This window comes from Saccopteryx leptura, chromosome 6 (assembly GCF_036850995.1).
Source record: "Saccopteryx leptura isolate mSacLep1 chromosome 6, mSacLep1_pri_phased_curated, whole genome shotgun sequence".
In the NCBI taxonomy this organism is placed as follows: Eukaryota; Metazoa; Chordata; class Mammalia; order Chiroptera; family Emballonuridae; genus Saccopteryx; species Saccopteryx leptura.
The window spans coordinates 128,662,355-128,776,048 of NC_089508.1; the positions used below are offsets into that span (position 1 = coordinate 128,662,355).

Sequence of the window (113,694 nt, forward strand, 5' to 3'; positions counted from 1 at the left end):
AAACCTGGAGGAGGGGTAACATAAAAATAGAGAGGCAGAGCAGGACTGTCAGCCTGTATGGAACAGCAAGAGCTGCTAGGCTGACAGGCAGGAATACAGACCCAATGGTTTTATTTTGCTTGTGTGTAATTTAGCATTTTCTGCTTCATTTCAATGGGGAGTGGCTGATTCAACTTTTCTGAATGTTGTGTATACAGAGCCCTTCTCCCATCACTTCCTGTCAGAACCAGGCTTGGGATGAATAATTTAATCTTGGGCTGGAGCACCGAGAAGCCAGGAAATAGTTCCCTCTTCCATGGGTCACTTCTTTTCCTTTCCAGGATACTAAGACTGGAAAACAGCTCTTATCACATAATATCCCCTGTCGCCCCTATGCCCCAGCTTATCGGTCCAGAACAGAGCCCCCAAACCAAGCTAGGTGAATTGGGGTTTCTCCAAGTTCAGGGAGCTATGTGGTCAATCCCCTTCAGTGGCCACAAGGGTTCCCTGTTGTCACCTAGTAGTTAATTACATCTTCCCATCTCATGAGCAAAAGATGCTGAACTTAGCCAAGTGTGTCCACCATCTATTGTTCCAAAGTAAAACCACTTCTGGGATGATGCCCTGTTTGCATCATCCCAGAAGACAAATTTTATAGAGCTCAATAAGGGAAAAGAACATAATTTGTTTACAAAATTCCTGGGAGAACCTCTCTCTCTCTGCCCAGGAATTATGCGTACATGCTGATTCACGCCCTGCCCAGTGACTCTTACTTGGGAAAGTTAAGAAAGTCACAATTGGTTGCTACCAGCTGCCAGCATTTCTGCCGCTCCCTGAGAAGGATCATGGGAAATGGTGGAACTCTTTCTCCTCCGAAGCAGTCATTGTCTTGTACCCACAGACCTTCGCTATGGGTTGGGGTGCACCTTTCCCATTCTCCTATAAAGTCCAAGTGTTTTAAAATAAAAGACAAGCCCCAGATCTCATGGTTTGGTGTGACAATTTTATATTTTTAAATATTGTCAATTGTTTCAATTGCCTATTTTGGGGTAAGATATCACCTTAAAGCTTAGTGACTAAAAAATAACAAAGATTTAATATTTCTAATGCTTCTGTAGTTTAGTGGAACTCTGCTAGGCAGTTAATGTGCCACATAGTTTCAGCTGGGGTCATTCATTTGTCTGCATCCAGGTGGGACTTCGATGGGGACTGGAACACTCACGATGGCTTTACTCACATGTCTGGTGCCTCTGCTGGGCTGATTGAAATGGCTGTGTATTCTCCCTGTGGTCTCTTGGTTCTTTCTCTCTCTCATTCTCTTTTTCTTTTTAAGATTTTATTTATTTATTTATTTATTTATTTATTTATTTATTTTGCACTTTTCCGAAGCTGGAAACGGGGAGAGACAGTCAGACAGACTCCCGCATGCGCCCGACCGGGATCCACCAGGCACGCCCACCAGGGGGCGACGCTCTGCCCACCAGGGAGCAATGCTCTGCCCCTCCGGGGCATTGTTCTGTTGCGACCAGAGCCACTCCAGCGCATGGGGCAGAGGCCAAGGAGCCATCCCCAGTGCCCAGGCCATCTTTGCTCCAATGGAGCCTCGCTGCGGGAGGGGAAGAAAGAGACAGAGAGGAAGGAGAGGGGAAGGGGTGGAGAAGCAGATGGGCGCTTCTCCTGTGTGCCCTGGCCGGGAATCGAACCCGGGACTTCTGCACGCCAGGCCGATGCTCTACCACTGAGCCAACCAGCCAGGGCCTAAGATTTTATTTATTGATTTTAGAGAGAGGAGAGAGAAAAAGGGAGGGAAGTGGAAAGCATCAACTCGTACGTGCCTTGACCAAGCAGGCCTGGGGTCCTGAACCAGTGACCTCAGCATTCCAAGTTGGTGTCCCATCTACTGTGCCACCACAGGCCAGGCCCATATTTGTTTGTTTGTTTCTTTCTTTCTTTCTTTTTTGGAGGAGAGAAACACACAGGAAGGGAGAGAGATGAGAAGCATCAACTCATAGTTGCTTCTCATATGTGCCTTGACAGGAGCCTCCAGGCGAGTCAGTGACCCTTTGCTCAAGCAAGCAATCTTGTCGATGATCCCATGCTCAAGCCAGTGAACCCTGTGATCAAGCTGGATGAGCCCATGCTCAAGCTGGTGACCTCCAGTGTAGGTAGAGCGCAGAGCATTTACCTAGCGGCTGTGGCTGACACAATGCTGTAAGAATACTCCAGCTCCCGGAACCCTCCTGGGCACACCCAGGAGGAAACTCGCCCACTGCGCAGAAATGACTCAGCGCCAGCCGGGCAGTCTTCTGACCTTTTTTGGCCATTTGCCCTACCATAACATCCTATTGGCTGAACCCATCTATATAAGCTTGCTTCCTTCCTGAATAAAGCGGATCTGTGTCACTGAACCTGGTCTCCGGAGTCGGGTCTTTGCGTCTCCGTCGTCCTCACCCCCGGCGGGACTTGTCCACATTCTGGCGCCTCGAACAGGGACCTAACTGGCATCCAAGGGACGGGTGAGTGACCCTCTGCAATGGGAAACCTTCTCCCCCACTCTCAAGCCCTGCAGGCTTGAGCCCTGCATGCCCTATTGCAGAGTAGGTGATTTGAAGTTTGTGAAAAGGATCCTGTACTTACTGAGATATTCTCTCTGGTCTCAATCCCTGGATTGAGGACACGCCCCTCTGGGACCCAGATAGTTGGGCCTGAGTTCTCCAACGCATTCGTTCCGCCAAGGTGCATGGGGGGGCAAACCTTCCCTCTCGGCCTCCTGCCTTATTGGCAATACACGCCTGCTTGACTGGTGCTCCTGCTGGGGACCCTCTGCCAGTCCCTAAGGTCCTACAGGCTACTCCTCTTTCAGAGGAGCCTCTACCTTCATATTTGCCTTCCCCTGTAGAGGAAGAAAAGGATTGGGCCACCGAGTATGATGGACTTGCAGCCAAGCGTGCAGAAACGAAACTAGATACATTAGAAACCGTGCCATCAGCTCCGCCACCCGAAGAAGCAGAAGTCGCTACTTCCGCATTCCCTGCCGGGGCTCAATGCCCCACCTCAGCCTCTCAGATGCCATTTTCTACCCCAGCCTTAACTCCAACACTTGTTTCTGCTGCAGACCCATGGGCCAGCCTATATGCCCCCATGTGTCAGCAAAGAGATATTTCTCATGAAGCATTAGGACTAGAGCCCCCTTACCTTTTTCTGGTCAACGTTAACCCTACCGCTGCACGACTGCAACATGGCCCCCTTAACATTTTCTCAGATAGTGCTTATGCAGTATAAACGGTTAAAGGCCTTGCCCATTCCACCTTCCGGCCCAAGCAGACATTACTAGATAGGGCTCTCAGCCAGCTTGAAGAACTGTTAGAGGAGTGTCAACACCCTTGGTATATTCAGCATCTTCGCTCCCATTCTGGCTTGCCTGGCCCCCTAGCGGCAGGCAATACACAAGGTGATCGTCTAGTTTTAACAGTCTCCCCTATTGAGCAAGCCAGACAACTTCATGCCCGGTTTCATATGTCTGCCCATTCTCTCAAATCTCTCTTTCCCCGTCTCACTCACGCAACCTGCAAACATCTTGTTCGCATATGTAAACAGCGTGGGCCCTTACTACCCTTAGGCCCCCTACAACCACAGGGTGTCAACCTTCAAGGCTTATAGCCTAATGCTGTGTGGCAAATAGACGTCACTCATGTCCCCCAATTTGGCAAACTCCGCTAGGTACACGTAGCAGTAGACACCGTTCTGGAGCCATCTCGGCCACGGCCCTAGCAGGAGAAAAAACTACACATGCAATTTGTGTCCTTCGACAGGCCATGCTTTGCCTTGGTGTACCTTGGGAAATTAAAACTGACAATGGGCCCTGTTATACCAGCAGCCAATTTAAAGCCTTTTGTTCCCAATGGCAAATCACACACCGCCTTGGCACTTCTTATAATCCCCAAGGACAAGCCGTTGTAGAATGATGACACAGAAGCATAAGCTTCAAATTAAAAAAGAAAGGGGGGATATGCCCCAGGCCTGACCTGGAGAACTGCTCCTCAGTGCTGTATTCACTCTCAATTATTTAACTTTTGATTCTGAAGGAGTAACTCCCGCTTATAAACATTGGGGAGGCCTTCATAGCCAACTGACTCTATTGCCATTAGTATGCTGGAAGGACCCAGCCACAGCTCAGTGGCAGGAACTGCACCCCCTTCTAACGCAAGGAAGAGGTTATGCTTGTGTTTTTCCAGAAAATAGCCCACATCCAATTTGGATCCCAGGAAGGAACGTACGGCCATGCCCGGTGTCCCAAGATGATCCCACCAACGACACCTCCAACACCTGCGAACCCTCCAGTTCAGGAGATGGCCAGCCTCAGCCTTGATGAACAGCCGCCTGGAGGAGGTCCTCAGTGCTCCAGGAGGAGACCTCGTAACCAACGTGCTCATAACATAACCTGGGGAGGTATGAAGGCGCTAGCAGAACAGGCTCAAAGATTAGCCCCTGACGGACCCCCAGGTCCAGGCACTCTCTTCACGTGTGCCATTATCACAGCAAACTCCCAGGCGTGAGGAGATCCTTGCATCTAGGTGGCTGTTCCCCACCCTGGCATAATTATGCCTGTTGAAGTTAATAGCCCACAGTTTCCAGCAGTATATTCCAGTAACTGCTCCCTTAGTCTCCCTTGTGACAATAGTGGCCGGGAATCCCAACAGTGGAACGGCACTATATGGGGTAACCTCAGTGACCCAGTGCTACTTAAGTTTACTCTGAATAATAACACTGTCCCCTGGGAGGGGTGGGTTCTCCTTCGAAATCATACTACGGGGGACTTTGCTGAAAATGCTACCAACCAAGGCTCAGTACTTGGCCTATAAGCCCTCCTCCCCCTAGCTACCAATAGCTAGGCCCGCCCCGCTAACCTTGCCTTCCCAGGGCCACCTCTTTGCCCGTTCCTGTATGACGAACATCTAAGAACACTCCCGAGAGAAGGAATTCCCTGGAGAGACTGCCGCATTGCCTCTGGCCCAGATGCACAGACCATCAACCTTGGAGTTTGGCATTGGAAGCTGAGAGATGGAATGCAACCATATGCAGTACACAGCCCGGGGCAGGCCATTTGTTTCATTTTTGGACACTGGGACTTTTGTGGGAAGGGGGCGTGCATGGACCTATGTCCGTTTTCTTACAATCAAAATGGAACTGTGTTTAACAGCACCTGGAAGGTCTCTGTAACACAATGGGAGGGAAATGACATCCTGACCCCTAGGAGGAATCCCCTGTTTAAGACCCCTGTTCTATTTCCTAACTAGTCAAACATTACAGAAGCTTGCCTCATTGTTTAATCCAGCTAATCTATTAGCATATAGTATAATAGGTTTTATAGTTGTTTTAGTTCTACTAGGGTTCCGTTGCATAATGCGTAGCATTCAGAAGCTACAACAGCAACAAGCAGTCATCAAGCAAGTTCAATTGGCCTTAATTAAAAAAGAAGGGGGAAATGTAGGTAGAGCACAGAGTATTTACCTAGCGACTGTGGCTGATGCAATGCTGTGAGAATACTCCAGCTCCCAGAACCCTCCTGGGCACACCCAGGAAGGTAGTTCGCCTGCTGTACGGAAATGACTCAATGCCAGTCAGGCAGCCCTCTGACCTTTCTTGGCCATTTGCCCTACCATAACATCCTATTGGCTGAACCCATCTATATAAGCTTGCTTATTTCCTGAATAAAGAGGATCTGCGTCACTGAACCTGGTCTCCATCGTCCTCACCCCCGGCGGGACTTGTCCACACTCCAGGTTTCAAACCTGGGACCTCAGCTTCCCAGATTGGCACTGTAACCTCTGGGCCACCACCAGTCAGGCTTGCTGAAATCCTTTTTTTGTTTTTTTTTTATAGAGACAGAGAGTCAGAGAGAGGGATAGATAGGGACAGACGGGATCAGAGAGAGATGAGAAGCATCAATCATCAGTTTTTCGTTACAACACCTTAGTTGTTCATTGATTGCTTTCTCATATGTGCCTTGACCGTGGGGCTACAGCAGACTGAGTGGAGTGACCCCTTGCTCAAGCCAGAGACCTTGGGTCCAAGCTGGTGAGCTTTGCTCAAACCAGATGAGCCCGTGCTCAAGCTGGCGACCTTGGGGTCTCGAACCTGGGTCCTCTGCATCCCAGTTCGATGCTCTATCCACTGTGCCACCGCCTGGTCAGGCTGAAATCCTTTTTAATACCCTAGTAGGCTCACCAGCTTTGACTTTAAACTAAGACACCATTGCAGGCTTTTAATCAGGCCTAACTTGATTACACTAGTACTTTGGAAAGCTCACATAGGATGCTCAGAGGCCTCTGTTTTAGTCATCAACTGCTGCATTACAAATTATCCAAAATTTAGTTGTATAAAAAGTAATTGATTATGCTCACAGATTCAGTGGGTCAAGAAGTTAGAGAAGGCCTGACCAGGCGGTGGAGCAGTAGATAGAGCATCGAACTGGGATCTGGAAGGATCCAGGTTTGAGACCCCTAGGTCGCCAGCTTGAGCGCGGGCTCATCTGGTTTGAGGAAAAAGCTCACCGGCTTGGACCCAAGGTCGCTGGCTCCAGCAAGGGGTTACTCGGTCTGCTGAAGGCCCACAGTCAAGGCACATATGAGAAAGCAATCAATGAACAACTAAGAAGTCGCAACGCGCAACGAGAAACTAATGATTGGTGCTTCTCATCTCTCTCCGTTCCTGTCTGTCTCTGTCTATCTCTGCCTCTGTAAAAAAAAAAAAAAAAAAAAAAAAAAGAAGAAGTTAGGGAAGGCACAACGAGGATTGCTCCTCTCTTCACAGTGTCCAAAGTTTCAGCCAGAAGAGGCAAAGGCTAAGGATTGGAATGATCTGAACATTTGTTCACTTGTACGTCTGTTGGTTCTAGCTGGCTGTCAGCTGAAAGCTTTGGCTCTCCACATGGGCCTCTCTCCCTGTGGCCTCTCTGCTTGGATTAGTTTGGGCTTCCTCACAGCAAGGTGGCTGGATTCCAGGGTAGCATCCAATGACAGAGAGAGAGCCAGGCATGACCCAAATTGTGTTTTATGACCTAACCCTGGGTGTCACACAGCATCGCTTCTGCCATATTCTATTTATGAAGGAAGCCACTAAGCCCTGCCCGGGTTCAAAGGGAAAGGAAATAGACTCCATTTCTTCTTTTTTTATTTTATTTTATTTATTTATTTATTTATTTTTCTTTTTCTGAAGTTGGAAACGGGGAGGCAGTCAGACAGACTACCGCATGCGCCTGACCAGGATCCACCTGGCATGCCCACCAGGGGGCAATGCTCTGCCCATCTTTGGGCGTCGCTCTGCCGCAATCAGAGCCATTCTAGCACCTGAGGCAGAGGCCACAGAGCCATCCTCAGCGCCTGGGCCAACTTTGCTCCAATGGAGTCTTGACTGCGGGAGGGGAAAAGAGACAGAGAGGAAGGAGAGGGAGAGGGGTGGAGAAGCAGATGGGCGTTTCTCCTATGTGCCCTGGCTGGGAATCGAACCTGGAACTTCTGCACGCCAGGCGGACGCTCTACCACTGAACCAACCGGCCAGGGCCATTTCTTCTTTTTTTTAAATTAATTCCCTTGTCTCTTTTTTTTCCAAAAGAGAGGAGGGGAGATAGTGAGATAGAGCTTGCATCCTGACCAGGAATCACTCAGCAACCCTATCTGGGGCTAACACTCGGACCAATCGACCTATCCTCAGCGCCTGGGGCCATCACTCAACCATTTGAGCCACTGGCTGCAGGAGGGGGAGAAGGAGAGAAGGGAGAGAGAAGCAGGTGGTTGCTTCCCCTGTGTGCCCTGACTGATAATCAAACCAGGGACATCCATACACCAGGTTGATGGTCTATCCACTGGCCAGTAAGCTCCATTTCTTGATGGGGAACGGCAAGGTTTTGAGAGGGTGTATGGGACTAGACATATTGCTGTGGCCATGTTTAAAGACTGATCTACGGCCTCAGAGAGGGGCATGAGTTCAGTGAACTATCATTATTCTTCACAGTGCACCCAGACTCTGAGTGCTTCCCCACTCTGACCTCATGCCCCCCACTATCCCCTGACTCATCCAATCAGGCCTCACCAGCCTCCTTGCTTTTCCCCAAATATGAGGAACAAGGTTCTGTCTCAGGGTTGTTGTATTTGCTGCTCCTGCTGCCTTCTGATAGGCCCTGGCTCTCTCCCTCATATCCTTTAGGCTCTGCCCAAATGTCATCTTCTCCAAGAGGCCTCCCTGAACACCCTTCAGTTCCCCTCCTTCAATCCATGTCACCTTCTCTGGCTTTCTTCTTCATGGTAATTATTGTCACTTGGCAAAACTATATATTTTTATTGTTTATTACCTGTCTCCTTCCATCAGGATGAAGGCTCTATGAGGACAAGGAATTTTTGTAATTTTCCATTGATTTGAAAGAAAAAGAGAGAGGAAGGGAGAGAGAGAGAGAGAGAGAGGGAGAGGAGTATCAGCTCATTGTTCCACTTAGTTGTGCATGCATTGGTTGCTTCTCATATGTGCCCTGACCGAGGATCGAACCCACGACCTTGGTGCTCCAGGACAATGCTCTAACTACTGGACCACTCATCCAAGGCCACAAGGACTTTGTTTTGTTCCCAGCTGCCTCTATACCATGCAGAACAGTGCTGGGTACTGATTAGGTTCATAGTAATTCGTGAGTGAATGAATGGCGGACTTCTTTAGGTGTGAAAAGTCAGCTACCCATCCTCAGAACATAGGCTATAAGAGTGGTTCTCAAGGGATCTTTGGACGTCTATAAGACCCTTTCTTGGTGAAGATGTGCCCTCAAGGTAAAAAATATTTTTATAGCAGTACTAAAACATTATTTGCCATTTTCATTCTTATTCTGTCATGGACATACAGTGGAATTTTCTAAAGGCTGCATGACATGATATTGTCACAGATTAAATGCAGAAGCAGCCTTGCCTGTGGTGGGCATTGACCTGGAATGCTGAGGTCGCCAGTTCGAAAACATGGGCTTGTCCCGTTAAGGCACATACCACAAGCAAACAATGAACATCTAAAGTGAAGCAACTATGAGTTGATATTTCTCACTCCCTTTCTCCTCTCGGTAGAATCAATAGGTAAGAATCTTTAAAATAAATAAATAAACAGACAAATAAATAAATAAATATAGAAGCAGATGTGGGACTCCATCTGTCATCTATCAAGCCAGACATTAAAAAGATCCTCACCTGACCAGGCAGTGGCGCAATGGTTAGAGCATCAGACTGGGACACAGAGGACCTGGGTTTGAAACCCCGAAGTGGCCGGCTTGAGCTCATCTGGTTTGAGCACAGCTCATTAGCTTGAACTCAAGGTCGCTGTCTTTTTTTTTTTTTTTTTTTGTGGGCCATCATTTTTAATCCTAGCTTGCACCCAGCGGGTAAGTAAAAACACACACTGGGCTCCAAAACCCACTCACATTCAGTGCTCACAAAGCTACTGACTTATCCGAGTTTCCTAGAGTCAAAGGTTCCTCGCTCACCAGACTTATTCACCTCTGTTCCCCATCTCCTTCCTTCTCCCTGCACAAACTCTGCACAAACTGACTTCTTACTCAACACTCTGCCATCTTGGCTGCTTCTCCTGGCCTCCTCCACGTGGCCTTTCTCTGCTCTCTACTCTCTCTTCATTCTGTTCTAATGTTAATCTCAGGAACCAAGACAAGGTCACTGTTTTAAGCAAGGGGTTACTTGGTCTGCTGTAGTCCCCCGGTCAAGGCACATATGAGAAAGCAATCAAAGAACAACTAAGGAGCCACAACAAAGAATTGACGCTTCTCATCTCTCTCCCTTCCTGTCTGTCCTTATCTGTCCTTCTCTCTGCCTCTGTCACAAAGAAAAAAAAGATCCTCAAAATTTTAAAGCAATGTCATACTTCTCATGCCTCTACTTTTTGTGTTTGCTTTAGAAAATACAATTATTTAAAATAAAAATGTTTTTATGTTAACATAATGAGTTTATTATTACTTAAATTAATCAATAGATAAATATTTTTAGATTTTTATGTTTTAATTTTATAATAGGGTAAATATTGATAAATAGCTCATGTTCAAAAAATTAAATGGGGCCCTGGCTGGTTGTTCAGTGGATAGAGCGTCATCCAGGCATGCAGACATCCCAGGTTCGATCACCAGTCAGAGCACACGAGAAGCAACTATCTGCTTCTCAATCCCCTTTCACTCCCCCTTCTCTCCCTCTTCCACTGTTGTAGCCAGTAGCTTGATTGGTTTGCGTGTCAACCCTGGACACTGAGGATAGCTCAGTTGATCTGAGCATCAGCCCAAGACGAGGGTTGCTGGATGGGTCTCGGTTGGGGCATATGCAGGAGCTATATCTCTATCTATCCTCCTTTTACTTAAAAAAAAAAAAAATTAGCCTGACCAGGTGGTGGCAAAGAGCATCGGTCTGGGATGCTGAGGACTCAGGTTCAAAACCTGAGGTCGCTGGCTTGAGCACGGGCTCATCTGGCTTGAGGGCAGAGTCACCAGCTTGTGTGTGGGGTCATGGACATGACACCATAGTTGCTGCTGGAGCCCAGAGGTAGCTGGCTTGAAGCCCAAGGTTGCTGGCTTGAGCTAGGGATCACTGGCTCAGCTGGAGCCCCCAGTCAAGGCACATATAAGGGTACAATCAATGAACAACTAAGGTGCCACAACTATAAGTTGATGCTTCTCATCTCTTTCCCTTCTGTCTGTCTGCCCCTCTCACAAAAAATAAAGAATAAAAAAAATTAGATGGGATTACTGATAACTTTTAAGAATGTAAAGTGGGCCCTGGCCAGTGGTGTAATGGATAGAGCATCAGCCCTCTAGCCCTGAGCTCGCCAGTTCAAGCCCTTGTCAGGGCATATATGAGAAGAAATCAATGGCACAACTAAGTGGAACAACAAATTGATGCTTCTCCCTTCTCCTTTGTCTCAAAAAACAAACAAATAAACAAACAAAAAACACAATAGCTTGAATGAACTATGGATAGAGGTATAAGTATTTTTCTTTTCTTTTTTTTATTAAGTGAGAGGCGGGGAGGCAGAGATATACTGCCACACCCGGACTGGGATCCACTTGGCAAGCCCTTACCTTGTGATACTCTGCCCTACTGGGCCGCAGCTCCATTGCTTGGCAACCGAGCTACTCTAGTGCCTGAGGCCAAGGCCAAGGAGCCATCCTCAGCACCCGGGGCCAATTTTGCTCCAACCATTTGAGCCATGGCTGTGGGAGGGGAAGAGAGAGAAAGAGAAAAAGATGGGGGAAGGATGAGAAGCAGATGATTGCTTCTCCTCTGTGCCCTGACCGACAATCAGACCCAAGACTTCCACACACCGGGCCAACACTCTACTGCTGAACAGATTGGCCAGGGCCTATTTTTGCTTTTCTTTTGGGAAATATTTGAAGGATGAATAGAAGAAAGAAGGGGAAGTTAAAGTACAGTTGGAGGATCAAAATCCCAGAGGAGATTAGAAGGGGTGGGAATCAGAGCACAGTTGAGGGAATGGCTTTTACCTGGGAGGGGGTGAGCAAGCATATATTTAGTGCATGTGGACTGCCATAAAAAAATAGCACCAAAAAAAAAAAAATAGCACCAAGGTCCTGGCCAGTTAGCTCAGTCAGTTAAGAGAGTCATTTGGAAACAACAAGGTTAAGGGTTCATTCCCTGTCAGGGCACACAAGAGAAGCAACCAATGAATGCATGAGTGGAATAACAAATGAATGCTTCCCTTCCTCCTTCCCCTTTCCTCCTCTCTTCCTTCCTCTCTTCCTTCCTCTCTGTCTCTAAAAAAAAAAAAATTTAAGCCCTGGCTGGATAGTTGGTTGGAGCATCATCCCAGAGCATAGAGCGCAGAGGATGCTGGTTTGATTTCCTGGTCAGGGCACATATAGGAGCAGCTCAGTGTTCCTGTCTCTTTCTCCCTACCTCTATCAAACAAAAACAAAACAAGAAGAAAACTTTGCTGACTGACTGATTTATAAACAACCAAAGTATGTTTCTCACAGTTCTGAGATCAGTATACCAACCTGGTGGGGTGAGGGCCTTCTTCCAAGTGGCAGATGGCTTATATCCTCACATGGTGGAACGGCCTAGGGAGCTTTGTGGAGTCTCTTTCATAAGTACTCCAATCCCATCATAAGGGCTCAGCCTTGTGACCTAGTTACTTCCCAAAAGGCCCCATATCCTAATACTGTCACATTAGGAGTTAGGATTGAAATATTGATTTGGTGGGGAGGAGGGGGGACCAAACAGTCAGCCTGTCACAACATCTCTTCCTCCAAGATAGCTAAGGAGGAGGAAAGGTTGTAAGGACCTGTCAGTATTTCCCACTGAGGGGTTGAAGTTACCTGCCAAAAATTAATGGAGTGGGGCCCTGGCCGATTGGCTCAGTGGTAGAGCGTCGGCCTGCCGTGCAGGAGTCCCAGGTTTGATTCCCGGCCAGGGCACACAGGAGAAGCACCCATCTGCTTCTCCACCCCTCCCCCTCTCCTTCCTCTCTCTCTCTTCCCCTCCCGCAGCCAAGGCTCCGTTGGAGCAAGGTTGGCCTGGGCGCTGAGGATGGCTCTGTGGCCTCTGCCTCAGGTGCTAGAATGGCTCTGGTTGCAACAGAGCGACGCCCCAGATGGGCAGAGCATCGCCCCCTGGTGGGCATGCCAGGTGGATCCCGGTCGGGCGCATGCGGGAGTCTGTCTGACTGCCTCCCCGTTTCCAACTTCAGAAAAATACCCAAAAAAAAAAAAAAAAATTTAATGGAGTGGGCAATTCTGGAGAGGAATTATCTCTAACAGGCTTTGGCAATTTACACATTCAAGGACATCAGGTAACAGGAGTTTATTGAAGAGATACCCAGGGAAGAAAGTCACACATTATTAACCATCCATTTATCAAAAATACTTATTTAGTCTTTGTTACATGACAGGTATTGTTGTATGTGTGAGGGATATAGAGGTGAACAACATAAGAACCCTGGGTGGAGCTCCTGTTCTAGGGAAGTAAACATAACCTAGTGGATGTGCTTATCACCCTCTCCATGGCACTGAGTAGCTGGAGAAGGAAGCTCCCTGCTACCTCTGCAGCTGACACACAGAGTGAAGTCCATGACCCCAGGATGTGCTCAGGGGCTGACAGGCCACTCTCCAGTGGGTTTGTGCTCACTGTGTGGCAGACACTGCTGGTACCCTCCCCATATCAATTCTACCTCTCTTTCTCACTGATTTTATTCGCAGACACAATGTGCCCAATTAAAGGGTTAAAAATGTGCGTGACCAGTGGTTGTGCAGTGGGTAGAGCATCTACCTGGAACACTAAAAGACCCAGGTTCGACCCAAGGACACTGAATTGAGCTCAAACTCATCAGCTTGAGTGTGGGATCATCAAGTTTGAGTGCTGGGTCGCTGTCTTGAGCGTGGGATGTTCAACATGATCCCATGGCCGCTGGCTTGAGCCCAAGATTCCTGGCTTGAGCAAGGAGTCACTGGCTCAGCTGGAGCCCCCCTGCCCCCATCAAGGCACATATGAGAAGCAAACAGTGAATGACTAAAGTGCTACATCTCTCTCCCTGTCTCTGTCTCTCTTTTGCAAAAAAAAAAAAAGAAAAAAAAATCAAATTAAATTTGTATATTAAGGAATACAGGGGTGGGCAAAAATAGGTTTGCAGTTGTGAGTACATGAAGCAGTCATTCTTATACTCTTTTTTATTAATTATTGTATTATTTTTCATACAAACAACTGTAAACCTACTTTTGCCCACTCAATATACTTTTTAAAAATGTTTATTTTATTGACTTTAGAGAGAGTAAGGGAAAGAGCAGGAAAGAGACAGGAACATCTGTTCCTGTATGTGCCCAGACCAGGGATCAAACCGGCAACCTTTCACTTTAGGACAATGCTCACCCAACTGAGCTGTCCAGCCAGGACTACTTTTTATTTTATTTTATTTGTTTTTTTCAGGGCTACTTTTAAAAAACATAATGTTACTGCACACTTAATAGGCTACAGGATAATATAAACATAATTTTATATGATCGGGAACCCCCAAAATTCATATGACTCACTTCATTGTTATTTTGCTTTATTGTGGTGGTCTGGAAATGAATCTGCAATATCTCTGAGCCATTCTTGTAATCACTTTGCAGTGGTTATAATCAAATCTAAGCTTTTAGACTTGAGAGAGTATAATACTGAAGGACGTGTACTTAAATTATGCTAACTTTGTTGGAATTGGATAAATTCTATATAAACCAAGCATGAACTTGATATATACTTGAATATACAGAGTTTTAAGTAGTAACTTCTCAAAGCTATTAGTACTCTTGTCAATCAGGCTTACAGGACCCACTCCTGACCCAAAAAGAAGACCGTTTCCATTGTTATTTCTAATCCTAAAACTGGTTATTTCATTCCAGATGTGAGTTCAAATAACTTAATCTGAATAATTTTTCATTTCTTTTTTTAAAAAAGATTTTACTTATTGATTTTACAGATAGAAGGGGTGCAGGGAACGAGCAGTAGGTGCTTCACTCTAGCTGTTCATTGGTTGCTTATCATATGTGCCTTGACGGGATAAGCCCGGGGTTTTGAACCTGCGACCTCACTATTCCAGGTCGGTGCTCTATCCACTGTGCTACCACAGGCTAGGCTAATTTCTTTTTTTTAATTAAAATAATTATTATTATAATTTTTTTGGTATTTTTGCATAGTGAGAAGTGGGATGGGGGATGTGAGGGGTGGTAGAGAGACAGACTCCCGCATGCGCCCGACGGGGATCCACCTGGCAATCCCACCAGGGGGCGATGCTCTGCCCATCTGGGGCGTTGCTCTGCTGTAATTGGAGCCATTCTAGCACCTGAGGCAGAGGCCATGGAGCCATTCTCAGCACCGGGGCCAACTTTTCTCCAATGGAGCCTTGGCTGAGGGAGGGGAAGAGAGATATAGAAAGGAGAGGGGAAAGAGTGGAGAAGCAGATGGGTACGTCTCCTGTGTGCCCTGGCCAGGAATCAAACCTGGGACACCCACACAACAGGCTGACACTCTACCAGTGAGCCAACCAGCCAGGGCCCCAAATGGCCTATGGGAGACACACTGCTGGTGGAAGAGAAGCAGTGAAGGATGGTGGTTGATTAAGGTTTCACATACAGGCAAGAAGTTAAAAGTCAGGAATTGTCCTAGTTCCCTAGACTCGAGTGGCCCCAGGAATCCTCATTTAAAAAAAAGTTAATGGCCCTGGCTGGGTAGCTTATCCCCATTGGGGATTGGTTAGAACAGGGGTAGTCAACCTTTTTATACCTACCGCCCACTTTTGTATCTCTGTTAGTAGTAAAATTTTCTAACCGCCCACTGGTTCCACAGTAATGGTGATTTATATAGTAGGGAAGTAACTTTACTTCATAAAACTTATAAAGCAGAGTTATAGCAAGTTAAAGCATATAATAATAATTACTTACCAAGTACTTTATGTCGGATTTTCGCTGTTTGGCAGAATAAATCTTTATAAAACAACTTACTATAGTTAAATCTATGTTTTTATTTATATTTTGGTTGCTCCGCTACTGTCCACCATGAAAGCTGGAACGCCCACTAGTGGGCAGTAGGGACCAGGTTGACTACCACTGGGTTAGAATATCATTTCCATATGCCAAGGTTGCGGGCACATAAAAGAATCAACTAAAGCCCTGGCCGGTTGGCTCAGTGGTAGAGCGTCGGCCTGGAGTGAAGGAGTCCTGGGTTCGATTCCTGGCCAAGGCACACAGGAAAAGCGCCCATCTGCTTCTCCACCCCTCCCCCTCTCCTTCCTCTCTGTCTCTTATCTTCCCCTCCCGCAGCCAAGGCTCCACTGGAGCAAAGTTTGCCCGGGTGCTGAGGATAGCTCTGTGGCCTCTGCCTCAGGCGCTAGAATGGCTCTGATTGCGGCAGAGCGATGTCCCCAGATGGGCAGAGCATCGCCCCCTGGTGGGCATACCGGGTGGATCCCGGTCGGGCGCATGCGGGAGTCTGACTGCCTCCTCGTTTCCAGTTTCGGAAAAATACAAAAAAAAAAAAAAAAAAAAAAAAAAAAAGAATCAACTAAAGAACACATAAATAAGTGGAGCAACAAATCAATGTTTCTCTCTCTCTCCCTTTCTTTCTTACTCTCAAATTAATAAATAAAAAATTTTAAAAAGCTAACAGTACTTTACTGAGTTATAATTTACTTACATACAATAAAATAAATAGATCTTAAGTTTTCAGTTTGATAACTTTGGACAATTTAAATACTTTGTTGCTACTACCCAAAACAAGACCTAGAATATTTCCATTACCCCAGAAATTTTTTCTGTCTCTTTCCAGTCAATCTATGCATTCCCCCAATCAACAACCACTCTTTCTTTCTTTCTTTCTTTCTTTCTTTCTTTCTTTCTTTCTTTCTTTCTTTCTTTCTTTCTTTCTTTTTTTTTTTTTACAGAGACAGAGAGAGAGTCAGAGAGAGGGATAGATAGGGACTGACAGACAGGAACAGAGAGAGATGAGAAGCATCAATCATCAGTTTTTCGTTGTGGCATTTCAGTTGTTCATTGATTGCTTTCTCATATGTTTCTTGACTGTGGGGCTACAGCAGACCGAGTAACCCCTTGCTCAAGCCAGCGACGTTGGGCTTAAGCTGGTAAGCTTTGCTTAAACCAGATGAGCCTGCGCTCAAGCTGGCAACCTCGGGGTGGGTCTCGAACCTGGGTCCTCCGCATCCCAGTCCGACGCTCTATCCACTGCGCCACCGCCTGGTCAGGCTATTTCAATTTTTATCATATTAATTTTCCTGCTTTTGAGTTCGTATAAGTGGAATAATCTAGTTTGTATTTCTTAGTCTAGCTTATTCTGCTCAACATGATGTATTTTAGATTGACCCATGTTCTTATATGTATCAGTTACATATTTTTATTTTTTAGATTTTACTTATTGATTTTTAGAGAGAAGAGAGAAAGAGAAAAAAGAGGGAGTGAGGAAGAACAGAAAACATCAACTCATAGTAGTTGCTTCTTTTTTTTTTTTTTTTTTCAGGAACAGAGAGAGAATCAGAGAGATAGACAGGAATGGAGAAAGATGAGAAACATCAATCATCAGTTTTTTGTTGCTGTTGCGACACCTTAGTTCAGGGGTCCCCAAACTACAGCCCTTGGGCTGCATGCGGTCCCCTGAGGCCATTTATCCGGCCCCCACCGCACTTCTGGAAGGGGCACCTCTTTCATTGGTGGTCAGTGAGAGGAGCACAGGAGTACTGTATGTGGTGGCGTCGCATAGCGCAGCGTCGTTCATGTGGGACGCACACGTCACGGCTCTGGAAGCGCGTGGTATCACTTGTTAGGGCTAGCAGAGACAATTATGGAACCAGACATTGACCATCTCAGCCAAAAGCAGGCCCATAGTTCCCATTGAAATACTGGTCAGTTTGTTGATTTATATTTACTTGTTCTTTATTTTAAATATTGTATTTGTTCCCATTTTGTTTTTTTACTTTAAAATAAAATATGTGCAGTGTGCATAGGGATTTGCTCATAGTTTTTGTTTTGTTTTTTCTTTTTTTTTCTGAAGCTGGAAACAGGGAGAGACAGTCAGACAGACTCCCGCATGCGCCCGACCGGGATCCACACGGCACGCCCACCATGGGGCGACGCTCTGCCCACCAGGGGGCGATGCTCTGCCCATCCTGGGCGTCGCCATGTTGCGACCAGAGCCACTCTAGCGCCTGAGGCAGTGGCCACAGAGCCATCCCCAGCGCCCGGGCCATCTTTGCTCCAATGGAGCCTTGGCTGCGGGAGGGGAAGAGAGAGACAGAGAGGAAAGCACGGCGGAAGGGTGGAGAAGTAAATGGGCGCTTCTCCTGTGTGCCCTGGCTGGGAATCGAACCTGGGTCCTCCGCACGCTAGGCCGACGCTCTACCGCTGAGCCAACCGGCCAGAGTGCTCATAGTTTTTTTTATAGTTCGGCCCTCCAAAGGTCTGAGGGACAGTGAACTGGCCCCCTGTGTTTGGGGACTCCTGCCTTAGTTGTTCATTGATTGCTTTCTCATATGTGCCTTGACCATGGGCCTTCAGCAGACTGAGTAATTCCTTGCTCAAGCCAGTGACCTTGGGTCCAAGGGTCCAAGCTGGTGGAGCTTTTTTTTTTTTTATTTTGCTTAAGCCAGATGAGCCTGCGCTCAAGCTGGCGACCTCGGGGTCTCGAACCTGGGTCCTCCACATCCCAGTCCGACGCTCTATTCACTGCGCCACCGCCTGGTCATGCAGTAGTTGCTCCTTGTATGTGCCTTGACTGAGCAAACGCAGGGTTTTGAACTGGTGATCTTGGCATTCCAAGTTGACACTTTATCCATTGCTCCACCACAAGTTAGGACACATTCATTTTTGTTTTTGAATCATATTACATTGTATGAATATACGATAGTTTGTTTATTCCTTTTCTTGGTGATGGCTTTTTCCAGTTTTTAACTACTATGAATAAAGCTGCAATGAATTTTCAGATGTTTTGTGAGCATATGTTTTTATTTCTTTTGAGGTATATACCTGGAAGTAGAATTGCTAGGTCAAATGTTAACTCTGTTTTAGCTTTTTGAGGAATTGTCAGACTGTTTTCCAAAGTGGCTGCACCACTTTACATTCCTATTAGTGGGGTATGAGGGTTCCAATTTTTCCACATCCCTGTCAATACTTATGATCTGTCTTTTTGACTATTGCTACTCTAGTGGATGTGAAGTGGTTCTCGTGGTTTTTTTTTTTTAATTTATTTTTATTTTTATTTATTCATTTTAGAGAGGAGAGGGAGAGACAGAGAGGAGAGACAGAGAGAGAGAAGGGGGGAGGAGCTGGAAGCATCAACTCCCACATGTGCCTTGACCAGGCAAGCCCAGGGTTTTCGACCTCAGCATTTCCAGGTTGATGCTTTATCCACTGCGCCACCACAGGTCAGGCCTCGTTGTGGTTTTGATTTGCATTTGTCTGATGAGTAATGATATTGAGCATGTTTTCATGTGCTCACCAGCCATCTGTATATCTGCTTTGGAAAAATTCTTATTCGGATCCTCTGCCCATTTTTTAAAAGTGAATTATTTGTGTTATTATTATTCTGTTGTAAGAATTCTTCATATAGTCTAGATGCTAATCTCTGATCAGATATATGATTTGCAAATATCTTCTCCCATTCTGTAAGCTGCCTTGGGGAAATGCCTTCCTGGTTGGATAGAGTAGACAAGCAAAGAGAATGGATGGTGGGGAGGAGGTGTGCAGGGGAGAGGCACTGCATGCAGAGGTGGGGAGTGAACTCTCTGAGCTTCAGCGTTGCCCACCTGGGTATTGAGTGGACAGGATGCGATGCTTTGACATTGCCATGGCTCTTCAGGCAAGAATGTGTATCACTATATACTCAGCACTTTGCACCATGTATACATACTAAGTGTCAGGGATTTGGCATCTCACAAGACCTGGAGCACAGAGTGGGGTGGGGTGGAGGTAGCAGGAGGCTTTTGTTAAGAAAGGAGTCTCTACATTGCAGATTTTCACAGGACTAACAAGTTAACTGGAGGCAGCATGAAGTTACTTGAGTTCAGATCTTGGTTGTAGTAGATACTACGATACAGTATCCTTCCCATGCCCTCTTATCCATTCCCAATGGCTTCTTACTGTAAGCCCCTGGGATTTTTCTGCTTGAGGGCTTTCTCTGCTCAGGAGGCACACAGAGAAGTCCAGAAGTGCCAGTATTAGCCCTCAACCTTTAGTTTCCTCATTCCTTTGGTGGGACTACTGTGTTGTATTCTGCACTGTACCCCAGAGTTCTCTGGTAAGTTCAATCCCCCATCTCCCACAGTGGTAGCCTCTCATTGTTGCCCCTTGAATTGGTTTCCTCTTATTTATTTTTTTATCAAGTGAGAGACAAGGAGGCAGAGAGGCAGACTCCCACATATGTCCTGACTGGGATCTACCCAGCAACCCCCATCTGGGGCTGATGCTCTGCCCATCTGGGGCGGCTGCTTCATTGCTTAGCAACCAAGCCATCCCAGTACCTGAGGTGAGGCCTTGGAGCCATCCTCAGCTCCCGGGGCTAACTTGTTCATTCAAGCCATGGCCGCAGGAGGGGAAGAGAGAGAGAGAGAGAGAGAGAGCGAGAAGTGGGAGGTGGGGTGGAGAAGCAGATGGTCACTTCTCCTGTGTGCCCTGACCAGGAATCAAACCCAAGACTTCCACACGCCAGGTCCTCTTTTTTTTTTTTTTGTTTCAACATCCTCCACTCCTCTACTAGAGCTTCTTGTGATCCTCTCTCAAATAAACCATTTGTACTCACATCCATGACATTCACATTTGAGAAAAAGAAGTGTTATTGAATAATTTGGCTCAGGCTCTTTCACCCCCACCCTCCACCATGAGAAAAACATGTTCCTAGAGCCTGGCACATGATATGAACAAGTCCCCAGGCACTGTCCCATAGGTTATGCATGTCTACATTTGTTCATTTATTTCATCCTTACAGGAACTCTAAGACACAGGTCCAGGTCCTAGTATCATTATTTTACATTTGTGGAAAACTAACGTTCAGTAAGGATGAGTACCATACACAACTGGGAAGGGGTAGACAGTGTGCCATCTAGGTCCAGATTTATTTGTTTATTTATTTATTAGCAAGAGAGAGGGGCAGGGGCAGACAGGGACAGACAGGAAGGGAGAGAGATGAGAAGCATTAACCCTATTTGCAGCACTGTTTGCCTTCTCATCTGTGCTTTGACCGTGGGGCTCCAGCTGAGCCAATGACCCTTTGCCCAAGCCAGTGACCTTGGGCTTCAAGCCAGCAACCTTTGGGCTCAAACCAATAACTATGGGGTCATGTCTATGATGCCATGCTCAATTTAGCAGAGGTACAGATTCTTTTTTTTTTAGATTTTATTTGTTCATTTTTAGAGAGTGAGGATAAAGGAGAGAGAGAGAAAGAAGGGAGGGGAGCAGGAAGAATCAATTCCCATATGTGCCTTGACCAAGTAAGCCCAGGGTTTTGAACTGGCAACCTTGGCATTACAGGTTGATGCTTTGTCCACTGTGCCACTACAGGTTAGGCAGGTCTAGATTCTTTTTTTTTTTTTTTTTCAGGGACAGAGAGTCAGAGAGAGATAGATAGAGACAGACAGACAGGAATGGAGAGAGATGAGAAGCTTCAATCATCAGTTTTTCATTGCGACACCTTAGTTGTTCATTGATTGCTTTCTCATATGTGCCTTGACCGGGGGCCTTCAGCAGACCGAGTAACTCCTTGCTGGAGCCAGCAACCTTGGGCCCAAGCTGGTGAGCTTTTTGCTCAAGCCAGATGAGCCTGTGCTCAAGCTGGTGACCTCGGGGTCTTGAACCTGGGTTCTTCCGCATCCCAGTCCGACGCTCTATTCACTGAGCCCCCGCCTGGTCAGGCTTTTTTTTTTTTTTTTTTTGTGACAGAGACAGAGAGAGTCAGACAGCGACAGATAGGAACAGACAGACAGGAAGGAAGACAGATGAGAAGCATCAATTCTTTGTTGCGGCACCTTAGTTGTTCATTGCTTTTTCATATGTGCCTTGACCGGGGGCTACAGCAGACTGAGTGACCCCTTGCTCAAGCCAGCAACCTTGGGCTCAAGTTGGTGAGCCTTGCTCAAACCAGATGAGCCCGTGCTCAAGCTGGCGACCTCAGGGTCTTGAACCTGGGTCCTCTGCATCCCAGTCTGACGCTCTATCCACTGCGCCACCGCCTGGTCAGGCAGGCAGGTCCAGATTCTTTTTTTTTTTAAAGTATAGTCATATATATATATATATTTAGATTTTATTTATTCATTTTTCAGAGAGAGAAAGGAGAGAGAGGGAGAAAGAGAAGGTAGGAGGACCAGGAAGCATCAGCTCCCATACAGATTCTTTTTTTTTATTTTTTATTCATTTTAGAAAGGAGAGAGAGAGAGGAGAGAGAGAAGGGGGGGGGGAGCAGGAAGCATCAACTCCCATATGTGCCTTGACCAGGCAAGCCCAGGATTTCAAACCAGGACCTCAGTGTTTCCAGGTTGACGCTTTATCCACTGCGCCACCACAGGTCAGGCCATGGTCCAGATTTTTAATCACTGCACTATGCTGCTTCTCATAGAGAAGGTGATCAGCAAATGCTTGTTGAATAAAAGTTTGTTAAATAATTGTCACTACTGAAGCATTGTTTCCTTCCATTTACACTGGGACACAAGTGGATTTCCACATTTGGACCTGGGCACTTTTCCAGTCACTCTTGTAAGCCAAATAGGAGGCCCTTTGATTTTCCTGATTGGGGAACAGTCATCTGCGATCATTAGATAGGAAACACAAACATTTCCTGTAAGACTTTCCTGAACCTCAAGCTATCTCTTGTAAATTCTTTGTGGATCCCAGATGTGTCTACCCCCTGCCCCCATGCATTAACCATAATACATGCTTTGATGAATGACATGTGAGCCTATGTGACATTTTACCATAGTTGAGAAGGCTTCAGTATGGACCTCAGACTCCTCTCCTGAAGGCTCATGTGAATTTTTCTTTCTTGAGACCCACTTGGGCTCCCAACATCTCTCCTGTAAGAGCCATGCTTGATAACCTCCTCAGGTTCCCAGTCACCGTGTCACTGGGTCCTCCCCACAGCTCTGTAATCAGGCTGAAGTTTGCATTATAGCAGGGATAGAGAGCAGTGACCATGCAGGAGAACTAGGGGCAGGATCCACAGCACCATCCTGTTGTCCTGCCCTTAGCCCATGACTCTCCTCCCATGATTGGCCTGGTGGTTAGATTATGCTTTCTGCTTAAATTCCACAGCTCCTGGGGCTTCCTCTCTTCTCTTCTTTCTCCCTCACTAGTTCTAGTCTGCCTTTTTTCCACTCCTGCCCCCTTTATATCCCAGCTGTGGGAGTGAGGCCCCAGTCACAGCAGATTGGAGCCAGACAATGGGCCCTTATTCTGGGCAAAGAACTCCTGCAGTGTCTCCCACCCACTGAGGCCCCGCGATGTGGGCAGAGGACACTGTAGAGGGCACGAGCTATTGGCTGGCAGGACAGAGGGCAGCACTGGCTGAAAAGAGCCCTCAGGAGGTTTGCACTGTAAACACCACTCACAATAAAATCCTATCTTTCATTCCCAGCCCCATCTCTCCAGTGAGTATCTCTCCACCGTCATTCATTCTGGGCTTTTAAACATTCACCTTGGTCTGTATTCTTTCTAGGTGTTCATCTTTGCCTATCACAGTCTCATTTCTTTTTTTCTGTATCTTTTCTAAGCCTCTTTCGTTTTACTCCTTTGTGTAGCTTGCCTGCCTCTATTTCTTTTCTTTTCTTTTCTTTTCTTTTCTTTCTTTCTTTTTTTTTTTTTTACAGAGACAGAGAGAGAGAGTGGGATAGATAGGGACAGACAGACAGGAATGGAAAGAGATGAGAAGCATCAATCATCAGTTTTTTGTTGCGGCATCTTAGTTGTTCATTGATTGCTTTCTCATATGTGCCTTGACCGTGGGCCTTCAGCAGACTGAGTGACCCCTTGCTCAAGCCAGCGACCAAGCTGGTGCACTTTGCTCAAACCAGACGAGCCCGCACTCCAGCTGGTGACCTCAGGGTCTCGAACTTGGGTCCTCTGCATCCCAGTCCGACACTATCCACTGCACCACCACCTGGTCAGGCTCTTTTCTTTTTTCTTAAGAGAGAGAGAGGTGCGGGGACAGACGGACAGGAAGGGAGAGAGATGAGAAGCATCAACTCATAGTTGCGGCACCTTAGTTGTTCATTGATTGCTTTCTCATATGTGCCTTGATGGGGGGGGGGAGCTCCAGCTGAGGCAATGACACCTTTGGCCTCAAGCCAGCAACCATGGGGTCATGTCTATGATCCCACATTCAAGCTTGCAACCCTATGCTCAAGTTGGCGAGCCTACATGCAAAGTGGCAACCTTGAGGTTTCGAGGTTGATGCTCTATCCACTGCGCCACCGTCTGGTCAGGCAAGACCCCCCCCCCCATTTCTTATCTCTTATCTCATCATGTTCTTTTTCACCTTTCTCTTTCCATGTCTTTTTTTCTCTCCACATTTTGACTTCTCCATGTTTCTATGCCTCTGTCTCCCCATATTTGTGTGCCTCTATATTTAGGGCTCTCCTCTCTTGCCTTTCTTTGTCTATCCTTCCATGTGTGTCTCTGTCTCTATCTCAGCGGTTCTCAACCTGTGGGTCGCGACCCCAGCGGGGTCGCCTAAAGCCATTGGAAATACATAATGTATATCAGGTATTTACATTCCGAATCATAACTGTAGCAAAATTACAGTTATGAAGTAGCCACCAAAATTATTTTTTGGTTTGGGGTCACCGCAACATGAGGAAATGTATTGCGGGGTCACGGCATTAGAAAGGTTGAGAACCACTGCTCTATCTCCTCTCTGTTCTTCCATCCTCCAACCCCTTGACTTCATTGGGCCTGTGGACGTGAAGGACCTTCATCAGCCACCATGCTTTCCTGCTCACAAAACTCTCACTCCTTTCTGGTACATCCAGAGGGCGCTGGGACTGCCATGGGAGGTTATCTCCCCCCCCCCCACCCCACCCCAGTGCAGATTTGAAAGCTGAAGCTCTGGCTGTTGGTAGTAGGCCTCCCACCCCTGTGACTCTTCCTCCAAGTCTTCGCCCTGCTCTTCCTCCTGCGGTCCTGCCGGCTGCCCGATTGGGCCGGAGACAGGACTTAGGACCTCGGAGAGCTCCTGCAAGGTGCGGGGGCGGACTGGCCTTCTTTCTCGCGATAACCGCTTTAGAGAGGCCGCAGGAGTCTCGCGAGAGCGGGTGCCGGCAGGGGCGGCGCGGGCGCGCGCGGAGTTGGCCACCGGCCTGCGCGTTCTCGGCTTCCAGCTCCGGAGCCGGTCGTGGCCGGCAGGGCTTCGCATCGCCAGGTGCAGCGCAGCGCAGGGCAGCGCCGTGGCCTTTTGGCAGCCGAACGACAGCAGTGGGTGAGTCTGGGCCCGAATGCTCGGAGAAGGGCTTTGCAGGGGAGCTGAGCGCAGGGGCGAGATGGGATCACCCCCTCTGCAGCTCTGTACCCCCCCACCCCGCTTCACCTTTAGATGAGGGAGGGCAGGCCGAGATGCTGGAGAGGTGGAGAGTCGAGGTCACCTTCCCTGTCCGGAGCGGGGGTGAGAGTGCCACGGGTGTCCCCCGGCTCTCCAACTTCCACCAACCTCATCCCCATCCCCATCCCCCTCCGAGGGGACCCGAGCCTCGGGTGACGTCAGACATCTGGATTCTGGAGCCTGGGTCTTGGGCCCGCTATTCCTCCCTAATTCCCCCAACCTGGCGTTCCCTGGATCCCGGCCTCCCCTTCCTGGGGCTGATGCACGCAATCGGGGCTATACAGAGGCGACTGGAGGAGGGTTAACTGTGGCCTCCCTTGGGTCCTTTCTGACAATGGGAGTCTGCAGGTGGACCCAAGTTGTTATAGCACCACCACCCCGCACACCTTCCGCCTCTCGGTGGCGACCGGCCTTTGCAGGGCTGGTCTGAACAGCCTCAGGATTTGGGGCATGGGTGCACTGGCTTGAGCCTGGGGTCCTGCAGGACTGGGGTGGTGTGTTGGGTGTGCCGGATGTAGCTCGATCCACCGCTGGCAAGAGAGGGTCAGAGGATGAGGGTGAAGTGTTTGGGAGCCCGCCCCTGCCCCTGCCTCCGGGAGCTCCTGGTCTGTGGGTTGGGGAAACCAAGGAGAGAATAGAAATTCATCTCAGGCTGTTTCAACCCGTGGCGCCCAGCTCTGGGATGGGGAGTTTAAGGAGGTCCAGGCAGACTTTCCCGGGGACATGAGGAGCACAGGGAGAAGTGGGGGGGGGGAGCGGGAAACCAGTGAATAAGGGAGACTTCCTGGAGGAGGTGGAATTTGGATGGGAGGAGAGGCAAGAGAAGGCCTTCTTGGAGAATGGTACGTATGGGCAAAGGCATAGAGGTGGGACTTAAACACAGCTGTTGGGCCCAGCCATGTGAGTCAGGGCGTTGGGAGAGTCTGAAGAATTTTTGCAGCTGGTTTTGCCTCCAAGGGATAGGGCTCAGAAAGAGGGAGGTGGTTCTTGTAGGGGTATTACTGATGGACATGATTTTGTTTGGGGCTCACAAGTCTTGCTAGTTGAGATTTGATCTGAGTTTGGTGAGCCTGAAGGACAAGTCCCCAGAGCTGCCAGAGGACTGTCTCTGGGGAAATGGGCCACAGAAACAGGGTGTTCCTAGGTCCACAAACCCTTGAGTCCTCTCCCTGGCTGGCTGGCCACCTCTGAACAAGTTCATTCCTCTCTCTGGGCAGCTCTTTGCCAGCACCTTTTTCTCGGGTTGAAGTAAAAGGATTAAGTACTGACCTCTCTTGAGGAAGCTGCTTGCTCTATTTTAGAGCCTCCCTGCCTGTTCTTTTCCCGTTTCCTTTTCTCCTCACTCTCTCTACCTCCTTCTCCCTTCCCCACCCCACCCCAAAGAAGTTCCTCTAGACCAGGGGTCCCCAAACTTTTTTCACAGGGGGCCAGTTCACTGTCCCTCAGACCGTTGGAGGGCCAGACTATTAAAAAAACTATGAACAAATCCCTATGCACACTGCACATATCTTATTTTAAAGTAAAAAAACAAAACGGGAACAAATACAATATTTAAAATAAAGAACAAGTAAATTTAAATCAACAAACTGACCAGTATTTCAATGGGAACTATGCTCCTCTCACCACCAATGAAAGAGGTGCCCCTTCCGGAAGTGCGGCGGGGGCCGGATAAATGGCCTCAGGGGGCCGCATGTGGCCCGCGGGCCGTAGTTTGGGGACCCCTGCTCTAGACCTTGCACTTCATTCCTGACTGATAGACAACCTGGACTCTCTGAAGGTTTCCTGGAGATGTGGGCAGCAGGGTTGGCAGAAGTAGTGGGCTTAGCCCCATTGGGGACGGGCATCTGTTACTCCTCTTTCACCCTTTCGGAGGGTATCCAAGTCTTGAGCAAGAACATAGATTGACAGTGCTCTGTGTCCTATCCTGTGTCGGGTCCCTCCTGGAAGCCCCATCCATGAGAGACTGAGGGAGAGGTTTGATGAGAATGAGTGACTGGTTGGTGCCCAATCTCTGGTTAAGCAGTGGGATGTATAGCAGGAATGTCTGGAGAGGTTTCGCAGGAGGGGTGGGCTGTGAGAAGATAGTAGAACTTAGAGGAGCTGACAGGGCTCTGGTTTAGTGGCACTGGAAGCAGAGGAGGGTAGCTTGACATGATCTCATGCGTGAAGCTGGTTGTGTGGGAAGCAGATCAGCCCGTAGTAGAGAAGCAAAGGGTAGTGAGGCTGGCAGTTTGTAGCTAATTGACCCAAAGCCTTGAATGCCAGGCACAGAATCAGTAGGGGCTACTGAATAGTCATCATAGGATAGTGATAGTAATCCCAGGAGAGTGCTGGTTTCTGAGCGTGATCACAGTTCTGGGACTTTGCGGTGGGGGGTGGGCGAAGGGGACCAGAGGTAGAACAAGAAGGAGGAACTTCCATCTTAGATAGGCTCTGGGCACCCTGGAAGAAGATGACCATTTCTGTGCCAAGGATGAGGGGTTCGTGCTAGGGAAGAGGGGGGGGTGGGTGAGATCTGGAGCTAGCCCCCAGGTCTCTGGCCTAATCTTAGACCAAGTTTGAGTCCCTTTTCTCTGCCATTGCCATGGGCTGCACTCTCTGTCCTCCCAGCTGAACAGTAAGAAATGGAATAAATTATAATTTGGGTTTTTAACAAACAAAATTCAGGTAGTATTTGCTATCTTATTGATAGATGCTTCTTCCTTAGGTCTACATCTTTGGGGGGATATGTAGCACACCCAAACTCCCACCACCAACATTTTGAAAAGGCTCTCAATGAAGGAGCAGATTGCTACTTTTCCCACTTTGCAGTCAAGAAATTTGGTTTGCAGAGGCCACTCATTTCCTTCTTTCTCTTTCTTTCACACACACATGCAGGCACCCACGTGCAAATGGGCACTAGCTTTGAATAAGGGGCAGAGGAGCATGGAACCTTCCACTCTTGTGACCCTAGCCTGCTGCAGTCCTCCCAAGCCTAAATTTTCTTGGGACTGTTACATACAAATGAAGCAGCCTTACCCTGAGCTCTGGCTCCTCCCACTCTGAGTCATCCATCCTTTGCTACAGTGACTTTTCTGTACCCATGGGCACACCTTTGGAAGATGGTTTGGGACCAGGGCCAGGGGTCAGGCTGAATTAGAACCACACCCTTTGAGGCTCCTATAGTCCATTTTTTTTCTCCTTTATTATTAATTTTAGTGGGGTGACATTGATTAATTAGGGTACATAGATTCAGAGAAAATATCTCCAGGTTATTTTGACATTTGATTATGTTGTATACCCATCAATCAAAGTCAAATTGTCCTCTGTCACCTATTTGGTTTTCTTTGTGCCCCTTCCTATAGTCCATTTTTTACCCACGCTCTCCCCACCTTTCATCCTTGTTTCCTTGGAGGACTTCGGTGCTGGACAACAGTCTCCCACTTCACATGCCCATGGCTCCTGAGAGGGGATGCTGCCTTCAGCCACCCTTTCTACCAGGCACTCCTGAGTCTGGTTGTCATTAGTAGGTAGCTACCTCTGACATCTTAAACTCCCACATGCTCTGACCACAGTCCAACTTTTACTTTACTTTGGGACCCTATAGAGAGACCTCTTGTTCTCTGACACCTTCATTTTCTCTGTGCCATGAGCATCACATTTTCTGTGTCTTTTCTGGACCCAGTGGTCCAGGATTTTAACCATTCTCTGGCCCTCAGACCTCACTCAGTTACCCTGCTGCATTGCCTGTGTGTGTCCCAATGTAGCAGCCGAAGTCCCAGTTTTGGATTCTATGCCCAGAATATAGAAAGCTCCTGGGCATCATCACATACCAGGGAAGTCTGGTGCTGCTTCCATGCAGGGTCTCCAGCCTGAGCTGTCCCTCCATCACTTTTTAGAAATTCTTCCCTTCTTCCCAAGAGCTCTTCATTCCATGTCATGGGAGGAGTATTCCAAACAGAACTACTCTCCCAAAATCCTTCACTCATAGAAAGGGTGATTAGGGGTTTGTGGGAGAAATGGAACCATACCCATGTTTTCCCACGTCTTGAGTCCCAATAGAGCAAGGGTCGGGAACCTATGGCTCGCGAGCCAGATGTGGCTCTTTTTTTAAAAAAAAAAGATTTTATTTATTCATTTTAGAGAAGGGGGGAGAAAGAGAGAGAGAGAGAGAGAAGGGGCAGAGAAGGGGGGAGGAGCAGGAAGCATCAACTCCCATATGTGCCTTGACTGGGCAAGCCCAGGGTTTCGAACCTGCGACCTCAGCATTCCAGGTCAACGCTTTATCCACTGTGCCACCACAGGTCAGGCAGATGATGTGGCTCTTTTGATGGCTGCATCTGGCTCGCAGACAAATCTTTAATAAAAAAAATAATAACATTAAAAATATAAAACATTTTCATGTATTACAATCCATTCATTTCCTACTGCTCATGGTCATGGTTGAGGGTGGCTGGAGCCAATCATAGCTGTCCTCCAGGACAACACCAGATTTTTTTTTTTTTTTTTTTGTATTTTTCTGAAGCTGGAAACGGGGAGAGACAGTCAGACAGACTCCCACATGCGCCCGACCGGGATCCACCCAACATGCCCACCAGGGGCGACGCTCTGCCCACCAGGGGGCGATGCTCTGCCCCTTCGGGGCGTTGCTCTGCCGCGACCAGAGCCACTCTAGCACCTGGGGCAGAGGCCAAGGAGCCATCCCCAGCGCCCGGGCCATCTTTGCTCCAATGGAGCCTTGGCTGCGGGAGGGGAAGAGAGAGACAGAGAGGAAGGAGGGGGTGGGGGTGGAGAAGCAAATGGGCGCTTCTCCTATGTGCGCTGGCTGGGAATTGAACCCGGGTCCCCCGCACACCAGGCCGACGCTCTACCGCTGAGCCAACCGGCCAGGGCACCAGATTTTTATTGGATAATGCGTAAGGTACACAGGTCGTTGTATGGCTCTCACGGAATTACATTTAAAAATATGTGGTGTTCATGGCTCTCTCAGCCAAAAAGGTTCCCGACCCCTGCAGTAGAAGAAGGAAGGATCCTAGTCTAATGTGCCTACTCTGTGCTATGGATGCCTGCCCTCTGTCTCCCGAGGTACCAATGTCCTTTTGCTGTTTTCCCTTCTAACTGTACCAGCTTGTAAATAGGCTCATCTCCTATCAGGAAAAATCTTCCTAACTCGATGTTCTCCACTAGTTGCTGCTGTTTTAAACTGGTGGCTTTGTCTTATAAAAATGATATACTGTATGACCATTGTAGAAATCTCAGAAAATAAAAGATAAAAAAGAAAGCAAACAACTTAAAATCTTTCTATTGAGAGATGACTGTCTGACCTGTGGTGGCACAGTGGATAGAGTGTTGGAATGCTGAGGTTGCTGGTTTGGAACCCTGGGTTTCCGGGTCAAGGCACATATGAGAAGCAACTACTGTGAGTTGATGGTTTATGCTCCTCCCTGCCTCCCCTTTCTCTCTCTTTCCTCTCAAAAAAAAAAAAAAAAAAAAAAAAAAAGATGACTATTTATTACAGTGTTGTCACTGATATTCTGTGTGTATGTATATTAAAATTTCAGCCAAGTTTAAAATTTTTATTTATTGATTTTGGAGAGAGAGAAAAAGGGAGAGAAAGAAACATTGATTTGTTGTTCCCCTTATTTATGCAATCTTTGGTTGATTCTTATGTGTGTCCTGACCAGGGACTGAACCCACAACCTTGGCATATCGAAACAACGCTCTCACCAGCTGAGCTACCGGGCCAAGGCTCAGCCAAATGTTTTGGAAGTCTGCTTTGCTAGACTTGTTCCTTCTTCGTCTCTCTCTTGTTTTCCTCTTTTCTTTTTTCCTAGAGAGAGACAGAGAGAGGGACAGGTAGGGACAGACAGACAGGAAGGGGGAGAGATGAGAAAATTCTTTGTTGTGGCACCCTAGTTGTTCATTGATCGCTTTCTCATTTGTGCCTTGATGGGGGGGGGCAGGGGGGGCGCTACAGCAGACCAAGTGACCCCTTGCTCGAGCCAGCGACCTTGGGCTCAAGCTGGTGAGCCTTGCTCAAACCAGATGAGTCTGTGCTCAAACCGGTGACCTCGGAGTTTCGAACCTGGGTCCTCCACATCCCAGTCCAATGCTCTACTACCTGGTCAGGCTTGTTTTCCTCTTTTCTTAGCAGCATGGTCTCTATACCCACCACTCCCTGAAGCTGTGACAATTGCCAGAACAGCCATGTCACACCTGACTGCTCCATAACCATGGACGTTGTTGACCCGGTTGACCAGTCATTAAAAAGATTGTGATAGCCTGACCGGGCAGTGGCGCAGTGTTGGACTGGGATGCAGAAGACCCAGGTTCAAGACTCCAAGGTTGCCAGCTTGAGTGAGGGCTCATCTGGTTTGAGCAAGGCTCACCAGCTTGAGCCCAAGGTCGCTGGCTCGAGCAAGGGGTTACTCCGTCTGCTGAAGGCCCGCGGTCAAGGCATGAATGAGAAAGCAGTCAATGAACAATTAAGGTGTTGCAATGCGCAACTAAAAACTAATAATTGATGCTTCTCATCTCTCCGTTCCTGTCTGTCTGTCCCTGTCTATCCTCTCTTACTCTCTTCATCTCTGTAAAAAATATATATATATTGTGATAACTCACCTGTGTTCATTGACATGAAAAAATTTCATGACATATTGTTTAGTGGAAAAAAACAGGTTGTAAAACAGCATAGATAAAAGGGTCTCATTTTTGTCATACCAAATTTTAGAAACCAAACCCAAAAACCTGAAGGTAAAAACTATTAAAGGGTTGGCCTCTGAGAAGGTGGATTTTGAAAGAACTTCTTTCTACTTTATGCACTTTAATTTTTTTAGTTTGCAGAAACATAGCTGAAAAGCAACATATTTTCATTTTATTAAAAAGAAAACTTTGAGGCCCTGGCCAGTTGGCTCAGTGGACAGAGCATCAGTCTGGCGTGTGGGTGTCCTGGGTTCAATCCCCAGTCAGTGCACATAAGAGAAGCGACCATCAGCTTCTCTTTCACTGTCCTTTCTAAGGCCTTGAGCCTGCCTGCATCTGCCTGCACCATGTTCTTCCTACCTTTTAGGATCGAGGTTTATCTTACCTCCTTGCACTGGACCCCAGGCTTCTCTGCTCTTTTCAGGGTTTACATCTGTCTGTTGCAACTGTCCCCTGGGTCCTTTGCATCTCTAGCTTATTTCCATCTTCAACAGACAACCTTCAGCCATCGTTGCCCTTCCTGGACCCCATATTCCACCTACATAGTATTCTCTCTCTCTAGTTTCTTCCTAGGCATAAGGCAGCCTTCTTCAAAAAAGCTGTCTATACCTGCTTTCCTGTTCAGCTGTGTATCTATATAATTTGGTTGCTTCTCCCATTCCCAGCCACCAAGACAGTTCTTGCTGGAATCACAGATGACTTGACATTACTGAGTATAAGGAGTACTTTCAGCCCAGCCCTTTACGTGCTGTTGTATTTGTTCCTTGTCTGTTCCTGAACTTGGAAAATCCCCTCTCTCTATTTATTTATTTATTTATTTATTTAGACATACATACATACATACATACATACATACATAGACAGAGAGAGGGACAGATAGGGACAGACAGGAAGGGAGAGAAATGAGAAGCATCGGTTCTTCATTGCGGCACCTTAGTTCAATGATTGCTTTCTCATATGTGCCTTGACCGGTGCGGGGGAATGACTACAGGAGAGCAAGTGACTCCCTGCTCAAGCCAGTGATGACTTGGCCTCAAGTTAGCAACCTTGGGCTTCAAGCCAGTGACCATGGGGTTACATCTATGATCTCACGCTCAAGCTGGTGAGCCTGTGCTCAAGCTGGATGAGCCTGCACTCAAGCCGGCAACCTCGGAGTTTTGAACCTGGGTCCTTTGTGTCCCAGTCTGACACTCTACTCACTGAGCCATTGCCTGGTCAGGCTTCCCTGTCTTCTGATGTTCCTCCTGCTTCATGGGCCACATCCTCTCCTTCTTTGCCAGCTCACCCTCTTTTGCTGGACTTTTTATTATCTTTTTTTTGGAACAGGCATTACATTCACATGATTCCTAATTTGAAAGATTGTCCCAAATTTTATCAGTTCTGAGATGAACATTTTGATATTTCCGAAAATATTTTGATGTTTGTGTCTTAAAATTTTCGGCATCTTACAAGTTGGCAGTTTTTTTTGTTTTCTTTTGGAAAATAAAATTAACAATCTGCCTTAAGATCCATGAATGCTTGGGTTAGATGGTATAAAGATACATAATAACACCCCCCCCCACCTGCTCCACATCTGTTCAGTTTCTCTGTCCCCTAGGGAAGCCAGTTATTTTTCTCTTGATATCCTACTAGAGATTCTTTGTGTATATATTTCCAAATACAAATATATAGAGGGTAGAACAAAAGTAAATTCACAGTTGTTCCTATGGAAAATAATACAAGAACTAATAAATAATAATAATACAAGAATAACTGTTTTGCATACTCACAACCCTAAACCCACTTTTGACCTGTATCTCATCAGGGGGTGTGTGTGATGTCCTTGGGTCCTGTTATCAGAAATAGGAAGTTTGGTTGCTTGGTCTGCCAGATCTTCTCATTATTATTATTTTTTGTATTCTTCTGAAGTGAGAAGCGGGGAGATGACAGACTCCGCATGTACCCGACTGGGATCCATCCAGCAAGCCCACTAGGAGGTGATGCTCCTTTGCAACCGGAACCACTCTAGTGCCTGAGGCGGAGGCCATGGAGCCATCCTCAGCACCGGGCCAACTTTGCTCCAATGGAGCCTTGGCTGTGGGAGAGGAAGACAGAGACAGAGAGAAAGGAGAAGGGGAAGGGTAGAGAAGCAGATGGGCGCTTCTCCTGTGTGCCCTGGCCACAGATCTTCTCATTATTGAAGTACTTTTTCTCTGTTGGATTAACAAATAATCTAGGGGTGGCCCTCAAACTGTGTGACTCTCCTGTTAGTAGCCATCCATCATCCTTGCTTATATCAGTTTTATACAAGGGTTGTAAATGGTGATTTAAAAGACATTCCGTGATTCTGTCCATTATTAGAACTTTCCCTTTCCCCTTTCCCTTTTTTTTTTTTTTTTTTTTTTTTTTTTTAGTGAGAAAGAGAGAGAGGCAGACAAAGACAGACAGGGAGGGAGAGAGATGAGAAACATCAATTTGTAGTTGTGGCACTTTAGTTGTTCATTGATTGCTTTCTCATATGTGCCTTGATGGGGCGGGAGGCTCCAGCCAAGCCAGTGACCCCTTGCTCAAGCTTCACCCAGATTCACCAGTTGTTAAACTTTGCCATTTTTGCTTTGATTCTGTCTATATCTATCCCTTCATCGTTTCTTCTATTTTTTTTACAGTATAAAATGTTTACATATAGAATTATCCAGCTGGACTCAGTTTAGATGATCCCAATTTTGTTGGCAACATCCAAAGCATTGTAAGTCAGGAGCCAGTCAATATATGCCTCCTTTTCTCCATCAGGCCTGATCAGGGTATTGATCTTGGCCACAGCAATGTCCTGACCTAGAGCATCTTCACAGCCTGTGTGATCTGGTGCTTGTTGGCCTTGATGTCCACAATGAACACAAGTGTATTGTTGTTCTCTCTCTTCATGGCTCACTTGGTTGTCAAGGGGAACTTGACAATGGCATAGTGGTCAAGCTTGTTTCTCCTGAGGGTGGTCTTCAGAGGCTATTTGGGCTGCTGTTGGAGCCGCAGTGCCTCTGGCTATGTGAAGGTAGGTGACTTGTCGTTTTTTTGTGGCTGTGGATGCCTCTCAGCACTGCTTTCTTTGTCTTCAAAGCCTTTGTTTTAACTTTAGCTCTGGAGGAAGGGCAGGGGTTTCCTTCTTTGCTTTCAGCACCATCTTTGTGAAAAAGCCCTTTGTCACTTAAAATTTTTTTTTGAAAAGACTACTTTTGCATTTCTTTTTTAAAAATTTTATAGATTGATTTTAGAGAGAGAGGAAGGGAGAGAGACACAGAAACATTGATCATTGATCTGTTCCTGTATGTGCTTTGACTGGGATGGAACCCACAACCTTTGCATATTAGGACAATGTTCTAACTAACCAAGCCATCTGCCCCGGGCCTTTCATCATTTCTTATTTTATGAACTATTTGAAGTGACCTCATGATACTTTACCCCCAAACATTGGATCACATATTTCCTAAGAACAAGGACATTCTCCTACATAACCTAGATACAACATTATCACCCTAGAAATGTAACATTGACACAATAATATTTTCCAGTTTAGACTCTATATTCAAGTTTCCTTTGTTACTCGGTTCTTTTACAGTGTTTCCCCCAATCAAGGATTCCACACTGGTTTTCATTGCCATGTATCTTTTGTCTCAGTTAGTTTAGACATTCCTTTATTTTCTTAAAAATTATTTTTGTCTTTTAGGATGTTGGCATTTTTTTAAAAGTCTAGGTCAGTTTAGGTTTTAGAATGCTACACGACTTGGATTTGTCTGATTGTTCCTCTTGGTTTAATTCAGGTTAAACATTTTGGAGCAGGAATACTATACTGATGGTGCTCTGACCATCTCTCTGCATCATATTGAGAGGCCTAGTGTTGTCTGTCTGTCCCATTATTGATGAGGTCTTTTTTTTTTTTTTTTTTTTTTTTTTAGAGAGGCAGGGAAAGAGAGACAGGAACATCGAGCTATTCCTATATGTGCCCTGACTGGGGATCAAAAGGTTAAATTTGATCATCAGGTTAAGGTAGCATCTGCTGGCTTTCTTCACAGTAAAGGTGCTTTTTAGCTTTGATAATTAAGTCATCTTTGGGCTAGTACATTGAGACTCTGTGACTCTTTCTACCAACAAGCTTTCACTTAGTGAATGGTTTAGCATGTTTTGACAATCCTTACCTGAATTAGCTATTTCCTTAGTGAATACAAAATTGGGAGAGCCTTCTAATTCTGTTACTTTTTTTACATTTCTAGCTAAGCATTCTTCTGCAAAGAAGAGCTTTTTTTCCTTCCTCCCTCTCTTTTTAAAAATAAGAGTGTCACTTTGGACTCATGAATTATTTTTTAAAATTCAGTGTGTCGCCTGACCAGGCGATGGCGCAGTGGATAGAGCATTGGACTGGGATGCAGAGGACCCAGGTTCGAGACCCTGAGGTCGCCAGCTTGAGCGCGGGCTCATCTGGTTTGAGCAAGAGCCCACCAGCTTGAACCCAAGGTCGCTGGCTCCAGCAAGGGGTTACTCAGTCTGCTGAAGGCCCACAGTCAAGGCATGTATGAGAAAGCAATCAATGAACAACTAAGGTGTTGCAAGGTGCAATAAAAAACTAATGATTGATGCTTCTCATCTCTCTCAGTTCCTGTCTGTCTGTCCCTGTCTATCCCTCTCTCTGACTCACTCTCTGTCTCTGTAAAAAATAAATTAAAAAAAAAAACTCATTTAAAATTCAGTGTGTCATATTATTGTTATTATTACTTTTAATACTCTTAATTGTCCCAAATTTGGCTCCTTCAAACTAGTGTCCTTTTGACATGCCTCCATTTATTGAATATCTGTTTGTTTCTGGCACTACAAGATGTTCTAGACCCTAATAAGGGGATAGCCTTGTACTTGTCTTGGCTTGGGACCAGCCTTATATTGTAGTAAGGTACCAAAAAGCTGAAAAGTTAATATTGATATTCTAGAAGGAAAGGTCAGGCTTTCCTGTTCTGTCCTTCCTTTGGGGAGGGGAGGGAGAAGAATGTAGAAGTTTCTGGCTTGCAAGGATAATGAATCATTTAGTTTTAAATCTAAAATAAAGGTTTACCTAGAAACTTTTTCTCTTTCAATGGGAGGCAGAATTTTACATACCACCTTGCATTGATTGTAGTTCCTCCCCCTTCCTCTAATGCTAATACCAAAGGTCATTAATGGCAGCCCTCTTTTTTTTTTTTTAATTTATTTTTTACAGAGACAGTGAGTCAGAGAGAGGGATAGACAGGGACAGACAGACAGGAACGGAGAGAGATGAGAAGCATCAATCATTAGTTTTTCATTGCGCGTTGCAACACCTTAGTTGTTCATTGATTGCTTTCTCATATGTGCCTTGACTGCGGGCCTTCAGCAGACCGAGTAACCCCTTGCTGGAGCCAGCGACCCTGGGTTCAAGCCAGTGGGCTTCTTGCTCAAACCAGATGAGCCCGCGCTCAAGCTGGTGACCTTGGGGCCTTGAACCTGGGTCCTCTGCATCCCAGTCCGACGCTCCATCCACTGCGCCACCGCCTGGTCAGGCCCTTCCTGGAATCTTGAGAGTAAACTACCTCTAGGCTAGTGAGGGAAGATGAACCCTGAAAGATTTGTAAACATCTTTGATTGTGTTACCTTGAAAGTCTTACTATTTCTGTATATCCCCTAAACAAATGTTGTCAGCTTGTGCCATGATGTCATGTTCTTCCCCGCCCATGTGTAATCAAGGGTATATAAACACCCCCTGAAATATTTTTGGGAGGCACATGATTTGGGCTTCCAGACTGCCCCATGTCAGCTATATGTGGCCGACATATTTAATAAATCTCCTCCTTTAATAAAACTCTTCAAAATTCATCTGGACTTGGTGTCTCTACGTAAGAGACACTGCGGATTTGAGGTATGGGTACTTTACAACAATATATGTTTTTAAGTCATCTTTCATACTGATGCCTCCAATTCTAGTCCAACATCACAGGTCTCTTTTTTTTTAACCTTTCCACATTTAATCATTTAATATTTTATCTTCATAGTCTTCAACATTGAGAACCCAGGTTCCCAGTAACACACATCTACTCATATGCATTCTCCTATACTACACATTAAAAAGTTTCAAATTCACTCCATTCGAACCAACCCTAACAGTGAACCTGTTAACACATAAGATATTCTTCCAGTTATTTTTGTCCTTGAGATATAACTCTCTTGAGAATACACAGCAAAGTTCGTTGGCTACTTCTTTTTGACCATGGTTGTATAAGGTTTATGTGTTTTTGTTCATTTCAACTTCAGAGTTTACTTTTAATTCTAGTATAAGCTTTTGAGTATGTAAGACATTACGTGTATGAAAGTAGGTGTAAAATATCTTTACACAGAGAAATTTCATGACTTAGCCTAGCCCGTCCATCATGTAACCATGACATTTGTTTCTGATTTATTCTTCCTGTGTTTCTTTTGCAAAAAAATAAGCAAATTAATACACATGTTCTTTTTTCTTTCTTTCTTTCTTTCTTTCTTTCTTTCTTTCTTTCTTTCTTTCTTTCTTCTTTCTTTCTTCTTTCTTTCTTTCTTTCTTTCTCTCTCTCTCTCTCTCTTTTTCTTTTTGACAGATACAGAGAAAGAGTCAGAGACAGGGACAGCTTAGGGACAGACAGGAAGGGAGAGAGATGAGAAATATCAATTCTTTGTTGCATCACCTTAGCTGTTCAATGATTGCTTTCTTATATGTGCCTTGACCCGGGGGCTCCAGCAGAGCAAGTGACCCCTTGTTCAAGCTAGCGACCTTGGACTCAAACCAGCGACCTTAGGCTTCAAGCCAGTGACCTTACGGCTCAAGCCGGCGACCATGGGGTCATGTCTATGATCCCACGCTCAAGCCAGCGACCCTGCACTCAAGCCGGATGAGCCCACACTGAAACTTTATAAGCCTGTGCTCAAGCCGGCGACCTTGGGGTTTCAAACCTGGGTCCTCTGTGTCCCAGTTCGATGCTTTATCCACTGTGCCACTGCCTGGTCAAGCTCTCTTTATTTCTTTTTTCTCCGTATTTTTCTGAAGTGAGAAGCTGGGAGGTAGAGAGACAGACTCCCACATGTGCCCAACTGGGATCCACCCAGCAAGCCCACTAGGGGGCGATGATCTACCCATCTGCTGGAGCATTGCTCTTTTGCAACCTGAGCTGTTCTAGCACCTGAGGCCGAGGCCATGGAGCTGTCCTCAGTGCCTGGGCCAACTTTGCTCCAATGGAGCCTTGGCTGCAGAAGGGGAAGATAGAGATAGAGAGAGAGAAAGGGGGAGGGGGAGGGGTGGAGAAGCAGATGGGTGCTTCTCCTGTGTGCCCTGGTCAGCAATCGAACCCGGGACTTCCACATGCTGGGCTGACGCTCTACCACTGAGCCAACTGGCCAGGGCCTGGCCTCTCTTTATTTCTTACATAAATGGTTGCATACTATTTATACTTGTCTGCACTTTGTTTTTTGCGCTTGAACAGTGTATCCTAGAAATCATTTCATAGCAGTCCAGAGAGAGCACCTTCATTCTTTTTTACTTTTATGTAGTACTCCATTGAATGATGTACCATAGTTCATTCCAGTGGTTGTATTTAGGCTGTTTCCGGCATTTTGCTGCTGTAAAATAGTGTCATATTGAATAATGTATACTTGTTTTTTATTTGTGGGTAAATAAACAGAAGTAGGATTACTGGGTCAAAAGGAAAATAGATTTTTATTCTCCTCTCCCCCTTTTATTTTTATTTTTATTTATTTATTTATTTTTCTCATTTTTCCGAAGCTGGAAACGGGGAGGCAGTCAGACAGACTCCCGCATGCGCCCAACCGGGATCCACCGGGCATGCCCACCAGGGGGCGATGCTTTGCCCCTCTGGGGCGTCGCTCTGTTGCGTCCAGAGCCATTCTAGCGCCTGAGGCAGAGGCCACAGAGCCATCCCCAGCGCCCGGGCCATCTTTGCTCCAATGGAGCCTCGCTGCGGGAGAGGAAGAGAGAGACAGAGAGGAAGGAGAGGGGGAGGGGTGGAGAAGCAGATGGGCACCTCTCCTGTGTGCCCTGGCCGGAATCAAACCCGGGACTCCTGCACTCCAGGCCGACGCTCTACCGCTGAGCCAACGCCAGGGCTCCCCCTTTTATTTTTAAATATGAAAAGTAGCATATTACTGTATATAGACTGTTCTACATCTTGCATTTTTTTCAATGACTAGTAATTGTGGTGATCTTTGCATATCAGTGTTTTTTATTTAATTAGCCGCAGAGCATTTAAAAAAATAGCTGCAGAACTGTCTGTTGTTTGACCTTACCATTTATTTAATCTGCCCCGTTGATGACATGTCAATTGTTTCCAGTCATTTGATATTACAAATACTGCTACAATTAATGCTGCTGTAAGGGTATCATTTCATGTGGGTTCCTCTCATGCTTTTCTTTTTTCCTTTTGTGGTAGATTTTTTGGGTTTTTATATCTGTATTTGATTTTATCACAAAAGGGGCCACAAAAGACTAATTGTCCGAACTTTAAATGAATCCAGAGAAATTTGACTGGAACTCTAGGAGTTGTTTGTTTTTGTTTTTGGAGAGAGAAATAGAGAAAGAGAGGCAGGAAGAGAGAGAGATGAGAAGCACCAATTCGTAGTTGTGTCACTTTAGTTGTTCATTGGTTGCTTCTCATACATGCCTTGACTGAGGGCTCAAGCCAAGCCATTGACCCCTTGCTCAAGCCTGCAACCTAGGGCTTCAAGCCAGTGACCTTGGGTTTCAAGCCAGTGACCTTTGGGCTCAAGCCAGCAACCTTGGGCTCAAGCTAGCAACCTTGAGTTTTAAGCCAGTGACCTTTGGGCTCAAGCCAGTGACCATGGGGTTATGCTTATGACTCCACACTCAAGCCAGTGACCCTGTGCTCAAGCTGGTAAGCCCATGCTCAAGGCAAAGACCTCAGGGTTTCAAACCTGAGTCCTCAATGTCCCAGGTTGACGTTCTAACCACTGCACCACCACCTGGTCAGGCCAGGTTTTTGTTTTTTTTTTTAAACAAACTTTTTTGTTTTAGAGAAAATTAGGAAGGAAGAGAGAGAGAGAAACAGTGATTTTTGTTTTCACTTATATATGCATTTAGTGGTTGATTCTGATATGTGCTCTAAATCAGGGATTGAACCTGCAACCCTGGAATGTGGGGACAACGTTCTAACCAACTGAGCAACCCAGCCAGGGCTTTAAAGCAATTTTTTTAAAGCAAACTTTTAATTGAAGTATAACTAATAGGAGAAGTGCACAGATCATAAATGTATGCTTGATGAATTTTTTTTTTCAGAGAGAGAAGGAAGAGAGAAAGAGAGAGAGAGGAGAACTTTGATTTTTTCTTCCTCTTATTTATGCCATCATTGGTTGATTCTTGTATGTGCCCTGACCAGGGATTCAACCCGCAACCTTGACATGTCAGGAATGTTAGATTGGATCCCGGGCCCCCTTATCAAAAGCCTCAACTACCTGGGGCAGTTCCTGTAACTCTCCACCTGAGCAGTCCTGATTGATATCTTATGTCTGCCTGACCCTCAGACATCCTGCCAGCTAGTCATCCCCCCTTCACTTATCTGAACATCCTGTTACTTGATCAACTCCACCCTCCCTCTCCCATTGTTTAACTGCCACAGGCAACAGAACTTTTTCCCCGTGTAGCAGAAAGTACCACCAAATCCTGTTCTGTATAGGATAAAGCTTTTCATCTTCTCATTGCTTATGCTACTAGGGTCTCAGCCCACCTGTTCACAGATACATAAATAATTTTTTAAAGACTTTATTTATTCATTTTTAGAGAGGAAAGAGAGAGAGAGAGAAGGTGGAGGAACAGGAAACAACTCCCATATGTGCCTTGACCAAGCAAGCCCGGGGTTTTGAACCGGCAACCTCAGCATTCTAGGTCAACACTTTTATCCACTGTGCTACCACAGGTCAGGCCATAAATAAGTTTCTTGTAAAACTCATCAGGTGGCCCTGCCTAGTTTGCTCAGTGGTAGAGCGTTGGCTCCTGTAAAGCCAGTAGCCACGGCCACCATCACAGCAGCCTGGCCCATGCAGGTTCGCATTGGATTCGGACAGACGGTAATGAAACAATGGAGCCAAAAACTGGTGGACCATTATCTTTAATCCTAGCTTGCACCCGGTGGGCAAGTAAAAACACACACTGGGATCCAACCCCCACTCATACAGTGCTCACAAAGCTACTGATTTATCCGAGTTTCCTAGAATCAAAGGTTTCTAGCTCACCAGACTTATTCACCTCTATTCCCCATCTCCTTCTTTCTCCCTGCACAAACTCTGCACAAACTGGCTTCTCACTCAGCACTCCACCATCTTGGCTGCTTCTCTTGGCCTCCTCCACGTGGCCTTTCTCTGCTCTCCTCTCTAATGCTAATCTCAGGAACCGAGAGAGCAAGCTCCTGGTCTGCCCCACTTTATAGTATAGAAATCAAAACCTTTAATCCAATATATATACAAACAAGGAAGTCTCTGATACAAAGTCACTTATCTGAGGCATAATGGGATTCCTCATGAGAGTGCACCACCCCACATCATGCAATCAGTCAAGGGTGTGAAAGACTTAGTTCCAAAACCAAGCCCCAGGCTACAAGGATCCTGCCTGCATAAGCCTGCCCCCAACACACATTAATATAATCATGCTGGCCCTGTCCGGTTGGCTCAGTGGTAGAGTGTCAGCCTGGCGTGCAGACGTCCTGGGTTCAATTCCCGGCCAGGGCACACAGGAGAAGTGTCCATCTGCTTCTCCACCCCTCCCCCTCTCCTTCCTCTCTGTCTCTCACTTCCCCTCCCGCAGCTGAGACTCCATTGGAGCAAAGATGGCCTGGGCGCTGGGGTTGGCTCCTTGGCCTCTGCCCCAGGTGCTAGAGTGGCTCTGGTCGCAGCAGAGCAACGCCCCGGAGGGGCAGAGCATCGCCCCCTGGTGGGCAGAGCGTTGCCCCCTGGTGGGCGTGCCAGGTGGATCCCGGTCGGGCGCATGTGGGAGTCTGTCTGTCTCTCCCCGTTTCTAGCTTCGGAAAAATACAAAAAAAAAAAAAAAATATATATATATATATATAAAATCACAGCCATCCTAAGCAAGAAGGGCAACTAATTCACCTGGGCGATGGGCTTCCACGTGGACAGCACCATCTTTAACAAAGTGAGCATAATATATTTTATCTGCCCAACAGCTCGGTGTATGGATGTCCTGGGTTCTATTCCTGGTTAGGGCACAAAGGAGAAGGGACCATCTGCTTCTCCACCCATCCCCCTCTGTTGTAAAGTACTGTACCCCAGATTCTGAAAAGTACCGTACCTCACTTCAGCAGGTTTACATAGAGACACCAAGTCCAGATGAATTTTGAAAGGTTTTATTAAAGGAGGATATTTATTAAATATGCCGGCCACATATGGCTGACACAGGGCATCTGCAGACCCAAATCATGCACGCTGAGTATATTCAGAGGCTGGTTACATACCCTTTGACTACATACAGGTTGGGGAGCATGACAGCATGACACAGTCATTAACAAGATTATAACATTTGTCTAGGGGATTTACAAAAAAATGTTCAAACTTTCAAGGTAATACAATCAAAGACATTCATAAGCCTTTTAGTATCTATCTCTCTTCCTTTGCCTAGAGGTACACATTAATCTCAGGATTCCAGGAAGGGAGGGAGAGCCAAAATCAGTGTAGGGGGTGGTATGTAAATTTTGTCTCTTATTGAAAGGGAAAAGGAATTCTTCAGATAACCTTAATCCTTTCAGAAAACTTAAAACCAAAGACCCTAGTCATCCTTGTAAGTCAGGAGACTGCTATATCCTTTGCCCTCCATTTTCCAAAGAAAGGACAGGACAGAAAGCCTGACTTCTCTTTAAAATGGCGTTGCCAATATTAACTTTTACAGTTCTCTAGCACCTTACAACATTCCCCACTGGTTTATATCTTAAGTCAAATCTTTGACTTAATTTACCAAAGAGCATGAGGCTGTAATAGATAATTAACAGACAGCATTAATAGCAATACAGTTCATTAAAGAAACAGATGTTACTGATTAATTTCCTATAAACTGCACAAACCTTTTGCAACTTACATAAAATTAAATGGCTTTTGTTTTACCCTAGTTTCCCTTTTCCCCAAAGTCTGATTAAAAGGAGTCCTTAGCCTGACCGGGTGGTAGCGCAGTGGATAGAGCTTCGGACTGGGATGCGGAAGACCCAGGTTCAAGACCCCGAGGTCACCAGCTTGAGCGAGGGCTTATCTGGTTTGAGCAAAAAGCTCACCAGCTTGAGCCCAAGGTCGCTGGCTCAAGCAAGGGGTTACTTGATCTGCTGAAGGCCCATGGTCAAGGCACGTATGAGAAGGCAATCAAGGAACAATTAAGGTGTTGCAATGTGCAATGAAAAACTAATGATTGATGCTTCTCATCTCTCCGCTCCTGTCTGTCTGTCCCTGTCTATTCCTCTCTTTCTTTCTCTATAAAAAAAAAAAAAGAAAAAGAAAAAGAAAAAGAGTCCTTAGTTTCTTCATGCATTAGCCATACGTAGACCAACCAGCTTCCGGTTTGTGGATGGAATAGGGCATGCCTTCTACCTTGGCAGCAGTGGGAGTAGTCAGGATCATGGTGCGTGAACCTGTCCACGTGGGAGTCAGTCCTTGGGTGATTTACTTTTTTTTTTGGCAGAGACAGAGTCAGAGAGAGGGACAGATAGGGACAGACAGACAGGAAGGGAGGGAGATGAGAATCATCAATTCTTCGTTGCAGCTCCTTAGTTGTTCATTGATTGATTTCTCACATGTGCCTTGACCGGGGGCTACTGCAGACTGAGTGACCCCCTGCTCAAGCCAGCGACCTTGGGTCCAAGCTGTTGAGCCTTGCTCAAACCAGATGAGCCCGTGCTCAAGCTGGTGACCTCGGGGTCTCGAACCCGGGTCCCCTGTGTCCCTGTTGTATGCTCTATCCACTGCGCCACTGCCTAGTCAGGCAGGTGATGTACTTCTTTACCTAGATTGAGTCCCCAGGCTGAAAGGGATGTACTGGATCTCCTGGCAGTGCTGGAAGTGCCTCTCTGACAGTCTTTTGAACAGCTTGCTGTATAACCTGCAGACCCTGAAAGTACTTAAGGAAAGAGTGGTCATGTTTATTCATGTATTTTACTTGCCCTGAACCTTTTGGGGCCTGTGGGCACAATGTAACTTCAAATTAGCTTCTAATTAATATTGGGTTCCTTTCTTACTAGCTGTGAGACTTTGGATATAAATGCAGGCCTAACATTAGAATGGGCAAGTTAAACCTGGAAAGAATTCTATATAGCAACTTCCTAACAACTGTCACTGTGGCCCCACTTCTAGTAGGAAAAGCTTCTACCTATTTGTCAATTATTTTATTAAAGTCTATTTCTAAATGTTCAGCTGGGAAAACTCCTTTCGTGTTTCTTTTTATAATTCCCTTATTTTGCTTAGTATTCACTTGGACATAAACCACTCAGATATTATGCGTTCTGTAATAGATTCTAAGTCTGGCTTTTCTAATTATTCCTTTCCTGTTGGCAAAATCTTTTTCTAATTGGTTTTGAATAAACCTTTTGGCAATAAGGGTCCTAAATACTCCACTGATTTTGCGTGGCATTTTTCTACTCATTTAAATTCCTATGTTCTGATTTTGAGGCAGACTGGAAAAATATAAAATAAACAATAAAATTAAAACAGCTAATGTTGGCCCTGACTGGTTGGCTCAGTGGTAGAGCGTCGGCCTGGCGTGCGGGAGTCCCGGGTTCGATTCCTGGCCAGGGCACACAGGAGAGGCGCCCATCTGCTTCTCCACCCCTCCCCCTCTCCTTCCTCTCTGTCTCTCTCTTCCCCTCCTGCAGCCGAGGCTCCATTGGAGCAAAGATGGCCCGGGCGCTGGGGATGGCTCCTTGGCCTCTGCCCCAGGCGCTAGAGTGGCTCTGGTCGCAACAGAGCGACACCCTGGAGGGGCAGAGCATCGCCCCCTGGTGGGCAGAGCGTCGCCCCCTGGTGGGCGTGCCGGGTGGATCCCGGTCGGGCGCATGCGGGAGTGTGTCTGACTGTCTCTCCCCGTTTCCAGCTTTGGAAAAGTACAAAAAAAACACAAAAAACAAAAAAACCCAGCTATAACAAGTGTCCTAACACAATGAAGTGACCAAAGCCCACTAGATTATCAAACAAAGTTCTAAATATAACAGGATTCAAAAATTCTTACAGTCTTGTGCTCGCTTCGGCAGCACATATACTAAAAAAAAATTCTTACAGTCTTGAATGTCCTTAACATGTTAATGTAATTTCACTAAGTCCATGTTGACACCATTATTGTTTTATATTATTTACAAATGTAACCCAATTCCTACTTCAGTCTGAGGATTGTCCCAAAGAGTGGGAGTCACACATATTTAGGTAAAGTCCACAAGGCACTGGAGTTGTGGTCACATTCCACACTCTGCAGCTAGAGTCTAAGTCCCAATGACCACTGCTTCTAACGTAATGATTCAGGTAGATTGGAAAAGCTGTCTGCAGCACATATGGAGAGAGAGAGCTTTCATTTTCTTTAAACTAGAGCAGGGGTTGTGAACCTTCTTGGCTGAGAGAGCCATGAACGCCACATATTTTAAAATGTAATTCCATGAGAGCCATACAACAACCCGTGTACATTACGCATTATCCAATAAAAATTTGGTGTTGTCCCAGAGGACAGCTGTTATTGGCTCTAGCCACCCGCAAACATGAACATGAGCGGTAGGAAATGAATGGATTGTAACACATGAGAATGTTTTATATTTTTAACGTTATTATTATTTTTATTAAAGATTTGTCTGCGAGCCAGATGCAGCCATCAAAAGAGCCACATCTGGCTCGCGAGCCATAGGTTCCTGACCCCTGAACTAGAGAGATGAACCCAGGGGGGCTTTCCCTGGGGCTCTGCAGATGTGACATGGTAAGGAGAACCTTAGGTTACACTATGTTGGGGTTTCAGAGGTAAATTTATTTAAATTAGGAGCAGGTCCCAGCCTAAAATAGGCATGGGGCATTGAGACAAGAGGAATAAAGGAGACACTATACATTAAACAAAGCAACAAAAATTAAGACTGTCAATACCCACAATAGAGATCTTTGAGGGATAAATAAAACTTGAATATTAGGCAAGGTATAGTAAATGGCCCTTGTGTTTACAAGAAATGAGATCAGTTTACCTGCTGGAAGAAATACCCTAGGCTCATCCACGGTGACGTGAGGTGGGGCCAATGGCACTGGGCACCTTTACCCTTCAGTGGCAAGTCCCAGTAGGCTGGGCAAGGTCAGGTCACAGGTGACTGGATCAGGGCTGGAAAACACTGAACCCTCCCTCCGCAGAATGAGGGGCAGCACCTTCTTGTGTCCCTTTTTCCCACAGCAAAGGTATGTCCCTGGTGGGACTGAGAAGCCTAGCAGGCTTTAGCTTAATGACCTTTCTTTCCATTCTTGAAGCAAGGCCCTGATGTAATTCTATGAAGCCCCTTCGGGGTGCTGGAGCCTTTAAGGGCGTATGCCAAGAGCTGGTATATTCCTGATCTCTTTTGGGCTCTATTTGCCTTTTCTGTTCCTTTCTTGGTCATTATAGACCTTAAAAGCCACGCTCAGAAGATCTCGCTAATGGGCTGGAGGACCCTTTTCTGTCTATATAAACTTTTGGAAAAAGAGAAAAACTGTTATTAGCTGGATCAAATAATAGAGGGTAGAGCCTGACCAGGCGGTGGCGCAGTGGATAGAGCATCAGACTGGGATGCTGAAGGACCCAGGTTCGAGACCCTGAGGTCACCAGCTTGAGCGCCGGCTCATCTGGTTTGAGCAAAAAAAAGCTCACCAGCTTGGACCCAAGGTCACTGGTTCGAGCAAGGGGTTACTCGGTCTGCTGAAGGCCCGTGGTCAAGGCACATGAGAAAGCAATCAATGAACAATTAAGGTGTCGCAATGCGCAACGAAAAACTAATGATTGATGCTTCTCATCTCTCTGTCCCTGTCTATCTCTCTCTCTGTAAAAAAAAAAAAAATAATAATAGAGGGTAGAGGTTTGCAAGAGAAACAGGTTTGGCGTCTCCTTTAGGATTCCAGAGTCTCTCCGCTGCTGAATAACTCAGTACATTAGCATACAAAAGAAATTTTTAAAATTACTGTTTCAAAATGATAATAAACTAAACATTACATTAAAAGACATTATTAACAATTATTACATATTTCCTAAAATCTAAACCAAGATTTCAATATCACAGGGCTATAAAACAGCAAATAAAAAGAATTAATGAAAGACTTTTGAAATAACATATATATTTCTATTATAGAAAATACTTTTTACACAATAAGGGATCTTTGGTACAAACTACCCAGCTGGCAAAGAGATACTAACCCTCTTTTGACCCACAGTAATTTACACTATTAAGTCAATATGAGGGTCGGGGTGCCTGGGATTCTTGGTGCCCAAGGGGATACTATTATGGCTAAAGCAGTGGGTCTTCCCCATGAATCTCATGCCTCCCACTTCAGATAGCAACCATGCCACACAAAGTAACTGGGGAAGGGTAGGGGAAACTTGGAGGGGACCCAACACCCACTGCGGCCCCACGGGAGAGAGTCAGAACCCTTCTGCCAGTGCTAGTTTTGTTCACTTTACACTTATTTTTCCTTTTATAACTTCCTACATACCAGTGGAGGGCAATACGTCATTAATCCCAACCCTGGAGGGCCCATGGGACCCCTATGTCCTAGGGAGGGGAAGGTGAGAGGCAGCTGGAGGGCCTGTCTCTGATAATCCCATTCCCTATAATCCTTTTATTCCTGATCCCATCACTCATTCTGGACTGTCCTGATAATTCTATTTCCTATAATCCTATTATTTATGATTTTATTACTAATTCTGGACTGTTCTGAGAATCACAATTTTTATTATCCTATTACTTATGATTCCATCACTTTTTCTGGAATTTCAAAGAACTGATAACCAGCAAGGTCCACACCCGTGGTTTTTTAATTTTTAAATCCTTTTTACCTGGCCCTGTTTCCTTTTTTTTTTCTAAGATTTTTCTAAAGCAAGGTTCTAATCTTTAATGCTATTCCTACCCTGTATTTTCCAAATGGGTAAAACTTCTTTTGGTCAGGAGGTGGATATCTGAAATTAGTTTCTATTCTATACTTTCTCTAGTCACTTCACCCTTAGTTGTCCTTGCCATTTCACTCTAGCGCCCTTCCCGCACTGCTCCACTCATATCATGTCCCCACCCTGCTTTTCTCTGACCTAAATCACTTACTTGCCAGCCCTTCCCCCAGAGGCTAGAGAAACACTTTAAACTGTCTGAGAGAAGGCAGGAATTAGCACACTAATAAAAGCAAGAAAGATAAGACAGACAATAACTTGCACTTAGAATAAAAGATGTTTGACTATAGAGGTGTCAATCATCACACAAGACAAGAAAAAGGAGCCAACAGAAGAGAATAATTTCTTCAGGGGAGAAGTCAGAGTGCCCTGAAGCTAGGGGTCTCGGATCCAAGAAAAGAGATTTTATATTTTTTGGGTTTGTTTTACGAATTTCTTTTTACTTTTGCCCAGAAATTTCTAATTTTGCATGCAAAAATTCAATTCAGGCCTTAGAAACAGACACAGTTACACATTAAACAAAGACTTCACATACACGAATCACAAATCAAGAAATTTAAATGAGCACGCTTTACTTACTCTAATTTTTCTGACAAAGACAAAGTTCGATAGATGAGGGAGGGGTTCCCCCCAGTGGAAAGTACTGTACCCCAGATGCTGAAAGGTACTGTACCTCACTTATGAGGAAGGCCCCCCCCCTCGTGGCCTCTCAGGTGCACGCAGGCTGTGGCACCAGAAATTACTCTATCACACTGATAAACCAGACAAAGTTCGATAGACAAGGGAGGGGTTCCACTTTCAGGGGCCTCTCAGGTGTTCTCTTAGCCGTGTTCCTGGAACTTAGGCTAGGCACCAGAGATCCCCACTCACACACCAATCACTCAGGGTTCTCTCAGATGTTCTCTTAGCCGTGTTCCTGGAACTTAGGCTAGGCACCAGAGATCCCCACTCACACACCAATCACTCAGGGTTCTCTCAGATGTTCTCTTAGCCGTGTTCCTGGAACTTAGGCTAGGCACCAGAGATCCCCACTCACACACCAATCACTCAGGGTTCTCTCAGGTGTTCTCCTAGCCGTGTTCCCGGAATTTAGGCTTAGGTACCAGAGATTCCCACTAACACCACACAGCTCAGGGGTTTTAGACAGAAACATTAAAAACAAAAACTGAGATCTCGACAAACACAGAGAAGTCTCTGGAAGTCCAAGGCGAGATTAATCAATCCAGGTTAGCTCAGTCTCCACTGATGCAGTGCGATGCGAGACTGACTAATCCTGGCTAATTCAATCCCCACTAATGCCTTCTTAGAACACAAACAGTTGTCCCCACTAATGTCTTTTACTGAGAGCACAACTAGATACCTCTGGAAGTTCTGGGCAGGATGAAGTCCCCACTAATTGTCTCCCTAGAAAAACAGACGTCTCTGAAGGCCCAAGGCAGAACTGACTAACCTGGTTAGCTCTGTTCCCACTAATGTCCTCCTACAGTATGAGCAGATATCCCTGGGAGTCCAAGGCAGGACCTAATCCCCACTAATCGTCCTTCCAGAGTACAACCAGACATCTCTCAGCAAAAGCCCGAGGCAGGACCTAAAAACTCCACTGACGTCTTGGTCTGGAGAGCCTATTATATGGGTGAGACCACGTCTGATCCCCACGCAATAGCCCAGAATGACTAGTCCAAAACAACAGAAAAGCAAGAATTCAGAGGAAAGCTAGAATTCAGTATAGCAAAAGAGTTGCCTTACCTACCTCCTTGATTTCTCTGCCGAATTGTCCAAATTGTTGAATTTGGGAATTGGGAGGTGTCTGCCAAAGAACTGTTCGGACCCACAGGAAAATGAGGAGCCCTGAAAACGTCTCAGGTGGTGCCTCCTCGAGATTCCAGCAGGGCTGGGTAGCTCCCCAGAGAGACCAGCTGATTCGGGGTGTCTCTACCCAGTGACACAAAACACCGGATCCTGGAAGAGCCCCCATATGTTGTAAAGTACTGTACCCCAGATTCTGAAAAGTACCGTACCTCACTTCAGCGGGTTTATGTAGAGACACCAAGTCCAGATGAATTTTGAAAGGATTTATTAAATATGCCGGCCATATTTAATAAATATGGCCATATGGCTAACACGGGGCACTTGCAGACCCAAATCGTGCACGCCAAATACATCTCAGAGCCTGGTTATATACAGGTTGGGAGGGGGCATGACAGCATGACACAATCATTAACAAGATTATAACATTTGTCTAGGGGATTTACAGAAAATGTTAAAACTTTCAAGGTAATATAATCAAAGACATTCATAAACCTTTTAGTATCTATCTCTCTTCCTTTGCCTAGAGGTACACATTCATCTCAGGATTCCAGGAAGGGAGGAAGAGCCAAAATCAGTGTAGGGTGGTATGTAAATTTTGTCTCTTATTGAAAGGGAAAGGGAGTTCTTCAGATAACCTTAATCTTTTCAGAGAACTTAAAACCAAAGACCCTAGTCATCCTTGTAAGTCAGGAGACTGCTATATTCTTTTCCCTCCATTTTCTAAAGAAAGGACAGGACAGAAAGCCTGACTTCTCTTTAAAATGGCATTGCCAATTGTAAAGCCAGAAGCCAAGGCCAGGGCCACCATCAGAGCAGCCCAGCCCATGCAGGTTCGCACTGGATTCGGACAGTCGGTAAAGAAACAGCGGAGCCAAAATCTGATGGGCCATAGTCTTTAATTCTAGCTTGCACCCGGCGGGCAAGTAAAAATACACACTGGGCTCCAAATCCCATTCACATTCAGTGCTCACAAAGCCACTGACTTATCCGAGTTTCCTAGAATCAAGGTTTCTAGCTCACCAGACTTATTCACCTCTGTTCCCCATCTCCTTCCTTATCCCAGATACAAACTCTACACAAACTGGCATCTCACTCAGCACTCCACCATATTGGCTGCTTCTCCTGGCCTCCTCCACGTGGCCTTTCTCTGCTCTCCTCTGCTCTCTCTTCTAATGATAATCTCAGGAACCAAGAGCCCAAACTCTTGTTCCGCCCCCATTTTATATTGTAGCTTCACAACCTCTAATCCAATATACAAAATAGGGAAGTCTCCAATACAAAGTCACTTCTCTGAGGCATGATTGGATTGTACCGCCCCACATCAAAAAAGGGTGGGAAAGGCTTAATCCCAAAACCAAGCCCCAGGCTACAAGGATTCTCAACACACATTAATATCACCTGGGCGACGGCCTCCTCGTGGGCAGCGTAATCTTGGTAACAAAGTGAGCATAATACATTTTATCTGCCCAACACCAATACTAACTTTTACAGTTCTCTTGTCACACCTCTCCCTTCTCTCTCTTCTCCTTCCACTGCCATGGCTTGGTTGGAGCAAGTTGGCCCTGGACACTGAGGATGGCTCCATGGCCTCACCTCAGGTGCTAAAATAGCTCAGTTGCTGAGCAACAGAGCAATGGCCTCAGATGGGCAGAGCATCGCCCAGTAGGGGGCTTGTCGGGTGGATCCTGGTTGGAATACATGTGGGAATGTGTCTCTGCCTCCCCGCTTCTCACTTAAGAAAAAAAAAAACTCATCAGGCCTTGTGTGTGTTTCTCCTTTGGTGACCTAATAGGGACAGTGCTCTAACCATCTGAGCTGCCAGCCAGGGCGATGAATTTTCACAGAGCCAGCACCTGTGTGTAACCAGCACTAACACCATCAATTTGTTTTTTCTGTCTTTGAACATTCTAGAAATCTCTACCCAACCTTTTAATTTTTTTTAGATTTTATTTATTTTTAGAGAGAGAGGAGAGAGAGAAAGAGAGAAGGGAGGAGGAGCAGGAAACATCAACTCCCATATGTTCCTTGATCAAGCTGTAGCAGGAAGTGACCCAATGGAGAGTATCAGACACTCAAATAACTTAATCAGAGGAAAGACAATTTATTAAAAACCAGTGGAACAGGCGGGACTAAAAACTCCAAACACACATGCTTGCCAAAGTTGATTTTCTTACAAGTTATATACCTTTTACAGAATACAGGTTTTCATGCAAGGGGCTCATGATCCCTTTGTCTAGAGGTACAGGTCACTCTCATGACTCCAGGAGGGGAGGGTGAGTTTAGATAGGGTCAGAAAAGGGGAAGGAGTTTCAGACCACTGGTCTCAGCTATATACAAGTTCTATCTTCTTTGCTTTGTGTAGCAAGTGGCCCCAGGCAACCTTTCAGAGAACTATAGAAAGTAGTTATTCTATAACTGGCTGATTCAGTTACCCCTGCAGGTTTCTTTCCCTTGCATTCTTCTTGTTTCTTCCTCCTCAGGGAAGAGGGGTGGGGGGTCTGACTTCTTCCTTAAGGCAAGTGCTGGGTTTCCAACAGGTGACCTCAGCGTTCCAGGTCGATGCTTTATCCACTGCACCACCACAGGTCAGGCTCTACTCAAGTTTTAAATGTTGCATTGTCTTAGCCTTTCACATCATTTTCTGATTTTGATTGTGTGTATATCTCCACCAAAGTTACTGTTCTAGTGAGCTGATTGCTTATTTGCTTCATTGGCCTTCACTTAATGTTTGTCTCAGTGCTGGCCCCCAACCTAAACTCCCAACTGGAACATCTCCGGTGCCTACATGAGGAAGCCCTGTCTGGGGATCTTACAGCACCTGGGACTTGTCTTCTGATGGATCCTATGTCTTTTCTCATAGGTGCCTCCTGTGATGGGGTTGTCTGCTAACAGGTCCCTACCCCCAGTGTTTAAGCTGACTGGGAAGTCTTTTTTTTTTTTTTTTCCTGTATTTTTCTGAAGCCGGAAACGGGGAGAGACAGTCAGACAGACTCCCGCATGCGCCTGACTGGGATCCACCCGGCACGTCCACCAGGGGGCGACGCTCTGCCCCTCTGGGGCATCACTGTTGCGACCAGAGCCACTCTAGCGCCTGGGGCAGAGGCCGAGGAGCCATCCCCAGCGCCTGGGCCATCTTTGCTCCAGTGGAGCCTCGGCTGCGGGAGGGGAAGAGAGAGACAGAGAGGAAGGAGAGGGGGAGGGATGGAGAAGCAGATGGGCACCTCTCCTGTGTGCCCTGGCCAGGAATCGAACCCGGGACTCCTGCACTCCAGGCCAACGCTCTACCGCTGAGCCAACCGGCCAGGGCCTTTTTTTTTTTTTTTTTTACAGAGACAGAGAGTGAGTCAGAGAGGGATAGACAGGGACAGACAGACATGAACGGAGAGAGATGAGAAGCATCAATCATTAGTTTTTCATTGCGCGTTGCAACACCTTAGTTGTTCATTGATTGCTTTCTCATATGTGCCTTGACCGCGGGCCCTCAGCAGACTGAGTAACCCCTTGCTGGAGCCAGCAACCTTGGGTTCAAGCTGGTGGGCTTTTGCTCAAACCAGATGAGCCCGCGCTCAAGCTGGTGACCACGGGGTCTCGAACCTGGGTCCTCTGCATCCCAGTCTGACGCTCTATCCACTGCGCCACTGCCTGGTCAGGCTGGGAAGTCTTCTTGATGGCCTCCCTGCCCCATTCCCACATCCACCTCAGGGCCCCTTCAAGCTTACTCCTAAGGATGTAAAGCCAGTAGCCACGGCCACCATCACAGCCTCCTGGCCCATGCAGGTTCACATTTGATTCGGACAGTCAGTGTAAAGCCAGGAGCCACAGCCAGGGCCACTATCACAGCAGCCGCCTGGCCCATGCAGGTTCGCATTGGATTCGGACAGTCGGTAAAGAAACAACGGAGCCAAAAACTGGTGGGCCATAGTCTTTCATTCTAGCTTGCACCCGGCGGGCAAGTAAAAACACACACTGGGCTCCAAAACCCAATCACATTCAGTGCTCACAAAGCTACTGATTTATCTGAGTTTCCTAGAATCAAAGGTTTCTAGCTCACCAGACTTATTCTCCTCAGTTCCCCATCTCCTTCCTTCTCCAGCGTCAAACTGCACAAACTGGCATCTCACTCAGCACTCCGCCATCTTGGCTGCTTCTCCTGGCCACATGGCCTCTTTCTGCTCTCTGTTCTGCTCCCTCCACTCTCTTATGCTAGTCATCCCAGGAACCAAGAGCACAAACTCCCGCTCCGTCCTCATTTTATAGTGTAGAAATCCAAACCCTTAATCCAATATACAAAATAGGGAAGTCTCTAATACAAAGTCACTTTCTGAGGCATGATTGGATTGTACCACCCCACATCAAAAAGGGTAGGAAAGGCTTAATCCCAAAACCAAGCCCCAGGCTACAAGGATTCTGCCTGCCTTTAGCCCACCCCAACACACATTAATATCACCTGGGCGACGGCCTCCTCGTGTTATCTTTAACAAAGTGAGCATAATACATTTTATCTGCCCAACAGTCGGTAATGAAACAACGGAGCCAAAAACTGATGGGTCATCAGCTTTAATCCTAGCTTGCACCCAGTGAGCAAGAAATACACACAGTGGGAAAACACTTCCCTTTCCATTTAGGGCTCCCAAAGCCACTGACTTATCTGAGTTTTCTAGAATCAAAGATTTCTACCTCACCAGTCTGTCACCTCTGTTCCCCATCTCCTTCTCTCTGCACAAACTGCACAAACTGGCTTCTTATTCAGCACTCCACCATCTTGGCTGCTTCTCCTGGCCTCCTCCACGTGGCCTTTCTCTGCTCTCCTCTCTAATGCTAATCTTAGGAACCAAGAAAGAGCAAGCTCCCGGTCTGCCCCACTTAACTAAAACCTTTAATCCAATATACAAACAAGGAAGTCTCTGATACAAAGTCACTTATCTGAGGTATAATGGGATTCCTCATGAGAGTGCACCACCCCACATCAAAAAGGGTGGGAAAGGCTTAGTCCTAAAACCAAGCCCCAGGCTACAAGGATCCTGCCTGCCCCCAACACACATTAATATAATCACGCCCATCCCAAGCAAGAAAGGAAACCAATACCATCACCTGTGTGACGGGCTTCCATGTGGGCAGCACCATCTTTAACAAAGTGAGCATAGTATATTTTATCTGCCCAAAAAAGGGCCTCAAGCGTCACTTTTTGCCTACCTCCCTTCTCCAGCCTCATACTCCTGCTCTTTCCTTGTCTGCACTCTGCTTTGGCCACGGGGTTTTCTTTCCCGTATTCAGTGGCACAATGGATAGAGTTTCGAACCTGCACCTGAGCTCAGGCTCATCTGGCATGAGCTTTGTATCATCAACATGATTATAACGTCATTGACTTGAACAAGGGATCACTGGCTCGGCTGGAGCCCCTGGTCAAGCACGTATTAGAAGCAATCAATGAACAATTAAAAGTAATGCAACTACGAGTCAGTGCTTCTCATCTCTCTCCTGTCCTGTTTCTCTCTCTCTCAAGGAAAAAAAAAAGTGAGTTTCCTCCCTGCATCAGGGTTTCTGCAAGCTTTCCCGTCTGCCAAGAAGGCTGCCCTGCCCTGGGCAACTCTTTTGTGTCCTTCAGGTCCCATCTTACATCTTATATTGAATTTTTGTGACTTCCCAGACTAGGTTAGAGTACCTTGACACATTCTGTGTATGTTGTCATAGCAGCCCCCTTCCCTTTTATGTGATTCACTGCAAAGATTACTGACTGTTGTGTGCAGAGGGCAAGACCACAACTTTCTTGTTCATGCTATCTCCCCAGTGCCCAGCAGATTATAAATCCCCAGTAAGTGAATGACTGAAGGCAAAGGAGGGAGGTAAAGAGGGGAGCCCAGTCTGTGACTGAGGCCAGGGCTCTGCCAAATTCAAGATCAAGGAACTTCCCTCTGTCACTTGCCTTTCCCTGCATGGGTCCCCAACTAGGTTTTTCGTGCCCACCCTTGGATAGAGATTTATGTGGTTCGAATTTGGGCCTTGAGGCCTTGAGGCAAAGGGTGGGACTGCCCGGAAGGAGGTGGCTGGTGAATGGTGGCTCTGTGAGTGGGGAGATGACTTCACTGGGCTCATCCCACTGTGAGAGTGTGAGCAGGGTCCTGCCCTGGGGAGTCCCACCCTACCTGGGCTGACAGAGGGTCCTGGTTAGAATGGGCCATGGTTCTCATCCTTCTCTGGCTTTTCTTCCCTTCCAGTTCAGGACAAAGAGGCTGGACCAGCCGCTGCCATCATGGCGGGTAAGGAGAAGGGGGGTCATGCAGGTGGGACAGGTAGGTGAGCATAGGATGGGTGGGCCTCCTCCTAGTTCCTTTCTCCCCCCTCCTAGTTCCTTTCTCCCCCCTCCCTAGTGTTTAGAGGTCAGGTTCTTTCTGGCCTCATGTCCCCAGGTTTCCCCTGGCCCCCCAATGAGGCCTGTCTATCCAAGACCCTGCATATGACACTGTCTAGTCCTCTGTCAGACCTCTGATATTGGGGACCGAGCATCCTGATGCCCTGGTCTTATTGGCCATTAGACTGATGAGCGGCATGGGTGGCATAGTCCTTGCCCCCTCTGTCACCATTGCTCTCTAATACTCTGAAACCTTTTCTTCTCATTTCTGAGTTGCCTGGTTTCCAAAGCCTTAGGTGCTGGCTCAACCCTCATCCCACTGGATAAACTAAGGTCTGGAGAGGGGTGGTGACTTACCCAAGAGCAGAATGTTGGAGTTGAGGCTGGAGCCCCCATTTCCAGACTAACTCATTTTGTTTATTCTGCCTGGCACAGGCTCCCTGCTGAGGAGGGTGCTGCACCCCTGATGAACAGCATGTACTGTTTTTCTTCTGAGGGACAGTGACACTGCTATAGGGCCTTTGGTTACTTTGGGAACCTCACTCAGCCCGAGGAAGCAGGGATGGTTGGGTAGGGATAGCAGAGCGGCCTATGGCCACAGGAGCTGACAGGGCAGCCGAGGCTAGGGAAAGAATGATGATACCAGATTGTCAGGGGGCAGGGAGGGGGACATTCAAGGTGATGCCATGTGATGTCCTTACCCACAGAGAAAGTAAACAACTTCCCACCACTGCCCAAATTCATCCCGCTGAAGCCCTGTTTCTACCAAGACTTCGAGGCAGACATCCCTCCCCAGCATCTCAGCATGACCAAGCGTCTCTACTACCTCTGGATGTGTGAGTGCTATGGGTGGGGGAGTGGGTGGGGTGGGGGCATCTGGGGTGGGGTGCCTGTGAGCTGGCCGTCCTCAGCTACACTTGCAGCATCTGCATGAGCCAATGAGCCTTTCCTCACCTGACTCCCAAAAGGCTCTTCTCCTGGATTGACTCTACAGCTGGGTCTTGGTTTTCCTCCATCCTTCATCTCAGCCTCTCCTTCTCCCAACCCCTGTCTCCCATTCACAGACCCTTGGGATAAGATATTCTGTCTCTTGCTTTCCCTTTTCTTTCCTACTGGAGTACTTTTCTAGGGAGTCTCAGGGTTCTGGATCTCAAGGTCTTATTTTTCTAAGAAAAGAGCATTTAACTGAGAGGTAGGAGGTATGAGATCAAGTCAGGCTGGTAGCTCTGCTTCCCCAGCAGCAGGTTCCTTATCTGTAGAAAGAGGATGTTGGCCAAGTGATCACTGGTACCACACAGAGCTCTGGTCAGTGCTTCTAAGAGTCTAGAGTTCCAACGTTCTAAGATGTTGAGGTCAAGCATTTACCATTCCTAGTTTCTGATGGTCTGTGGCAGGTTGGTGGAAAAGATGTCATCTTAAGGGTTGTGCCTAGGCTAGTCATAGGTACCTCTTAAGTATGTGCAAGGAGAGGAGTCTGGCTGTCCTCTGCTGAGGCACCAGCCCCAAGGAACGCCAGACACCTTAGCTAGGGTCTGCCACAAAGAATGTTGCTTTGAGTCAGGCCTGCACTTAGCTGCTTACTTGGGGAGATGACTGATTATGCCAGGAAGGTGGCAAAGAGTGCTGTCTTTGTAGCAGGTTCTTCATGGAATGGTAGAAAGAGTATGGGGACAAACTCAGTTTCAAGTCCTGGCTTGGCTTTTGGGTGGTCACAGGGTGTTTTTCCCTATGTAATATGAGGAGGGAGGGAATGGGGCCAGTGTGGAAACTACAGATGTTGGAAGAGCGTGAGTAGGTTGTCTCTGATGGCTTTAATTTTTTTCCCCATCAAAATGTGGTGTAGGACTGGGGATAGGAGCTTTGAAGACACTGGGATTAGAATGAGAGCACATTTGTTGACAGAAGGTGAGGACACTAGCCAAAGAAATGTGAACCCCCTAAGTTATCTGGGCCATGCACAGGGTCCATCAAAGATTGGCTGACATGAATTTACTGTCCTGCCAGGCCTCTGGGGTGGGGAGTCACCTTTTCTCCTAGTGATACTCAGCTCAGGTCCAGGTGGCAGTCGTATCAGTCCAGGCTGAGTGTGATCAGAAGACAGGGCAGGGGAAGGAATGAGAAGGTGAGTGTACCCTGACCTGTGGTGGTGCAGTGGATAAAGCATTGACCTGGAATGCTGAGGTTGCTGGTTACAAACCCTGGGCTTGCCTGGTCGAGCAAGGCACATGACAACAAGCAATCAATGAACAACTATATATGAGTTGATACTTCTCATTCCTCCCTCTTCTCTCTGTAAAATGAATAAATAAAATCTTTTTAAAAAATGAGTGTAGTGAAGTATGGTACCTAAGCTAGATAAAGAAGTGGAGATAGAAAACAGTTGATGGCTAGAGAGGCAGTGTGGCCATGTTAATGGATGTCAGTTCTAAGGAGGTAGTAGAATAAACAGTAGAGGCAACTATGTAGATAGTAGAATAAACAGTAGAGGCAACTATGTAGATCCACTGAGCTGGAGAGAGGTGGGACTAGGGAGAGAAGCATAAACCAATATAAAAATAGGTTAAATGTCTAGTTTATGCAAAGAGCCAATAAAGTCAATAAGAAGATCAAGGTTCTGGGGGTGGCCAACAGGAATGGAGGAGATGCACAGGAAGAAACGCTGTTTCTCACAGGAGGGGCCTTGAGACAGTGGTACCTGCTCAGAAGGCAACATTGGCAGGGCAGACTGTGGGAGCATTCCTCCTGACCCTGGGCTCTGGGAACCCTGCCCCTGAGAAGATCTCATTCAGGAACTGGATTGAAGGGCTATAAATATCTTCCTAAGTCCTCTCTAGGTGTCTGCCAGATGCTTCACTCCCAAGGAAATGTATATAACCTTTGAGATGCTTCAGGGTGCTCTTCGGAAGCCAGTACTATAGATGCCTGGGATGTTTGAGCCTAAGATTGAGCCCACCTTCCTCTCTTTATTCAACTGGGCGTTGTGGAGCTTTATTTAAAGGGATTCAGCCTAATGTTAAAAACCTAGGTGTGTGTGTTAGTGCCAGCCCCAGTGGAGGAAGGAGTCTTTAAGGTCCCTGCCGCCTGATTCACTGATACTGTGATTCTGAGGTTCAGCTAGATTATGTGGGCACAGAGGAGGGGGAGCCTGGGTCTTGCTCTCGGGGAGCTTCTAGTCTGGTTGATGGGCTAGAATTTGTACTTTGAGGAACCATGAGAGCAGCTCAGGCCTGCAGGAGCTCAAAGGGAAGGGAGATAAATAAGGCTGCAGTAGTGAAGGAAGGCTTCTTGGAGGAGGTGGCATGATAGTTGTGTAAGAAATAGATTGGATAAAGACAGATCCCAGCCACCACGACCTGCCCTATTTAAGTGCAAGGCAGATAGTACAATAGCTTGAAGAGATGTGTCCACAAGGCGTTTTCTTTTTCTTTTTTCCTTCCTTTCTTTTTTTAAAATTTTTTAAATTTTGTGTCCCCCTCCTTACAAAGGTGGGTGTCCTGTGCCTTGGCCTTGGTGATTGCCATGGGTCTGGCAGGCAGGTGTTAAGGTCATTCTTATAAGGAGAAGAGCATTTCTACTACTACCTGGGGGCTTCAGGGCCCTTCAGTGGGGCTTGCTGGGCTGGGACTCTGGATTTCTGCTCTGGAGGCTCTTTGTTCTCTGGGTTTTTTAGATCCCCAGGAGTGGGTGTGGGGAGTGGGTTGGTCTGAGCTCTCAGCTTTCTTTCTTACAGTCTGTACTCGTGTGTGTGTGTATTCACTGATGTGCGTATGGGTGTGAATGTGTATAAATGTGGTTTGTATGTATGTTTGTGTGTGTCTACATCTCTCTGCTTGCGCTGTTTGCATGTGATGGGTTGTGTGTTGAGTTATGGGTGTGTACCTGTGCAGTGAACAGCGTCACGCTGGCCGTGAACCTGGTGGGCTGTCTCGCATGGCTGATCGGAGGTGGGGGAGCCACCAACTTTGGCCTCGCCTTTCTCTGGCTCATCCTCTTCACACCCTGCTCCTACGTCTGCTGGTTTCGGCCCATTTACAAGGCCTTCAAGTAAGTGGTTGGTGCTGACCCTGGCTCCTAACCCTTCCTCTTTGCTCATTCCCCCCATCTCTTCTCTACATAGTTTCTCACTTTTTCTTTTTTTTTTCCCATGTCCCAAACTTACTTTCCCTTGTTCACCCTTAGCTCATACTGCCAGATAGGATTTGGGCTTCCTGAGAGTTCTAGGCTAGGGTGAGGGGCTGGGAGTCAGAGCCTTCTTTCCAGTTCTTTTCTTCCTTCTTTCCTTCCCCTTCCCCTTCCCCTTCCCCTTCCCCTTCCTTCCTCCCTCCCTCCCTTCCTCCTTTCTTCCTCCTTCCTTTTCCTCTAGCCTTGGGTGTGGGCAACATAGAGTAGACACCAGGCCTATTTTAGTTTTGTCTTCTCCAGTCAACTGCATGTTAAAATTTTTCCAATGGGGCCACTGTCTTGGTGGAGATGCCCATCCTGTACCCATGGGGCTAGCTAATTTGGTGCCAAGTAGACCATCTATCCATGTACCAATGGAACCAGCCAGCCATATACCACTACCACTGTTTGTGTGCTAATGAGGTCTCCCAACTCTGCCAAAGGGACTGACCATCCATGTATCAGTGGGGCTAGCTTTCTTGGTGCCAGTGGGTGTGTACTTTGTATCAAATTAGATTTTCAGTCTTTGTGCCAATTGGACTATTCATCCATGTATCAACAAGGCTATCTGTCTTGGTGCCAGTGGTGTATCCATGGTGTTTCAAATGTCTTTGCCAACTGGATCATCCATCTATATGCCAATTAAGTTGCTCTCTTGGTGCCAATAGGTTGTCCATTCTAGGACCAATGGAACTTTCTATCTCTAAGCATATGGGACCATCCATCCATATTCCAGTAGAGCTAACTGTCTTGGTGCCAATGGAATTGTCCATCCCCTTAACAATGGGGTTGTTTATTCTAGCCACAATGGGTCCACCAGTGGGGCCAACCATGCATGTACCAGTGGATGGTTCATTCTGAAGAAATGTCTTCCTCCTGTAATATACACATTACAGAGGCCTTGGTGATTGCCACGGTAGAATCCTGCAAAGATCCATGGGTAAACACTCTCCCATTTTGGCCTCTCAGTTAGGCCTTTGACTGTCTTTCGTCCATTGTGTACTCACTTAAACTTGGAAAGGCTTGGGGGCCTTGAAGGCAGGAAATTCCTGGCTCTCTGCCCAGGTGATGCGAGCCATCTCTTCTGTTACAGGACTGACAGCTCCTTCAGCTTCATGGCATTCTTCTTCACCTTCATGGCCCAGATGGTCATCAGCATCATCCAGGCTGTGGGTATCCCAGGCTGGGGCGTCTGGTAAGAGACTGAGGTATCTGGGACTTACCCAGGGCTGGCATGGGTGGCACTTTGGCTATGTCTTTTGCTTACCTCCGTGTGCTAAGCTGCCTAGCCTGTGAGGACACCAGGAATTATAGGAAGTGTGAGAGGATTCAGGCTAGTATAGTAGAAACAGTCACAGCACCAGTGGAGAAGGAGAATCTTACAGTGGTATCTGGGGGCTGAGGGGTATCAAGAATCATGGGAAAACCTGAGTGAAGGAAGTTTTATATCTGAGGAGCTTGTCTCCTAAGCCATGGGGAGGGTTTTTCCTGACCACTAATACAGACCCTTTGGGTATCAGAAATGGTCCCTTTGCATCCAAAGATATGGTCCCTCCATGTGACACTGATATGGTCCCTTGCTCTAGTATCTGGTGGGGTGGCTCCTGGGTAGCCCTTACCATGCTGGGCAGCCCCACAGCTGGCCTCTTCCTGCAGCGGCTGGATTGCCACCATCTCTTTCTTTGGAACAAATGTTGGCTCAGCAGTGGTGATGCTCATTCCCACCATCATGTTCACAGTCGTGGCTGTTTTTTCCTTCATCGCCCTCAGCATGGTATGTGGTTACCTCAAGGGTAAGAGGGTGGCTTTGGAAAGGGGCGGAAAGGGGCTGTGATCTGTAACAGCCTATCTTCCAAAGGACAGGAGGACCTAGAGGTCTTCCTAGGGGCTCACTGTGGAATGTCTTGGTGGATTTTGCCCCTGATGCGCAGAGTATGGGTGGGAGAGAGGGCTGACTTCTACAGTAAGTTGTCTCTGGCTTCCATGTTCTTTTTGGATGGCCTGCCTCTTCCCTTTGATTAACCTTTCCTGTGCTCCTCCTCCTACAGGTTCATAAATTCTACCGGGGCAGTGGGGGGAGCTTCAGCAAAGCTCAGGAGGAGTGGACCACGGGAGCATGGAAGAACCCGCACATGCAGCAAGCAGCCCAGAATGCAGCTGTGGGGGCGGCCCAGGGTGCCATGAATCAGCCTCAGACTCAATATTCTGCCACCCCCAACTACACATACTCCAATGAGATGTGAGCCATCTGAGCCTACTGGAAGACAGGGCTGGGAGCTGGGGGCTCAAGCCACATAATTGTGGTGGTGACCAAGCAGGATTCCTACTTCCCTTCTCTCCTCCCCTTCTCCTTTTCTCCTCTCCTCTTTGTACAAAGAATTATATATATCTTCTCTGCCCCTTTGGATTTTGCTCTGAGTATCCCAAGAACTATGGGCTGCACATGGAGCTGTCCCATGTGGTAGTAGCTGTGTCCACGTCCCTCGTGAAGTAATGTGCAGTGGAAGTCTCTGTTGTTGTGGTGCTAGATACATGTTTAGAACTAAACCAGCTCCCACCTTCCACCAGGCTACTCCCTCTAACTTTGGCCCAAGGACGCTTCATGGACCAGGGGGCATAACAGAGAGAGCCTTGCCCCCTCCCCAGGCTTATGAGCTGAAACTGTTTCCACTTTTGGTCTTATTGAGAAGCAACACTATGTATTTAACGCTCATGGTGGTGGCGTGGTGGCGGTGATTGTGGATGGGAGGGTGGAGACATGCAGGGAATCTTTACTTGCTCCTTCTGATTTGGGTCTCCTCCCGCTCAACCTCCTCCCCTCCTTTTGTCCTACTGCCTCGTTCCCTGTGGTATCTTCTCTTGCCCAGGGTTTCTCTCTTCCCCTTGTGGCTTTTCTTTGTTTTCCCCAAGGTTGAGTGTCCCAGTTGTATCTCCTCCTGAAACTGAGCCCAGTCCCAAATCAAGGAGGCAGAGAGAGGAGCTGAGCCTTGTCCCGATGTGGGAGGGCACACAGAGCTGCTCCCAGCACCTGACTCCCAGGGAACGGTGAGGCAGACTCATTTCCCTGCCTCTCAGAGTGTGGCAGGCTCCTCTTTTCCCTGTCCTGCTTCCTCTCCTTCTCTTCCCAGATTCCCCTCGAGTCCCTCTGTCTATGTTCCTCCCCAAACCCCCAGCTGCTGTAGCCCTAACCTGCCTTCCCTGAAGAGCTGGGTGGTGTCCAAACAAAGGTGCAGCTGGAACCGAGAATATGTAAATAATTACCGGTTTCTGGGTGAGGCCTGGCTGGCTCAAGCCTGCTGGAAGGTACTCAGTGTCTCTGAATGACTGACCATTGGATTGTTGGCAGCAGTAGCTTTGTTGTGTGGGTCTGGTAGAAGGGATAGGCTCCGAGGGCCAGGCCTGAAGGGAGGATCAGAGGAGATGGCTGGCAGGGCCCAGTGAGATGGGTTCATGACTCCCCCATGCCAGCTTGCTTTTGGTCACAGGCCACTTCTGGGTGCTTGAATTCAGGACCCAGGAGGAAGCACAGGCCCAATCTTATCTGCAGGAGCAGTGGCTGGGCCGGGCTTTCAGGTTAGTAATGGTGTGAAGGGCTTTTATTTTTTTTTCAAATCAAGATAACTTGTTCCCTTCTGCCTGTGACCTTGGTTCTTGGCCCCTCCTCAACCTCCCGGAACTCTTTTCCCTTCTGGACAATGATTTCAGGCCTGTGGTGCTGTTATGTTCCAAGCATTATGAGAATGTTGCTGGTAAACACCCTGGCTCTCTGAGGCCTGGAGGGGAGTGGATTCTCATTCAAGGAGCAGTTACTCATTTCCCATTCTCTCTTCTCCTGGGTATTTGGCCTGAAAAAGCAAGTCCTGCTTGGCAACTGTAGGCTGGCTCCAGCTTGGAACCTAGCACCTGAGCTTTCAGGTACGCTCCTGAGCTTTGAGCTCCAAGTACTTCATTTTTCTGTAAGGGGAGCCAGGGCCTCTGCAGTGTTCTCTTCCTAATGGTCCCTTAGGCTTGGAGCCAGAGTGTGATTGGCTCTCTCCTCTACTACCTTCTCTCTGGAAAGCATTCATCACAGTCCCTAGTACACCAAGTCTGGGTTCTTCCTCCCTGTCCTCTTCCCCTAGCCCAGACTTCTGACTCTTTCTCTTAGTCTCCCTGGTAGCTCCTGGAGGCCTGTGGTCCAGCTGCCAGCCTGGAATCTGTGGCCTGCTAGTTACCACCTGTAGCCCATTTCTTTCCCTACCTGCCTTGCCTTTGTCCTGGCTCAGACCTGTGTGGTGGTGCCCTGCTCCTGCCCCTGCCCTTGGGAAGGCCTGCTACTTGTGTGTGGCCAAGCTTCCCAGGCCCTGGGAGGCTTCATCTCCAGGCAACTATGCACTTTCCTGGTGAAGGGACCAGTATGAGAAGAGGGCAGTGGGGCACATTCATCTCTGCTGGATGGTCATGGGGGTGGGACAGAGAAAAGTCCAGGTCAGTTCTGGGAGTCCTCAGGTTTGCATCCAGCCAGTGACCTGCTTGTATATTCTGCGGGTGCCCGTGGCTCCTCATTTCTGGGAGACATAGACCCTTCTCCGTCTGGCAGTTGACCTGCCTGAGCCAGTGTCTGTCTTTGGTAACGAGTGAACCATAATAAAGGGGAACATTTGACCCTGTATAGCCTGCTGCCTCACGTGTCTTCTCTGGGCCTCTGTGCAGCGTCACCACCGGGTGTGGAGGTGGGGTGGGTCTGCTGCCTGACTTTCCTAGGGTCCCAGGTTACCTCTGTGTGGCTCTTTTTTGAGGCAGCCTTCAGGAGGCCTTGAAATAGCCTCAGAGGCCCTCCTGCTGGTTAGGAGGAGTTCTAAGTTCCACAGAAGAGGTGGAAGGCTGCATTAGTGGGTGTGGTGGTTTGTACCAGACGATCCCCGCTGATGAGGGCAGGGAAGAGCAGAGAGGGCCCCACTCAAGTGTCCTGAGGGCCTACTCAAGGGTTACCAGGGCCCGCGGGGGCTGGAGAATGCAGAAGGCTGAAGGGCACCGGTCCTGCTGCCCACGCTATGCCCTCCATCTGCACTGTTGCGTGGGCACTCTAAGCTGCTGCTCATCTTTCGCGACTCACCCCGAGTGCCGCCTCCGAGTGCTTCCCTGCCTCTAGGGCATTACGCCTCTACCTCCTCCTGGAGTACCATTTTCTGTGTCCCTGCTTTTCTCAAGGGCAGGAATCCGTGTGATGCATCTCCATACCCCCTGCACTTAAAGCACAGAAGAGGCTCATTAAATACCCTGGGATGAACAGTGTATATATCGGGTGGGGGTGTGGGGCGAGGAAGCCGGGCAAGTAGGCGAAAACCAGGCAGGGTTCACGGCGGCATGCCCTTAAATGGACTACGACTAACCGAGACGGAGGACGTACTACAACTCCCAGAAGGCCGCGCGACCACGTGGGTTGCCGGATGCTCTCGTGAGATCGCGCGCCAATTAGAGTCCGCTAGAAAAAGACCGAAGTACTGAGATATTTGAGGCTGCTGCCCCGAGACGCCTCCCGGCGAGGGTGAGGGGCTCGAACGGGCTCGGATCCTGGAGGGTTAGAGACGGGGTCCTCGCGGCGAGGCGCGAGGGGGGGAAGGGAAGCTTCATTGGTGGGCTTCGGGCTGCGCGTGTGAGTGTGACAGGCCCCACTCTCCTGCCTGTTCGCGGAGCGCGGCTCGCACGAGGGAGGGGCCGTGCGGCCTCCGGTGGGCAGCTCTGGTATGGCCGCGCCACTCCCAGGCTTGTGCTGCTGCTGGGCAAACTCCCCGTGCTGTTAACCCGGTGTCAAAGGCGGCCCTGCCGTGTCCCTGCACCCACTGCTTGCCTCCGGAAGAAAGAGCATCGTGATCCCGCCCGGACTCCCTGCGGCTAACTCAGGAAAGTTGGCGGATTAGGGAAAGGAGAGTTCCGGGGTGGGGCAGGTATCCCACAGACCGGCCCAGAAGGACGGACTAGCATTGGAAAATTTGGGCGAGGCCAGGTTGTTTTTTGTTTTTTTTTTCCATTTTTCCGAAGCTGGAAACGGAGAGGCAGTCCGACTCCCGCATGCGCCTGACCGGGATCCACCTGGCATGCCCACCAGGGGGTGATGCTCCGCCCCTCTGGGGCATCGCTCTGCTGCATCCAGAGCCATCCTAGCGCCTGAGGCAGAGGCCACAGAGCCATCCCCAGCACCCGGGCCATCTTTGCTCCAATGGAGCCTCAGCTGTGGGAGGGGAAGAGAGAGACAGAGAGGAAGGAGAGGGGGAGGGGTGGAGAAGCAGATGTGCGCTTCTCCTATGTGCCCTGGGCGGGAATCGAACCCGGGACTCCTGCACGCCAGGCCGACGCTCTACCACTGAGCAAACTGGCCAGGGCCGGCGAGGCCAGGTTTTGTCAGAGAACAAGTTGGGGCTGGGGTGTGTGTGTGTGTTAAGTATCGAAGGCCGGTGCAGAGCAGGAGAGAGTCCCATGCTGGGAGGTGCAGGTGTGTCTTGGGAGCAAGCGTTTCCCACATATCTCCCATGGCCGAGAGGGGGCAGCACTCAGCTCCTGGCTGGGGACGGGTGTGTGTGAATATAATCTATTCTAGACTCTATATCGACCTTTCTTTCCATCTATCTAGTTGTGCGTGAATCTTCTTTTCTTTACCTGTATCTGCCTCTCTTTCTTCATCCATCCATTCAGTCTATCCATGCCTCCCTCCATCTCTCCATCCCTCTTCCTTCCATCCCTCCCTCCATCCCTCCCTTCCTCTCTACATCCATCCATCCCAACCTGTGGCCTTGAGGAGGGTTGCCTAATGGGATTACAGGCACAGCCGTCAAGTGTGCCAGCTTCTGGTTTGGGAGAAGAGCAGTCTTAGAATGCTAAAGTCTTGAAGTGCTCCCTGAAGAGTTTTTTACTTTCTTTTTTTTGTATTTTTTGTATTTTTTTTTCTGAAGTTGGAAAGGGGGGGGGGGGGGGCGCAGGCAGACAGACAGACTCCCGCATGTGCCTGACTGGGATGCACCCGGCATGCCCACCAGGGAGCAATGCTCTGCCCATCTGGGGTGTTGCTCTGTTGCAACCAGAGCCATTCTAGCGCCTGAGGCAGAGGCCACAGAGCCATTCTCAGCGCCCGGGCCAACTTTGCTCCAATGGAGCCTTGGCTGTAGGAGGGGAAGAGAGAGACAGAGAGGAAGGAGAGGGGGAGGGGTGGAGAAGCAGATGGGTGCTTCTCCTGTGTGCCCTGGCTGGGAATCGAACCCGGGACTCCTGCACGCCAGGCCGACGCTCTACCACTGAGCCAACTGGCCAGGGCCTCCCTGAAGAGTTTCTTGCCTTTCCTTGGGGAAAGGGGTTCAACGTACCCTCCCACCTCTGGTGGCCATGGGCTTCCTTTCTATTGACTTTAGGTTTGCGGATAGGGTGACACTTTGAGGAACAACAAGTGGTTTATTATTGCTGGGGCAGAGTAGAATGTGTTGACTTGTGGGAGACAGGCCAGAGCAGAAGCCTGGGGCTGGTAGTGAGGAGGGGCTTGGGCACTAGGCTAAAGGATTCAAGCTCTTAATGTAGCCTAGATCTTTGCCCACCCACCCATATCCCTGAGCTTTGTCTTGCTCTTGTCCTGGGCCTCAGCCCCTCATTCCTGTGTTGTGCTGAGCTCATACCCTGTCTGGCTCTTTGTTCCGCTCGGGCTCCACACCTGGCCTTATGGTGACTGGCAGATTTCCCTGAAACCTTGACTTAACTCTGCCATCATTAAAGCTTATCAGAGGAGATTTACACAGCATGAATGAGCCTGACACAAACAGGCTCTTTGCTCTGTCTGGCCCTGCCTTTCTAAAGAACAGAGAAGCTACCATTTTTCTGGCTGTGGTTCACCTGCATGGCTTGTGCTCTGGTAGCCCGAGGCTCAGGAATTACAGCCTTCAGGCCTATAATCTCTGCTTGCCAACTCTTTCTACTGCTCAGGAGTTCCTTTTGAATACCAGCAGAGCCCAGGGAAATGAGGGGCTGTCTGCAGCTACTTGGGCTGTGCAAGTAGATGGTTCTAACAGGAAATGGATAGAGGGACAGGCTTACTAGTTTGGGATCTGATCTTTTGTGAGCAGAAAGAACTCCTGCCAGCTGTCACCTTCCTTGGGATTGTCAGATTGAATTGATGTGACCTTGATGTCAAATGTTGGTTAAATTATCCAACTTTCTATTCCTCAAATATAAATTCCCCTCCTCCCAACTTTTCTAGAAAGGTAGATAGGTTTTTCTCCTTAGCAAAGATTGTTCAATTGGCTAAGTAGTAAATCTTGGGCTGTCTCAACTATTATGTGGCATTGTTGAAGTCACCAACATGGATTCTTCTGCCCCAAGTTTAACTGATTGCTTTTTAATAACCTGTTCCTTAGGAATAATATCAGCTTGATGTGGTGGAGGTTCAGGGACTGCCGAGATGAAATTCACCTTCTGTTTTGTGGGAATCTGTCCTAGCATGAGCTGGTTGGGGTGGGACAGAATCAAGTTTTGAGATCCAGCAGATAGGTTTCCCTGGAGAGTTAGGAATGCGCCTTCATCACCTACTATGGGTGCTATTCAGCTTGCTGATTGGTTCTGGGAAGAAACTAGACAATAGGCCCTCTAGACCTTGCCAGTTGCTAACAGGCCCTGGAGTAGACACAGTTCTGCTGTGGGCAAGCAAGGCCCTGGTGCAGAGTAGAGATTGAGATTATTGGCAAATGGAACTTTGGGGGAGTCTTGCTGAAGGGAACTGGCCTGTGTTTAACCCCTGCTGAGAATGGTCTTGTCCTCTGGGAGACCCATCCAAGTAGGAGTGGGATAATGAACCCAAACATGATCCTCAGCTCATGCAGGTATGTGCCTGAGTCTTGGAAACAAATACTGGGCAAGCAGTCCTAGGGAGCCAAGGGGCCTGTGGAGTGAAAAGGAGACCCCTCTGAGTACGCAGCCGTGGAGGTCGCCATTGAGCAGCTCACACCCAGTTCCTCTTCAGGGCCTACCTTGGTATCCCCTTCTGCTGATTCTGCCCGTTTTAAGTGCATCTTCCGGGCCCTCTAGAATAAAGAGCCATTACCTCTGTCTTCTACATTGACTCAGAATGTTTCTGCTGAAAGAAGCTTCAAAGATGCTACCTTTGCATTTTCAGATGAAGAGATGAGTCCAAAGTGGGAAGTATTCTGGGCCAAGGTTGCATACCAAGTCTGGAGCACAGTCATGGTCAGGGCCCAGCACTTATGATTCTCAGGCCAGGTGTCTGTCCTCTGCCCCACACTGCCTCAGAGGATGCAGTTTATTATCCATTCAGCAGATGTTCAGGACCCACCAAGTGCCTGGTGGTTGGCAATTAGACCTGGCCACACATTCAGGGAGCTTGTTGGTGGCGGTGGTGGGGAAGTGGAGAGGGAGAGGCAAGGAAACCAGTGAACAAATTGAATAAATGATGACTAAAAAGGCGCATCCCAGAGCAAGACCTGCCTTAAATGATTTCAGATGTGACCCCTCTCTTCTCAACTCATCTACAGATTTCCCAAAGTCAGCGTCTGTCTTTTCACAGTTCTTTTGCCCAGAGCTAGATGTGATTGGTCCTTAGTGATGGTTGCTAAGAGAGTATGTCTTGCTGGTCCAGTGGAAGTTTTGGTGTGTCCACTCACTTCCAGCAGCATCTGAGGGCCAAAGGGATATACCAGGCATCTGGGCTCATGGGCTTTATGTTTGTCATATTCTGGGCTTGGATTTGTGGAGTCTGATTGACAGTCAGGGAGAGAAAGGCAGATCTCTTGGCCGCCGAGGGTTCCACCTCCTGGCATCCTGCCACTCCCTTGTCAGTGAGCCTGGCCCACTACAGTAACTTCTCACTTTGCACCTCCAATCTCACCACCACCATGGCTTCCTTCAAGCTGTCAAGAACACCATCTTTTCTCCTTTCTTCCCTCCCTCCCTCCCTCCCTCCCTCCCTCCCTTCCTTCCAGCAAGAGAGAGTGAGAGAAGGGAAAGAAATGAGAAGCATTAACATCAACTCATATATAGTTGTAGCACGTTAGTTGTTCATTAATTGCTTCTCATATGTGTCTTGACCCAGGGGCTCCAGCTGAGCCAGTGACTCCTTGCTCAAGCCAGTGACATTGGGCTCAAGCCTGTGACTATAGGATCATGTCTATGATTCCACGCTCAAGCCAGCAACCCCCTGCTCAAGTTGGTGAGTCGGCACTCAAGCTGGCAACATCAGGGTCCCGAACCTGGGACCTCAGTGTCCCAGGTTGATGCTCTGTCCACTATGCCACCACGGCTCAGGCAGTGCCATCTTTCTAGAATAGAAACTTGCCCTTGCCCTCACTGTCCTTTTTCATTTTTATTTATTTATTTATTTATTTATTTTTGTATTTTTCTGAAGTGAGTAGCAGGGGCAGGGGGGTGGCAGACAGACTCCTACATACACTCGACCAGGATCCACCCCTCATGCCCACCAGAAGGCGTTGCTCTGCTGCAATGAGAGCCATTCTAGTGCTTGAGGTGGAGGCCATGGAGCCACGCTCAGTGCCCGGGCCAACTTTGCTCCCTGGAGCCTTGGCTGTGGGAGGGGAAGAGAGAGAGAGAGAGAGAAAGGAGAGGGGGAAGGGTGCAGAAGCAGATGGGTGCTTCTGTATGCCCTGGCCAGGAATCGAACCTGAGACTTCCACACGCTGGGCCAGTGCTCTACCACTGAGCCAAGTGGCCAGGGCCTATTTTTTATCTTTTTATTTTTGACAGAGACAGAATCAGAGAGAGGAATAGACAGGGACAGACAGACAGGAACAGAGAGAGTTGAGAAGCATCAATCATTAGTTTTTCGTTGCGACACCTTAGTTTTCATTGATTGCTTTCTCATATGTGCCTTGACCGTGGGGCTACAGCAGACCGAGTAACCCCTTGCTTGAGCCAGCGACCTTGGGTCCAAGCTGGTGAGCTTTGCTCAAACCAGATGAGCCCGTGCTCAAGCTGGCGACCCTCGGGGTCTCGAACCTGGGTCTTCTGCATCCCAGTCCAACGCTCTGTCCACTGCGCCACCGCCTGGTCAGACGCCCTCACTGCCCTGACCCAACTTTGCAGCCTTACCTCCCCACTCCATCACCCTTTGGCCTCACTACTACATCTGCCACCCTTCTTTAGGCTTCGTCCCCTTCGTAAAACTGCTCCATTGTGCAGCGTTACTCTCCTCTCTGGAAAACTTACTTTGTCCTTTAGGACTCCACTTTAGAGTCAATTTTTTGGTCTCTGACTTCCTCAGACAGTCCTGGGCAACCACAGCCCCAGTGCAGACCTTCCTCACAGTGCTGGCCGAATTGCATTACAGCTGACCTGTGTGTAGCGAGGGGCTCTGGCCTTATCAGATTGTGTGCTCCCTGGGACTGCTGATCCCTCAGGGACCCCGCAGCCAGCCCAGGGTCGGACAGGGTGCTCATTGTGTTTCAGTTGAATGTGTAAATGACCTGAGCACCCCTTGTTCTGCTTTTAGATCCTGAACCCAGGCAGAGCGTTATGGAGTCCAGTCCTGGCAGGCTCCTGGGACTCAAAGCTGCCAGACCCCACGTGGAGCCAGGGGCCACATGTCCAACTGCTGCGCCCATGGCACAGAGACTGTTCCATGTTCTTGTGGGCGTCACTGGCAGTGTTGCAGCCCTAAAGTTGCCTCTTTTGGTGTCAAGGCTTATGGACATTCCTGGTGTGAGTATCCTTGCTAGATGACATCAGAGACATGCCATTCCTGTTGCTGGCCTATTTTTGTGCCGTGCATGGAGTACTTCTTTCTTAATTGTGGTGTTTGTGGATGTCTTCCATGTGCCATGAGGGGAATGCTGGCGGTAGAGACCTGTATACCAGTATAACCATAAGCTGGATTAGATGGTGTGGACAGGGCTTAAAGGACGACTGGGAAAGGAATGTTCTGGCCAAGGGATGGACTAAATTTCCATATGCTGAGCTGTGGTTCCCTGAGGTCCTGGCATGGGGCAGGGTGAACTGGGGAAGTGTGGCCGGTTCTTAGTGCAGCTGCTTTTACCCCGGCTTGTATGCTGTAGCCCTGTCCTCCTCCTCGGACACCATGGCTGTTCTATCAGTCCAAGTGCTTTTCTTGCTGCTCTAGTTTACACTTTGCTCCTTCAAGTGTTCAGAAATGCCCAGGGGCCCCTGCTTTGTGTTTGGGGTGGGAGTTAGCCTCCTGCCCTTGGCCAGAGCATCTCAACTTTATTCAGTTTTATATATTGGGTTTTTTGTGGGGTTTTTTTTTTTGACAGAGACAGAGAGTCAGAGAGAGGGACAGATAGGGACAGACAGACAGGAAGGGAGAGAGATGAGAAGCATCAATTATTTGTTGCGGCTCCTTAGTTGTTCACTCATTGCTTTCTCATATGTACCTTGACCAGGGGGCTCCAGCAGAGCGAGTGACCCCTTGCTCAAGCCAGCGACCTTTGGGCTCAAGCCAGCAACCATGGGGTCATGTCTATGATCCCACGCTCAAGCCAGCAACCCCGCACTTAAGCTGGTGAGTCTGCGCTCAAGCCAGTGACCTTGGGGTTTCAAACCTGGGTCCTCCGTATCCCAGTCTGATGCTCTATCCACTGCACCACCGCCTAGTCAGGCTATATTGGGGTTTTGAGGGCAGAGCCTTCTGTGGGAAAAGTTTAGCACTATAAACGGCAGGTAATAACCCCTTATTTTCTGGGATCCAGTGCCCTTCACTGGTCTGTTGGTCTCCCACTGCCCTGCCCTGATGGCCTTTGTTTGGCTGGCCCCTGCCAGGCTGCACGGCCCTCTCTGCCTTTTCAAATTCTGTACAAAAAACTCATGTAGAAGCCTTCCTAGCCCACCTCAGCCCATGGGTGTTTTGCTTGCTTCCTTTTAAAATTCTCATTTGATGTATTAAAGTGGTAAAATATTTTGTTTAGAAAAGCTATTGCAATAAAGGAGAGACTTCAGTATAAAACTGGGCTTAGCCCTGAATACAACAAGGAATGGTGGGGATTTATAGCCAAGGAACAACATCAGTGTCAGTGAATGGAAGAATCACTAAAAGGACATATCAGCAGTGATGGGGGATGCTGGCTACACCGTGCTGGCAGGATTCTTGCTGAAGCCAGGCAGGGTGGTCAGACAGGAAGGTTTCAAGGGATGAGCAGCCTGTTGTGGGTGGGGGCTTCTGGATTGACCAATTTAGCAGGATTCCTGCTCCTGAGGACAAGGATCCAAGATAGGCCTAGTTGAAAAAGTGGCTCACAGGAACCTGACTAGTTTGGTCAAGGAGAGACTTTTTTTTTAATTTAAGAAGAGAGGGGATAGTGAGAAAGACTATAGTGAAACCTGGGGCTGATGTTCAAATTAGCAGAGCACCTGGCTATGGGAGTAGAGGAGGGAGAGAAGGGAGGGGGAGAGGGAGGGGAGAGAAGCAGATGGTCTCTTCTCATGTGTTCTCTGACCGGGTATGGAACCTGGGATGTCTGCACACTGGGCCAACGCTTTATCCACTGAGTAACTGGCCAGGGACAAGGAGAGACTCTTCATCAAGACGTGGAACTGTCAGCTGCCTTTGACACTGCTCATCCTGTTGGACCCTTGATTTGTGGGGTGGTGTTAAGCCCCTGGGGCTCAGGGTGCTGTGTGCTTGCTTGTTACCTGCACAGTACCTGATGCAGGGGGTATAGGTAGATGTGCCTGGTATTTCCAGCAGGGGGCAGTGCTCACCTGCAGATAACCACGTTGGGATTCCAGACAGGAATTGGGAAATCTTTCAGTTTTTTTTTTGTGTGTTTTTTTTTGAGACAGAGAGGGAGTCAGAAAGAGGGATAGATAGGGACAGACAGACAGGAACAGGAACGGAGAGAGATGAGAAGCATATGTGCCTTGACCGTGGGGCTACAGCAGACCAAGGAAACCCCTTACTCAAGCCAGTGACCTTGGGTTCAAGCTGGTGAGCTTTTGCTCAAACCAGATGAGCCCGCGCTCAAGCTGGTGACCTCAGGGTCTCGAACCTGGGTCCTCTGCATCCCAGTCCAACGCTCTATCCACTGCACCACCACCTGGTCAGGCTCTTTCACTTTTTTACTTTCCACAAACTTCTACCCAGAAAGTCAGTCTCTCACCTCACCCCCCAGGCTGGGACAAGCAGTAAGCAGGCAGCCAGGGCTGCCAGCTAGGCCATAGGGGTAAAGAGAGGAGAGTCTCGTGGCTGCTCTGAGGGTAGGCACCGGTGCTGTTTGGGCAGGGTCACCTGGGGCCCTGCCACTGCTCATGTGCCCAGCACCATTGGTAGCAGCTGGCGAACTAGAGCTGTGCACATTGAAGGCCTGGAAGGGGTTGAAGTGAGACCGCCTTTGCTACTGACCCCCCTGACCCCAAGAGGGAATGTAGTTCCCTTTTCCCATAGCCCCAGAACAAGGAGATTTCTGGACTAGGGGTGGCTGGGGGTGGGGAGTCCTATCCCAGGAAACAGATGGGCAGCTTCTGAGCTCAGGAAAGTGGCAGCTCCATGCTTCCTGCCTTCCCTCCCACGCAGCTAGCGTTTAGGGGGATGTGAGGAAAGGGTGGCCTGGAGCAGGGCTTGGTTCTCCCTCTCTGGCTGGAGTTGAAGCCAAAAGTCAGGTAGTCAGAAAGGCTCTGACCTTGGGAGGAGGGATGTCCTGACTTCACCTCTTGGAGCCCGCTTCTTCTAGTTTAAAATTAGGATGACTACTACCCATCCCCTTGGGCTCTTGTCATGGTTGAGGGAGGGGGCCACAGATGAAACGGTTTGCCATCTTGTGCCAATAACTAGGCACAGCTCCTGGCATATGGAAGTACTTAACAGTGTGTTTCCTGTCCTGATTCTCTTTCCTTTGTTGTCATGTTCTTTGGGCTAGCCATATGGTGTGGGGTATTGGGGTCAGTGAGAAGACAGCACATGTGGGAGGAGTCATGGGGGCCACAGTCCACTTGCTTGAGTGAAGGCCCACATCCACGTCACCTTTGGCCATTTCTGGCCCTTTCATCCTGCAGGTGGACAGCTCCTCAGAGAGCCTGGGTTTGCTTGGTGGGGCCCTTGAGAGGTATTGGTAACCAAGGGGAATCTCTGGCTTGCCTTGTGTTGGCCCTGAGATAGTGCCTTTCCCCCAGGACTTGTTCATATTCCCTGATAGCACTGGTCTCCCCACTTCAGCATTGCTCCCCAGGGGCAGTCTTTGTCCCTTGACATTGTTCTTCTTAGCTCTGTCTAAGCCAAGGCTCCCTGAAGTTTACTGAGATTTTGACTAAGGAACAAGAAACTGGGATGAGGGCCCCAGGGAGCTGGGTGCTTCTGCAGAGCTGGCTCCTAACAACTCCTGAATCATTTGCCTCTGGGCATGCCAGTAGAGCCACTGACCTAGAGCTAGACCACCAACTGGAAGGGGGTGACAGAGAGGGGTGGGTCTGGCCTCAGGGCTCACATACCAGCAGTCTTGGAAGAGAGGCCACCAGTAGAGAAGCCTTGGAGCCCTTACATTTGTGGTGGGGGTGGGGAGCAGAGGCCAGCTCCACATCAAGAGGCAGCTGAGCACAGAGCATTTCCCACACTGGGACCCTGGGAAGTCAGTTTTTTATGGCCTTAGTTAGTTTTTGGCCCATCTCCACTATGTCTCTGGCACTAGTGACGGAACATTGTAGATGGGAAGGCACAGAGGACCAGGACCCAAAGGCAGCCTGAGAGAAGGTGCTGGGGGGAAGGAGCTTCTGGAGAGTTTGCAGTTCCCTGTCATGTAATTGGGCAGCAGTTGGTCTGAGTTGTCAGCATAGTAGGACTCTGCCCAGTGGTTGGCACCCTTCTCACTGGGGAGGAGAAGACGGACACCTCTAACTTAGCTAGGGCGGGCTTCAGTAGGCTGAGAGCCAGGAGGGAATTTCCAAAGGTAGAGAAAATCTTCCACTCAGGGAGCTGGCAGACTCCGGGGCTCATAATAGGTTAACTTTCTAGCATGCCCATGAGGACGTGCAGAGCCGTCAAGGGTGCATGAAGGAGGGCTCCGCTCACACATGGTGTGGAACACATTCTTTTCCTGGAGGAAGATCGGCAACGTCTAGAGAAGTCACAAACGTTGACAGTCCTCAGTTCACCCACAGGATGGAACCTTGTGGGATGTGTGGGTAAACATTACGTGTGTAAAGATGTTGATTATAGCATTATTATTTCAAAACAAAAACAAACAGGAAACAGAATGCCCAACTGTGGAGAGGTGTGCTGCAGTGGGCCAGTCACTCAATGTGTTCCATGGTAGTGGTTAAGAAGGACGCCTGGATGGGTCTCTGTGTTGATGTAGGACGATGCTTAAGATATAATATATATATATATATACACGAGTGAGCAAGGCGCTGTGCTTAGCACACCGCAGCACGCCACCCAACTCTCGTCCTATGGCCCGTTCCCATATGGCCAGTGGGCTAAGAATAGTTTTTTACTTTTTAAAATGGTTAGATCCTGACTAGGTGGTGGCACGGTGGATAGAGTGTTGGACTGGGATACGGAGGACCCAGGTTCAAAATCCCAGGGTTGCCAGCTTGAGCGCAGACTCATCTGGCTTGAGTGCAGGCTCACCAGCTTGAGCATAGGGTCACTGGCTTGAGTGTGGGATCATAGATATGACCCAATGGTCGCTGGCTTTAGGCCAAAGGTCACTGGCTTGAGCAAGGGGTCACTTGTTCTGCTGGAGCCCCCCCACCCCACCCTGGTCAAGGCACATATGAGAAAGCAATTCGTGAACAACTAAGTTGCCACAACGAAGAACTGATTGTTCCCATCTCTCTCTCTTCCTGTCTGTCTGTCCCTATCTGTCGTCCCCCCTTCACAAAAATAAATAAATGGTTAGAAAAACTAAAAGAAGATGATTTGGTGCCATGTGAAAGTACATAACATTCAGATTTCAGGGTCCATCATGCTTCATTGAACCATAGCCACATTCGGTCACCAACACATTGCTAATGACTGCAGTCTTGCTGCTGGGGTGTGGAGTAGTTGCAGCAATGTCTAAAATAGCTTCTGACTCTTTATAGAAATATGCTGCTCACAGAAATTAGGGGATATTTCAAAATGAATATGAAATGATAAAATGTCCCCTAATTTTTGTAAGCAGTATAGTTGCTGGCCCACACATGTAGCTTGATTCCTTCTGTACAGTCACAGGTCTGAGTGACTGCCTGCGGTTTGTCCCCAGCAGTTACCCTGGTAGAGGGATGGAAGAAAAGAAACAAGGAAGTGAGCCTTGCATTTTTCATTTTGTGTCATTCTGTTGGGTTTTAACACAGTGCATATTTATGTTATTTTTGAAGTCAGTTGGGGCTTTTGGTGGGGATATATGGAACATTTTTTGTAACTTTATGCTTTTTTTTTTTTTTTTTTCCCCCACCGAGGAAAGGAAAGCAGGAGAAACAAGGCCTAGTGTGAGGTTTTTCTTTCCAGGTAGGGGCCACCCACTTGCTCTGGGGTCCTGCTGTGGAAACTTGGTTCTCTCATCTGTAGTGCTCCAAGTCACTGAGGCCTCTGCTGGCCTGGCTGGCCCCTTCCTCCCCAGCCTGCTTCTCGATGGAGTGAGCTCTGCCAGCTGTGGTTCTAGGGCAGCCAGCCCTGGGCTGAGGGGCCCCAGGCCCCAGAGCCTTCCTTGATACCCCAGAACAACATCCCCATGGAGAGCCTGTGAGGTACGTCTCTCTGGTTTAGTTCTTGAGAGTGCACTTGCTGGGGAAGGGCACAGAGGGAATGGCAGCTCGGTCCCACTTCAGTGGCAGGATGGGCTGGAACAACCAGAACACCCACTCCCACAGGAAGCCCCTTTCGGGGTAGAGCCTGGTGGAAATGGCAGAGGTCACAGAAGGGTTGGGATGGCACAGGGTGCTAGGTGGGCCCCTGGCAGCCACGTGGTACAAATGGTCCACGGCTCAGAAAGGGAGACGGAGTCTGAGAGGAAGGAGATGTTACTTGAGATCTCCAGCGAGTGAGTTGGCAAAACTGGAGCCCGAGGCCACGTTTCCTGACTCCTTTCAGTGCGTGAACTTGAGTCGCTCGAGTCTGGAGCGGGGGCATTCTCTGCTTGAGCTAACTGCAGCTGAGGACGAGAACCTCCAGGAACTGTGGACTCTTGCCTGATCTGCCTTACTTTATGGTCAGGGGTTATAGATACCCACCCACCTATTAAACTGAGTTCTTTTTTTCCTGAGGGCACAGCTTGTGTCTTACCTGCTCTGGCCCCGTGCACATGATAGGCTTAGTGAACATTTGCCACCTGAGACATCATTATGAGGCACTGGGACCCCTATCAGTCAACCAGAAACCTTTCGGGGGTTTGTCAACAACTCTACCTTCTCCACAGCTTCCCACACCATGTGCTGACTGCCCTGAGCACCACAACTCCTTCTTCCTGGACTGTACCTGCCTCCCCATGCTCAGGGTCATGTCAGGTGCTTGGCTGGCCCCAGGCCCTAGGCACTGCCAGTATCAACACTGGTCAGCTCATTGTCAGGAGCCCCTGCCATGTGCATCAGCCCAGAGTCCTGAGCTACCAAAGGTCAGGGCTCCTTGCCCTGTGGCAGGTTAAGTCATGACTGATGCTTCCCCTCCAAAACCCTCATGGATCCAGGAGCCATCATTATGCCCCCTGCCAGAAATACTTGCTCTTCCCCGGCCAATCAGCTAGGGCATCCAGCTGTGCCCTTCTTCACTCGTGTATACCAGTGCCTGCTTTTCAGGATGGTCGCCACTAGCCATATTCAAATTCAAATTTGAATTACTAAAGTTCACTTAAACCAAAATTTAGTTCTGTAGTCACACCAGCCCTACCTCAGGTGCTCAGTGGCCCAGTGTGGCACATGGCTGCCATGCTGAGTGGCCGAGGTGAGAGGTGGCACATTCCCATCACTACAGAGAGTTCCACTATGTAATTCTGTAGAGCAGGTCATTTTGCCTCCCAGGGGACACTGGACAATGTCCAGAGATATTTCTGGTGGTCTTGACTTGCAAGTGGGTAGAGGCCAGAGGTGTGGTGGGAGGTAGAAGTTCAAGCTATAGGGTCTGTCTCCTCCAGTGTCTGTGGACGTACCTCTCTACAGGTCTCTTGTAACCTGCCTCAGAAGTAGTGTGGGCCAGACAAGGGGCCCAGAGTGGAAGAGAAGGTATCACCCCAGATTCTGTTTTCATTTCCCTCCTCTGACTCCAGGAGCCCAAGATATCTTGCTGATGTCTCTCCAGCAGAGCAGAGGGAACCAGACTTGCCAGTTAGTTTCCGGAAGAAATTGCTGTAAATGCCAGGCAACATGCAGGCAGCTCACATCATAGGGTTTAGCCAAGCCTCGGTCATACTGCACAAAGAGAGTCAGGTTAAGAATATAGATATAAAAAAGTTGGCAATGGTCTTGCTGGGGGACTACACACCAAGTTGCCTTTTAGGAACTATGCATTATGTGGGAGATTGTTACAGTGCCCAGCCTTGCTTCTACTGGGACCCAGGCATGTGTAAGATAAGCCAAAGAGGGTTCCTGCCCTCAGGAGTTTTTCTTGCCCTGCCCAGGCTCCTTGGCATTTGCTGGGACAAAGGCTAGGATGAGTGAGTGAATAGAATGAGTAATTGAGTATCTCAGAAGGTAACACAACTTGCTATTTTTTTGTTCTGGGGGCCCAGCCTTTGACCCTTGGGACCTTCAGGCAGAGCAAATAAAAATGAAAGAACACAACCCTAGGGCTGGCCATGCAGATGAGTGACATCCCTCTAAAACCAGGAAAACTGGCCAGGGCCTGCCAGAAAGCACTGAGGTCAGGGTCACTTCCAAAGAGAGGTGACCAGCCACTTCAGTGGGGTCATGGTGGGGGCAGTAGGAAGAAGGGACCTATCCTGTACTTTTCACATTACTCTTTAGGTAAAGACAGTGATCCCAGGAAGCTCCCTAACAACTGTGTGCCCTGGGAAGGCAGCCAGAGAGGGATCAACTGAGAGACTGGGGGAGGGGCTTAGAGGGGAGGTCTCAAGTCCAAGGTGGGAGCCCTGCATGGATCCCTGGCTGGAACCCTCCAGGGGCCAGGGAGAGGCCAAATGAAGACTATGAGACACTGAGTGGATGTAGAGGGGAAAAGCTGAGAGGAAAGAGGGAGCCCCTAAACAGGGTCCTTACCAACGGGGGGCTCCTGAACATTGGCCCCAAGTGCAGTCTTCCCCTTGAGATCTGGCAGGCAGTTTGGGATCTGGGGAATGAAGGAGAACTAGATCTTCAGGAAGCAGTTTTCCAAATTTCAGAATGGAAGAGGATGGGCTGGGGACCTTCCTAAATGTCATATTATTCAAGTGGTTGGGGAGCTGTTAGCAATGAAAGCATGTACCCACGGGGAAAAGAAGGCAGTGACTAGAAACTGGTCTGAGCACCTGTTGAGAAAGGTTGGAGAACAGATGGAAAGGGGGACATATAAGCAAAGGTGAAGGTGGTATATGGTCCTGAGTGAGCCAAAGTGTGACCAAGAGGACGGTTTACATGTTACACGTGGTAGGAGGGACCTGCCCCCCAAGTTGTGGGAGTCATTGCCTGGTCTTGGCAGGTTCTATCCTGGGGTGCTGAGGTTCTAGTTGGTGACACAGAGGATGTGTGGGAGGCAGCAGAGGGGCTGGGAGCTGCTGGTGACTAATGCCCATTTATCAAAAAGACAAAGGAGGTGGGCTCCACAGACAGGCTGGCAAGCACTTAAGAAATGATTGTCACTGGGCTTGATTGGGCTCTCTGGGAATAGGCATAACTTTTTTTTTTTTTTTTTTTTTTGATTCAGTAAGAGGAGGGGAGGCAAAGAGACAGACTCCCACATGTGCCCCGACCAGGATCACCCTGCAAGCCCACTAGGGGGTGATGTTTTGCCCTTCTGGGGCATTGCTTCCTAGCTCAGCAGCTGAGCTCTTAGCGCCTGAGGGGCGAGGTCATGGAGCCATCTGGGGGGGGGAGGCACCTCGCTGAAACCAATCTTACCATCACTGTGGGAGGGGAAGAGAGGGGGAGTGAGAGGTGGAGAAGCAGATGGTTGTTTCTCCTGTGTGCCCTGTCTGGGGATTGAACGATTGAACCTGGGACATCCACATGCCGAGCAGATACTCTACCACTGAGCCAACCGGCTAGGACCTCTCTACCTTTCTGTTCTTTCTGGATGATTTCTTTTAGTCTTTATATATATATATATAATTTTTTTTTTCACGACAGGGACAGACATGCCTGACCAGGTGGTGGCGCAATGGATAGAGCGTTGGACTGGGATGTGGAAGGACCCAGGTTCGAGACCCCGAGGTCGCCAGCTTGAGCACGGGCTCATCTGGCTTGAGCAAAAAGCTCACCAGCTTTGACCCAGCGTCACTGGCTCCAGCAAGGGGTTACTCAGTCTGCTGAAGGCCCGCAGTCAAGGCACGTATGAGAAAGCAATCAATTAACAACTAAGGAGTCGCAATGCGCAACGAAAACTAATGATTGATACTTCTCATCTCTCCATTCCTGTCTGTCTATCCCTCTCTTTGACTCTCTCTGTCTCTGTAAAAAAAAAAAAAAAAAAAAAAAAAAAAAAGGGGGACAGACAGGAAGGGAGTAAGATGAGAAGCATCAGCTTATAGTTGCATCGCTTTAAGTTGTTCATTGATTGCTTCTCATATGTGCCTTGACCCAGGGGCTCAAGCCAACCCAGTTACCCCTTAAGGGGCTCAAGCCAACGGCATTGCATTTTAAGCCAGCGACCTCTGGGCTTAAGCCAGTGACCTTGGAATCATGTTGATGATCCCACACTCAAGCTGGATGAGCCCTCACTCTAGCCCGCAACCTCAGTGTCCCTGGTTGACACTGTATCCACTGTGCCACCACCGGCCTTATGTTGAATTTTTTATTTTACTAATTCATAATTTTAATTTCCAAGAGTTCTTTTTTGTTCTCTGTATGTTTACTTAAAAAATAGCATCTGGCCCTGGCCGGTTGGCTCAGCGGTAGAGCGTCGGCCTGGCGTGCGGGGGACCCGGGTTCGATTCCCGGCCAGGGCACATAGGAGAAGCGCCCATTTGCTTCTCCACCCCCACCCCCTCCTTCCTCTTTGTCTCTCTCTTCCCCTCCCGCAGCCAAGGCTCCATTGGAGCAAAGATGGCCCGGGCGCTGGGGATGGCTCCTTGGCCTCTGCCCCAGGTGCTAGAGTGGCTCTGGTTGCGGCAGAGCGACGTCCGGGAGGGGCAGAGCGTCGCCCCTGGTGGGCGTGCTGGGTGGATCCCGGTCGGACCCATGCGGGAGTCTGTCTGACTGTCTCTCCCCGTTTCCAGCTTCAGAAAAATACCAAAAAAAAAAAAAGCATCTGATCTGATTTGATCTGATATCTTTTTCCACTTCTAAAAATGTTTATATATCTTAACTGCTTTTTTTTTTTTTTTTTTACAGACACAGAGATAGAGTCAGAGAGAGGGATAGATAGGGACAGACAGACAGGAATGGAGAGAGATGAGAAGCATCAATCATTAGTTTTTTGCTGCGACACCTTAGTTGTTCATTGATTTATTTCTCATATGTGCCTTGACTGCGGGCCTTCAGCAGACCGAGTAACCCCTTGCTCGAGCCAGCGACCTTGGGTCCAAGGTGAGCTTTGCTCAAACCAGATGAGCCCGCACTCAAGCTGGCGACCTCGGGGTCTTGAACCTGGGTCCTTCGCATACTAGTCCAATGCTCTATCCACTGTGCCACCGCCTGGTCAGGCTCTTAACTGTTTTTTGTTTGGTTTCATTTTGGGGTTTTTTGTTCTCTTTGTTCTTGGTGGTTAATACACTTTACAAAATCCCTTTACTCTTACTTTAATAGGCTTTTGGGAGGGAGTAGAGTTTAATCCACCTTATTCAACTGAAAGTTTATTCTTTCATTTAACCATTACCTATCTTTTTGTTTTATATATTTATTTTTAATTTTTTTTCTTTTTTTTCTTTTTTCTTTTTGTATTTTTCTGAAGTTGGAAACAAGGAGGCAGACTCCCGCATGCGCCCGACCGGGATCCACCTGACCGGGATCCACCTGGCACGCCCACTAGGGGGCAACGCTCTGCCCATCTGGGGCATCGCTTTGTTGCAACCAGAGCCATTCTAGCGCCTGAGGCAGAGGCCACAAGCACAGAGCCATCCTCAGTGCCCAGGCCAACTTTGCTCCAGTGGAGCCTTGGCTGTGGGAGGGGAAGAGAGAGACAGAGAGGAAGGAGAGGGGGAGGGGTGGAGAAGCAGATGGGCGCTTCTCCTGTGTGCCCTGGCTGGGAATAGAACCCGGGACTCCTGCACGCCAGGCCGATGCTCTACCACTGAGCCAACCGGCCAGGGCCTTTTAATTTTTTTAATTGAACTTACTGAGGTGACATTGGTTCGCAAAACTACAGGTTTCAAGGGTACATCCTTTTGTCTTAAATGTGCCTTTTTAGACACAGTTTGATGTGATTGATGGATTTAAAAACATCCAACAACATGTCTGAATTTTGATGAGGGAGTTTAGCCCATCGTATATTTATGACAATTGCTAGTATATAAGGACCTCTGCCATCTTATTTAATGCTTTATGCTCAGCTTTTTCTCTCTGCTTCTTTTTTACCTTTCCTGGTCTTTATTGTGTGGATTGAATTTTCTCTACTAATTTGAAAGTTAGGTATTATTTTTACAGTTACCTCTGACTTAGGGTGCCCCAGGGCTGTTCTAGAAGGCACTGCAATGCTGAGTGGGAGTTTGATTTAAATGACCTTTTCAGAGGTCCCTGTGGTTTTGAGCAAGTTGTGCTTATGGTGGATTCTTAGGGGGAGACAGAAGGGAGAATGGCTTCGTGCAGGAGCTCTCCAGTAGGGCTGGGAACACCAGACCTTCTGAAGTTCCTCGGCAGGCTGCTCTGAGACATCTGCTTCCTGAAACCTCTCCCTGGGGAGACGATGGCGACGGCTGGGGACTAGGTTAAATGGCATACTCCATCCAAAGAGGCAGCTGTTACTCAGTCCCCCAAGTCGTTATCAGTAGGAAAGTGGGTCCTGCGGTGTCAGAGCTTCCAGTTTTTCGAGAGAAGCTGGGAAACTGGATTTCCTATGTGACATCGTTAGATTTGTCTATGCAGGACAAACGGCATGTCTGCAGATTGGATCTGGTCCAGGCACTGCCGCCATGACCCCTGCTCTGGTTAGTCAGTGATTCTGTCCTTGTCACCCTTTGACATTTCTCCCTCTTAGATAAATGTCCCCCAACAGTATGATTTCCTACATCTTTCCTCTCTCCCAGCCACCTCTTCTGGGCCCCTCCATCCTGCCAGCTTAACGAATAAGTGCCATTTGCACCACCGTGTGCTGCTCCTCACAGCTGTCATCCTGTTTAGCACCTTAACTGTTCCCCTTGTCTGCACTGTTAACTGACCTAGTAAATGAGCAGCGTGAAGGTCAGCTGAGTCCTTCCCCCGCGAGTGCTAGGTACACGGGTCTGGTTTCTTGGGTCTGCCCTTGAGTCCTTGTTCCTAGAAGGGTGAGAAGGGACTCTGCTTGCTCTCACTAGGGCACAGATGGACGTGTAGATACAGACACTGTGCCAGGCCTGACCCCAGCTCCCCACTGCCTTGGCCTGCAGAGGGCAGGCCTTCCCTGTGGTTCATCGCTTCGCACTGTGAGCTATGCTGCCTTGAGAGGGCCCCTCTCTTGCCATAGCCTCTGGGGCTCTCTTCCTGGAGTCCTGTCGTCTGCCCTGCCTGAGCACCAGGAGCCGGCAGCTTTATGTACACCGGGCAGCTGGTGCCTCATTCTTCAGATAGGGAAGTGAAACAGCCACACCTGGTGGTGGGGCCTGACCTTTGGGTGACAGTGGAAGTGGCTATGCAAACTGCCAGGCAAGACGTCCTCTCTGTACCCAGGCTATGAAGGAAGCACTTGCTCAGCGTGGTCTCACTGGCCTCCAGGGGTACCTCTGCTAATGGTTTCTCTCACCCCTCCCCCCTGCTCTTTTTCTTGGTGACAGCTGGAAGTAGCAGTGGTCACAACTGAAAGAGCCAAACATTTCTACAGTCCCCAGGACATTCCTGTCAACCTCTACAGTGACGCCGATGAATGGGAGGTCAGTGCTGGGGGCCCCAGGGCTGTGTTCCCTCACATTTCTACAAACAGGATGGGACTGTCCTCCTGCAGCCTGGTAGTCCTGGTGGCCGGAGCAAACAGGGCAGGCTCAAATCGGAGGTCAGGGCCCTCGGGGCAGAGGTGATGAGGAAAACATCTGTCCTAGCTTCTGGCTTGTAGGAGGCCTGCAGTTTCCTCCCACCCCAGGCTGAGCTTGAGCTCAGCACTGGCTCTGTGCCTGAGGTTGAGTGTCCTTGTACTTATCTGGGCTGATGAAACCACGGAGAAGCTCTGTTCCCCTTACCCTAGTCCACGTGGCTCCAGTGTCAGGGCTGTACATAGTGCCTTGCTTCCCATGGTCTCTGGGCCCTGCGTCTCCTCTCCTGCAGGAGGTGGGTACTGGCCGCCTCACCAGACATTGAGTGTTGTTGTCACACGGGTGCCCTGCCAGGCATTTTTAAACATTCTCAGCCTATAACGTTTCTGATTGGTCCATCTTCTCCAATCCCCCGCCCCTCCCCCATTTCTCACTGCCCCAGACATTTCACATTGTCCACTGGTTTGGACAACCCAAGCATCCACCTTAAGCAGACAGGGCAGGAGTTCCCTGCCAGATGTCAGTTCTCTTGAAAACCAAACCATAAAGGGAATAGCTTTGAGGGACAAGGGGCATTTGTTTCATAGGCCTGGTTTCTTTCAGGCGTTTGGCTCTGTAGCCTATGCTCTTGCCAGCTTAGCTGCAAGAGGGGGTGGCGTTGGATGTGGGCAGGGGTGGCTTAGGTGGACTCCCTTGGGTTCCTGACTTAGTGTCCTTGGCCTGTGTTGCATCCCTTCCCATCATCCTCCTCCCACACAGAGAGGCCAACCCTCTCAACCCATTTCTTTCTCTCTGCCAGATGTGGAGGCACCGGTCTGACCCTGTGCTCCACATTGACCTGCGGAGGTGGGCAGACCTTATGCTGGTGGCTCCTCTGGATGCCAACACCCTGGGGAAGGTGGCCAGTGGCATCTGTGACAACTTGCTCGTGAGTGACTCCCTGTGTCCTCCTCCCTCCTTGGGCCTTGCTGCCAGGTGGCTGAAATAGACTGCCTTTGCGTGAGGTCCTCACCTTGGAACCCTCTGTGGTGGACTAGTTGGCGTCCCCCTGCCCCCACCATCTCACCTCTGCTCTGGCAAGCAGGCAGAGGATATGGTCCTGATGGATGGGCTCGCTTTGTGGATACTTCTGAGGCTACCCACCTCTCACCAGTCCTTGGACCCTGAGCTCCTCTCCCTTTATCCTTCATTCATGGGCTGCTGTTCTGCGAGTCTCCCTGCCTAGGCCCAGCGACTGTCTGCCAGTGCCTGTCTCCTAGCATGTCTCCCAGCTCAGCCCTAGCAACTGTCTCCTAGTGACTGCTTCCCAGAACCTGTCTCCCTGTTCAGTGCCTGTCTCCCTTCCCATTGACTGTCTCCTAGTGCCTGTCTCCATGCTCAGCAGCAGCGACTACCTCCCAGGGACTGCCTACCAGCACCTCTCTCACAGTACCTGTCTCCCTGTGCCTGTCTCCATGCCCAACCCCAGTGCCTTTCCCCCAGCACCTGTCCCCCAGCACCTGTCTCCCAGCGCCTGCCTTCTCACTGGGATCTGGATGTCTCCATGAACAACTGATAAGTGTTTGCTTCCTTGTGGCTTTCTCACTCACACTCATCTCGTCTGTCACTCTAGCCACAGGTGGAGGTGTGGCTTTCCTGTGTATCATGAAGAGCTGGTGGGGAAGCGAGGAGAAAGATAGGGCAAGAGTGGGAGCAGGTAGACGGTGTAGAAGAGCCCAAGTTCAGCTGTGCCAGGGGACTGGTGGACCTCCAGGGAGCTGTTGTCCTTAAAGAGCCTTTGTGTACTTTCCTGTCCTGGGCAATTTGGCACAACCTCTCTGCCTTCCCTCTGCCTCAGTACCCTCCCTGTGCTCCTTCATTGAGCTTTTACCTGCTGTGAACTGGACCCCATGCTGAGGGACACACAGGACACAGTCTGAAAGGGATGGTTTTTGGTCACCCGTACAGGCGAGGAGGGAGTATGCTCTGGTGTGTGGTCCAGTCTTCAGTGACCTTGGTTGGTCCTTTGACAATAGAGTCACCCCCTTGCACAATGCTGGGCGTGTAGTAAGTGTTTGATAAATACTTACTGTATGAATGGGGTAATTACTGATTTTACATTGGCAAGCAGCCAGGAGTTTTCCAGGGTTTAATATGGTAAAGAAATGAATGATGAAGCTGGGTTAGTATCTTTGGGGGTCAGGTAGGTGAGTCTCCTTCTGTGCTTGTTGATGATGCTTAAAGTACCCTTGGAAGAATGCACTCGAGATTGCAGCATCATTTGAGTAAGAACACAGGGTAAACAGAAGAAGAGCAGCAGGCAGACCATGTGGCCAGGAGCAGGGCCAGGCAGTGCAGAGATGGGCGAGCCTTGTGGAAGTGTGATCAGGAAGGCTTCCCAGCCTGCCCTGTGGTGGTACAGTGAATAAAGCATTGGCCTGGAATGCTGAGGTTGCCGGTTCTAAACCCTGGGCTTGCCTGGTCAAGGCACATACAGGAAGCAACTACTATGAGTTGCTTCCCACTCCTCTCATCCTTCTCTCTCCTGTCTCTCAAATCAATAAATAAAATCTTTAAAAAAAAATAAAAAGAAATGAAAAAGGCTTCCCAGTGGGACTGGTGATGAGGCTGACAGGACCAACATCATTTAAGCGGGTTGGAGTTGTATGTGACCAGCACTGTGTCACCAAATCTCTGAGCTTCCACTGCTGGTCAGCAGCTGGCCAATGTGGTGAAGCCCTCTGACCTTGAGGAGGTAAGCCTTGGCCTGGGCCGCTCTCAGAGGGCTCCCTCCTTCCTCCTGAAAATTCTGTTTCCTTGTTTTCTTCAAAACTGCCACTGCTCCTTGAAACCTTTAGGGTTCCTTCCTCCTGAGTTGGCTGAGCAGTAGTAGAGTATGTTCCCAAGAGCAGCCCCCAGACCATTTTCCTCAAGGGGTTTCACTCAAAGGCAAATATTTTAAGGAATTGCAAATTCCTTGTAACGTTTAAACTGTCACCATCCAGCCCTGGCCTCTTGGCTCGGTGTATAGGGCATCAGCCCCACGTATGGGCGTCCTAGGTTCAATCCCCAGTCAGGACACATGTGAGAAGTGACCATCTGCTTCTCTCCTCCTCCCTCTCCATTTCTCTCTCTCTTCCCCTCCTGTAGCCAATGGTTTTGTTGGTCCTAGTACATAAGCCTCAGGTGCTAAAATTAGCTCAGTTGATTTGAGCATTGCCCCAGATGGAGTTTGCCAGTGGATCCAGGTTGGGGCGCATGTGGGAGTCTGTCTATCTCCCCTATACTCACACATTTAAAAAAAAACAACTCACCATCCTTGCTCTGTGGCTCTGTTCTCTCAAAAGATGTTTTCTCCTTAAGTCCCTGAAAAGAAGCTCGCCCTGCTACTTCCCTGCTTCAGTTGTCTTCCTTTTCCAGTGCCCATCACTCAGGGTTCTGATAGAGCAGAGTGCTAGGTGTGATCTGTGCGCCAGCCGCTGGGCCTGTGCACCTGACCTGCCCTCTGGCCAACTCAGTCCTTGGCTCCTTGGTACTAAACAGCTAAGCAGATCCAAAGAGAGAAGGTGACTTCTTGAGTCACCAGTCTAGCTGGGAGCTGGTCTCCTGACCAGGATCCAGGCCTTTTCTCCAGCCAGGCGGATGCCCAGGGGCAGAGGCTGAAGTGCTGATGACAACACTGGCCAAACAGAAGTGATTGTGGGAACTAACGCTTCCTTTCGTGCCTCTTGCTGCCGAAAGGTTTGGAGGGGCTGTGGTTGGTTCAGGAAGCCCTGAGCTTCGAGATGAGGGGGGCAAAGCTATAGGGGTACAGACATGGAGGGGTTGAGGATGCACAGAAACCCCAGCCCAGCCTCCCCCATTCCACATGCAGTTGGGGGCTCTTCTAGATACACTCATGACTTCTGCGGAAGCAGCAAGTGGCACGGGGCCAAGAGGAGGTGTGACTGAAACTGTCCACTCAGAGCTTGGTTGGAACCGAGAGGCTCCTTCCTGTCCCAAAAGAGGGAAGAGGCACCAACAGGGATGGCCTTGGCCCTGGCCTCTCCATTTCATTGTTCTCTGCACTCTCCTCTCTCTTACCAGACAGGCTGCACTTAGGAAAGGGGTGTGCCGGCCTGTCTCTGAGGGACCAGCGGTCCGGGAGAAGGTGCCTAGGTGTCAGCATGGAGGCACACTCTTCTAAGGGCCCCAGAGCTTCCCTCTACCCCAGGCAGCCTTGATCCAGGGTCCTGCGCCTGTGACCTTAACAGGAGTCCTGTTCCGAAGCCTGGACTTTGTGCCAGGCCCTGTGCAAAGAGCTCTAAGGGTTTTTTTTTTTTTTTTTTTTTTTAATTTATTGATTGATTTTTAGAGAGAGGGAAGAGAGAGAGAGAAGGGGGAGGAGCAGGAAGCATCAACTCCCATATGTGCCTTGACCAGGCAAGCCCAAGGTTTCGAACCAGCAACTTCAGTGTTCCAGGTCTATGCTTTATCCCACTGCGCCACCACAGGTCAGGCTCTAAGGGTTTTCACCTTCAGTCCTCACAGCGAACCAGGAGGGAGGCTTTTGCAGGGAGAAAACTGAGCTTCTTGGCATTAATGTCCGAGTTCTTATGGCTAGTTAGAGTGCATAACTCAGCAGGATTTGAATCTGGGTCTATGTGGTTGTCAAAGCCCATAGCTGCTCTGATCTGCGACTGCTGGGCTGGCCTGGAAGTCAGGAGGTGATGAGGCTGCGTGATGCAGTGAAGGTCACGGAAAGCCTCCTGCCCAGGCCATCGTCTGGGTGTGTGACCTTGGGCCACTGCTCACCTCTGGGGCGTGCAGCTTTCCCATCAGTGAAACAAACTGCAGGGGGGTGGTTCATGGGTCAAATATGGGAGAGGGTCTTTTTCATGTGTGAGATGCTTTTGGTGCCAGCTTTAGTTGGCCTTGAAGTAGAGCTGGTGTCCAAGTGCACAGGCCCCACCTGCTGAGCTGTCTGGTTTTGGCTTTGTGGTCACTATAGAGCTGGCCCTCTGCGTCGGGGTTGCTTCTGTCTGTGAGGTGTGGAAAAGCCTGTGTCTGGGCGCAGGGAGACCCACTGATTCAAAGAGGATAGGGTGTGGTAGAGCACTTCCTGGGCCCAGTGCCAGAGCCTGCCGGGGGAGGGAAGAGACGTGACCCCGCCCCTAAGGGGCGTGACTCAGCTCCCTTCAGGCTGCAGCCCCCAGTCACCAAACCATGTGGTTGCTTGTGGCCTGGAGGATGGCAGACATATGGGATTTGGGAAGGGGTGGGGAATGGGTGGCAGGCTGAGCAACAAGCACCTCTCCCCCACCCTCCTTTACAGACCTGTGTCATCCGCGCCTGGGACTGCAGAAAGCCCTTGCTCTTCTGCCCAGCGATGAATACCACCATGTGGGAGCACCCCATCACCTCACAGCAGGTGGGCCAGCTCCAGGCCTTCGGCTACATTGAGATTCCTTGTGTGGCCAAGATGTTGGTGTGCGGTGACCAAGGTGGGCACCTAGCCAGCCTTTCAGCCTGTCCTCACTGCCCAAGGTCAGAGCTGGGTTCAGATCCCAGCCTGGTGTGACCTCAGGCAGAACCATTTTTCAAGCCCAGCTTTCTCACCTGGAAGGTAGCAGTCATAGCTCCTTCCCCCAGCGTGGTGAGGATTAGCTAAGGTTGTTTGTATAAGGAGCATGGTTCATGACAGCCACGCCTGCTCCTGGGGCTTGGCCTGGGGGTTTCAGGGGATGTGATGGGCTGGCTTAAGTTGGAGGTCCAGTCTCTTAGCTCCAGGCTCTGGGAGATGCCCACAGGGGAGCCCTGTGTGGGGTGGGTGTGAGGGTGGTACTCTGACTCAGTCTGTGTGACCATAGCAGATCTTTGCTCCCTAGGTCTGGGGGCCATGGCCGAGGTAGACACCATTGTGGACAAAGTGAAGGAAGTCCTCTCCCAGCACACTGACTCCCAGCAGAGCTGAACCAGAGCCCCTGTCATGCGTGTCCTTCTGTACCCCGTGTGTCTTCAGGCCCAGTCACTGCAGGGGGGCATTGGCAATGTACGGTGGGGATTCACCTGCGCTGAGCAGGGGTCTGGCCCGTTGCTGCTACACAGTCTCCAAGGGCCCAACCTGCCACAGGTTAAACTGGACCAAAGGCCCAGGTTTCGGCTTCTTTCAACCAAGAAACACCGCTGTCTGCAGCTGCTCCCTACCTTCCCTGGGGTGGTTCTGGTAAGCCAGAGGGGCAAGCTGCTGGACTGTCCCTGTGCCTCTGGGCGGGGACTGAGGAGCGACTGACCAACCCCAAGCCTATGTAGTGTCCAGGAACTGCTTTTAAAATCTGCCTGGTTGAGAGACCCTGGTGTGGTGGCCCCTGGCTGGGCCCTGGGGCCTTTCAGCTGCCTCAGGGTGGCAGGATCCTGTGATTTCCCATGGGCCATGGTGTGAGATTGGAGCACCAGGGAATAAATCACAGTGACCTTTGGAGAGACTCTGCCCTTCCTCACAGTCCAGGCCCGTCTGTGGTCTCTGAGATCAGGAGTATTACTAGGTGTGGGTGGGAGGGTCCGACTGACTACTGACTGGAGCATTTTAGGCCCCATGCCATGTGGTGGTTAAGGGCCACAGGGCTCTGAAGCCAGACAGCCCTAGTTTAAACCCCAGCAGTGGGGCCTTGGCTCAGGGCTCAGCCCTTCTGACCCTCCTTTTTCTCACCTTGAGTGCCTAACCTCCCAGAGTTATTGAGAGGACTCAATGAGATAAGCTGTGTGGGGGTAACCCCCACTGAGTCCCCCTTACACAGTAATTGTCAAACAAGTGGAAGTTAAAGTTAGACATATTTACGTACCAGTGAGCGTTCCTAACGTTTATGAAACAGACTGTCTCATTCTGGGCAAAATAAAATCCCAACCCTCAGCAGATGTAGACCTTTATGCAAGTGATAGGCAGAGACAGATTTAATGGCGGGCACACCAGGCACGCGCCCTGGGCCTCGACTTTTGAAGGGCCCCGCAAAACCCCAACCTTACAATTTTTTCTAGTGATACCAAATTTGGTTTGGTATGTGCAATTTTAACATTAACAGTACATAATATTTTTTTATTTATTTAAAAATATGGTTAAAATGTATTTTTATTTTCCCTCTCTCCTTTTTTTTAAGGGGCCCTAAAATATTTTCTTCTGCGCCCAGGGCCTCAACCAACCTTAATCCACCTCTGGTGACAGGCTTTCAGCCCTAGAACTGAGGCCTCTGGCTTCCTGGCGTCCTCATCAGTGTTACTGCGCCTGAGGTGGGGCCTGAGTGTCTGTATACCCCACCTCCCACCCAACAGCACACATGGGTGCAGAAGTCCTCTCCAGGCAAACACTCAGCCCTAGAAACGCAGGCCTGCCTTTGACCCACATGCCATTTGGTGGCTTCCCCGGGGAGGCGCTTGTTTGCCTATGTGGAGCTGAGATTAGGGCTGGCTTCCTGGCCCCCTGCCTTCCAGGCCAGAGGTGAGAGGGACCACTGCGGCCAGAGGTGTTTTGAAGGGGCACCAGGAAACCTGCTGGCTGGAACCAAGGCCTCCCACAGCCTCCAAGAGCCTTTATCTCTATAGCACTTGACTTAATCAATGACTATATCATTGGCTGGTCAGAGCTGGAGGTTAGGGCATGGTAAGGGCCTGGATAGCTGAAATCCAGAGACAATCGTAAAGTTCCACTAAACTGGGTTTCCATTGTTCCTGTCCACCTAGCCCTTCCTGTCCCTCAGCACCCTGCCAATGAATGGTTAGACTTTCCCGTTAATAGGAATGGCTACTGTTTACCCAGTGCTTACAGTGGGCCAGGCTCTGCTGGACACTTGGGGAGACAGTTGTCCAGAAGCCCTGCTACAAAATACCTGTTAATAAAAGGTCACAGGAGCTGAGACATTTGCCGGCATTTGCCTGATACCCCTGAAAACAGCTGGAGCTGCTCAGAGCAAACTGAGCCTTGTCAGCTGGAGGGGAAGAGATGTCCCCACAGATGTGGGCCAGCTGGAGACCCCTCCCTTGAGGTCTGCCACTCCACTGTGGCAGTCCTGCCCACTGTTGCCAATTTTGTGTGGGGGTCTGGATGAATTGGCTAGGGCAGATGAGCCCAGTTGTTCCCAAGCTGTGCCCAGTACCTGAGCTGCATTAGCCTGGCCCCATCTGCCTCAGAGGTGCAGAGGTGGGAGTGGTCAACATGCTTCCCCACTGAGTGAAAGCTCTTGAAGTTATCATCACTAGGCAGACATGTTTCTTTGAGAAGATGCTAGCTTCCCTGATGATTTTTATAGGATTTTGGAAGTATGACAGAATAGAACATTTGGGTCTGAAATTTGCACTTGTGTTTGGCAGCTTGGAGCTTCTGTGGGCTGCCCGGGCTGCTGCTGGGCCAGGGCCCAGCCCACGCTGGGCTGTCCTTTCCTCCTCCACAGGCTGATGTATCTTCTGCTGCATCCCCATGGCTTCAGGAAGGCCCTGATTACTGGGCAGAACACAAGTAGCCCTTTGTGACCTAGCCCCTGCCTACTTTCCTAGCTCTAACCATTACCACAGCCAACCCTGTAGGGCTCCCTGTCCTTTTGCAGAGTGGACACCCGTGACCCTGATAGAGTGTTTTTGCTTCTTGCCTTCGTACATCCTGCTGCTTTTACTGGAAGGCTCTTCTTCACCTGGCTGACTCCCAGTCATGCCTTTGATGTGCCTGCGTGCCACCTCTGGAAAGCCACCTCTGGCCAACTCAGGCTGGTGCCCACAGTGTGCCCTCTCATTTATTATAACAGAATTGCAATGGTGAGTTTACTTTGTGCCCTCCCTAAAGTTGGGGTTGACCAGAAGGGAGGAGTTGTCCTGCTCCTCACAAAGCCTGTAAGACATCCCGGGCTTCTTGTGCCGACGAAATTAAAAAAGTGCGGGTAGACAAGGGATGGTCTGCTTCTTTCTGAGCAAGACACATGTAACCTAGAGCCATACAAGCAAGGACTGATACATGTCACTGCAGAAAAGTAATTCCGCCTAGCAGTAACCCAAAGTCCAAGGACAAACAACAAACCAGGAAAATAATTTATAGCCATAGAACAATGTTCTAATTCCCCTAATACATAATGAGCTCCTATATAGGGGGTCCTCGGGTTATGACACAGTTCCATTCCTACAACAGTGATGTAACCTGAATTTTGGTGCAAGAACATAAAAACATAACTAAGCCACAGAAAAACAAAAAGGACATAAGTATACTATACTGTCATAACAAAAAATGAGTGTAAAAAAATCACCTTTATTCCTGTGGTTGGCTTGCACACTGGAAGGGGCATTGGAAGATGGGAGAAAGTGACCTATTGGGAGGAGGAAGCTGGAGAGGCAGGAGAACCTGCAGAAATGTGCTGGAGATACTGGGTCAGGTGAATCAGGATTGCCTGACTTTTTTTTGTTTTTATGGGAGTGAGCGTTATAAACTCGAAACATATGTTCAGACTTCATAACCTGAGGAGCCCCTGTACACTGATTTGAAAAGGACCAGCAACATAAATAAAAAGGGAGCAGAGCATAAAAACAGTATACACACACACACACACACACACACACACCCTTGAACATTAAAAGCTACTCAACTACATTCATGAGGAAAGTGGTACACATAAACCATATTGAAATTAAAGTTTTCACTTGATAGATTACAAGAGTGTGGGGAATGGGCACCTTCACATGTTGCTCTTTGGAGAGCAGCCTAAAAATACCTTTCAAAATCACATAAATACCTTTACCCAGCAAATCTAGGAATTTGTCCTATGGAGACACATGTGACAAACTGCAGTGCTATCAATGGTACTACAAGACTGGCAGTACTCTCACCATTTAACAGCTGGAGTTTGCTTCCATAAACCAGGGCTGTTCCTACACTGGGCTCTATACCACCCAAGGCAAAGTGTGGGGCAGCTTCTCAGGTGCTGGGATTGGATTCTGTGTGAGCTACATTGTGCAAAGGAAAATGCAAGCAAGGTTCAGAGCAATGTGTGTTGTGTGCTAAGTGTATAAAAAGTGAGGGAGAAAAGGAGATGGTGTTCATCTCAGCAGATGTATGCATCAAATACCTACTGAAAAGTAGACAAGAAATCCGCCATTGTTTGCCACTCAGTGGGGGGACTGGGTGCTTGAGAAACAAAGGTTGGAGGCTGAGTTCATTTTAGGGTTTGAGCCAGCTGACTAAATTATCTACCACACAAGCAATGAACTACATGCATCTAAAAATAGGTTCCTGCCTGACCAGGTGGTGGCTCAGTGGATAGAGTCTCGACCTGGAACACCAAGGACCCAGGTTTGAAACCCTGAGGTAGCTTGAGTGTGGGCTCATCTGGCTTTAGTGTGGGTTCACCAGCTTGAGTGTGGAGTCATCGGCTTGAGCGTGGGATCATAGGCATGACCCCATGATTGCTGGCTTGAGCAAGGGGTCACTGGCTTGGCTGCAGCCCCCTGGTCAAGGCACATATGAGCAATCAATGAACAACTAATGTGATGCAACTACGAATTGATGCTTCTCATTTCTCTCCCTTCCTGTCTATACCTCTCTGTCTCCCTCCCTCCCTCTCTCTAAAAAAAAAAAAGAAAAGAAAAGAAAACCTGAGATGTTACCATCTGCCTCTGAACAAAGAACCCTGGAGTCAGATCCTAGTGATTGACAGGTTGTTTACACTGAGACCTTCCTGGTGCAACCAAATATTCTATAAAACTCAAGGCCACCTGACCAGGTGGTGGCGCAGTGGATAGAGTGTCGGACTCGGATGCGGAGGACCCAGGTTTGAGACCCCCGAGGTCGCCAGCTTGAGCGTGGGCTCATCTGCTTTGAGCAAAGCTCACCAGCTTGGGCCCAAGGTCACTGGCTCGAGCTAGGAGTTACTCGGTCTGCTGAAGGCCCATGGTCAAGGCACATATGAGAAAGCAATCAATGAACATCTAGGTGTTGCACCGAAAAACTGATGCTTCTCATCTTTCTGCGTTCCTGTCTGTCTGTCCCTATCTATCCCTCTCTGACTCTCTGTTTCAAAAAAACCCACAAAAAACTGAAGGCAGGTTTGGTACCACCGGGGCATGGCAATGGGCAGGATCTGGCCAGAACTGCCAGTTGTCTCATAGCAAAGGAATGTTGGGAGTAGATAGGCGTGAGGACAAAAGGCAGATGGGAGATTTGAGCTTTGGGGCCTTTGAAGAGCAAACTGATAATTCAGGTGTAATCTGGGAACGTGTCATTCCCTGGCTGCAATGGTCTGATCTCATAGGGGCTCTCTCTGCTGAAAGTACATGGTGACCCTTTGCCTGGGGGCCCACAGAGCAGGTCCTTGAGGGTTGGAGGCCCTATGTGCTCCCTTTTGGGCCTCTGAATCCTGGAGGAGGGGGCAGAGTTCACAGGTTCTTTTGTGTGTCTGGCCAAAATAGATGCAGGCTGGTGGGTTCATAGTAGAGAGAGGGTCTTGGAAGCAGTCAGAATGGGCAGGAACACGGGTGCACACTGGAGAGTGAAGCTGGGACACCCCTCACCACCTGCGGTGGGACTTGGGGGTGGGGTAACAGGCACTTCTTGTTCTTGGGAGGGACCAAGGCTTAGGAGCTCATGTGTCACCTGGAACTTCTAAAAGTTATACTTTTGGGAGTATGGAAATAGAGCTCTCAAGCTCTCTTGGGGAGAGACTGGCATGACGGGCCCCATAAGGGAATTCATGGCTGCCCAGCACTTGGCCTGTGCCAGACATGCTTTGCATACCTTGTCTTGTTTAATCCTCCTAACAATCCTTCAAGATAGGCATTGCTGTCTTCACTAAAAATATAGGAACCCGAGGCTCAGAGAGAAGAGTATCAAAATTCTCCTAACTACAAACCAAGACACGGCTGCTTAGAGGGGGTTTGGATATGGGCTATGATGCCCCCACCAGCCGGACTTGAGATGAGACTAGAAAGAGAAACAGGTAGGCTGACTGTGTATTTTGTTGTTCAAAGTGGGCACTTCTGGGAGTGAAAAGGGACAAGAAATGCACCAGGACTATAGGCATCAACTGGGTGTATGTCTTGGGCAGATCAGGACGTGTGGTCACTCCCTCCCAAGACTAGCATATGAGCAGCGGCTAGGGAAGGTGCATGAGTGTGTGGTGGGGGACTGGGGCAGTGTGGCAGCCTCCAGAGTTGTCTTCTGCAGACTTCCCTGATCTTCCTGGACCTGTGCAGGAGCAGTGGCCAAAGCAGGGAGTTTCTGGGAAAAACGGGTCATTCATTGAACTGCCTGATTTCTACAACTAAAAACAGGAACCCTGAGATGCTGAATGGCAGGTATCCTGAAGTCAGGAGTGTCCTCCCCTGGTCTACAGATTCTGCTGTGACTCAAGCTCTGTCCCTCTGGGACTCCTGGGCAGAATGTAGTGGTTTGGATGCAGGCGTATTCTAGGCTAGGGACAGGAAGTATGCAAGACCAGGCACAGGTGGAGGGTTCGGGAGCTTAGGAGTTAGCTCCTGCTACATTCACCAGCCAGTCTGGCATTCAGGGGTGGGTCCCCAGCCATCGCACAGACAATGGAGGGCCCAGTCCAAAGCTCAGATGGCCTTTGCAGGCACCTTGACATACTGTGTCCCAGGTGGGTATGTGCAGGGGATCTGCTGCAGAGCATGCAGCCAGGCAGATAGTGCCACCTGCATGCTCCCAGGCCTGGGCAGGCTGCTGGCTTGCAGGGCTGACGAGTAAAGGAAAGTCCCTACCCCCACGGGTGCCAGTCTGCCTGGATGCCTCACACCAAGTACAACAGCCCAGGGCCTCTGCAAGCCAATGTTGCATCATTGAGGGCTGATTGTTTCTTTATTTCTTCCATTCATTAAAAAAAAAAGAATTAATAGACTTTACAGACAAAGACAAATACCATATGGTTTCACATATGTAGAATCTAAAGAGCAAAATAAACAAAATAGTAACAGAAAAATAGACACAGAGAACAGACTGATGGTTGTCAGGGGAGGGGGGTTGGGTGGCTTGGTGAAAAAGTGAAGGGATTAAGAAGTACAAACTGCTGACCTGTGGTGGCGCAGTGGATAAAGTGTTGAACTGGAATGCTGAGGTCACTGGTTCAAAACCCTGGGCTTGCCTCGTCAAAGCACATATGGGGGTTGATGCTTCCTGCTCTCCCCTTCTCTCTCTTTCTCTCTCTCTCTCTCTCTCCCTCCCTCTCCCTCTCTCCCTCTCTCCCCTTTCTAAAATGAATAAATAAAATCTTTAAAAGAAAAAATCAAAGAAGTACAAACTGGCAGTTACAAAGTGGTCACGGATGTAAAGTACAAGTACAACATAGGGAATACAATCAATAATAGTGTAATAACTATGTGTGGTGCCAGGTGGGCACTGGAAATGAGGGGGGGACATTTTGTGATGTGTATAAGTGTCACACCACTATATTGTACACCTGAAACTAATATAATATGCAATGTAAACTCTAATTCAAAAAATTAATAGACTATTTTTTAGAGCCATTTTAGGTTCACAGCAAAATTGATCAGGAAGTGAAAAGAGTTTCCACTTACACCTGTCACCATGTATGTCCAACCTCCTGGTTGGTGTTCATTCACTTCTCAAACTCTGTGTTCCAGACACCATCCTGGACCAAGGCCCTGCCCCGTGCTCAAGGTACTTCCTGTTCAGTTAAGTAGACAGAAGAGCAGATAGACCAGCCCAGGGAGGGGTAAGTAGCTGATGGTGCCAAGGGAGCCCTGAAAGACAGCCCACTGGTCTGCAGAGGAGGTCAGAAGAAGGAGGAAGGATCACTGGAGAGACCCTACCTGGGCTAGATTCTAAAAGCATTGTAGATGTTAGAAAAGAGAGCAGGGAGGGCAAGAGTGGGGGTGCATTGTCAGGAGAGAGCATTGCTGACCCAAGTTCTGGGTCTGGCTTTGAACTTGGACATGTTAAACAGAGGCAGGAGGAGCTCCATCCTGCGAACCCAGAGAAAGGATCCAGGTGGGCCAGAGCAGGCCCAGGGGCATACCAGAGTGGGCAGGTCCAGCACGCCCTGGACAGAGCCTGGAAAAGCTCAGGATCGGGACTTCAATCTGTGGCTTTAATTGTGCCCTGAAAATGCTTTCGAGGGTTTTCACCAATGTCTCAGGTGCCAGTCTCTGGAGGACAGAGGTATTTGTTTCAATGGTCCAGGGGCTCACACCCCCATCCCTTCTGCTCAGACACTCTAACTTGGACTGACAGTCTTGTGTCTCACAAAGAAACAGGCAAGGCCTGCCTGGCACAGCCTGTGCCTAGTTGGCTTCTCCATCATGCCAGGTGTTCTCCACTTCTTTCTCCTGGTGGTTCCAGGAGAGAGGACATGAGCAAAAAGAACCCCTTTCTAACCGAGCAAGCTGACTAAAGCACAAGAACAACAAGGACCCGGACCACTCTCCCCAGCCAGCCTGAGGCAGAGCCAGAGTTACCAGGCCCTCTGAGCCAGCCCCCTGTGAGGGCAGCAGACAGGCCCCGAGTAGATGAGGGTGCCATATGCAGCTGGGCTCAGAGCCTCTGCTTGCTCAGTTAGAAAATGGGGGACAGTAAAGTGTGCCCTTTATCCGTGGCTCTGATGCCATTGAAAGCAAAGGCAGTCCACTAGATTTGAGAATTTCAGAAACAGAGATGCTGCAAAGAGCAGAAGAAATGTCAAAGAAACTCACTGGTAATCTCAAAGAGGACGGAAGAGACACGCCTCCTGAAACATGAACAAAGTGCTAATAAAAGGGGAACTTCAGAGAACATTTAAAATGTGATGACTGGCCTGACCTTTGGTGGCGCAGTGGATAAAGCATCGACCTGGAATGCTGAGGTCACCGGTTCAAAACCCTGGGCTTGCCTGGTCAAGGCACATATGGGAGTTGATGCTTCCTGCTCCTCCCCCTGTTCTCTCTCTATCTCTCCCTCTCCTCTCTCTCCCCCCTCTCTCTAATAAAAATGAATAAATAAAATCTAAAAAAGTAAAGAAATAAAAAATAAATAAAATGTGATGACAAAGTGGTAGAAAGATCATGTCAGGGAAACCTTTCAGAAAGTTAAACAGAAAGACACAGAGATGGATATAATAGGATAAAAGAGAGAAAATTAATTAGGTCAATCTGAGATTCAACATCTGACTGATTCAATTTCCTGGAAGAGAGGATAGAGACAAAGGCAGGCAAAGATATAAATATAAAAAAGTAAAATAAGCTCTGGCTGGATCGTTCTAATACGCAGAAGTTGTTGGTTTGATCCCCGACCAGGGCACATACACAATGTTTCTCTCTCTCTCTCTTTTTTCCCCTCTCTCTAAAATCAGTAAGTTTTTAGAAAAATAAAAAAATAAATGAAGCCACATTAAAATGCCACCAGAAGAGCTGCCACCCTAGAGGAGCTGCCTTGCACATCTTATGCCTCAAACCTTTGGAATGTAAAAACCAAGTAAAGTAGTAACCTTTGGATTGGGTCTAGGATTACATTGTTTTCCAAAAAACTGTTTGCAAAAATAACAAGAAAGCTGTTATTATGATTGCTGTACTGATGAACTCCTGGATTGAAAATTAAAGACAGTCTTTACAATTACTATCACTGTGTTAGCTTATCTGCACCTATAGAAATCCCTTCCTTCTATTGATGTTGTTTCTCATAAATACCACTTGCCCTTTGTTTCCTTATGAGAACACTATTTGAGTTTCTGTCTGAGTTGGTGTCTCCAGAATAGCTGTTCTTTTGGGTCTCAAATAAACGTTTATTGCCTCTCACTTTGACCTCCTTTGGAAAAAAAGTTCTTTTTATTGGTTTTAGAGAGAGAGGAAAGGAGAGTGAGAGAGACAGAAACATCAATCTGTTCCTGTATGTGCTCTGACCAGGGATCGAACTGGCAACCTCTGTGCTTCAGGGCAGTGCTATAACCAACTGAGCAGTCTGGCCAGGGCTGGCCTTTTCTTTTTCCTTTTTTTTTAAATTTATTGATTTTTAATTTTATTTATTTATATTTATTTTGTGACAAAGACAGAGAGAGTCAGAGAGAGAGCCAGACAGGAAGGGAGAGAGATGAGAAGCATCAATTCTTCATTGCAGCACCTTAGTTGTTCATTGATTGCTTTCTCATATGTGCCTTGACTGGGGGGGGAGTGGCTAGAGCAGACTGAGTGACCCCTTGCTTGAGCCAGTGACCTCGGGCTCAAGCTGGTGAGCTTTGCTTAAACCAGATGAGCTTGCGCTCAAGCTGGCGACCTCGGGGTCTCAAACCTGGGTCCTCCGCATCCCAGTCCGACACTATCCACTGTGCCACCACCCAGTCAGGCTTAATTTTAAGTTAACATATGTAACTCACAATAAACCTTTTTTAGGAAAGACAAAGATGTCTTAAGAGTTGGCTGAGTATGCAGCACAGTGAATGAATACAAAACAAAGCAAAAGCTTTCACCAAGGTTCATCACTGTGAAATCTTAGAACACCAGAATTAGAGAGAAGGTCGTGGGAGCCTGACCAATCAGTGGCACAGTGGATAGAACGTTGACCTGGGATGCTGAGGACCCAGGTTTGAAACCCCGTGGGTGCTGGCTTGAGCCCAAAGGTTGCTGGCTTGAGCAAGGGGTCACTGGCTCAGCTGGAGCCCCCAGTCAAGGCACATATGAGAAGCAATCAATGAACAACTAAAGTGGAGCCACAACAAATTGATCCTTCTCATCTCTCCCTGTCTGTCTCTCTTACTAAAAAATTGTTTTAAATAATAAATGAATAAATAAAGAGAAGGTCATGGGAGATGGTTTCTGGAATAGTGACATGAGAGACTCTGTAGATCCTCTCCCCAGTAAAACAAGTATAACCGATAAAACTTAATTAAAAAATAAAAAAAACAAGGACACTACTCGTTTATGGATTCTTGCTGTATTGGCCAAGAGTTTGCTTAAAGGTTTTTAATCACTGTAAAAAAAATAGAAGACTGGATAAAGAAGATGGGGCACATATACACCATGGTATACTATTCAGCTAGAAGAAATGATGACATTGGATCACTTACAGCAGAATGGTGGAATCTTGATAACATTATGCAGAGTGAAATAAGCGAATCAGAAAAAAACAAGAACTGCAGGATTCCATACATTGGCGGGACATAAAAGCGAGACTAAGAGACATGGACAGGAGTGTGGTGATTACGGGGGGTGGGGGGAGGGAAGGAGGGGGAGGGGGAAGGGGAGGGGTACAAAGAAAACTGGATAGAGGGTCACGGAGGACGATCTCTCTTTGGGTGATGGGTATGCAACAGAACTAAATGATAAGATAACCTGGAAATGTTTTCTTTGAATATATGTACCCTGATTTATTGATGTCACCCCATTAAAATAAAAATTTATTTATAAAAAAAATAAAAATAAATAAAAAAACAAAAACCTTTACATTCTCTGGAAGTTACTCTAAAGGCACATTGTAAATAAGCATTTATTTAAGAAAACCTACCCAGTCTTGATAAAAAGATTCAGTGGCTGTGGCATTTGATCTCTCTTTTTTCTTCCTTTTTCCTCCCAGCTCATTGTGACCCAAGCTGCACTTCAGTCAGATCTATCCAAGAACATAGGGCTCTCTCTGTCCCCAGTTCCAGCTGAGGGTTACAGTGTCTCCCTGGGAGTGGCTGACCACTAGCATTTCTCATCCTCTCTACCTCCCAGCTCTCTGTTGCAGAAGTTGTATTCCAGGTGAGAGTGAATGGGGGCTAGGGGCTCTGTTCCTCATGCCATTTCCAACTCATAGGGTGTAACCCTGACTGCAGGCACAGCAGGCGGAAAATACTAGGGCCCTGATCTCCCTCATCCTGGTTTGCCCATAGAAGGGAGGTTCTGTCCCTGGAGAGGCAAGTTTAGAAGACCAGAGGCTATTGTCCTCCCTAGCACCCTCGTAAAGCAGGGCTGTCACTCCAAAACACCAACTTCAGAGCAGTGGCACACAGGTTTTGTGCAGGTAGAGAGGAAGGCCGTAAAAACAGAGCTCAGATACTGCCCCCAAAGAAGGTGACTTTATTTGGAGCAGTGTGGGGAAATTCAAGCCTGTGGTGCTCTGAAAATTAATGGAGATAGTGGCAGTAAGCAATAAAGAGAAGGCTTGTAGCTCCATGAGAAAAACATGCTAAACCTTAGGCCACCTAGATGTCTCCCAGAGAGAAGCAGAGAAAGAGAAGAGCCTGCCTAGGTCAGAACAAAACTAGAAGACAGTCCTTGCCTGACCTGTGGTGGTGCAGTAGGTAGAGTGTTGACCTGGCATGCTGAGGTCACCAGTTCAAAACCCCAGGCTTGCCCAGTCAAGGCACATATGAGAAGCAACTACTATGAGTTGATGCTTCCCTCTCCTTCCCCCTTCTCTCCTCTCTAAAAGTGTTTTATAAAAATCAAGCAATAAAATCTAAAAGAAAAAAAGACTGACCTCAAAGGGGCTTGAATTTGATAATATCAGACTGGAGCAATTTATGACCAGAGCATTGTTGAAAAGAGTAGAACAGTTAACAATTGGTGAAGGCTAATAGCTAGGTGTGATACCATTAGAGACAAACAGCTTAAGAGAAAGAGATAAAGAGGGCCCTGTTAAAATCACTGTTGCCCTGCCTGGATAGCTAGCTCAGTTGGTTCATCCTGAAGCTCAAAGGTTGCTGATTTGATCCTCAGGGCACATATAGGAGCAGCTTGATGTTCCTGTTTCTCTCTCTCTCCCTTCCTCTCTATAAAATCAGTAAAATAAACATTTAAAAAAGTGGGGGGAAAAATTCCTTTTTTTAAAAAAGCACACTGTTATCCCATAGTGAGAGTGCACTTGCCCAGAGATGTCCCTTCCCAAAAGGGATATCAAAGACTGCAGGGGAAATAAACTTCACTATGAAAGTCTAGCCCTGGCATGACCAGGTGGTGGCACAGTGGACTGGGATGCAGAGGACCCAGGTTCAAAATCCTGAGGTCGCCAGCTTGAGTGCAGGATTGCTGGCTTGAGCGTGGGATCACAGACATGACCCCATGGTTGCTGGCTTGAGCCCAAAGGTCCCTGGATTGAACTCCAAGTTTGCTGGCTTGAGTCCAAGGTCACTGGCTTGAGCAAGGGGTCACTCACTCTGCTGTAGCCCCCGGGCAAGGCACATATGACAATGCAAACAATGAACAACTAAGGAGCTGCAACAAAGAATTGATGCTTCTCATCTCTCTCCCTTCCTGTCTGTCCTTATCTGTCCTTCTCTCTGACTCTCTTTCTGTCTCTGTCCAAAAAAAAAAAAGTCTAACCTTGGCTGGTTGGCTCAGTGATAGGGCATCAGCCCAGCATATAGATGTCCCAGGTTTGATTCCTGGTCAGGGCACACAGGAGAAGTGCCTGTCTACTTCTCCACCCCTCTCCCTCTTGCTTCTTTCTCTTTCTCTCTCTCTCTTCTCCCCTCTTGCAGCCATGGTTCAATTGAAGCGCAGGTGCTAAGGATGTCTCCATGGCCTCCGCCTCAGGTGCTAAAAAATGGCTCTGGTTGCAACAGAGCAAGAGCCTCAGATGGGCAGAGAATTGCCCCTTGTGGACTTGCCAAGTGGATCCCAGTCGGGGCGCATGCAGTAGTCTATCTTTGCGTCCCCTCCTCTCAATAAAATAAAGAAAAGAAAAAGAAAAAAGATAGTCTAGCTAGGTCATTAAATAGATAAACAAGCAAACAGCAAGAAGAAGCAGCTTTGTGTGGGGGTTCTGTTTTTGTTTTTCTACAGAGACAGAGAGTCAGAGAGAGGGATAGACAGGGACAGACAGACAGGAATGGAGAGATGAGAAGCATCAATCATCAGTTTTTCATTGCGAGACCTTAGTTCATTGATTGCTTTCTCATATGTGCCTTCACCGCGGGCCTTCAGCACACAGAGTAACCCCCTTGCTCGAGCCAGCGACCTTGGGTCCAAGCTGGTGAGCTTTGCTCAAACCAGATGAGCCCATGCTCAAGTTGGTGACCTCGGGGTCTCGAACCTGGGTCCACTGCAGCACCGCCTGTGTGGGGGTTCTGGTTGGTATCCAGAATTGCTACCATATATTATCTAAAATGTGATAATACATTTTATATCACAAATATATATTATAAAATTTAATTATTACATAATAAATATCAATATATAATACAATTTTAAACAAATACCTATGACACATGCTAAGAAACAGGAAAGTATGACCAATACACAATATGTTCAAAGAACTAAAAGAAACATGTAAAAAACTTAAGGACGGTATGATGATATCTCTTTTTTTTTTTTTAATTCATTTTAGAGAAGAGAGAGAAAGGGAGAGAGAGACAGAGAGAGAAGGTGGGGAGGAGCAGGAAGCTTCAACTCCCATATGTGCCTTGACCAGGCAAGCCCAGGGTTTCAAACCAGCGACCTCAGCATTTCCAGGTCGACATTTTATCCACTGCGCCACCACAGGTCAGGCTGATGATATCTCATCAAATAGATACTATCAACAAAGAGATAGATATTACAAGCAAGAACCAATTGAAATTCAAAAGTTGACAATTACAAGAACTGAAATAAAACATCCACTAGAAAGGCACAACAGTAGATTAGAGATAGCAGAAGAATCAGCAAACTTGTAGATAGGTTGATAGAGAACATGCAATTTGAAGAATAGAGAAAAAAAGAATACCTGGAGATTATTATGCTAAGGGAAATAAGCCAGGCAAAGAAAGGAAAATATCATATGATCTCACTTACATGTGGAATCTAATGAACAAAGTGAACTGAGGAACAGAATAGAGGCAGAGGTCACAGGGACCAGAGGGACAGCAGTCAGAGGGAAGAGGGATGAGGGGATGGGATCAGAGAAGATAAAGGGATTAGTGAAATATATACATAACACAGAGATATAGATAAAAGAACAGCAAATCCTAGACAGAAGAGGGAGGGAGTTAAGGGGAGGGGGGCAAAAGGGGTATAAAAAGGGACACGGGTGGGGGGTGAGGGAGTTATAGTCAGTGGGACACTTGAATCCATGTAAACAATAAATTAAAATTAATAAAAAAAAATTTTTATGAATTCTTTTTTTTTTCTTTTTTTTTGTCTGAAGCTGGAAACGGGGAGAGACAGACAGACTCCCGCATGCGCCCGACGGGGATCCACCCGGCACGCCCACGGGGACACTCTACCCACCAGGGGGCGATGCTCTGCCCCTCCGGGGGGTTGCTCTGCCGCGACCAGAGCCACTCTAGCGCCTGGGGCAGAGGCCAAGGAGCCATCCCCAGCGCCCCGGCCATCTTTACTCCAATGGAGCCTTGGCTGCGGGAGGGGAAGAGAGAGACAGAGAGGAAGGGGGGGGGGTGGAGAAGCAAATGGGCGCTTCTCCTATGTGCCCTGGCCGGGAATCGAACCTGGGTCCCCTGCACACCAGGCCGACACTCTACCGCTGAGCCAACCAGCCAGGGCCTAAAATTAATAAAATTTTTTAAAAAAGAATGAAGACAAGAAGCAGCTTCAGAGAAAAGTGATACTGTTAAGTGCACCTACATATGCATAATAGGAGTACCAGAAAGAGTAGAGAAAGAAAGGGAAGAAGCATTAAATATTTGAAAAAATAATGGCTAAAGCCTGACCAGGTGGTGGTGCAATGGATAGAGCATCAACCTGGGACCCTGAGGACTCAGGTTCAAAATCCTTGAGCATGGACTCACCAGCTTGAGTGTGGAGTCATAGACATGATCCCATGGTTGCTGGCTTGAGCCCGGAGATCACTGGCTTAAAGCCCAAGATCACTGGTTTGAGCAAGGGGTCACAGGGTCAGCTGGAGCATCCTCCCCCCCCCCCCCCCCCCCGCATCAAGGGATGTATGAGAAAGCAATCAATGAATCACTAACGTGTCAGCATCTACAAGTTGATGCTTCTCACCTCTTTCTCCCTTCTGGTCTGTCTCTTCTCTCTCTAAAAATAAAATAAAATGGCTGAAAAAACTTCAACTTTAACTTGTAAATTAAAAACATTAATTTACACATCTAAAAAACTTAAGGCACTCCAAGTAGAATAAATATGAAGAAGTCCATACCCAGACACATTGTAGTACTTTTTCCTTTTTATTTTTTTTCTGCAAGAGACAGAGTGAGAGGAGGAGAGATAGAGAGACAGACTCCCGCATGCACCCCAACCGGATCCACCCAGCAAACCCCCATCTGTGGCCGATGCTCTGCCCATCTGCAGCCATGCTTGCAACTGAGCTATTTTTAGTGCCTAAGGTGGAGGCTCCAAGAGCCATCCTCAGTGCCCGGGCCAATGCACTTGAACCAATCAAGCCATGGGTGCAGGAGGGGAAGAGAGGGAAAAAAGGGGAGGGGGAAAGGAAGAGGAATAGAAACAGATGGTTACTTCTCCTGTGTGCCCTGACCGGGAATCAAACCCAGACATCCACATGCTGAGCTGACATTCTACCACCAAGCCAATTGGCCAGGGCCTGATCTTTTTTAAATTAAAAAAAAAAAAAAAAATTCTTGCCTGACCTGTGGTGGCACAGTGGATCAAGTGTAGACCTGGAATGCTGAGGTCGCCGGTTCAAAACCCTGGGCTTGCCTGGTCAAGGCACATATGGGAGTTGGTGCTTCCTGCTCCTACCCCCTTTCTCTCTCTCTCTCTATCTCTCTCTCTGTCTCTCCTCTCTAAAAAATGAATAAATAAATAAAATAAAAGTAATTTTAAAAATTTCTCAATTACAGTTGATATTCAACATTAAATCAGTTTCAGGTGTACAGCATTGTGGTTGGACAATTACAGGGTGGGACAAAAGTGGATTTACAGTTGTTTGTATGGAAAATCATATACCAATTAATAAATAATACAAGAATAAACTATGTTTCATGGAATCACAAGTGTAAACCTGCTTTTGCCCCACCCATATAAAACTGACAGAGGGATTCCCTGGAAAGTCTTGCACGCACCTGACACCGTACAAGGTTATTACAACATTATCAACTATGTGACCTATGCTGCACTTGACATGCCAATGTGCACTTCTAAATCTCTTCACCTTTTTTACCTAGCCCCCCAACCCCCTTCATCTGGTAACCATCAGTTTGTTTTGTGTATCTAGGAGTCTAGTTTCTGTTCTGCTTGTTAGTTTATCTTGTTCTTTAGATCCCACATATAAGTGAAATCATAAGCTTTCACTCCATTATTTCACTCCATAAATGTAATACCCTCTGGGTTCATCTATTTTGTCTGCAAATGGTAAGATTTTATTCTTTTTCATGGCTGAATAATAGTCTATTGTTATAGTTGTATCACATCTTCCTTATCCATGCATCTTTTGATTGAGACATTGAATCCATTTATATTTAAAGTAATCATGGTTAGGTATGTATTTTGTTTCATTGTTTTTGTAGCTCTCTGTTCCTTTCTATTCTCTTGCCCTCTTTCTTGTGTGTTGATGGCTTTCTGTAATGTTTCGTTTGGATTCCTTTATTTCTTTATATCTTTTGTTGATTTTTTTTGTGTGTGTGCCTGCTATATACCAAGCTATGTGTATAGCAACCTATTTTAAGTTAATGACTGCTTACGTTTGAACACACTCTAACTTTACTACCATTAAAAAAAATTATTTATTTATTTATTCATTTTAGAGAGGAGAGAGAGAGAGAGACAGAGAGAGAGAGAGAGACAGAGAGAGAGAGAAGGAGGGGAGGAGCTGGAAGCATCAACTCCCATATGTGCCTTAATCAGGCAAGCCCAGGGTTTCGAACCAGCGACCTCAGCATTTCCAGGTCGACGCTTTATCCACTGCACCACCACAGGTCAGGCCTTTACTACCATTTTTACTCATCCCTCTATGTTTATGTTTTTTGTCATTATTTCTTACCTCTCATTAGTGTGTGTCTCTTAACTTAATGTTGTAATTACTCATTTTCCTATTTTTTGCCTTTTAACCTTTGTGTTAGTTTTAGTGTTAGCTGATCCTCTCTTTTTATTATGTGTTTGCTTTTTGTCAGTGAGAATATTATTCTGTGAAATATTTTGTTCATAATTTTATTTTATTTTTTCTCCCTTATAAGTCTCTTTAACATTTCTTTAAAATATTTTAAAATTGAGGAACCAAGATGGCAGTGGAGTAGGCAAACACACAGACTCCAAGCTCACACCACCAAACTGGATTAAAAATTAATTTAGGAACAATTAGCATGAAAAACCAACTTTGGATTAAAAGAACAGGTTTCAAAAACTAAGGAGCAAAGAAGAAGCCACACCGAGCCTGGTAGGGAGTACCGAGGCACAGTGGGTCTCCTCTGTTTCCAGGAATGAAGGTGGGGGGAGACTGAGAGCCCAGAAGGGCTCACATTACAAGGAGAAGAGCAGAGAATATCGCTCACAGCCACTTGCCTGGGGACCGGGGAATGAGGTGAACTGAGAAGGCTGACTTGTCTTCCAAAAGGAAAGTAGAGAGAGAGAGACAAGTGGTGAGGGGCAGAGGAATGCATGGGATGACCTGAGAAGCTGACTCATACAATGCAGAGGTGGCCATTGCTGGAGGAGGGGTTGAACCCTCAACAAAGTACAAGCCTAATGTGGTTCTGGGTGACCCACCTCCTGAAAGCTCTCCAGCTCCAATCAGAGTAACAAGACACAGCTGAAAACTAAGTAGGGAGGAGGGGCAGTGACTCAGGTCTCCATGGAGATCTGAGATACACCTCCCCCTATTGAAACTGAGAAAGCACCCTGCCCCCGCTCCTGGATAGAAGCTGGTGCAGATCAGGCCTTCAGAGTCTCAGGTTACACCCACTGCATTCCTGGATACAGCTCCAAATAAGCCCCCTGCTGAGATCAGTAAACAAGATTACCACTGAGTTAAGAAAACAGAAGAAAACAAACAAATCAAGACTTCAAAAAGGCTCTACTAGGTAAGGAGATCATAGCTGGAAGAAGCCTACAAGTCATAGAGAATAATAGGTAGACAGAGAAGCATAAGTCATATGCTTCAACAAGAAAAATCCTCTGATAAAATCTTGGACGAATTGAAAGTAATCAAATTACCGGATGCAGAATATAAAATAGTGATTTTTAGGATGCTTAAAGATCTCAAAGCTACAATGGATGGACTTAATGAACACTTCAGTAAAGAAACAAAAAGGACACGGAAATCATAAAGAAGAACCAGACAGAAATGACAAACACAATATCAGAAATGAAGACTACAATAGAAGGAATTAAAAGCAGGCCAGATGAAGCAGAGGGTTGAATCAGCGACTTAGAGGACAAAATAAGTGAAAGCATGAAGCAGAGCAGCAAAAAGAAAAGAGACTGAAAAAATCTGAGGAAATTTTAAGAGAGCTCTGTGACAACCTAAAGAGAAACAACATCTGCATCATAGGGGTTCCTGAAGAAGAAGAGAAAGAGCAAGGGTTAGAGACCTTGTTCCATAAAATTATAGCTGAAAACTTCCCTAAATTGATGCAGGAAGAAATCACACAAGTTCAAGAAGCACAGAGAATTCCATTAAAGAGAAACCCCCCAAAAATCCAAACCAAGATACATCATAATTAAAATACCAAAGATAAGAGATAAAGAGAAAAATATTAAAAGCTGCTAGAGAAAAAAAGGCTATCACTTACAAAGGAGCCCCCATAAGGATGACATCCTACTTCTCAACAGAAACACTTGAGGCCAGAAGGGAATGGCAAGACATATTCAAAGTAATGCAGAACAAGAGCCTACAACCAAGACTTCTTTATCCAGCAAGGCTATCATTTAAAATTAAAGGAAAAATAAAATGCTTCCCAGACAAGAAAAAACAAAACAAAACAAAACTCATGGAATTCATTATAACCAAACCAATGCTGCAAGAAATGTTAAGGGGCCTGTTGTAAACAGAACAAAGGGGGGAAATAATATAGTAAAAGAGGAATATAACTTTAAAGAATAAAATGGCAATAAATAACTACATATCAATAATAACCTTAAATGTAAATGGATTAAATGCTCCAATCAAAAGATATAGGGTAGCTGAATGGATAAGAAAACAGGACCTGTATATATGCTGTCTATAGAAGACACACCTCAAAACAAAAAATACACATAGACTGAAAGTAAAAGGATGGAAAATAATATTTCATGCAAATGGAAATGAAATAAAAACTGGGGTAAAATACTTATATCTGACAAAATAGACTTTAAAACAAAGACTATAGTAAGGGATAAAGAAGATCACTACATAATGATAAAGGGAGCAATCCAACAGGAAGAGATAACCATTATAAATATATATGCACCTAATATAGGAGCACCTAAATATATAAAGCAGATTTTGATGGACATAAAGGGAGAGATCAACAGCAATAGTATAATAGTAGGGGATTTCAATACCCCATTAACATCAAAGGATAGATCCTCAAGAAAGAAAATTAGCCTCACCAGGCGGTGGCGCAGTGAATAGAGCATCAGACTGGGATGTGGAGGACCCAGGTTCAAGACCCGAGGTCGCCAGCTTGAGCGCGGGCTCATCTGGTTTGAGCAAAAGCTCACCAGCTTGGACCCAAGGTTGCTGGCTCGAGCAAGGGGTTAGTTGGTCTGCTGAAGGCCCGTGGTCAAGGCACATATGAGAAAGCAATCAATGAACAACTAAGGTGTCGCAACACACAACAAAAAACTAATGATTGATGCTTCTCATCTCTCCATTCCTGTCTGTTTGTCCCTGTCTATCCCTCTTTCTGACTCTCTCTGTAAAAAAAAATAAAGAAAGAAAGAAAGAAAATTAACAAAGAAACAACAGAATTAAGGGATAAACTAGATCAACTGGATTTAATAGATATCTTCAGAACCTTCCACCCTAAAGCAGCAGAATATACATTCTTTTCAAGTGCTCATGGTACATTCTCTAGGACAGACCACATATTAGGGCATAAAATGAGTCTCAACAAATTTAATAAGATTGAAACCATATCAAGCATCTTCTCTGACCACAATGGCATGAAACCAGAAATCAACTACAATAAGAAAACTGAAAAACACTCAAACACTTGGAAACTAAACAGCATGTTATTAAACGACGACTGGGTCAACAATAAGATCAAGGAAGAAATAAAAAATTTTCTTGAAACAAATGAAAATGAGCATACAACAACTCAAAATCTGTGGGACACAGCAAAAGCAGTCCTAAGAGGAAAGTTCATAGCATTACAGGCATACCTTAAGAAGCTAGAAAAAGCTCAAAAATGTAACTTAATCCTGCAAATAAAAGAACTAGAAAAAGAACAGCAAGTACAGCCCAGAGGAAGTAGAAGGAAGGAAATAATAGATATCGGAGCAGAAATATTATAAATGACATAGAGGCTAAAGAAACAATACAGAGGATCAATGAAACCAAGAGCTGGTTCTTTC

At 47.8% G+C, this 113,694-nt stretch overlaps 2 protein-coding genes across 11 annotated transcripts; both read left to right on the top strand.

Annotated features, from left to right (window-relative positions):
* The first annotated feature begins 24,919 nt into the window (after window positions 1-24,919).
* Window positions 24,920-65,887, top strand: SCAMP5 (secretory carrier membrane protein 5). Of its 2 annotated transcripts, none has more exons than XM_066342120.1 (7): window positions 24,920-24,959; window positions 56,940-56,981; window positions 57,781-57,909; window positions 60,961-61,117; window positions 62,328-62,429; window positions 62,891-63,008; window positions 63,283-65,887. In XM_066342120.1, exons 2-7 carry the CDS (start codon window positions 56,975-56,977, stop codon window positions 63,475-63,477), a joined length of 708 nt encoding a protein of 235 aa, XP_066198217.1. In that variant the 5' UTR covers window positions 24,920-24,959; window positions 56,940-56,974; the 3' UTR covers window positions 63,478-65,887. The 2 variants fall into 2 exon arrangements, with proteins under 2 accessions (XP_066198217.1, XP_066198218.1); XM_066342121.1 differs by lacking the exon at window positions 24,920-24,959 and adding an exon at window positions 34,765-34,785.
* Window positions 65,888-66,697: 810 nt separating this feature from the next.
* Window positions 66,698-103,484, top strand: PPCDC (phosphopantothenoylcysteine decarboxylase). 9 transcript variants are annotated; one of them, XM_066344769.1, is made up of 7 exons: window positions 66,698-66,794; window positions 71,298-71,414; window positions 72,711-72,919; window positions 86,194-86,289; window positions 87,185-87,313; window positions 91,679-91,847; window positions 94,938-96,940. In XM_066344769.1, the coding sequence occupies exons 2-7, from the start codon at window positions 71,369-71,371 to the stop codon at window positions 95,027-95,029; spliced, it is 741 nt and encodes a 246-aa protein (XP_066200866.1). In that variant the 5' UTR covers window positions 66,698-66,794; window positions 71,298-71,368; the 3' UTR covers window positions 95,030-96,940. The 9 variants fall into 9 exon arrangements, with proteins under 9 accessions (XP_066200866.1, XP_066200869.1, XP_066200865.1 ...); XM_066344772.1 differs by lacking the exon at window positions 94,938-96,940 and adding an exon at window positions 96,952-103,484 and having other exon boundaries at window positions 66,702-66,761; window positions 91,679-91,774; XM_066344768.1 differs by having other exon boundaries at window positions 66,702-66,761.
* The last annotated feature ends 10,210 nt before the right edge of the window (window positions 103,485-113,694 follow it).

Bases quoted from the DNA above. Each gene is read 5' to 3' on its own strand.
- PPCDC (XM_066344769.1), top strand. From the start codon at position 71,369: ATGTCTATGATTCCACGCTCAAGCCAGCAACCCCCTGCTCAAGTTG. The intron at 86,290-87,184 runs GTCAGTGCTGGG...TCTCTCTGCCAG, and splicing joins GTGACGCCGATGAATGGGAG to ATGTGGAGGCACCGGTCTGA. The intron at 87,314-91,678 runs GTGAGTGACTCC...CCTCCTTTACAG, and splicing joins GCATCTGTGACAACTTGCTC to ACCTGTGTCATCCGCGCCTG.
- SCAMP5 (XM_066342120.1), top strand. The intron at 57,910-60,960 runs GTGAGTGCTATG...GTACCTGTGCAG, and splicing joins TCTCTACTACCTCTGGATGT to TGAACAGCGTCACGCTGGCC. The intron at 62,430-62,890 runs GTAAGAGACTGA...CTCTTCCTGCAG, and splicing joins ATCCCAGGCTGGGGCGTCTG to CGGCTGGATTGCCACCATCT.